General features: G+C 35.1%; 11 protein-coding genes, 2 long non-coding RNA genes and 2 other non-coding genes across 35 annotated transcripts; 9 read left to right on the top strand and 6 right to left on the bottom strand.

Annotated features, from left to right (window-relative positions):
• The first annotated feature begins 9,649 nt into the window (after positions 1-9,649).
• On the top strand, positions 9,650-12,634 carry LOC113707911 (uncharacterized). 2 transcript variants are annotated; one of them, XR_003452377.2, is made up of 2 exons: positions 9,650-9,939; positions 10,219-12,634. It is a non-coding gene; the product is annotated as an uncharacterized lncRNA (long non-coding RNA). The 2 variants fall into 2 exon arrangements; XR_003452376.2 differs by having other exon boundaries at positions 10,139-12,634.
• Positions 12,635-47,816: 35,182 nt separating this feature from the next.
• LOC140014446 (uncharacterized) lies at positions 47,817-49,854 on the top strand. Its single transcript, XR_011821207.1, has 2 exons — positions 47,817-48,137; positions 49,546-49,854. It is a non-coding gene; the product is annotated as an uncharacterized lncRNA (long non-coding RNA).
• Positions 49,855-51,123: 1,269 nt separating this feature from the next.
• LOC113708098 (uncharacterized protein PHLOEM PROTEIN 2-LIKE A4-like) lies at positions 51,124-53,002 on the top strand. Its single transcript, XM_027230570.2, has 3 exons — positions 51,124-51,541; positions 51,705-51,832; positions 52,185-53,002. The coding sequence occupies exons 1-3, from the start codon at positions 51,494-51,496 to the stop codon at positions 52,603-52,605; spliced, it is 597 nt and encodes a 198-aa protein (XP_027086371.1). The 5' UTR covers positions 51,124-51,493; the 3' UTR covers positions 52,606-53,002.
• A 415-nt stretch (positions 53,003-53,417) lies between these two features.
• LOC113707882 (lectin) lies at positions 53,418-55,010 on the top strand. Its single transcript, XM_027230265.2, has 3 exons — positions 53,418-53,715; positions 53,962-54,080; positions 54,472-55,010. Exons 1-3 carry the CDS (start codon positions 53,467-53,469, stop codon positions 54,839-54,841), a joined length of 738 nt encoding a protein of 245 aa, XP_027086066.1. The 5' UTR covers positions 53,418-53,466; the 3' UTR covers positions 54,842-55,010.
• A 1,280-nt stretch (positions 55,011-56,290) lies between these two features.
• On the bottom strand, positions 56,291-69,109 carry LOC113708688 (phosphatase IMPL1, chloroplastic-like). Its single transcript, XM_027231258.2, has 10 exons — positions 68,554-69,109; positions 66,886-66,956; positions 65,357-65,490; positions 64,178-64,266; positions 61,133-61,190; positions 60,912-60,964; positions 60,225-60,323; positions 59,905-60,018; positions 58,043-58,144; positions 56,291-56,577 (listed from the first exon to the last, which is right to left on the bottom strand). The coding sequence occupies exons 1-10, from the start codon at positions 68,881-68,883 to the stop codon at positions 56,479-56,481; spliced, it is 1,149 nt and encodes a 382-aa protein (XP_027087059.2). The 5' UTR covers positions 68,884-69,109; the 3' UTR covers positions 56,291-56,478.
• Positions 69,110-85,068: 15,959 nt separating this feature from the next.
• On the bottom strand, positions 85,069-86,471 carry LOC140014217 (protein FAR1-RELATED SEQUENCE 5-like). The gene is made up of 3 exons (XM_072064645.1): positions 85,955-86,471; positions 85,597-85,844; positions 85,069-85,230 (listed from the first exon to the last, which is right to left on the bottom strand). Exons 1-3 carry the CDS (start codon positions 86,469-86,471, stop codon positions 85,069-85,071), a joined length of 927 nt encoding a protein of 308 aa, XP_071920746.1.
• An 11,048-nt stretch (positions 86,472-97,519) lies between these two features.
• Positions 97,520-99,274, bottom strand: LOC113708062 (protein PHLOEM PROTEIN 2-LIKE A9-like). 2 transcript variants are annotated; one of them, XM_027230518.2, is made up of 3 exons: positions 99,132-99,264; positions 98,657-98,751; positions 97,520-98,176 (listed from the first exon to the last, which is right to left on the bottom strand). In XM_027230518.2, exons 1-3 carry the CDS (start codon positions 99,186-99,188, stop codon positions 97,807-97,809), a joined length of 522 nt encoding a protein of 173 aa, XP_027086319.2. In that variant the 5' UTR covers positions 99,189-99,264; the 3' UTR covers positions 97,520-97,806. The 2 variants fall into 2 exon arrangements, with proteins under 2 accessions (XP_027086319.2, XP_071920284.1); XM_072064183.1 differs by lacking the exon at positions 98,657-98,751 and having other exon boundaries at positions 99,132-99,274.
• Positions 99,275-103,536: 4,262 nt separating this feature from the next.
• Positions 103,537-108,498, top strand: LOC113696093 (uncharacterized). 3 transcript variants are annotated; one of them, XM_072064903.1, is made up of 7 exons: positions 103,537-103,932; positions 103,995-104,070; positions 104,158-104,192; positions 105,806-105,875; positions 105,958-106,049; positions 107,187-107,516; positions 107,619-108,498. In XM_072064903.1, exons 4-7 carry the CDS (start codon positions 105,845-105,847, stop codon positions 108,267-108,269), a joined length of 1,104 nt encoding a protein of 367 aa, XP_071921004.1. In that variant the 5' UTR covers positions 103,537-103,932; positions 103,995-104,070; positions 104,158-104,192; positions 105,806-105,844; the 3' UTR covers positions 108,270-108,498. The 3 variants fall into 3 exon arrangements, with proteins under 3 accessions (XP_071921004.1, XP_071921003.1, XP_027071234.1); XM_072064902.1 differs by lacking the exon at positions 104,158-104,192; XM_027215433.2 differs by lacking the exons at positions 103,995-104,070; positions 104,158-104,192 and having other exon boundaries at positions 103,538-103,932.
• Positions 108,499-110,654: 2,156 nt separating this feature from the next.
• LOC113694352 (uncharacterized) lies at positions 110,655-111,357 on the top strand. The gene is made up of 2 exons (XM_027213283.2): positions 110,655-110,730; positions 110,810-111,357. The coding sequence occupies exon 2, from the start codon at positions 110,845-110,847 to the stop codon at positions 111,256-111,258; it is 414 nt and encodes a 137-aa protein (XP_027069084.1). The 5' UTR covers positions 110,655-110,730; positions 110,810-110,844; the 3' UTR covers positions 111,259-111,357.
• An 884-nt stretch (positions 111,358-112,241) lies between these two features.
• On the bottom strand, positions 112,242-117,013 carry LOC113707787 (peroxisome biogenesis protein 12-like). 7 transcript variants are annotated; one of them, XM_072065020.1, is made up of 5 exons: positions 116,494-117,013; positions 116,098-116,379; positions 115,569-115,821; positions 114,038-114,171; positions 112,242-112,485 (listed from the first exon to the last, which is right to left on the bottom strand). In XM_072065020.1, the coding sequence occupies exons 1-4, from the start codon at positions 116,551-116,553 to the stop codon at positions 114,068-114,070; spliced, it is 699 nt and encodes a 232-aa protein (XP_071921121.1). In that variant the 5' UTR covers positions 116,554-117,013; the 3' UTR covers positions 112,242-112,485; positions 114,038-114,067. The 7 variants fall into 7 exon arrangements, 4 of the variants coding, with proteins under 4 accessions (XP_071921121.1, XP_071921123.1, XP_071921122.1 ...); XR_011821059.1 differs by lacking the exon at positions 112,242-112,485 and adding an exon at positions 115,202-115,285 and having other exon boundaries at positions 114,084-114,171; positions 116,494-117,012; XR_011821058.1 differs by lacking the exons at positions 112,242-112,485; positions 114,038-114,171 and adding exons at positions 114,348-114,425; positions 115,202-115,285 and having other exon boundaries at positions 116,494-117,012.
• A 6,753-nt stretch (positions 117,014-123,766) lies between these two features.
• LOC113708019 (protein PHLOEM PROTEIN 2-LIKE A9-like) lies at positions 123,767-125,585 on the bottom strand. Its single transcript, XM_027230447.2, has 3 exons — positions 125,433-125,585; positions 124,905-124,996; positions 123,767-124,412 (listed from the first exon to the last, which is right to left on the bottom strand). Exons 1-3 carry the CDS (start codon positions 125,487-125,489, stop codon positions 124,055-124,057), a joined length of 507 nt encoding a protein of 168 aa, XP_027086248.1. The 5' UTR covers positions 125,490-125,585; the 3' UTR covers positions 123,767-124,054.
• A 2,633-nt stretch (positions 125,586-128,218) lies between these two features.
• Positions 128,219-133,690, bottom strand: LOC113707772 (uncharacterized protein C12B10.15c-like). Of its 2 annotated transcripts, XR_011820848.1 has the most exons (6): positions 133,159-133,690; positions 132,939-133,031; positions 130,514-130,689; positions 130,185-130,255; positions 129,852-129,953; positions 128,219-128,638 (listed from the first exon to the last, which is right to left on the bottom strand). XR_011820848.1 is itself a non-coding variant. In XM_027230094.2 (5 exons), exons 1-4 carry the CDS (start codon positions 133,319-133,321, stop codon positions 130,193-130,195), a joined length of 495 nt encoding a protein of 164 aa, XP_027085895.2. In that variant the 5' UTR covers positions 133,322-133,686; the 3' UTR covers positions 128,219-128,638; positions 130,185-130,192. The 2 variants fall into 2 exon arrangements, 1 of the variants encoding a protein (XP_027085895.2); XM_027230094.2 differs by lacking the exon at positions 129,852-129,953 and having other exon boundaries at positions 133,159-133,686.
• Positions 133,691-134,315: 625 nt separating this feature from the next.
• On the top strand, positions 134,316-139,163 carry LOC113708619 (signal peptidase complex subunit 1). Of its 10 annotated transcripts, none has more exons than XM_027231144.2 (8): positions 134,337-134,483; positions 134,639-134,675; positions 134,822-134,862; positions 136,665-136,939; positions 138,013-138,115; positions 138,246-138,501; positions 138,584-138,708; positions 138,815-139,163. In XM_027231144.2, exons 4-8 carry the CDS (start codon positions 136,665-136,667, stop codon positions 139,088-139,090), a joined length of 1,035 nt encoding a protein of 344 aa, XP_027086945.2. In that variant the 5' UTR covers positions 134,337-134,483; positions 134,639-134,675; positions 134,822-134,862; the 3' UTR covers positions 139,091-139,163. The 10 variants fall into 10 exon arrangements, with proteins under 10 accessions (XP_071920364.1, XP_027086945.2, XP_027086943.2 ...); XM_027231142.2 differs by having other exon boundaries at positions 138,210-138,501; XM_072064259.1 differs by having other exon boundaries at positions 136,641-136,939.
• On the top strand, positions 135,013-135,146 carry LOC113709189 (small nucleolar RNA snoR74). Its single transcript, XR_003452610.1, has one exon. It is a non-coding gene; the product is annotated as a small nucleolar RNA snoR74 (small nucleolar RNA).
• On the top strand, positions 135,475-135,631 carry LOC113709193 (small nucleolar RNA snoR135). Its single transcript, XR_003452613.2, has one exon. It is a non-coding gene; the product is annotated as a small nucleolar RNA snoR135 (small nucleolar RNA).
• Positions 139,164-142,771: the final 3,608 nt, after the last annotated feature.

Genomic DNA, 142,771 nt, shown 5'->3' with positions numbered 1-142,771 from the left:
GGCGGGTAGAGGAGGGTGGCGGGGGAGAGGGGAGGAAAGGGATGGTGGGCAGAGAGGGTGGCGGGGGAGGGACAGAGAGGGGTGGCCGGCCTAATGGGTAGGGGGCAGAGGGGGGTGGCGGGCAGAGAGGAGAGGAAAGTGATGGTGGAAAAGTTTGGGGGTGGCGAGGGAGGGAGAGGGATCTGGTGGTGCTAGTGGAGGTCCTGGAGGTGGGAGGCAGGGGTAACGGGGAAGGGGAGGAGGAAGGAAGAAGAAGAAGAAGAAAAAGGAGAGGAAAGAAAAGAAAAAGGAAAGAAAGAAAAAGAAAGAGAAAGAGAAAAAGAAAGAAAAAAAAAGAAAAGGAAAAAAAGTTTTTCACCTTACAAAAATTTTTACAAAATCTTCTACAAAAAATTTTCACCTTACAAAAATTTCAACAAAATTTTTTCAAAAACTTCTACAGTGCACTACAGTAAAGTTTTAGACAAACTCCCAAAAAACTCAGGTTCCAAACAGGCCCGTTGTTTTGGAGTTTTGAGAATTAGTGGATTGGTTTTGGATATGAAAGTCATTAAGTATTTGTTCAAGGCATTTTTAAGGTTAGAAGAGGCATTTTAAAAAATTTTTACAAGGTTCCTCCAATTTTCTCTTCATTTCTCTCAAATTTGGGAGGAAAAATTTTGCCCACTATTCATCCTTCCATTTCCTTTCTTTTCTCTCTTACTTAAAACTCACAAACAAAGGAAAATCAAGCTTTTTCTTCTTTCCCTTTCTCTTCCGTTCAAATCCTCAATTCCCAAAGGCACCCTAAAGCCGATTAAGCAAATGGCAGCGAACACGTAAACCTAGCATATATTACTGTCCTTGAAAGTAGCCATTTTTTCTTCTTGCAACTATCACTACATTTTCTTTCTCCTGCCAAATTGTGGTATCCAACATTTGAAATTACGAGGGAAAAAAGGATTAATCTTAGCGTATATGCCGTCAGGAGTTTTAGATGAATAATAACTATATAAATTTGAATTTGTTAAAATTGAAGTTCAAGTTTTGTACATGCTATAAATTCAATACACTTGGTGTATAGAAAATCACATTACAGTAAAATCGTATAGATTCTCCTAAACCCTCTTTGAAAAAAATATCACAATTAACCATCTATTTATAACCCACCAGACTGTTGGGTCAGAAACCACTTACATCAACAGTTATTGAATAAAACACATACACGCTCCTAACTGATACAATTACTATGTACCTAACTCCAATAAAACTAGTGAATAACCAAATAAATACTTCTAAACTTGGTTTATTTTGCTGATAATTCGCATTGCAAAGATTTGCTATTCCACACTTCTTAATAATTTTACCCATCTCAACAATAAAATCAATAATACTGTTCAAATTTTTATTCGAACAGATACTTTCTTTGACAAGATCCTGATCCATCTGACAAACAAACTTCCGTACCTCCACAAAATTTAAGTGTCTCTGAAAGGAAAGGGTTATATTGGCAGTGACAATGGTTTTTTGCATGGTTGCTTCGTTGAATAAATAAATGATCATACATCTTCACAACCGACCCTGTGTGGAAACGGTTCCTCTTTGGGAAATGCTTCGAGTAATACTACTATTTGGCACTTGCCAAATTCGGCAATTCAACGAATTGCGCAACCCATTGGGAATGTCCAGAATGCGGCTACTAAGAAGGATCCATGCTGGTTGCAGGAATGGTAAGCTTGAAACGTGTCATTTGGGGTGTCAAAGGATTTCCTTTGATTGTCTCTCGCCCTAAACAAAACTTATTTGACTAACATTAGACTGGCGGGATGCTACAAATGAATCAAGTTGAGTCGAGTCACAGAACAACAAGTTCTATGCCTTCATTTACGTATACTTTGAGTAATACATGAAAATATTCAAATAAAATAAAATAAAAGAGCAATGACAAGGGAAGAGAGAATCGATTATAACATGCAAAATAAAATTAATTTAGAACACTGACTCAACTAAGTAGTAAATACTTAATAGTATTTTTAAGGTCCGTATATATATGTATGTATTTAAGTAGGGAGTTATTGTACAAGTCCAACCAACTCCTATGTTCTCAAAACTTTAACTTCAAGTAATTATATTTAATAAACTTTCAAAAAAATAAAATTGCTACTCATGCTCTAATATAGAAGGCTAGAGTTTGAGCTATGTGCTGGAAAGATACAAAGGTTTCCCACGTCCTTTTACCTTTCCTTCAGGACGAATCTTCCGCAGGATCTGTGGAGTGGAAGGTTGGATTCCTTCTTGTCAAATAGTGCTTTTCTCCAATTAATTCACATTTTGTCAAGGTCAAAGCTTAATCAAACTACTTAGGATTGAATAAGATCAATAGTATACAAATGAATGCACCCGTAATTAATATGCCATAGAGATTGAAATTGTTAATCCAACTTGAGAGCTTTCCCCCCATCTTCTTGTTGTTACACGTGGTTCTGGTGATTAAGAACCATTATGTCTAATCCAATGTCATTTGTGGTGGTTAAGGTGTATAATTATGTGGTTTTCACCAAATTGTTTATAGCTATAATGCTTAATTACTTTGAAAGAACTTGTTCCCCACCATCACTTATCAAGGCTTTGACGTTAATTATCTCCTACCTCCCAACATCAACATCACAAACAAAATAAAGTCCATATTTTGCTCCAAAAAAAAAAAAAAATCACAAAAGCACATCATTGTGCACCTATGGCCCATAGCTCACAATCTTTAAAATGGTATCTGAGCCCATTTAGGGAAATTCAAGTTCTACGTATATCTCGGACTGCAAGAAGAGTATAGGTGGACTCAACGGGTAGCTCCCAAAAAGGTGGATGCTATATGGGCCCATAGAAAGTAAAGCAATAATGCAAATATCAAAATCCGTTTCAATGATTTATATATAAAAAAGTTCTATAATGGCCACTGAAAAAAATGTTTATTTAATACGATAACTGGATACATGCCATATGCCCTAGGGTCTACTAAAATGTTTCAAAGGGGATATTGTTACCAAGAATTGCCTAAGATTTTTTTTTTTTTTTAATGGAAGGTTTTGAATTCGAAACCTCTCAATACACACATTTTCTTTCATACTATCGAACTCGTTATTTAAAAGTTTAATAAGCAATTTATTTACTATCGAACTTTATATAAGTATAGAGTTCGATAGTTCCAATCTATCGAACACTGTTCATTAATGAAAGATGAAGAAGTGTCTTATTACATTAATCTTATATGAATTAATTTTTTCCAATAGGCACCTAAGTTCATGAAGAAAAAAAGCGAAAAAAAAATGGAAAAGTTTGAAAAGAAATAAAGAATGGCAGGTAGAAGAAGGCGAAGAGTGGAGAGACAAGAAATACACAATCTCAACCTTGGGATAATGCTCAAGGCATCTGGATTTCCCAACTTGCTAAAACTAGAAAGAGTTGACCCAAATATTGAGGAAAATCAGACAAAGCCAGTGCTAATTGCAACTCCCAATAATCATGAATTAAAGAAGTAGGACGCATAGGGTTTGCTACAACTACAGTATGTGCAATCTCACATGGATGAGATCTCCCTCCGACCTAATCAAAGCTCCAGAGACAATGCTGTCTCTTGATGAAGCGCAAAGCTCGGATAGATTGAGACTATTTTTAATTGATTTAAAGGCTTTTTCACCAACTACTCGTCCAACTTCAACCCGTTTTGGGATTCGACTGTAGGAATCTTTAATCAAGTTAAATTGTCATTTGCAATTTTCTTAATCTTTTGCTACTTGTAAGATCAAGTTTGTCATTATCATTTAAACTAACCGAGTTAGTCAAAGGTGAAAAAAATATCAGATCACCAAGGTTTGATCATTGTCAGATTTAGGGTTCGAATTCTGGACGTGGCAGTCCTGGGTGGAAAGGGTTTTAAGAGAGGTGACAGGTAAAACAAAAAGAAAATATCAGTATTATAAGGCCGGTATGAGCTTTTCATCTTTTCAAATGTCAATTTAGTCAATTTCCATGCTTTTCTTGGGCTTTTCTTTTCTTTTTTATTTCAAAAATTAGGAAATAAAAATTTATAGGAACTATTATCAGCACATTACTAATTAATGCAATATGTACTCACATCATTTGTTATTTGATAAGTACTTCTAGTAATAAAAATTCCGAACTGAATGTTTAGGGGTTACTTATCTGAAGAAAAAAAGGAGAGAGAGAGAGAGAATAGTTCTTCAAATCTTGCTAGCCATTTAACCTTGTCAAAAAACAAAAAATGTTAGTTGTCAGTTTCCATCATATTCTTCTGTGGGTACTAACGAAAATGTTCTAATCCAAGTTTCACCTTAAATTGGTTATGCAGACTTGTAGTTTATTGGAACCCATAATATTTTTTTTTCAGTTGAAATTGATTAAACAGTTCACCTCAAGTTCTTATATATTCTTAGCTTCTTGTTAGGATTGCTGTTACTGCTTCGTTTGCCTATTCTTGCTCTGAATACTGTACTGCGGTCCCCATGGTTAAAAAGCCATATAACTAGGGGGGGCAAAATTATCCGCTAACCCGAAAATCCGTCATATTCGATTCGAAAATTAGGATATTCGATTTTTATTATTTGATCGGGTTAAAAGAGGGTCGGGTATCCGCTAAGATGTGGGGCGGGTTAGGGTCACATAATTAAAAATTCACGGATACCCGATCCGTCCCGCATATATATATTTTTTCATTTTTATTTTTATACACACACCATAAAATAATAAGTTAGAACTAAATAAGTAATTGTATTGAACAAATTGCATTACAAATATGAGAGACTATAGTTTATTTACAAGATTCATTTGTAAAGGCCATGATCTTATATTTTATAGAAAAAAGTTTAATCAATGTCGAACATATATATTAAAAATTGTGCTACTTATGACAAACTTTTTATTGATTTTGAATTCTTTTAATTTTTTTCTTTATCTTATATTCTCTTCATATGCTTGTTTCTTGGTGGGAAACCTTTTTTTAGAAAAAAAATTATTAAATCTTAGATGAATGTGTAAAATATAAAATTAAATTGGTATAAATTATTTTTTTAAAAAAATTAAATGATAAACGGGGCGGGGGCAGGTACCCGCTGATCCGACCCCATCTCAGTAGGTACCCGTTATAGGGTGCCCGCTGATATGCAGGGCTAGGGGTGGAGCTGAACCAAGTAGCTTAGCTCGAGCTCGCGAGCTACTTGGTTAGTAGCTCGAGATCGAGCTCGGTTGACCAAGCTCGATCTCGAGCTCGAGCTGCTCATTACAGCTATCGAGTCGAGCTCCATCTTAGATATATGATACTCGAAAGCTCGACGAGCTCTATCGAGTATTGTATAAAAAATTTTAAAAAAAGTTATATATAAAATTACTAATATAGGTAAACAACTTATGAAATTTACAATGAACCATTTTACTACCTTTATTTATTTGTGTGGACAAAGTAGGGATTTCATAAATCATAAATCACTATTTGTGTGGACAATGAAGGAAAGCACAGATTTTCTTGCACAGGTTTTCAAGCTCATTTTATGTGCTTAGCTCGAGTGCTCGAGCTCGAATCTTATACGAGTTCGAGCTTGAGTTTTTTTAATTACATCGAGTCGAGTTCGAGTCTAAAGTTTGATGCTTGTTCGAGCTCGAGTAGTGCTCATAACCTTCAAGCTCGAGTATGGTACTACTCGAACTCGACTCGACTCGACAGCATAACTATGCGGGGTGGGTAAGTGTTAGAAAATGGCTGACCCGCAAGGTGTGGGTCGGGTCAGCCAAATAGTGAATGGGGCAGGTACTCGACCCACGCCCACCCCTACACATAACATTTTATATTATGTAAATGTTATTTTCTACGTTTTTGCTATCTCTCCTTAAACCTCAAAATTTAAAACAAAAAAAATACACATAAAAGACAAGAAAAGATTTCTACTCTTATTCACTATAAATGATCGCCCTATTTCGTTCTATAATTTGCAGTTTTTCATTTGATAGGACTCATGCTTAATTCACCAAATTTCTGTCACGTTACATTCGACAACACTATAAATTGACAGGAAAATTTCTTTAATTTTTGCTTCATGTATTGTCTAACTTCATTTTTCTGTTTCTCACAATCTCTCTCTATTGTCTAGCTGCATTTCTTTTTGGTTTCTAGGAAACTACTTTCGTCTACTTTCTACAATCACATCCCGCTTTTCTTGCATGCTATTTCGTATTTTACATTTATGAAAATGATGTCTACATTTATATATATGCATTATTCACGTTCCATTTTCTTTATGAATTTCCGTTTGGATTGGTCATTTTTTGAGAAATAAGTTTGGCATATACAATGCTATATTAATACAAAAACAAAAACAACTTAAAAAATACCAAAAACAACCTCATTTACAGTAAAAATTTTTCACCTATATTACTATAGCAAAATATTTTAAAAACATCTTAAAAAATAATTAATCCAAATGGAGGCAGTGTATACACCGGCAGCGTTGAATGAATGACAACTGTGCAAAAATTGAATTTCTAACAATGATAGTGTATGCAAAACTTGAATTTGAAATTCAATTTTTGTACCTATGTCATGGATTCAACAATGATAGTACATGCACTGTTAGTGTATATAAGATTTACTCTTTCTTTATAAGCTTCCTAGCATTGATAATTTCAAACATATTCGGTTTGGCAAAAAAAGTTGTCATGTGACAGAAAGTACCCCTGTACTGCACGATTATATCACTAGGGACGTACATATGTGCTGTGGAGGCTTGAGGTCTTGTGCAGCCATAGGACAGCTGATAAGTGTTCTTTTGTCCCACTTGCTGTGAGTCATTCTAAATTACGTGTTCAATAATTACTAAACTTTGGAAGAGTATGGTTATGAAAATCCTTTAAGCTGCACCTGAATTTTCCCTTTTCTGGTATTGAACTCCATGAGAATTTTATACTAAAACTCCTTTCTATTTTATTTGGATATACATACATACACATATACATAGATATATACATACATATATGTGTATGTGTGTGTCAACACACACACCCATGCACAGATATATATATATATATATATATATATATATATATATATATATATATATAAAATTAGCGTCGAGCTTTATTAACTGCATAGAGCTAAAGAAATGGTCCATGCATTGTCATGGCAAAATTTGCAACTTTTATTTTGCTCCATTTTAGGCAATTTTAGATTGTCAGATTACTATATCGATATAGTTCAAAATTTGAAGATGAGTGAAGGACCAGTAAATGATTATTAAGAGTCAGTTCATGCCTCACAGGTCCCATGAATTGGTTCAACTGGTTGACAAGTACTAAACATAATTTAATAATTAGAATTAAGCAAAGTATTGGAGATTAAAGTCAAGATTGAAATTTCTAAGCATTATCTGCAAATCAGAATTGCTGAAATACTAGATGACCGACAAATACAACGGATTCCGAATTTTCCAGAGTCAGCAGGCTTGACTTCTGTGACCCTGAGGATGTAGAGTTTGGTTCAACCCCTCTTCCGAATATTATGAAGGTCGATGAAGATGGCTTTCTCAGTGCTGTGATAAGGAAGACAAGGAGATGTCAAGATTATTTCAACAACCCTAATCACATGATTATTTGGTGTGGTTGGAACAAGTCTTTTTCTAAATCGACAAGCTTATGGACTATGCTTTGATTTTCTTCATAGGAAAAACCATTAATATCCCTTATGGTACTCGATTTCTCGATTTTAATAAAACAGATAAGGGTCTTTGTCAAACTTTTACAAGAATTAGGTGGTTTTAATTTTAAAAGAAAATTAGAACTTATGAAGATATTGTTAACACTACTAGGCACACACTAGCATCAAGCTTGACATTGTTTTGCAAGTATATTAGTAGTTCATTGTGTAGGACCTCTTTCTACTTATTTTTGACGAGGACAATTAATTAACTGTACGTAGTTCATTTTCTTCATGTCTGGCAATACATCACAAAAAAGAAAAAAAAAACACACACACACACACACACATGCAAAATCAGGACCAAATAATACACCACTATGACTATAATTTATAATTTATTGAGTTCAAGAAAACCACTTTTTGAATTTTACCTGATAATGCATTCCAAAGACTGATAACAATTGTTGCACAAACAAAAGGGAGCTGCCGAGCTGCTGTGCTTGAATAATATAGTTAAAAAACAAGGTGGGACTAAAAGGTAATAGGTGGAAGGGAAACATTAGATTTTTTGAGAGAAGAAAGAAAACCCTCTTTTGGACGGCTTTATCTACAACCACACCACCATACGAACCTTAATCAAATGTAGATTCAACTCTTTTGAAGTAGATTACAAAGCAAAACCATGTGACTCTATCCACTAATCTAACTATAAAATAAAGTTGTGGTCCTTCCTTTAATTAGAGCTTGTCTAGATGTCATTGTTTGTCAAACCATGGACACCAAAGACGAAAGAACCACCCAAAGCTAAAGACAAAAGGGTGCCCTCATTTGATTCCACCAACATGGCCAATGCAATAGACATTATATAAATCATCAACCGCTATTAATTGATAGGGGTACTGCTATTCTACCCTTTGGTGGTTTGTGCCAACCGCATGATTCCACGACATGAGCCCCATTTTTGTTTTCTTTTCTTTTTCCCCAAAAAATCTGCAGTCAGTGATGTTTAGGGCTGTTTATAAGCACCTCAGACTAATCTGCCTGCTTAATTCATCTAGCCTTGCCATATTGTAATGACCAATTTTATGTCAGTTTTCAATTCGAATTAGCAAAAGCAACTTATCTTTGCATGATATACAATACCATCATTCATAATTTGACTGTGAATGAGTTGAATTACTTATTTCAAGTCTTTTAGTGAAAGATACTTCACTAGAAGTATTATTGTTATTGCTTTGACTCATATTCCTCAAAAAAAAAAAAAAAAAAAAAAAAAAAGGGATTCTGTTGTAGTGGTTTCCAGTAAATTAAATGGCGCATCACTTTTTGACTTTAACTCTTTACGATTTGAGCTATTCCCTAACACAACTAGCCAACAATTTAAAAGGTACGAGAAAGAAAATTATTTGACAGGAGGACAGTTTCACTGTCTTCTTAAAATTTCCTGGATCCTGAAAACAACCGCTAAGAATACAGCATCATCAAGCAGCTGGACAAGCCTGCAGATGTCTCTAAGGCCAAAGGACATTGGCATGTGACAGAAGCAAGCATGCGCAAAATTTATTCTTCTTCTTCAAAGTTCCAAAACTATGAAAATTGCCACCTATGGATTATATTATCCCTTTGGCCAAACGTACTTTTATGTGCAACACTTGTTTTCGGAATTTCACTGTTCTCAACTTCGTGATTTAACCAGCTCATTTTTCATTAGTCTAATTTGTCTCAACTTCTTTGTACATGTTATGTTGCTAATTCCTAGAAAAGTTGGATCAAACCACTTTTGTATTTTTAACATAACATGGACCAATCACCTTTTGTTTTCACCTTTCAACTATTAAGTATTTTTCTAGAATGCTAGAAAAACATACTAGAAGGCCAGTGGTCCCCATGGTAAATTTCTTTTAGCAAGACTAATAGATTTCTCATGTATACACAAGAGAGAGAAGGAGGGGACTAGGCGGCAACATGTCAATATCAATAGCTGTAAGTAAGGACCAAAACTGGCCATGAAAACACTATATATGGTACTGTTTAAGAAGAGGGCAGAGTGCATTTATAATGTTGAAGAGGAGAGTCACGAGGGATTTCAGGCAAAGTCATGCATGGCTTGTGTTACTGTACCAGCAATCTCACCTTAAAAGCTTCCAAAAATACACAAAAATCCCTATTGGTATTCAATTCTACTTCCTTTATCATCAAGTTCATTTATGTTCTTTCTGATGTATTTTGGTCTGAGAGCTTGAAGCTGCCAGCATGATCTGGTAAGAACAAGTCCATGAATCTTTTGTTGATTCCTGTACTACTTCCATTAAGATCATGAAAATCTTGAATTAGATACTACTAGACTAAAGTTCCAAATCATATTTCATAACCTTTAAAGGATGTATAATTGGCAACAGATCGGCAAGATTTGATCTATATGTTCAAATTTTCTTGCTGTGCTTTCTTACCATGTTTTAGTTTTAAGGGCTTAATCAGAAGGCGTTTGAGAGTAAAGAAACATGTTAGGAAATCTAGCTTCTTAGATTTGGTTTCATCAGGTCATCTAGCAGCTTCAATCGCTCACCAACAATACAATCCAATGAATTTGCAACTCGATTATATCAGGTATTAATCTTTTTCTTCATTAAATCTTCCAGATTATAATCTCCCTTGATGGTTAGCTTTTAGTGCATTCTTTAATTATTGCATAAAATATATGTTGTTTCCTATCTTTATAATGTTGATAAATCTCTTTAAGATCCAAGTATAAAACTTGGCATTCGCGTGTAAGGTCTTGTTGTGTAATTAGCTGCATTAGGACCACATTTGTCTATTAATGTCCACTTAAAATCTAGGCCAGCATTATCTAATTGAATTAAAATTTATACTTTTCAACAATCAAGATAATGACTCAAAACACAATAGATCCCTTTCCTTATATGCAATAGGCCTATACATGCTTGCATGTGCATTGATAAACTTTATGCATCTCCTTGCGCGCACCGTGGGCTGTTGTGTCTGTATGACTCATTTCTTTGTCTCCGGACTGCATATGATCCAGGAGTCAGTACAATATTAAAACAATCCCAAGACTCAAGAAAAGCATAATTTTTTTTTTTTGTTTTTGTTTTGCAAGAAGTAACTAGTTAGAATCCTAGTGATTCGTGTCCTTTCAAAATCAAATGATTGTGATTATGATCTACTTCCTTGATCTCAAAATTGCATATCCCGGGGGCGGGGGAGTGTTGATTTGTTTGGATATCCCATATAATCTGTTATGTTGACTAGTAAACAAACTTCTATCGGATTTTGTGTTTCATTGTGGCTTTAGATTGAAATGATGATGATGCAATAAGTTTTGGTTATCATGATATTCTGTGATTGTAGTTGTTTATAGGCTGTGGAAGCAAAAGCATTACTCTGGAGATGTTAACTCTTCTTGTTTCAATAGTTGTTGTAGTAGCTATTGCATATGGATGCATTCACTTTTTTTATTGTAATTTTGTGCCTGATAATTTGCAGCTTTTCTGTAAATTTGGACAGGTGTCCAAATGCTTTCACATGATGCCCTTTAGCCTTTACAGTAGTCTTACTGTCTCCTAGTGCTGTAACATAAAAAATGCAGAGCAAAATAGCTTATTTATTTGGACCAGAAAGAAAAGAAACCTCTTGTCTGTGTCTTTCAGTGGTTCTGATGGATGAGCATAGAAAGTCTCTATCATTGATTCATCCTCTTTGTCTATTTTTACGACAAGCAGTCACATTCATTTTTAAGAAGAGATTTATGGTACAAATTCTGTACAAGTTAAATTATACAGATGTATTTCATACTACAATCAACTGTACTTTTCAAGTTTCTACTTTCCTTGTTCAACGGGAGATGTTTGTTTGTTTCTCTACTTAAATGATACGATCATTGTGGAAAAGAATCCATAAAAACTCGGAGGTTAGGTGCCAATGATAAGCGAAGAGAGTGAAAATATAATACATGAAAGCTATCTGCATTTCATTGAATGTTTGCTGTTAGTTCACTGAAACACATTAGACAAAGTTCGGGATGAAGTGTGTGGCTGTAATCCCATACCCTATTGTGCTCAGAGCTTGAAATTCAATTTCAATTCATTTAATTTAGCCAAAAAGCAAAAAAGAAAAGAAAATAAATAGAGAGATCTAAGTTCAAGTTATTGAAGTTCTTGGAATATTAGCTAAATATGGATGTAGCTATTTCAATCTGATTTATGTATGCTTGGAAAATGCTTGAACTCCGAATGACGAGTAGTACAGAATCTACTAGCTGCTCTGATTAGAATGAAATATCTGATTAAGTTCCCTGTTGCAAGTCTTAGCACCCGCAGCTTCTGAATTTGATTCATTTCTTCGATTGATTTATCAAGTATTAAAATTGTAATGGCACCACCGATGAATGACCTTTTTACTGATGATACATGAATGGTTCATGAATATTGAAAAAATTCACTGTTTTATTCTCCCATGTTAGCTATGTCACTTCCCTTGTGTCCGCTATCTATGGCTGAATAAAGATTTCTGTTCTGAGAAAAACAAGAAGTGGTCCGACTGTCTCTTCTGTCGTATTATCATCAAGGGGTCCTAAATTTAAGATGGATATAGCTGAAGAAGAGAGTTTTGGAGGCTTTATATTTCACAGACAAATGCATCAGCACAAATTTGGTCTATTTTGTAGATCATACTGATCATCGTTGGATGTAAATTGTGTGGTTGCCTTTCTTTTCCTTGTGAAGCCGTTTTCTTCTAATATTGTCAAGATCATTACTAATGGCATCAGTATATTGCCTTGCATATTCATTTAGATTCTAAAGTTAGATATATATGGATGACACTACGTCCCTGAGTTGCTTGTATGAGTAATTTTTCAGTTGATGTAGCATCTGCACTCGTTTGAAGGGACTTCCAAAAGTGAAAGAAAGGCTTGTTAAAGCGCAGTTGACGTTTGTAGATGACCTTTCTTTCCTCTACTCTTATGCTTGTCAAAGTGCACCTAACCTTGAGTTCCTTCGTAAAAAACTTCACGGAGACATGGGACTTCACTGAGACATGGTACATAGTTTCAAAATGCAAAAACATAAAGATGCTACTCATTTTCACAGCTTAGAGCGAAAATTATTAGATTGAACAGATGAACCTATTCATCTTAGTCCTCCCTTTTTATGCCTTATTTATCATGATTAACTAGAAGGCTCATACTACCTTGTAGTTGATAATTCTCTAAGCTGATGTGAGGTTCACACCCCAAAAAAAAAAAAAAAAATGAAGATGGTTTAAAAATCAATTTATTTATCTTTTATAGGCAGGTTTTTTGAGGCCTCTCTCTTTCTTTTTTTTTTTTCTTTTTTTTTTTTTGTTGAGTAGCTACTAGCCTGTTCACCATGATGATGATCATCATCATCATCATGGCATCAAAGTTGGAGTCATAGGGAACAAATTAATGAATTAGAGTCCAAGAGTGGTTGTTCAAACTTAAGAATCTGGTTGTGCTTTCACTTATTTTCCATGTGAGGTTGGAGTTGTTCATTCTTGATTAGCTTTTCAGGCAAGTATAAGTCATGTCAAAGACTGAACTCCACGGCTCTAACGAGGAGCAGTTGATAGATACTGCATCATTAGGAAGATTGATTAGTCTGTTTTTGAGCAAAGAAGTTTGGTTACGCAAAATCTTGTGACCCAAATCTATCTAGGCTTAAGCAAATGACATGAATTTCCACCGACAAGAAGAACATTGCTTGATGCTCGTGGAGTTTGATCTCTATCTCTTTTTTTTTTTTTTTGTTGACAATTACATGACTATAGATGATCTGTTTACTTTTATGCTTGAAGGACTACAATTTCCATTGAAGTAAATACTTACTTCCTCTATAACACACATGTTATGACTAGGGGAGAATTTGAGGTTCAACTTCTTACCAGTATCACGTCCAAATAATATGTATATATGATAAACAACACACGCGCACACACACACACACACACACACACATATATATATATATGTATATGTATATGTATATATAAGGAGTTTTATTACTTTTTTGGCCTCATGGAAGTTAGATCTGTGTGCTGTAGTGATTTGTCTATAGCACTTGAACCAAATTTCATTGAAGATCAATATGGTGCGTCTACTACTAAATTTCAGTAGGACTTAATTTTATTTTGTACCCTCTAAATCAAGTGTTGAGTTAGGATTTTTTTTTTTTTTTCTGATTTTAGGTCTTGGTTCTGTATATTCTAATAGGACTTATACAGCATACTTGTCTGATAGGATGATGATTTAACTTCTTGGAATGGCTGATGTTGTGTTCAAGGGGTATGCTGCTTCACTTGTGTATTCAATATAAAGATGAGGAAGCTTAAATTTTTTTTTTATTTTGTGCCCTCTAAATCTACACTTTTTTCATAGACACCCTTAGTTTTATTTTACAAACTTGCACCTAAATTTATCAAAAAGTCTCAAGTTACTCCAATCACTCGTATTGTAGACAAAAAATATATGCACCGACTCGTCTTTTTTGTCCAATTCTTGTGTGTTGATGTCAAGTTTGATCATTTAGAAGGAAGAATGGCCTCTTACATTGACATATACTTTCCTCATGCTTCCATAATTGATAGCATGCAAGATTTTACTGACTTGTAATAAACTTAAAACTTATAGGGTATAAGGTACCCAGTTAAAAAATTCAAGGCGTTACATGGCAATAATTAGTAACTTTGAGTTACAAAATGTCTGAAATAAGAGTGCAAAATGAGAATCATTGAAAACATTAAAAGTATAGAGTAGAAAACTGTTGACAATTTGAGTAATTAGAAATCATCTTTATAGTCAACCAGTTCAATAAGTAAATAAATAGTTTAGAAAAGCTAATTAACAGGCTTCCCAAGAAAATGCACTGTATCAACGGCTAATCTAAGAAAAAATTATCCTTGTTAAGGGTGATTTAATTCTGCTTAATTTTTTTATTTTACTTTCACATGCTGAATGGCCATGAAAAGTATCAAGTCCATGCAAGCTGCTGCATGCCTCGGCTTCCAATACGTAAAATTCTATCAGAGATGATTTTTCCTTTCCAATCGGCATCCGGCCTCCTGTATATAGCATGTCAGAATAGGGATGAAGATCTTGCTTTTAAAAATCAAGATTTTACTAACTCTGCTTTTACAGCTATTTAATCCATCTCCAATTTGACCAACCTTAATGATTAACCCTGTCTATAATGACATCTTTTAATGTGGTGATTATCAATAATCAGTAAGGTAATAGAAGCTTGTCAGAGGCCAAATCATGCATGGCCCTGTTATTAAACTACCACATGGAGGACAAGCTTTATCACTGTCTTGTTGCAATACATCACATTCTTGCCAGGTCTAATAGGGGACAAGCTTTGACATAATACAAGCAATTAGAAGCCATCAAGTTATCATTATTTGATCCAGTTATAGAGATAAAGTAGCTTAATGATTAACAATCTCTATTAGCAAGTAAATTAGTGAAGATTGTCATTCTGGTCCCCAACCACTTCATCCTCCTATAACAGCAAACCCCCAAAAAAAAAAAAAAAAGGGAAAAGAGAGGAAAGGATGCAACCTTTTTCTTCAATTGCAAGATTTTTTTTCTTTATCCTGCATCTTTTGTACTCCTTGAAGGGATAAATCAGCTTTTACGCAGATGGATAAGTATTTGTACTTCAATGCAATACATGCAACTGAGTTTCTTAATTTTGAAATAGTATGATGTATATACCTGCTTGAAAATGTTAGGATGCAGAAGAAAAAAATGCTAGCTTTTATATATAAAAAGAATTTAATGCCTGAGGGTGTTCTTGGGAAAGTTGTACTATAATTGTGGGTGACATGCATCTGATTGGATTCATGGAAGGATGCTATAAAGTATAGCAGAATATTGGGCTAAATTATATGAACCAACCAAGATTTGGTTGGTGATGACATAATGGGGAGTAAATATAGACAAATCTGTTACAGAAATATAGATTTAATTATGAAGCTTATAAAATAGCTAAAAAATTCTGGATTACATGTATTAATTACAATAACTAATAACGAATTTGTTAATAAAACATATTAGTTATTTAGAAAGGAAAAATCTTTCAATGAAAATAGGAAAGAAATATTTGTTATTTCTAACTCTACGTTGTGATTGTTTAGTTAATTGATATCACTCATCAAATTAGGAACTTGAAGCTGTCAGAATGAAAACTCCATGTTGTTCAGTAAATGTTATGCTGATTGTGTAGAATAGACGTAATTGGAGTTGATAAGCTATTTGAATATATATATATATATATATATGTTCTAGAGTTAAAAGATTTTGCTTAGACAGCATAAGAGTAGATATATAAATTGAATATTTAGGAAATTACTGTGTAAGGAATATATTACTAAAGTTAAAATTTTCTTTTCTCATAAAATGTTTATTTTGATAGAGAAATACAATTAATCTTGCATTCATCATGCGAATTCATTGATCAGCAGCTTTTAATAGAGAAATAGTAATGACTGTGAACATGGATGCATTTCTTAGTTGCTATTCAAGAAGAATGGATGCATTTCTGTGAACATGTGATTGACAACAGCTCCAAGAACCAACACCTTAACTAGATTACCAAATGAATCAGCTTTCAAATGATGGATTAACCAATTCAACTCAGTTATACACAAATGCATCTTTATACAAAAGACAGAAAGGCTGGATCCTCGACCAAGTTTAGGCAGCATTATCACATTTTTGAGGACAAGTGATCACAAGATTCAACACCAACATTGCACAGAACACACCTCATATCAGAAACGTTTCTCAACTTCATCTACCTATCTTTAGTGTTTAACCTCTCCATGCATAACATCCACATGATAAAGGGGTGTTTTAAGAACTTTTATAAACCATACTAGGATGATGCCAAGCCACTTCAGCTGCAGGATATCTCAGCAGAGATCAATTATAAACTTGACAGAGAAGATGTCAAAGCTGCAAGATCAATTCAAATTCTGTATAAGATCCTCAACAGCTGCATTGCTTCTCCTCTCTACTAAGGCATTCCATTCACCAAGCATTGCCAATAATTGAGGAGACTTTAGCTTGAAGAGAGGCTACCAAACTGTCTTGAGATGTGCCAAATCATAATAAGACAGTAAGGGTCCTGTTGACTGTTGGTTGTCAAACCAAAGATAAGTTTCCTCACCACTGCCAATTACTGAAAAGATATATGGTTGCATAACCGGTCTAAGCTTGAGGAGCTTTTATCAAAACCAAGAGCAATCACTAGGTGTTGGCACAACCCAAGAAGAAATGACGCTTAAGCTTAACAACATGAACACATGCTATTCATAGACAGTCTTTCTTTAGTGCAATGGCCTAGATATATTTAAAGCAAAGCTCTTTGTCATACTTCTGAGCTGGTCAAGCCCAATCCACCATATTCAGAAGGCTTACTCATTTCCTTCCAACATACTCTGATTCCTGTTACCTGAATCAAAGCCTTTTCAGAGAAATACAATCGGCATATCTTCAAACTCAATAACACTTAAATTAACCGTAACATACCAGCATAAGTCCATATTTAGAACTCCAACCATAAATCCTTTTCTGAATCTTTCCTAACAAGACTAGATAATCAGAAAAAGATAATCCGGTGCTGATCAAAGGGGCACCTAGATATCTGACAGGAAGGCACCCTTCCCCATCCCCAGCTCATGCAAAGCTTCACTGGTAAGTCTTTACTTACATCTGCAACGGAAACCTCACTTTTGTCCTAAGTTAGGAGAAAGCCCTGAAAGGACAGCGAACTTCCATGGTACTAAGTTCATAATAGCCACAGAATCAGTAGCAGCAGTAGATACAAGAAGTAGATCATGTGCAAAAATCTGTGAGGAATTCCAAGAGGTTGATACATACTTGAGGTGATACTGGAACTCAGGTCTTTAAGCAGCTTTAATCCAACAACAAAGAAAAAACTTTCCATCGCTAGAAGAAAAGGGTAGGGAGAAATGGGGTCCCCTTGCTTAGTTCCCTAGAGTTGCCAAAGCACCTCATTAATGCATTGGAATTCGAAGAAAATCTAACAGAACATACTCCAATATTCTTTACCCAATCAATGAATCTACTAGGAGAAGCCATGAACTCATAATAGCAAAGATGAATTCCTGCTTCACAGTGTCTTGCTTTGCCATCATTAATCTGATACCCGCAAACGATATAACGTATTAAAAGTATTTTATCGGTAATTGCTCTATCATTAAAAAATGCATTATGCCTGTTGCTAATTCTATTGAGGCAGCACTTTCTTCGTCCTTTTTGGTTAGAACTTTAGAATACCACCATGTCAATTATATTAGAACCAAGAAATGGCCATGTGCACTTTCGTATATAACATTCTAGGCCTTTGGAATCAAAGAAGTTATAGTCCTATTACGAGAGTTTTTTCTGTTGTTGACCGGGGTATATAAGTGTATCGTGAAACAAACATAAGAAACATGTAAGGCCCACATTTTTGTCTCACAGTGTACACTGGCCCGTAATAGACATTCTCATAAGGAAGCACGCATTCAACTTGAAAGCAGTAAACGACAGCAATTATCACCCCATTTTTCACAGTATCCCCATTCTTACTCAAAAACTCATCTGGAAAATCATTGGGTCCAGAGGCCTAACCTTGCTTCGTGGAGAATAGAGCCAATTCTACCTCCTCGAGAATAATAGTGTGTTTTTTTTTTTTTTTTTTGTAAATTAACATCTTGGTTAACACTTTACAGTCAATATTTTAGTAATCAGATTTTGTAACCTTCTTCTGAGCATCAGAAAAAACCTCAGATTCAGCAAAATGATGCTTGTGAAATTCTACTGCCATCTTCTTCACGGTCTGTGAAATTATTTCCATTGCCATCCTGCAGAGCTAAAATTTTTTAATATTTTTATTTAGTAGAGATACTGAATGTCATGTTCGAGATTCGTCCACTAAGATACGTGAAGTTGAAATCTAAAATTTGGCATATACCATTTTTTGGCATGTAGTTAAGTATTCAAATGGGGCTTTGTGTGCCATCATTAGACATGATTTCATTAGGAGCTTGGCTAAGAAGACATTGATATATTCAAAGCAAGCAAATTTGGACTTAAATGTTCTGTTTAAATTCCAAAGTTATACAAATGTTAACTTGTGTAAGTTTAATTCTGTAAATGCTGGGTATCCTTCTTGTCAGTTTTTTATCCCATGTTGTCTCTCCTATTTCAATTGGATTTACTATTCTTTAACCCTTGTTGTTTAATTAACTAGAGAAGGGCAAAGAGAAAAAAATTGAAAAGAGTTTAAAGATCCTATAAAGTAGGATATCGTTCAAGAGATAAGAGATGGCTACTTTTATCTGTCAATCCTATGAGTTTTAATTAGTAATTAAGATGCTAAGGAAGTATCCATTCATTGAAGTGATTCTTCTCGTCCATCACATCATACCTGTTGAATTCTTCTCAATGCAATATTTTTATTTTGTTAGTAGTGTACAAAATAGCGTTAAACATTTATAATTTGCTAAGGTAAGTATTCATAATTTTCAATTTCAAATTGCGAAATGAAAAAAATAAGAACTAATAAGAAAGTGAATAGGAATAATCATTTGAAGTAAATACTCAAAGTTATGTGCATGAAGATCAAGGAGAAACTGAGAGCTTAGTATTAGTTGGGGTCTTGAACAAAACATTTTTCTTGAAGTCTGTTGTGGTTTGTGTTTCAGTTTAGATATTAGTTTGATAAGCCCTTGTAGGTAGTGGACCTGTTCTATTTGACATTGAAACTTTCTGTACTTGTGGGGTGTTATTCCTAGTTTGACCTTAGTTAGATATCTATATAATACGGTTTTATATAAATAAATAATTATGCAAACTCTAATAGTTAAAAGTTGAGATCTTAGAAATTAAAACTTTAATAGTTAAAGTTGAGATCTTAGAATTAAAGCGCTTGAGTTTAATTTCTCTTTTCTCATTATTATTTCTCAAATCCTACCATTCCTCTACTAAAAAACTAATAATAATTATGCAACTAATGGTAAAATTGTAAGGCCAATAAACAAAAGCATAAAAAGATCAAATATATATATATATATATATATATATATATATATATATATATATATATATATTTTTTTACCACCAGTATCAAGTGTTTGTTTCTATTTTATCATGTTTTTCGCCTATAGTTGTACTTCCTAATTTGTCAATTCTTGCTATATGAGCATAGTTGATAATAGTATCCAATGATATTTCTTTTACACTTTTAAGTCCTAACTGCGAGTATATCTTATATTACAATTTGTTCTAATGCTATAGTCAACAAGATTTTTCTGCAAGTTTGGCTAAACACTAAATTTTACAAAAACTATGACATATTGTATGATAAAAAAAAATGAAAAAAAAAGTGATCAAGCTTGTACTTTTCACCACCATTATCAGAGATTTTGTTTCGATTCATGTTATGTTTTTGCTTTAGCTTTAAGATAAGAGTAAATTTTATATACACTGACAGTGGATACACTATCACCGTTCGATTCATGACATATGTACAAAAATTGAATTTCAAATTCAAATTTTACATAATTGTCATTTATCCAACGCTGACAATGTAGGAAAGATTAATCCTATATAATACATATTTAAGAAGAAAATAATGTCTTTGTTTGTTTGTTCACAGGTAAGTTGTTCACGACATGATCTGTGAGATTTTGGCAATAAGTGGCTACTAATGTTCTTGTATTATTACTTAAGTGATCTTGAGAATTAATTAAATAAATACATTTCTTCCAACTTTTACTTGAATTCTTACTTCTATTTAGTTGTTTGATATTTACATCAATTATTTTTATTTTGTACGAAGCAAAATTTGTCAATCTAATATTTTCGAAGCAAAAGTACAAAGTACTTTGCGAGATACCATGTTCTTTTATCATTTTTTTGGTGCATATGAATCAAATCATGATAGTCAATCGATTTTTGAGGTCTCTAGCTAGAAGCGATTTCATGAACTCGATCTTTTGCATTATTATTGGTTTTGATAGAGAGCCCATACCTTTCTAGAGATGTTTGAGTAGGATTTTTGTCAAAATTCATAGGTTAGGAAAAATCATAATGATTTCTTGTCTTCTAGTTAAAAGTATATGGTAACAAAATTTTGGAATTTCTAAACTCATAAAACTATAACACGATTTGCTTGTTTACTTAACTTTTTGGGGGAAAAATAAACGTGAAGTTTCTTGCTAAAAACAAAAATGATTAGAAGCACACTCTCCCTCACACACACAAGCACAAAAAAAAAACACACACACACACACACACACACGCACACATAGATGTAAAACATAATTTCATACACATAAATTAACCTTAAACTTGATTTCAGAAATTGTTGGGACCAATACAAAAGTCATACAGATACTAACAACATAATCAACCTAAATATGGAAATTCAACCACTGAAAACTCTTTTTTTTTTTTTTGGTATGCAACATCAAACTAAGAAAAAGCGGTAGAAACAGTCCCAACAACTTGATCCCGTCTCATAGTCGCAGCTCCAAGTCAATGCTGTTCTTCAGCTGTTGATGGACCTCAACTTCTTTGCCTTTGATATGATTCCAAACCCTTTCATCAACAACGGTAGCCGATGAATCCTGAGATTCTGCCGGCTGCAAACTGGAAAGGTTAGGGTTTCCCCTGGCCATCTGGTTGGGAAAAGCTTGCCGAAACATATGGTTTGGAACCTTTGCCCTTGCAACTGGTTGACAGCCCTTGACGTTGGTTGATAAAGCTGGCAGATTTGCCATAAGAGGAAAGACACCTGGATTCACAAGTTGCAGGTCCAAAGAAAATGGGATAGGGTTAGATCTTACCATGCTAGCTGGAGGTGGTAGAAATGGTGGTGGAGGAACAACTTCATTGGGTGATGCAACCAAACAAGGTTTGGAACGCACCAAAGGGTAAGCCATGGGAAGCCTTCTTTGCACCGGAACAGGAATCCGTAGATGGTGGATTCCTTTCCGCCAGTTTGCATCAAAGCGGTGGGCTTTCTGGTGCCCTGCAATTGCTTGGCTGGTCCAAAATATGCGTGAGCAGTAGAGACAACGATACCCTAAGGTATCCCTTCTAAGTGGTGCCTTTCTTTTCATGGGATACATGATGTCTTGCATGTTGTTGAAGAGAAAGGATGGGAAATGTTTGGGTTCGAGTTGTAAGCTCTTGAATCGATATACATGTATATGTGTGTGTGTATATATAGGACAGATGCAAAACTGAAACGTACATTAGCAATACATGGCAATGCACATAAGAACATATCTCTCGTGAATTCTTGTCATGTTGTTTATGAGATTAGTAAGATTACATGGGCCAAATTGAAAATGCTCAACAAAATTTTCCAAATTATGTGTGGATAGAAGCAAGCAACAACTTTGGTAAGTATCTACGACCAGGACCATCTCTGATTTCTTTTACATTTAGTGGGGGGTCCTTGTGATAAGCATGAAATTGCTTACTAAGGATATTACAAAAATCACTTGTCATTTAGTATGTGTTTTTACAGTCCTAGCATTGAAATTGTATGTTTTCATTTTAGATTGACATGGGATTTTCTTATTTGAGTTCTTTAATTATTTTTTTACCTGAGTTTTTTAATTTACTTTGAACTACTCAGTAAAATTGTATTTAACACACTCTACCTTGAAGTTATTTCTGTAAAATTACTCTGATTGTTCGTGCACGACTTTGGTGAAGTTGCTTGTAGGAAATCTTGCTTTTTTACGTCATGCATTGTGGCATATGCAAAATTTGGAACCTAGGGATTGAAGAAGCTTTTCAAAAATCCAATGTGTCCCTAGAAAATACAGGTCGAAATTTGAAAGAAAATACACCTTAACGGATCATACTTGTGAGGAATCTACATTCCCTTTTGAGTACTATTAAACACACCGTTAGATGATGAAATAAGTGTTTAGACCCTTGAATTGAAATGATTTCAAATATTAACAATCTATAGTACTATCATCATTAAAGGATATAAATGGAAGGAATGGTTCTCTAAAGACACCGTAAAATTTTAAATCTACAAAGGAGCACAAAAAGATCATTAGGTGCAAGTCTTCCTATCGTTTAAACTTGAAATTTGAATCCAGCACACAGCACACACACAAAAAAATGTACCTTGTAAGTATAATTACTAGAATGACTTAAAAATACTTAGCCAAGTGGAACAAAGATTGACGTTTGAGAAATTTTTTTTTTTGAAAATGAACAATAAGTAGAAAAGAATAACTACATAGCTTTAAGGATAAAAACTAGAAAGAAGTAGCTTATTGAAATTTCTATATCTTATTCTTGCCTGATAAGATCTGTATGTATGTTATATATTCTTTTTTAGATTGAATTACTAGTTACTACTGGAATTTGTAAAAGCGTTATAATTTTGTAGCAAATTTGGAATACAAAATAGCAATAACTTTGAGAGAGACATCAAACTATTCAACTTGGAACCCATGATAGATGTCTTATAAATGTTACTTTCTTTCTTTCTTTTATTTTTTCTTCGTAATATGTATTACGACCTTTAAATTAAATTTTGTTTCAATTTTAATTTGAGCTACTTTTGCCCTGGTGAAAAGTTCGGCCTCGTTGTTGCGTGGTTTACTCTGGAAGACAACGGTTCTGGCGAGCCAAGTAATGTAATTAGCTTAACAAACCTAGAGGATTATCCGATTGAAGCTCAACTTTTATTTGAGGAAATTTACCCTGAGAAATTGATTAACTTTAGCATCAAAACATTCATAATTTCCTAGTATATTATGATAATAACGTATGCAGATTTTCCTTCCATCCAACTCAGAGGTAAGTCGTAAATTTGACTTAGGATGGTTGGATGTTGCTAATGCAACCACTCATCCAAGCAAGTTTCCATCAAACACCCAAGGACTGCCTGAGAATACCTTTTTCTTATGTAGTGAACGTTGGCTGAGCTTGAAAAGGAAAAAATTTTCTTATGCACAGGATCTTTATGAAGGCAATTAACCCCTGGGATTTCTCTGCTTTTTTTTTTTTTTTTAGCAAAGTTGATGATTAAAAAACTATCCAAAAGGAGGCTTTGACGATTAAAAAACTATTCAAAAGGAGGCTTTGATGATATCAGGGATTAATTGCCTTCATAAAGATCCTGGCCATAAGCATTACCTCATCTTCATTATATCAAAGGTTAAGATTTTAGGGCTGTTGAGGTTTCAATTCCTCAGCCATGAAACTGAACATATTGGTCTAGTCGTGGTAAAGGAGAACTAATTAATAACCAAGCCAGGAAATATTCACAGATGAGAAAATTGATGAAACCAGCCGCATAGAAAGGCTAAAAAAAAAAAGAAACCTGAGAAAAGATTAACACACACAACCACATGTATATATAAAGAGATTTGGTGTATGGTGTTGTTGGGATTATTGAGACATGAATCTAAAATGAGATATTAGAAACTATGGCTATATGATTGGGGAAGGAGTCGATATGTATAGGCAAGAAGAAGGCCCACTGAGAGCAAGGGACTCGTAGGAGTTAAAAAAAAAAAAAAAAGAGTTTCTGTGCATGCATCCGATTTACCCTGTTCAACATCTATATTATTAGACTTCCAATAAGTTTAATAATGCAGTGATAAATAAAATAATGGTTGAAAGTATTTGAAATACAGAATGATGTTCACTTGATAGAAGTCAAGGTTTATTTAGACATTTTATTTTAAGATCTGCTTATATAGTACTAATGTCTTTACAGACCATTGTTTTCTTTATTGAATAATCCTCTCTCCCCTAAACTTGTGAATCCTCAAAACTAATAACAAGCAAAAGAAAGAAAAAATGATTTGCGACTCTGAATCCTTTTGTCCATTCTCAATAAACGCGATTCAACTTGGGAAAAGATTTATTTTCTTAAGTTAAATGGTGTCAAAACCTAAAAATTTTTAGGTGTACTAGAATCATGCCAATAGTTACGCTATAATTCTTCTTATAACATGGCATAACCTACTCTAAAGGAAAAGAAAAACATTCAAAGTAGTCATAGACAAATTGATGTTTGCAAATACGAGAGTTAAAAGGACTTTACATCAGGAATTAATTAAAAGAAATTTGTTTTTAGAAAATTTTTGGAATTAAAGGATGTTTTAACAAAATCTCTATTAGGCAGCAAACTTACTATTGGCTCATACGAGGACTTGATTATGAGACAAGATTATGTGCATTGATATAAGAATCTTCGAGCCTAATATGGATTGGTAATCTATAGAAATGATTCGTTTCTTAGTTTGAAAAACCAAAGAGAAAGCCAGAAAGGAAGATTAGTGAGTGCTAATCATACTAGACACCCAAATCATTAACGTTGTTAGTGCTATATTTCTTTCCTGTTTAGTTTATTATTTCCTTTTTTTTCAGTTGGTTAAGCCTTACAAAACGAAAGACCTGATGAATGCTATGACATATGAATGTGTGTGTGCATTTTTTTTTTTTTTTTGGTAAATAATGTTATGAATGTTACCCATCAGTGGTGCAACAATGCGTAACTTCGGCCTCTAATTTACAAAGATCTGTCATTTGGCCAAAAGGGTAACTACTTAATGTTGAAAATATGAATAACAAGAAAATGACAATCCTGGTCTAAGTCATGCAGTATTGACTTCAAAAAAAAAAAAATTATAGCATCAAATAGGTTAAATTATGTTTGAAGAGCTAAACCTTACAGCAAATCCTTTATTTGGTCCCTCATCTCTTACATCCCCAAGTTTGTGCTTAATCTTCAAATCAAATAAGTCCTCATAATGCCTTTGTAAATCAAATAAGTCCTTTTATCAAAAGAGTGTGTAATTTTTGACCCACTATTGTGATAGAAGCAATTACAGAGCCAGAACTTTAGTTCAAAAGGTGAAGATCCGACATATGATATTAAAAATCACAATAGCAAATGATGCATGATGAATGAACTCAAAACTAAAAATTTAGAAGATCATAAACCATCAATCCTATATTTTTTATGACAAAAGAAAATATTATAAAGCAGAAATAAAAAATTGTATTTGAAATATGGAAAACTTCAACTACTTGAGAACACAACAATGGAGTTAAGAAAATGATCGATGCTAGAAAACACACATAAAAATGTTTTCTCTTTTTTTTTTTTGTTTTTTCATTTTCAAACGAACACTCCTTCAACTATTTCCTTGTGTTTGCTTTTCCTATTTTGTGATTGGCTTCATTAATGGTCATTAAAAGAGGTCTCAGGGATTAGTTTTTTTTTTTAAAGTGTAATTAGTATAGAAAAATGTATGTGTTCATGTAATAAGTAAATATAATTTAGGTGTGTTAATGAATTATCAGTGGGCACCTGTTAGAAAAATTCTTTTATGTTATATTTATCATTTACAAGGGAATTCAAAAGTTGGTTTGTGAAAAAGACTTGTGTAGAAAGAGATTAAACGTAACAAGAGATAATTTGAAACAAAATGTGTTGAAAGTAAAAGCATATTCATTATGAGGACTATTAAAGTTTTGCGGTGCAACATACGACACTGTCTAGGCTCGATAATAAGCCGAGATCTTTTCAATTTCTAAATGTGTGGACGTCTAAATTGGAGCTAATGGATGTTATTCAAGGATGTTGGGGTGGATCGTTTTTGGGTCCTCCCTTGCAAAGACTAACTGCCAAATTGCGAGAAGTAAAAGGGCAAGTGCAACTGTGGTCTAGGGATGTGTTTGGAGATATTTTTGAGTGGGTAAGGAAGGTAGAGGGGGAGGTGCTAAGGCTGGAGGGTCTTTTTGATAATGATCCTTCGGAGTCGAATTTAATTGCACTTCAAGAAGCGCGGGCAGTTCTGAGGAATTCGCTAATGGTAGAGGAAGGATATTGAAGGCAAAAAGTGAGGATTAAGTGGATTCAGGAGGGAGATAAAAATTCAAAATAATTCCACTCCGTCGTTGCGGAACGTAGGGCGAAAGCGGTCATTCATTGGATCAAAGATGCAACTGGGGATTGGATGGTAGATGATGAACGGATTGCAGTGGAGGCGGTTGAGTATTTTAAAACTTTATTCTCGGCAGAGACTTCGTCAGGTTCCTGGGATAGACTGAACGTGCTCCTCCACATGGTTTTTCACACACAGAATGAGGAGTTAGTGAAGGTTCTAGAGATGGAGGAGGTAAGAGAAGTGGTGTTTGGGATGGATGGGGAGAGTGCAGCAGGACCAGACGGCTTCACTGGGAGGTTTTTACCTTTGCATGGAAGGTGGTGGCAGGGGACTATGTGAGGCGGTGGTGAGCTTCTTTTGTGAGTAGGAATTGCCCAGGAGTATTACGACAATATGGGTAGCTCTTATTCCCAAGGTTAGTTCCCCTCAAGATTTTAGTCAATTTAGACCGATTAGCCTGTGCAATTTTCTCAGTAAAGTGATCTCTAAAATTTTAGTGATTAGATTGGCCAAGGTGTTGCCTGGCATCATATCACCCCAGCAAAGAGGTAGGCAGATTGTTGATAACGTTCTGTTAGCTAAGAAGGTCATAGCTGATATTGAGAAGGCTGGTAGAGGGGGTAATGTTGTCTTAAACCTCGACATGGCTAAGGCCTATGATAGGCTTTCATGGCCGTTCTTGATTCAGGTTTTGAGACGGTTTGGATTTTGTGAAGCTTGGATTGATATGGTTTGGAGACTGATCTCGAATGTGTGGTTCTCAGTTATTGTCAATGGGTCGCCCCGAGGTTTCTTTAAGTCTAGTCGTGGGATTCGTCAAGGGGATTTGATTTCGCCAGACCTTTTTGTTTTGTGTGCTGAGGTACTTTCTCGTTATTTGAATTCCTTGAGTGGGCGGCAGGGGTTTGTGCCTTTTCGGGTCCCGCAGGCTTGCCTGATTGTCACGCACTTAGCTTATACAGACGATATCATTATCTTCTCGAATGCCATGAAAAGATCGTTTCAGCTGGTTATGAAGGTGTTGGAGGACTATACGTCGATATCGGGACAGAAGGTAAACTATCATAAAAGTGGTTTCTTAACCTATGCTACATTGTCGGATTTGAGGAAGCGGCTTGTGGCACAGGTCATGGAGTTTTGTTCCCAGGCCTTCCCGGTGACATATTTAGGGTGCCCATTATACTCGGGTAGACGAAAAAAGAGCTATTTTGCTGCGATTTGTACTTCAATGGCAAGTAGGGTCTTATCATGGAAGGAGCGACTGTTGTCGGAAGGTGGGAAGTTGGTGATGATACGGAGTGTGTTGGCGTCCATGCCAATCCACATTTTTGCTGCCTCCAATCCTCCGAGAGGGATATTTGACAAATTGGAGCAAATTTTAGCCAATTTTTTGTGGGGTTCTTCTGATTTCGGTCCGTGGTTTCATTGGATTAAATGGATTCAACTATGTAAGCCTATTGAGGAGGGAGGTGTGGGTGTTCGGTCTTTGCAGAATGTATTTGATGTCTTTTCGTTGAAATTATGGTGAAATTTTAGGCAGCAACGATCATTATGGGCTGAGTTCATGCACTTGAAGTATTGTCCAGTTGTGCATCCGTGTTATTCAGATTTCTCCCCAGGGCAGTCACACACTTGGAAGAGGATGATGAATGCTCAAGTGATAGCGGAGAAGCATATACAATGGTCGCTGGGTAGCGGATCTGCCAGCTTTTGGCATGACAATTAGGTGGGCACAGGGCCACTGTGTAGGCAGATGGAATCCTTTCAGGCGTGCTCGGTTGCAAACTTTGTCGTGGAAGGTAGGTGGGATCTGCAGCGATTAAATAGAGTGCTTTCGGCGGGTTGGGTAGAACAGGTGATAGGGATGGCTCCCCCTACCATGGCACAGGCGGATGACATGATTTGGGCCCCCACCAATTCAGGTGTGTTTACTATTTCGTCGGCATATCAGATAGTGCACAAAGGAGGTACTGTTTCCCGCCTGTTTGCTTCTTTGTGGCATCGAGCTTTGCCCTAAAAAATTTCCTTCTTTATGTTGAGGTTGTTGTGTGGTAGATTGTTGTTAATGGATGTATTACACAGGTTTGGGGTTCTGGGCCCCTCTAGGTGCTTTTGTTGTAGTCTGAACCCATCCCCTGAAACTATTAACCACATCTTCTGTACGGGAGAGGTGGCTAAACAGGTTTGGGGTTGCTTTGAGGGTCTTATTAGCGGGTTTAGTGCGGCTTTCACAGTTAGACATAAGGTGATAAGCTGGTGGGTTGAACCTACTCTTAATAATTACTTTGGTTTTGTTCTCCGCACGTTGCCATCCTTAACTGCTGGAATTTATGTAAGATGTGGAATTTGTGGATATTCGATGGTAAGCTAGACTCGATAATGCATGTTTGTGATCGGATTTTCTTGGAGCTGAGAAAATGATTCTGTCTTCGGTTTCGGGAGATATCACTGCTTGATAACTCATGGATTGATTTTTTCGATATGATAGCTAGGTTGCGGAGCAAGATTATCATACGGGAGGTTTGTTGGGAAGGTCCGCATCAGTCGGTGGTGAAATTGAATGCTGATGGTTGTTCAAGGGGTAACCCGAAGAGGAGTGGCAGTGAGGGATTGTTCAGGGATTATGATGGGAGGTTCCTGCTTGGCTTCTCATGTTGGTTTGGGGAGGCTACTAGCCTTCAGGCGGAGATGAAGGCTCTGCTTTTTGGTGTGCGGTTAGGTGTGTCCCAGAGATTTGTTAGGTTGCACTTGAAATCTGATTCACTGGTGTTGGTCCGTATTACTCAGGGGAAGGTTCAGTGCCCATGGCAGTTACAGAGGGAGTTCCTAGATCTACAACAATATAGACGGTATTTTGAGGCCGTGTCTCATTGCTTCTGGGGGGCAAACAAGCCGGCGGACAGATTGTCTAATGTTGGCGTGAAGACTAGGTGTACTACAATTTATGAGACCTATAATGCATTGCCTCGATTGGTGAGGAGAGATATTTCTTTAGATGCGTTTGGGTTTTCAAATTTTTGTAGATGCCGGCGGTAGGGGTTATTTAGAGATGGGGCAGAGTGTGTGATCTTATACTCCTGGGAAAGGGTTCGTCTCGAACTTTGTACTTTTTTGGTTTGCATTAATAATAGTTTTGATTTAAAAAAATATTCATTATATGAAACTTGTATAGAGAGAAATTAAAGTGAAAAAAATGGCTTTCCAAAAGAAACTATTTGAGGACAAAGTACGTAAGTTAGAAGCAATGTTTTGAAAATCGGACCGGACCGGTTGAATCGCGAACCGGCCATGGCACCAGTCCGGTTCTATGTTAGGGTTGACCATGCTAGAAAACCGGTCAAAAATCGGTCCAACCATGAAACTGTTGAAACCGGATTGAATTGGTTTTTTCCGGTTTTCTAGTTTTCCTCTTCCTTTTTTTTTTTTTAACGTTTTGCAAAATGTAGTTTTCAAGATTTGAACTCATGACCTTTGTAATAGAAGACCAATATAGTAACCGTTGTACTATCACATCTTATTAATTTTTTAATAACTTATTTATATAAAACAAACACTCATAATTTTTTTTTTATTTTTTTTACAAAATCTCATCTTTTTATGACTCTTTCTTTTTAATTTTTAACTCTCTCTCTCTCTCTATCATCTTTTCTTTTGTCACACCCTTTTTAATCAAACATCTTTATTTTTAATTTATTGATGTTTTCTTACATCTTTTAATTTTATTTTTGTCCATTAAATTAAAAAAGTTAAAAAAGAATTATTTTTTTAACCCAAATTATTTAATGCCACAACCACTTACTTTTATCTCATTTTTTGTTTCTTATCAAGTTTGCATTTCTATTTTCGATTCTCTTGACTTCTTTCGAACTCCAAACTTTCGTTTTTAAATTACAATTTCTAAATCCCAAAACGTAAATTAAAATTTAAGTTCACAATGTCTAAATTCTCGTAGACGTGAATTTTGTATAATTTCAAAATATTGTGATATTTTTGGGTTGGATTTAAGATTTTTTGATAGATATAATTGAAATTGAGATGAAATTTATTTGTTTAAACTTATAATTCAAAAATAAATAATTTATTTTTAAAAATCCAAATTATTCAAAAATAGTAAACTTTTCATCATGTAAAGTATTAAATTAGTCCATTACATGTCTTATTTTGTGCATATATATATTTATATAAATTATATTTTTAAAAATTCATTGAACCAAGGTTGAACCAGTTCAACTTGTTGAATCTCGACCCTTTCACTTCACCGGTTCAATTAACGGTCCGATTTTTAAAATATTGGTTAGAAGGGGCAAAGTATGTAACATAAGTAAAAAGAGTCCTAATCGTTTGGGGGGGGAGGGGGATAGAGTATGCAGTTTAAGGCAAAAATGTCATGAATCTCATATACCTTTTGAAGAATTGTAGTAAGTTTTAGGGGTAGCTACCTTCGCTGGTTCCGTCATTAGATAGAAGCACTAGATTTACTGTCAAAGTTTTGTGCAAGATGATAAGTGACTAATTTACGTAATAATTGTATGACATTTTATATTATTTTTAGTCACTTTGGTTATATTATTGGAAGAATATGAATCATTTTGGCTATAATTGGTGAAAAATGCTTTTAAGTGATTAAATGAGATTTTTATCACTTTTTACTTGGATTTTGTGTATTTTGACAGTTTTGACACATTTTCGTATTTCGGCTATAACTTGAGTTACAATGATCGGATTGGGATGATTCTTGAACCCATTTGAAGATAAGAGATAGATCTACAACTTTGGTGAAGACATCCGAATCCAGTTTGAAGGTTTTAAAAATCAAAAAACCGAATTACATTAGCTAATTTCTGTTGGTCGAAGCTGAAACAGGGCAATAAGCAGACAAGGGTATTTCAGTCATATCTCAGCCTACACAGATCCAAATGAGGTGATTCTTGATGCATTGGAAAGATAACTCAAAAGGCTACAACTTTCATGTTTTACACATGAGCTGGTTCAGCCTCTAACATCAAGAAAAGATCGGTTGAAGTTGGGCCAAAAACAGAGCAAGTGATCCACACTCGGATCCACTATTCATCCGAACGCTCGGCTGTTTCTGGGTTAGTGGATCCGAGCTCGGATCCATACGGATCCGAGGCACTGTAGCAGCTCGGATCACTGGTCAGAAAAGGCTGCTTTATACGCGTAAAACTCAATTTCACCTCCACCAACTCACATGGGATGCTAGACATGTGAGAAACATTCCCAGCTGTAAAAGGGAGTTGAAAACATCATTTCTTGACCAACCTTTCATCATTAAATAGCCAAATTCATTGCAAAATGAAAAGAGGGAGATGATAGAGTAAGAGATAGAGAGACATACGGGAGAAGCTTGGAGTCTGCAGAAATGTAGCTCTTTCATCTTCCTAGTATTAGTTTAGCTTAGTATAGAGTAGTATAGTTCAACCATTCTTGTTTATTATCTAGATTAGGATGAAGATGGAGGATGAAGAAGGCAAGGAAGAAAGCTCATGTGACAAGGGTTGTATTCCTTCCAAACTCTTTATCTTTTGTATTTGATTCCAAGTTTAGTTAATATACAAGTTCTGGATTTCGTGTGTAATATGTGTTTTTAAAGTTTAAGCCTTGGGTTTGGTTGAACTTTCTATGATTGTTAGTGTTTATTATTTGGTTATTTGATTGCTATGATTTGAGCAAGTTATTTAGCACTTTGGCTTCTTAAATCATGATTAATCTGGTACCATTAATTGTGATTATCTAAGGTGTTGTTTCTGCAATGAAAATTGAGATTTAACACTAGTTCAAGAAGTGCTAAACATAGGGAGTACACTCACGAAAGTAGAGGTGCACTTATGTGGTTTTTAGTGATTCATTTCATGTAATTTCATTGAAGAAATGAACTTGTAGCTAATTTCATAACCATGAAAATAGGTATGGATTAGTTATGAGTATAGTTGATTCACTACGAAAGTAGGTTTCACATGTTTAAGGAAATTACACCATAATTAGCTTAGATGTAGTACTCAATGATCTAAATATAGCACTTGCATGAGTAGTTAGGGATACCACAACCTAAGGAGCTTTTATTTGTTATTTTGTATAATTTCAGTAGGTTAAATTTGTTATAATTCATTGATAGTCTAAATAATAGAGAAGCTTTAATAATACCGGTAATTGTTCACTCTTTCCTGTGGGATCGACCCGATATATACCCTAAACTACTAGTTGATCTGTATACTTGCAGTGAACGGGTGTAATTCGATTTTTTAACTTGTACGTATGTAAAATACCCGTCAAGTTTTTGGCGCCGTTGCCGGGGAAGATTTGGCAATATCGGTGTGAAGAGCAACTTTATTAGTTTAGACATAATATTAGTTATAATGTGAATGTTATTTTCTGTTATTTTTGTATTTTATGTGTATGTGTTTCATTACCTATTTTTCTTACTAATTTTGCTTTTGAGGTTGTTTAAAAGCAATTTTAGGTGATGAGAAGGGTAGGTCAATTTGGAGAACAATGCTTGAGAAGTGGAAGATTGGCAATGGATGGTTACCAAGTGCAAAGCTCCTTCAACAGAGGTAACCAAGAATTTACAGAATGTATGTCTTTTGAAGATGGTTTAAGGTGCTTAAAGAATAAATTTGATGTTATGATATTACAAGTTCAAATGGACGTAATTATGCATGAAATTGGGCAAGGGAGGAATGTTAATGCTTTTAATTCTTATCATGTGATTTGTGACTTGTGTGGAGGTTATCATGCTACTAATACATGTATGCAAGCACAAAATGTGGATTATTATGATGAATTAGAGCATTACAATCCTTGTTTTGATCAATATAGTGCTAATTGGAGCAATTCTCCTGCTTATGGTTGGAATAATCAATGTACTTATAGTGATAATTCATGTTTTTATGATTACCAACCTGAAAGTGTCCAATATGAATCAAAACCATCTTGGGAGTTGGCAATAGAGAAGTTAGCTAATACACCTCTACCTTGGGAGTTAGAAAGTGAACCATTAGCTAATGATTCTAATGCATCTTGGGAGCTAGCTGTAGAAAATTTTTCTAATCAATTTGATTTAGCCATAGAAAAGCTAGCAAATGCAACCTCTGACCGTTTTGATAGGATTGAGGAAAGGTTAGATGAATTAGCTTCTCACTTTGGTGATATACATGAGCAATTGAATGTATTGTGTGAAGTTATTTCTTCTAATAATTTACAAAATGATCCTAGCATGAATGGTGGAAATGTTGTATGTGAAAATGGATTGCATTTTGATGAAAATGATGAATCTCAAGAGTGTTTTAATGAGCAAATATCCATTTCACATGATAATATCTTTGGAACTAACTTTGAACCTCAAGAGGTGAGTTTTAATGACTCATTTTTCACCCCTCTTGAGGAGTGCATTGAAAGTATAGGTTCTAAAGGTATTCCTGCTCAAGATACTCTCATGACATTCCCTTTGGTAAGTTCTCAAGTGGTGCATATTCAAGGTAATATCTATGAACCACTTGGGATAGGTAAGTCACTTCCATTTCTCACATCATTAGATCATGTGGCTTTTGCTATAAAGTCACCATTTAATGATCCACCATGGCCTAAAATGGTGGATTATTCGTTAACTAAGCCTCCTTGAAAAATGAGGTGATATAGTCAAGCTATTGACTTTAAAGAAGCGCTTATTGGGAGGCAACCCAATGCTTGTTTAAGTTGGTGTTACTTTGGAGTGATTTTATGTTTAAAGTATAAGTTTGAGTAATTTTGTTGTTTTTCATTTGTAGGTTTTGAAAAAGTGACCAAATGAGGTGAAAAGGGCGAAGTTTGATCAAAGATCTCAATACCTCAAATTCAGTAATTATGGTTTTTGATGCATTAAAGAGGTTTAGAATGCATGTTTAGATCATTTTACATGTGCGTGAATGGTTTATTTTGACATAGAAATGATCTAGGATGTATTTTGAAAAATTGGGGTCAAACTGAAAATTGCAAAAATTCTGCAATAAGTGCAGGTTCAATGGATCCGAGGCCTCGGATCGACTTCTGCAATCAGAAAAACTTCGAACTTCTTGATCCGAGCTCGGATCCCCATATGGATCCGAGGCCTCGGATCTACTTCTGCAATCAGAAAAAAAATTTTTTTTTCTTGATCCGAGCTCACTCACAACGACCCGACCTCGGATCCTTTCAAAAACGACCTCGGATCCTGTTAAAAACGAAGGCTTGGATCACTTTTCAACTCCACTTTTCTTCATGTTGGCTTGTTTTTAGTTGTAGTTTTTCGATTAATGTTTTTGTGTGTTTTGTAGGTGGCAATGGCAAGAGTTCATGCAAATGATCTCAATTGCAAAGGTGTTTATATTAAGGCAAAAAGGGAGTTTTCATTTTCAATTGCTGCATTTCATGCATTTAAAGTGTTTTCATGTTTAAGTTATATTCATGCATGATCATGTTAAATTTGAATTTTATTCAAAGAACATGAAGTAGGTTGAATGTGCAAGGTTGGCCAAGCAAATTTGGAGGAAAAACTGCAGAAAACAGCTTTTTCTGCAGCAAATCCGGCCATAAATCCGGCCAAATGTTGGCCGGATTGAAGGCCGGATAGTCAGGGGAGAAAAGAAAATTTTTCGAGCATTCTGGACAGAATCCGGCCGAAAATCCGGCCAGAAATCCGGCTAGAAACTGGCCGGATATGCAACAGTAAAAAAAAAAAAAAAAAAATCTGCCCAGAATCCCTCCAGCAATCCCTCCACGAATCCCTCCAATTTCTGGCCGGATTGTGAACAGTAACCAGCGTAAGATGAATCTGTTTCACGGATTCCTCACCATTTTTTTCCCTTCTTCTTCAACCCAACTCACACACTAACACCTCAAACACACACCACTCACTAAAACACCACTTCTCACCATTTAATCTTCAAATAACCTTCACCAAATCACTTTCTCCCATCCTCTAGAGTGAATTTCATAGTTCATATTTTTTCAAAAACAACTCTAAAGTGGTTTCAAGCTTACCATTAGTTAGGGTTCTACCTTCTTGAAATCACTCAATTGAGGTCAAATTGGAGTAAGTTTCTTGGGGGTTTTCACATCATATTCATCTCTAAACATCACCAAACCACCTTGAGGTAACAATTCTTCACCTAACTTTGTTATTTGAATTTTGCCATGAATGAATATTTTCTATTTTTAGGCAATTTTTAATATGTGAAGTTAGGTGCATTTATTTGAGCTTATTGATGCTATTAGTGATTGTTAGTGATAACTATATTTTGTGATTTGCATTTATTGTACTTATTTGGTGAATTCTTGCTAGTTTTATGCTTAATTTGGCTTGATGACGAAGTTGCATATTAAGTAGCCAAATGTAGCATTTTAATTAGCTTAGTGGGAGTTTTTTATATTTATGTGAGTAATTTAGATTATCTAATGAATGAAAAGGTGCTTGATTGAATGATTTTGTGAATTCTTAGGTAATTCTAAAAGAAGAGGTGAATTGAAGATGACCTTAATTGATGAAATTCATAAATGCACTTACAATTTTTGTGGTTCAATAGTTTTTAGTATTTCATGAATTCTCACGAAGGTCATTTATATTTTGGTTCGGTGTGTTTGCCTCCATTTTGAGATTGCTTTTGTACTTGCGGGGATTTGATCACTGATGACAAAATGTATAAATGGAACTTATTTTGTTCATGATTGTGGATTTTTTTTGTGTGAAATTAGCTTCCCTTTGCTTTGGATACTAATGCATATATTTGATTAGCAAAGAGTAGCTCATTTCATGTTTTTATCCCTTGAACATTGTATGGTTCCACATGCTTGATCATTTTTCCTTTTTCCTTGAATTACATGATTTTGTTGATTGCAACCTTTTATTTTTAAGAAATTTATTTGTTTTGATTTTGTCTTTTTCAGGGTGCAATAAGTGAACTCTCCATTCTTTCTCAAATACGGTTGGAAATTCGTCACTTGGCTATGGATTCTGATTGCGCAAGTTCAATTGAGCAGTATTTTCTTTTACTCTTTATTTATTTTCCTTTTCTCACATTGAGGACAATGTGAAGTTTAAGTGTGGGGGAGGAAAGTATTGAACTTGCATTTACTTGCTAGGTGATGATATTTTGTGGATTTAAATCCTTAGAAATGTTGGAATTGTGTTTGAATTATTTGCCATGTGGATAATTGCTTGAAATTGGGTTTGTTGGCAGGAAGTTTTCATCCATTTATATGGGGAAACTCCGTCAAAATTTTTCTAACATCTTGTCCAATATTTCACTATGGCCCAAAAGTTCTTCAATTTTTTCATTTTTATTTCAAAAAGGGCTAATTTGTTCCAACCTTAAGTGTTTGATTCTTCCAATTGTTGAAATGTTATATGTATTTTGGAAGGTTTAGTCCTCATTTAATTTGAAAATGATTATTATACAATTAGGATTTTTGCATTTTAGAAAGTATATTGGATAAAGTGAGGAAAATTATGCCTATAATTTTACATGTTTAATGAAATTTCTTCTCTTTACTTAATTTTATAAGTAAGTGATTGATATAGTTGATAAAAGGTTATACTCCTCCTTTGATTAGTCTTATATATTTTCTAAGAGGGAATATCTATTTATTGTCCTTTATTTCTAAAAAATAATAAGAAAAAAAAAGAGAAAAAAGAGAAAAAAAAAGAAAGTAAAAAAAAATTGTTCTACTCCAATGATTCTTGTACCAAGTAACCGGGGGTTGGCATCTACAAATGTCGACATTCGCGTAAAAAGGTATTTGAATTAAGAGTATGCATTAGCAACTTGAATAAGTGAAATGTTGAGTAACCGGTGATCTTCACCTAAAAGTGTCGATTTTCGCGTAAAAAGGCATTCTCACTATTTAAGTAAAATTTGTGTGAATAAATCCCTCTTAGTTATAGAATTTTGAGAAAAAGATGATTATAGGAGGAGGAAAGCTATAAATTGACTATGTGATTTGCTTATTTGTAAAATTAAGTTAGGGTAAGAGATTAAGTTTAACTTGTTGAATTTAGGGTATAATTATCTTTCCTTTACTTGATATTATGAGTATTTAGTGTAAATTGAATAATTGTATAATGATTATTTTCCAAGTCTTGAGGAATTAAATTGGACAAAGTGCATATATTATTTCACCTCTTGAATCATTGCATTTGATTATGTGTGAATTGCTTGAGGACAAGCAATGATTTAAGTGTGGGGGAATTTGATAAGTGACTAATTTACGTAATAATTGTATGACATTTTATATTATTTTTAGTCACTTTGATTATATTATTGGAAGAATATGAATCATTTTGGCTATAATTGGTGAAAAATGCTTTTAAGTGATTAAATGAGGTTTTTATCACTTTTTACTTGGATTTTGTGTATTTTGACAGTTTTGACACATTTTCGTATTTCGGCTATAACTTGAGTTACAATGATCGGATTGGGATGATTCTTGAACCCATTTGAAGATAAGAGATAGATCTACAACTTTGGTGAAGACATCCGAATCCAGTTTGAAGGTTTTAAAAATCAAAAAGCCGAATTACATTAGCTAATTTCTGTTGGTCGAAGCTGAAACAGGGCAATAAGCAGACAAGGGTATTTCAGTCATATCTCAGCCTACACAGATCCAAATGAGGTGATTCTTGATGCATTGGAAAGATAACTCAAAAGGCTACAACTTTCATGTTTTACACATGAGCTGGTTCAGCCTCTAACATCAAGAAAAGATCGGTTGAAGTTGGGCCAAAAACAGAGCAAGTGATCCACACTCGGATCCACTATTCATCCGAACGCTCGGCTGTTTCTGGGTTAGTGGATCCGAGCTCGGATCCATACGGATCCGAGGCACTGTAGCAGCTCGGATCACTGGTCAGAAAAGGCTGCTTTATACGCGTAAAACTCAATTTCACCTCCACCAACTCACATGGGATGCTAGACATGTGAGAAACATTCCCAGCTGTAAAAGGGAGTTGAAAACATCATTTCTTGACCAACCTTTCATCATTAAATAGCCAAATTCATTGCAAAATGAAAAGAGGGAGATGATAGAGTAAGAGATAGAGAGACATACGGGAGAAGCTTGGAGTCTGCAGAAATGTAGCTCTTTCATCTTCCTAGTATTAGTTTAGCTTAGTATAGAGTAGTATAGTTCAACCATTCTTGTTTATTATCTAGATTAGGATGAAGATGGAGGATGAAGAAGGCAAGGAAGAAAGCTCATGTGACAAGGGTTGTATTCCTTCCAAACTCTTTATCTTTTGTATTTGATTCCAAGTTTAGTTAATATACAAGTTCTGGATTTCGTGTGTAATATGTGTTTTTAAAGTTTAAGCCTTGGGTTTGGTTGAACTTTCTATGATTGTTAGTGTTTATTATTTGGTTATTTGATTGCTATGATTTGAGCAAGTTATTTAGCACTTTGGCTTCTTAAATCATGATTAATCTGGTACCATTAATTGTGATTATCTAAGGTGTTGTTTCTGCAATGAAAATTGAGATTTAACACTAGTTCAAGAAGTGCTAAACATAGGGAGTACACTCACGAAAGTAGAGGTGCACTTATGTGGTTTTTAGTGATTCATTTCATGTAATTTCATTGAAGAAATGAACTTGTAGCTAATTTCATAACCATGAAAATAGGTATGGATTAGTTATGAGTATAGTTGATTCACTACGAAAGTAGGTTTCACATGTTTAAGGAAATTACACCATAATTAGCTTAGATGTAGTACTCAATGATCTAAATATAGCACTTGCATGAGTAGTTAGGGATACCACAACCTAAGGAGCTTTTATTTGTTATTTTGTATAATTTCAGTAGGTTAAATTTGTTATAATTCATTGATAGTCTAAATAATAAAGAAGCTTTAATAATACCGGTAATTGTTCACTCTTCCCTGTGGGATTGACCCGATATATACCCTAAACTACTAGTTGATCTGTATACTTGCAGTGAACGGGTGTAATTCGATTTTTTAACTTGTACGTATGTAAAATACCCGTCACAAGATAAAAAGATATCTATAATATACCAAAGAACTCGAACAAATTGGACCTAAGTAACTATATACACGTTGTAAATAACAAATAACAAAAGTAAACAAAAAAAATTAAATCACGTGCAATTGCAACTTACAAATCCATTACTAAGATTGTATGATGAACAAATTGATATTAAAAAAAAATTATTTGACATTGAAAGAACTCCTAAAGATCTAGTCAACGAGATTTTGATCTAACGGTTAAGGTTAAAATTGCAGGATTTAAAGGTTTTAGATTTCAAATCTCTCCTCGTTCCTTAAATTCCATCCATCCCTTGATAAAAAAAATTCTAAGTGTCTAATATTCCATATCCACGGTTCTTTTACTTTGAACTATTGTAATTGCTCTTTGATGGTTATTTCACATCAAAGAAAGAATTTGAGGTTATAACTATATACTAATATCAAGGGACTAAATTAATTTCTTACAAACTTTGAGAGTCCATGGACTTTTTAAAGAGTTTAAAACTAAATAGAACTTCTTTTGAGAAAAAAAGGACTAAGGAGAACATTTTGCAAATATTTAAGGACCTTCAAAGTAATTTACGCCACTTGAATATGTTTAACATACATATATGTGTATATATATATATATATATATATCAATTAATAAAATAATTCATAAACACCATTATTTATTAGAAATCTCTATACTGTATTATACGGATGAGTTTTAGTCAAACTCATATTTCAAACTTCGACTGTATGGTTTGGGGTATTTTTACAACCGTTACTTCAATTCTTCTTCTTCTTCCTTATCCTACAATTTATTTATTTGCCATAATAAGCTGTTGGGTTTCAGTTGTGCGATATGATTTCTACCAGGTTTTTTTTTGTAATTTAATAAAATTGTTTAATGAGCATTAATCGTTGTAAATTAAGTCTTACCCTACTACTATGGTTTCCACCGATGACAAATTTTTCTATCTTCTTTTGCTTAACAATTACAATACTTATCGTCTTATTCTCTTCTATTTCTCTCTTATGCTCAGTAGTTTTATTAAGTTTTTTTATTTTCAGTTTTTTACCTTGCTCTTCCCTTAGTACTTTATGTTAGTTTTGCTGTGGTAGGAGAAAATTTTTTCAGCATCTAGAGCGTGTTGACTAGGATTGTAGATTTTGTGAATGAACAGCTGGGGAAATACGTCTATTAGTCTGTCCTTGTTCCTTGATATTAAAGGCGTGGTTGTTGTCCCTAATGTCCCTGTTAAAAGCGCTATTCAACAAGTATTATTGTTATTTTTCGCTTGATTTCCAAATCAAAATTTTTGTATGATTTACTTTGAATATTAAATCTATGCTGGAATAATATTTAAAAAAAAAACTCTAATAGAGAAAGGATAGAATTTAAGTTGTGGGGAAGGGAGATTTGAACCCAAGAGTATCTAAATTCTAAAACCTTAACTTTAACTGTTAGACCAAAACCTCCTTGACTCTAAATAGAATAATGGTTAATCTAGATTTTAATATCAATATCATGGCGTGGATGAGGATCTAGAGAAAAGAGGATACTTTTTATTATACATTGTTTTTCTTTGTCTAATAAATTAGTTCTCTAAAAGTATGGAATAGTTAAAATTGTGAGTTTATAGAGTTATGGACGGGAATCAGTTTGTTTTTCCTTGTTTAGTTAGTTTAAGGTTCCATAGGTAGTCTTTACACTTGTTTGTTTATTTTGTTTCGTAATTTGGTTGTAAGGTTTGTGGTTAATGATTTTGTATTGCTATTTACTCAACATAAAATTTTAGGTGAGGGAACTATATTGCATCACTGGAAATTTTCATTTGCTGCCTTTCAATTTAATCCTATTGGAGCTATGTTTTTTTTTAACTCTTTTCTTGATTTAAATTTTCAGGAGTTTCCTGTAACAATTTAAGCTTGCATACTTTGTGTCGGATAAACTTTTGATGATTCAATCGGTTGTATTTGCTTTTGATAACTTCAACTTTTTAGTATTTTTGACATTAACTAGAGGAGTTTTATTTACGGAATCTTAGTTAGTTCAAAATTTTCTAAACTAGAAAATTTATGTATGTAGCCAGTAACTAATATATGATTTTTTGGATTACCACTTCCACTGTGGGAAGGTATGTTAAAAGAATAAGCAATTTTGTGTTTTGTATTTTGATTTCTTTTGAAATATGTGTTATGTGATTTGATTGTATTGTCCTACAGAGCAATTTTGGCAACAAAACTCTTTTTTTTTTTTTTTTTTTGGCACATAACAAGAAGAAAGTCCTGGAAAAGTCAATGTTAAAACCTATTGAGCCTTTCAACAGGAAGCACTTTTAATAACCCATATATAAACAAAACTTTATCAAAAATAATCCATATATAAACAAAACTTTATCAAAATAAGTAGGATATAGCCAACGTTTTATACTATTGTCAATTAGTACATAAGAAAATTTTGAACAATTTGAAATTGATCAAAACTTTTTTCGTAGTTAATTATCTTTGTATGATCTAAATTTTTCAAGGTAATTCTGAAACAATGATAGTGTTTAAAAGAGCTCCCAAATAATGAAACCTTTGATACGATGCATTCAGTGACTGCATCTTTTAAACAACGCATTTAGTAAACATGTTTTCTAAGAAAAAAGACTGAGTTAATCTTATATACACTGATAGTGTATACACTATCATAACTGGATACATGACATATATGCAAAATTTATGAAGAGATTTGAATAACAATGCTCCTTTGGAATTGATTTTGCAAAAGTCTTACCTTTTAATTTACTTGAATTTTCCGTACCCTTTATACAATTTATGCAATGTGTCTAACTATTTATGGCAATCCATTACTAACTTTTGATATAATGCATTCAGTGAGTAAAAATATGTAGACAAATAAAAGAATACATTTTGTTAATGCAGTTTTTATGGAAACATGTTCACTAAATGCGTTTTTTACCCTTTCGGAAGATATTTGAATAACACTACTTCTTTAGAATTGATTTCGAAAAAATCTTACCTTTTGAAATTTTACTCAAAATTTTTTGTACCCATTAGACAATTCACACATTGCATCTAACTATTTCTACATATAACAATCCATTACTACAGCTAGGGGTGTTAAAAAAGAACCGAAAAAGCGAGTAACCGAGAAAATCTAATTGATCCAAACTATAAAATAGGGTAACTAACTCACAATTTTTAAAACAATTAGATTACCCAAACCTACATAAAAAAAAAAAAAATTAGGTTAGAATGTGGTTTTCAATTTTCAAACATCGTGATTACCTAAAACAACCTGCATATGTGTAGGCACGTAGGGTTGGTTAGGATAATCAGTACCCAAATCTCAACTCATAATTTTTTAGTCATTTACTAATAATATTTGAGTAAGGAAGACCATTATATATTTTATTTTTAAAACTTATAAACTTATCTACCTAAACCTATCTCCCATTTACCTTGTTCACTTCCTATATACATCGCTACTAACTGCATTTCTGGTGCTTCTTTTTTTTTTTTGCTTTGTCCTTTTTCAAAACTTCTTTTCATTTCTCATAGATTCTATCAACTTCATCACTCTAGTAATTATTTTGTTTTCAATTTTTAAAACTTACATGTTTGGTTGTGGAGTAACTCATTAAAAAAATAAATTGATAGCTTTCTAGAAATGGATGAAAACAAATATTCAAAATATTTAGTGCTTTAATATCTAATGTGTATTGATTTTCTATATTGTTGATAATTTTTTAGAGTTATGATTAAATACTCTTATTGATTTGGAAAAATGTTGCACTATTTGATTTGTTAATCTAATTCTTTTTTTATTCCTATAAATAGAAAAACAATAGGTTACACTAAATACTTAATCCTATCCCACCGATTAATCGATCACTAATTAACCGGTTGAATTGGGTTAAGGTATAATGCAATTTTGCTGAACTGGTACATGCACTTAGAGTCAACTAAATTGCAAATGGATTGATTGTCTGATCCATGAACACCCCTAACTACGACGTATCCTCTCATCGCTTCCATGTTGGCTTTTTCTTTTAACTATTAATACAAGTACCAGATTGGGTAGTACAATATTTTAGTACTTCTTATTATACCGTTTGGATTAGCTGTTTTTAGGGATATTTTTGAAATATTTTACTATAACAATATAGGTGAAAAACTTTTACTGTAGATAAAATTATTTTTGAGGTTATTTTTTTGTGTTTTTGAGATTGGTTTTGGAATTTTTAAAATTATTTTTGTTTGTGTATTACTGTAACATTGTATATGAAATTGAAATTTTTCAAAAAAGACCAATCCAAATGGAACTTAATTTGAAAGTACAAGTACTATAATTTAATGAGAGTACTACTTTTTTATTTTTGTTGCACTTCTTTTACTATTTATCAATATTAAATCTACAACTTAAATATTCTATTGGATACTAGTAATATATTGTACCTTGAAAATTCTTTATAATAGTTTGTATTGATTTACTCATGAAATTCAACTTTTACTATAGATGATGAAAAAGATGCAATATATTTGGTAAATGAAAATGTTTGTCTTGCAATATAAATGAAAATGTTGATGTCATGACTACAGATTTAATCTTTATCGATCTAATTGTAGAAGATACAATATACTTGTTAGAAAAAAGTTCAAAAATCTTTCAAACGATGATGAAAAAGAACTGCATAACACCCAAACAAATCAACATTTTAAAGAGGGGGAAGAGAATTAACAATCTTTCTTAATCTTGCGGACAACATTTTGAAGAGGGGAAAGAGAACAGAAGGGAAAATATAATCAAACCCTCATTCTAACACCATGAAAATGGACCAATTCTATAACTTATACGCTATGTTTTTGTCAATGTAACGCTTTCTACTTCTAGTCCGATCTTCGGTTTTTACTTTCTCTGCTATGTGATGAACTTGGAATTGACTCACTTGGTCCATTTACACTACTATCTGACTCATTGAACTGAGAAGACGAACTTGAAATTGTGTAAATTGGTGCATCTACGCTATCATCTGACTCATTGAACTCAGAAGATGAACTTGAAATTGAGATAATTGGTGCATCTTCACTATTATTTGACACATTGAACTGGGAAGTCATCTGTGCCAAGAATTCTATAGCTAGCTTCGCTTCCTTTCGAGCCTGCAAAGCCTCCTCAGCCTTCATCTCAGCCCAACGCCTGTGTAATTCAGCAGCCTCCTTCATCGTCCGCTCAGAAATCACCGATGCAGCTATCAGCTGATTTGCGAAATGCCGATCAATCATTAACATTTTAGTTTTCTCATCTGCACCAAGATTGAAAAAATTGAAATTTGGATCAGCACAAGAACGGCATATGTATGGGACCCCCCGGATGGTTATAGAGATGGAGGTTGAGGTTGCGGCTGCTCCAGAATTAATGCAGGAGAGATGAGTGATTGCCGGGCAGCAATAGCAATTGACTAGATCTGAAGAGGGGTTGGGATTTTCTGGTTCATAGACTTGGAAACAAATTGGACAATAGGCTCCACGATACACGTTGAGTAAACAAGATGTGCAAAGTTGCAAATAGTTGTTATTGTGATAGACATGGTGTAGAAATGGAGGTTTCCCCAGATCACAAAGCACACACTGACCGTTCACCATGTTTTCTTGATCAATTTGCTGAAAAGAAATTGAGTTTTGGTTTATGAATGAACAGAAGCAATATCAATTTTAGGTATTGCTCTTTTATTCAGTCATTGGCACGGTGTAAGAAGGATGGAATTCATGGCTAAATATGGTGCATAAGTAGGAACAAAGCTGTGGATGGTTAAACTTATGATAGACCTGGTTTAGAAATAGAGGTTTTTCCAACTCACAAGGCATCTTCCTTCATCATTTGTGATCAATTTATAGAAAAATGACATAAGTGTGGTGTATTTGATTTTATTTTTCGTTTTTTTTTAATGGGGGATGAAATGAAAGATAGTGACAAAGGAATTTATAGCTAAAGATTGAGCATTAATAGGAGCAGCAGAAATATTTAGGATAAATAATTATGAATCCGCATCAGAATTGACACTACTGCCACTATACTAATATACAAGAAAAAAAATAAATATATGGTAATTAACAATTACATTGCCATATATCGAATACGTTACAAAATTAATTACATGAAAAAATAAGCCATTTGTGACTAATATACATGGTAAGTTGGTAATGTCTAAGATATTAATTATCCTACATTACCAACCTTCATCAAGAAAATTAAGTTTTATTATTTTTGATGATGATATTTCTTACAGTACCAAAAAAAAAAAAAGAGGAAAAAAAAGCAATGTATCCTTGGAGTGGCCTAAGTTCTAAGATCACATAATTGAGACAAAGTTGGCGATCGAGTGTAGAGAACAGTTGGTTGCTCAATTCTGGTGGGCAGTGTACATATATCTTCTTAAACAGAATCAATCAATGCGAATTAAGAGAATAGTTAATGTTGTTAACAAATTTCCTCCTAGGCATTGAATAGTTAATGCTGTCAATAAATTTCCTTCTAGGCATTGCTTATCCATTTGGTTATTTCTAAAAAAGAGAATGAAAGAAAGGAAAAAGATTTTGAAATATAATGTTTATTTCTGTGTTTAAGAAAGGGTTGGCAGCTAAAATGTATTAAAGGCATATAAAAGCACACATATGCATTATTCACGGTTGATAATACTTGCTATAAGCAAGTTGATTAGTCTCTGATTAAGAAGTAAGAAAATGTACTTAACGTTCTAATATGTGCAATCTACGACATTCTTGTGGAATTAATGAGAAAAAAAAAGTAGTACATGGGTTATTAACTATGATTATAGGAACAGCATCTATAGGTAATTAAAAAAAATCTGTTATAATTATAGATGAAAACTATAGATTCGAACATTTAAAGATAGATTTAAGTTTTGGATATGCTACTAAAGAACAAAAAAAATTCAAAATAAAAGAAATTGAAAAGTTTCTTATTATGCGAAGATTAGAATATTATCCATTGTAGATACTTAGAGTTGATGATAATTAATATGTGATAATGACAACAACAGTAAGTAAATATGTGATAATTAATTATAGCCGCTTATGTTATATATTGCAAATTGTGCACTTGTTAGCCGTTCTGAGTAAAAGATTGTGAGTCGGTGATGTCTATCCAAAGCATCACCAACCTTTATTAAGGGAAAAAATAAAAAAGAAACAACAGGAAAAAATAAAAAGTTTTTCCAACTTGGCAATTGCAAAGTAGCCCTATGAACTTTCTTTGGTTTACAAGAGCCCCTTAAACTAAATTTTCAGCACCATGCATCCTCGAACAATCAATTTGACGGGATGTACTTGAACCAACTCATGGATGCTAGGAGTTAATGAGTAAAAAGTCATTAAGATATCTAAATTTACTAAAGAGGTGAAGAGAAAGAAAAAAAAGAGGGCATTTTGGCAACTTAATTGAATCTAGGGATATTAATAACTTTTAATCGTCAAATTCCTTGCATGGAAAACTCAATTTAAGTACAACACAAAAAATATATAGTACAATGTATACAGTGCTGTAACATATAATTTAAAAGTATTTTGAGGCGTAAATGAGTCTAAAGGAGCATAAATTTGAACAATTTACCTGACTCAAGTTCGATCTTAAATTCGATTAAATACTTAATTTGATCCTTAGAATCGACTCGATAGTATTTAGGGAGCTCGACTACGCGGCAGTCAAATTTTTAGTAATTATAGTTTACAAATTTGAAAGCATTTCAGTTCATTAACAGCACAATTTGCAACTTAAAGAAAGTTTATAGGGTTTTTCACCTAATTTTTATATGCTTACTGGATATAAAAGTTACGTGCTTCCAATTTTTCATGGTAGTGTATGTATATTTATGAAGGAATTGTTTGATCACCCATTAGACCAAAATTTATTCTTTCAGAAAGCATAACCGTTTTGAGAGAGAATTCACTTGGCCAGAGACTTGATTCCGTTAACTAACTTCAGTGGCAAATTCTTTCCAGTCAGGATTACTTGCAAAGAAAAGCATATGTGCAAAATGAACGTTCAAGCTATTCTAAAACATTTGTTCTTTGTGACACGCCATCCACTTTTTCATACTTGACAATAAATGTGATTCTCTCCCAAAGCAAAACTAGTAACTATTTTTATGATGTAAACATATTTGAAACAATGAGGTTCACCCCTCAATCTGGTACTAATTATATGCATTTGGCGTCATTTTTTTCTTTACTAATTTCAGGGATGCAATTAGATTTGCACTCTCTTTATACCTGTTGATTATATCTATTTGAGTTTCTGCACCTTGTGTAAAAGTGGAACCTCTATGCTTGATCGTTTCTGAGAGCTGGAGTTTCATTTTCCCACTTGCAAACTTCGATTCAAAATGAATCTATTTTGGTCAACCATCCTACTGGCAACGTTGCTTATAATCTCTTCAGGTACATCTGTTTTAACAATCTGCATTTTGATTTGAAATTTCAATATGGCACTTAGACGGAACTTTGCTATATATTACTCAAAAGCGCTAGCAAGGAATTCTTGAAAAATTAGTTTTCATTTGATCGTTTCTTTGTCTGCATTTTTCGGAATAGCAGTTCAGTCTTGTGTCTTGGGATTAGTCGCATATGCTTCTTTTGTGCTGTAATGGTGCCTTCAAAGTTATATCAGATATTAGAAATCGAGCATCACATATGTGGATAGTAATCTGTTGGTTTGACAAGGGTCAGGGAATGGCTGGTAGAGTTTTCTATGTAGATGCATAATTCGAATTTTAGAGGTAATAGTTGAGGATGGACGGGTATGGAGGGACAAAAAAAATTAAGAATTTTATCCTTAAAAACCAACCATATAAGAGGATTCGGGATACGAACGATTGTCAGTGACAACCATCTAGAGCGATGTAATATATTCTAAACACTTCCTGCGAATTACTTGTAAAACTTTATAATATACACACAATTATTATGCAAAGGGTCCACATAAATAGTAACAAAATGTCACGCTCCTATTGTAAACATATACGAACAATTAAGAAGTAGTTACAATTTGTTTAAAAAATATTACACTGTTTTGGATAGTTGTCACTGATAACCGTCCATGCCCTGCATTCGCACAAAGAATTATCAAAATTAATGATAGACTAAAGAGTTATCTCCCTTAATCCATAAAATAACTATGTCCTAGTTTCAATTACCAAATAATTTGTCAAATGAGCAAGATCTTAGCTTTGGGAACCTCGATTTCTTACTTCATAAAGTAAAAAGTTGGAATTATATTGGAATTTTGAAATTTTCATACTTGTAATTCTAATTGAGTTGAATTTACCATTTGAATATCACACTTGGCTTAAACTGATTTAACCAATTCGTCTCTACTTTGTAGACATTTTGTTGATATAGTTTTATATTGTTGTCGTCTGTGAAAAAATAAAAAAAAATTGAAAAATACCATACGAAATATTATGCGGCATTGATCATATAATTCCCTGCATCATCTATTGCTTGTTTGTGGTTTGAGAATGCATTAGAACTCAACGTTGCAATTACATTTTACTGTACTTCTTTGCTCAAATTTAGTGAAAATTATTTTTAAACGCTACTGTGTTGAATCAAATGGAGAAGTTTAGCCGGCGTAAATCAATATTTTTCATGAATAAAGTCAACCAATTTAATTAAACAGGATCCTAATCCATATTATCTACCTCTAATACTTTCACTTTATGAGCTTTATCATTTTTTTTTCTTTGGGGAAGAATTAAGCATCTTATACTATGTGTGAAGTTACAACTAGAGAGATAAACTGCAAAAACACATCTACTGAACTTCATATATTCAACTCCATTTGCAGGCTTAGGAGTTGAAGTTGTTAGTTGCATAACAATTCCAGAGCATATCTGTCATGAGAAGATTTACACCAACAAATGTCAGCCAAAAAAATGCACACAAAAATGTTCAACAAAACCAAGTGGTAAGGGCACATGCAGAGGCAACATTTGTGAATGCAAATATTATTGCAAGCAACCTCCAAAGTGATCCAAATTTTCACGTATATATAACTTGAGGCATATCACCAGGATATATATTGTTGTTATTCATGAGCCAAGATTGTTTTGTACATAGTTAAGTTTATGCATCTTGCTTCTGTTTGTTGATTTACACACTTGATTACTTGACTTAGCTGAAATGATATGTTGTAGACAATGACATTTTTTCATTTTTAGCCCAAATAGGAGGAAGTTAAGAATATTAAGAACCCTCTCCATTGAGATATTAAGAATATCAAAATGGACATATACAGCACTTTTTTTGTCCAATGTAAGTCCACTTCTAACATAGAAAAAGGTGAAAAAGTATCCTCTTGAATGCATATGTCAAGGCTGCATTCCAAATTTCTAATAAGTGGTTCCATTTCTATACATTCTGAGCATAGCCAAAAATGGAAGAAAGAAAAAATGTTCTTGGACGGTACAATATTTTATATGGTCGAAATTAGAGGTTTGTAGCACCCAGAAATTGAAGATTACACAAATGATAAAGGAGTAAATGCAAGAAGTTGCATTAGCCCACTTGCTTTTCTTTTCTTTTCTTTTTCTGTCAGCAAATTAGTTGAGATTGAAATTATTAAACTTCGTGATCCTCTCGTCCAAATAGTTTGCAAAAAAATCATCTTATATTAAACTTGGGATAGAGATATCCAATCACATGACTAAATGAGAATGCAATAGAGCTAAAATTTCAAGCTCAGAAGCATAAGGAATAGGCTTAGAGAAGTTGATTCGATCATTCTCAATAATGTCTCAATAACTACCTAATAATATAATCTTCTAACCCCTTAAACGATTCATCTAATCATGTTCAACATTGTATCAAATCCAGTAAACTTTTACAACAATATGCTAGACTAAATTTTCTTAATTACTTGGATTTAATTACGTATCTAATCATCTCTACCTAAGAATAGTATCTTCCAATCCATTAAACGATTCATCTAATCATGTTCAACATTGTATCAAATCCATAAACTTTTTTACAACAATATGCTAGACTAACTTTTTTAATTAATTAGATTTAATTAAGTGTACGGACAGAATAATAGAATGTGAACAGAGAAAAGCAAAAGCGAAAGTGAAAGCAAAAACACCATCAAATGGACCACCACAAAGGTTAATTCTCAATTAAGGTTGGACAGATCATTACTGCCATGAGATGGTGTAAGATGGCATGTTGTAAATCTTGATTTACAGATAGATCATCTCACAACCATATAGGATCATCATATGTAATTGTAAATTGCATATATTTTAGTGGACAGTTTATCATAGACTTAGTGGACAACACAGTCTATCATATATTTTAGTGTACACCAGAATTTATAAATGCGTGTGCACAGTAATCCTTTGTGTCTTGATGGTACGTGAGATGATTCTTCATCAAAATTTGGGAGGCACATGGCAAATTCTAATGTTTTTATGACTGCAATATCACATCTAAATTCTGTATTCTAAAAATGGTAGGTCTCCTGAAGAATGAAGCGTATGAAAGAGATTGGCGACTTTGATGACTTCCTTTCTTTCGGTCTTTTTTTAATTATATCAGATGTCCCTGATGGGACTTTTCTTTCTGTCTGGTAATGACTTTTCTAACAAGACCACTGTCTTTTCACCACTTCAAGTAAACTCCATCATTAAGGGAGAAGTTCGCTAATTCTGGTGTTCTAAGGAAGTTCTCCTCCCTCTACAATCGGGTACATAACTATTTTTGGTTACAACTTTTGGTGATTCAATCAGCAGCAGAAGATGGAGATTGGGCAAAGAAACGACCATTTCAGTCCTCACTGGAAAAGGGTAAGTGAAACTGCAAAGTTCAGTGTCTAATTTCCCCGTGTTTAGTTCCTTTTCAAACGTAAAAATGCATTTTCTATGTCCAGACAAATCCAGCAATTGATCAACGACTTAAGAAACAGTGTAAAGAAGACCCTTTCTGACTTGTATACTTCTGTACTGATAGGATCCGTCTTTCATAGAAGGGCCAGATTCTGCAGGATCATTTAGTATTCCGGTCCAAGCTTTGAACATCGCATGGGGAAGAGACCATCGTTACTGGCGATGGATTACGCTTGGCGAAGACGAAAATAGGTAAAATGTTAAGTCCTGACAATTTCTTAATTGATGCTTAGCCATTTCTGTGTACAGGAGACTATTCTGCTAGACTAGTCCTAGTTTTTATTATTATTATTAAAAGAGAATCAATAATAGTTCTTCATTTATCTTATGATGATTCAAACCCGTAACCTCTTGGTTACAGACGAAACATTTTAACAACTAAGTCATGCTTGTTGTCAAACTAGTCCTACTTAAGCTAGTTTGATGGCCCAAATCTGTAGAGTATACCTCATGCATGTAATCTTTTTTGACTTGTATATTACTGCCTTTACCTGGTATACCTGACCATATGACTAAAATGGAATTAATCTCATCTTGCTTACAGGTCAGTTGGCTTTGAGCAAGCTGTATTACTCGATCAAGTGAACTGGTTTGAAGTGACTGGAATGTTGGACATTCCATGCTTGAACTTGGCCGTGCACACCACCTATAGACTATACTATGTAGTAAAGTTCTTGCCTGGTGCATTTGGGTGGCATACGGCCGATGTCAAATTTATGGTGAAGTTCAAAAATACTCAGGAGATCATGTCTACTGAGCTCATCATACTGGAGACCTACAAGAAGCAACCTGATCAGTGGCATGAGATACCTGGTGGTAAACCCTTTGTTGTTAACGATGAAGTTCTAATCACTACCGTTGAGTTTGGAATGTTTGAAGTGGAAACTGATTGGTGGAAGGGTGGCATGGTACTTGGAGGGGTCAAAGTTAAACCAGACAACCCTCCTGCCACAGAGCAGCAATAAATAAGAGTCTTTACTATTGTTCTTATCATCATTTTTTCCTTTTTTGGAGAGAAGGAAATGGATAAGATTTGAGGAATATTGAGCTATGTTGCAGTCGTTCCTTCTCTTCCAAGGCCTTGGAATGTGTTTATTTGTTTATCCTCGGGTGAAGCCGGACACCATCTCAATATTTGTGTATGCGCATGCTTGAAAAAATCAAGTGCTGTGGTTATGGTTTCCAGACATCCTACCTTGCTGCTTCCAGGGCATCTAACCAATTCTTTATCCATTTTGCTTTTTTGGCAACATATTGAGTTGTTCCCTTTTCTTTTTTTTTTTGTCCCCTATGGGAAGCAACATTTCTAGGATTAAAGATCAATTTCATTTCCATTGTAATGAGTACATGCCTTCTCCTTTATACTTCTTTTTTTCTGGGATGCTGATCATTTTCTTTGTTTTATTTAAGTCGTTTGGCCTTTTGCTTTTTTTTGGCAAATTTCCCATTTAAAGATAGCAAAGGAGCATAGGCAGCAGGCGCTCATCCTCTGCCTGCTAATGCAAGAAGAATACTACTACCTTTTCTAAACTTTTCAATGGCTGAGAATAACTTTACAAAAAGTAGGCAATCTGAATGTCTTGATTATAGCCGTTAGTTATCAGGAGAAGAATAATCTTCTACTAAAAGATTCGTAAAAAACCGACATTCACGTGAAGCCCAGCATGCAACTTGTAGCCATCAAGAATGTGTGCTTCCTAGCTTGAGATTCGAGGTCCACTAAAAGAGAATATATCAACCTTTAACAAAGCAATCATGCTTGCAGAATATAAGCGCTGCTACCTGCAGCATAAACAAGGCTCCCCAAAGACTTCCTTTAGAACGAAATGGGGGCAGAGTGGTCACAAGATGAGGTATCACAGCCTACTGAAGAACACAGAAAGGAAACCCCTCCATGCACTCCACAGATCAACAATAATGAGTCTGGGGCAATTCAGGAGACTGCCACAGAACTTAAGCTTCCTCACAATCACGAAGAGATTCTCAAAGATGCTGATGCACCGGTTGACAAGTCGTCTACTGAGAAGCTCTATGATCAGCTATATGCAGGAGTATTCTTAAACCAAAAAAAGAAGGCAAGTGATTCTGTTTTTCAACACATTCACAAATTTTAGTAGGTATCTGCAAACATCCACACGGTTTACAGATTTAGTAGTATTCAAAGTAATGCATCCTACTGAGTCTGAAATCCTGTTGGGTAGCCAAGTGAATTAAAAATTCCAAACAGAGCTATCATCACCATTTCTTTCATTTTATTTTTCATAAAATATGAACTTAATTATGCAAGAATAGTTTTTACCAGAGACTTTTATGTAATGCAGAAGTATTGGATTGATAGGACCTCTAAGAAGAACTGCTTCATGCTATATGCAAGAAATCTTTCAATAACCTGGGCTGAAGACAGATCCTGCTGGCACTGGCCCTTCATAAAAGAATCCAGGTAGCTACCGAGAAGCATAGTTAGCAGACAAAACAAGAAGTCTGCTAACTGTGTCTAGCTCCATCCAGTACCCTAATAGTCCTTATTTATTATTAGCAGGACCAAGAACTGGGGTAAACAAAGAACAACGACACGTTGCATCAGAAATCGAATAATAAACTAAGAGATGAAAGTCATAATTTTTGTAGAATAGTTATGAAGTTTAACACTTCTTGGAAAGAATCTTTTCGAGTAAACGGTTAGTCACCAAAAGCCATGCCATTTGTTATGCACAATCAAAATTCAAAAACCAGATATGCCAAAAACACAACCAATAACAGATTTATCATGTTTTACAGACTGATGCTTCTGGACTATAAACTGATTACTAGTGCTGCTTCCTATTTTGCAGTGATGTGACTCTAGTGGCTGCAGAGCTGCTGAACGTTTGCTGGCTGGAAATTCATGGATGGTTCAACACGGTCAATCTCACACCAAGAACTCTCTATCAGGTTGTATTTGTTCTTATGTTAAAAGATCCTGCTTATGGATGGGGAATTCCAGTGAACTTCAGACTCATTCTAGCAGATGGAAGCAGACAGGAACACAAAGAAAATATGATGGAAAAACCTAGGGGAAAGTGGATAGAAATCCTAGCAGGAGAATTTGAGACGTTGCCAGAGAATGATGGGAATATGGAGTGTTCAATGTATGAATATGAGGGTGGGGGGTGGAAGAGAGGACTGGTCATAAAAGGAATTCTCATTCGACCAAAAGACTGAAGTTCTTCAGCAATCCGCTACGACTGCAGAGGCAATTTATGCTGGCCAAAGTTTACTTTCAAATCACACGGGATGAAGAATCCAATTACAAAAACCAGTGTACTGAGGAATCAAAACAACAAGATGATGCTTTTATAAATAAAATGCCTTAAATTTCTCCTACAAAAAATTTATCTTTTACACCGTCTGTGTATAAACACTCTGAAGCACGTTGGTTGTTTAACTTTCTGCGAACACAATTAATAAAGGAGATGCCCAGGGTTAACCTCCAAACCAATATAAGATTCATTTGACAACCTTATGAACACTACATAGACCCAAATCTCCTCACTAAAAGTAATATTGAAAAAGATTATACGGCCTATGCTTTTGATGATACCTCTAGATCCATTCAACAGTTCACAAGTACAAACTGTAAACAACAAAAGTTACGTGGTCAAAGCATTTATTGTACTAAATTCCAGATAAATCAATTTATGTTGAAAACTAATCATTCAATAATTATAGAAGATAAGATAATTAGTGCTGAAACCTTATTCTATACTAATTTAACCGAAAATTGTATCATGGATCTATGATAAACTTCATAATGAATTTAAATTTGACAGATGTATCATAATCTGAAAATGAAATAGAGAAGAAACCTGAAAAGCAAAGAACTGCACATTTGTCAACTGTAGACTGTTTGAACCCAGAAGAGATTATTATTATGTAGGTTCTTACTAGAACACAATACATTGGGACGCTGTCCATCCAGAATAGAAAATTCTATGGAGCATAACCTCTCCAGAGATATTCTAATAACTAAAAGTTGGACGGACATTCTTCATTAGAAAATTGTAGCTACATATGTCTGCACACAAATGACTAGGTTCAAGATGAAGATACATAAATCTTCACTCTCACCAAGGCTTATTCAGACCAAGAGCTTCAGGAGAAATTTCAGTTTGTGACATCTATTCTAGACATTAGTTCACCAAAGATTGCATTTGTGTTCAGACATGTGAAATCCCTTGTACTCGTAGTACCAAATGCTAGAGGACATTCCAATGCCATGCATTTGGGCCAATTTCCTTGGACATGAGAGACAAATATACAGAGAAACATACAATATCAGCAGAACCAAAATTCAAAAAGTTTCAAGGAATTCATCACTGAACAAAGAATGATCAGATGAAGGTGCAATTTTAAGTTTTATCCTGTGCCAGATGTTTAATGCAATGACTTAGTTACTGCTCCAGCTACCAAAGTATAGCATACAAGAAACAGAGGGGGACTTTTCAAGGGAGACAGAAAATGAGATATCTATTAAATGAAACTCAGACCCATATTTCATAAGCCCATTTCCTTGTCTACATCTCAATATCTATCTCTAAGAAATTATTATATATTTAGCTTACTAAAAGTAAAATTTTGAGTTTAGGATATGAAACAACTACTCACTTGCAATTTCAGCCAAAAAGAAAATGACGAACTTCAATTACTGTTGATTTTACATCAGTCGCAAGCATTCAGTAGTATAAGCTTGTATGGAAAGATATAGAATCTCAATAAAGATTAGAATTCAATGAAGTCATAGCCACCTAAACCTAACAGCAGGTCTTGTATCACAGGCACAAAAAGAACTATGTAGTATGTCAAATATCTGTACGGTAATTTTCTGGCTTGTACCACAAAGAGAAATCAATTCCTTTGTTCTTTAATCTCTCAGTTGCAGGACCAATTCTCTCCAGCAGCTGCACATTTAATACAAGAATATCAGGTGAAGACTAAGGAAAACAAACAAAATACAAAAAAAAAAATAAATGTTAATACTTTCTCATAAAAAATTTCCTATTCTAGTCAGCAATCACATTCTAAAATACAGATAAAGCACACGTCTCTGCAGCAGTCAGTCGTTTGAACTCAAACAGAAACAGACGAGTGGAACGAGGTAAACAGTAACGAAAACAATACACATTGTCACGAATACATCAACTGATGGCCCGCATATCCATGATCACAAATCCAGTAACAAGCCAGCAACTTCTGGCTGGTGGTAACAACCCAAAAAAGTGACTAAAAGGATTCAAATACATGAACTGAGGCAGAGGACAAGTGATGGTACTAACTAGGTAAATAAGAGAAAACAACATTACATATGTTATACACAATACCAGATATCACAATCATCCAGTTCTCCACCAGATTCCACACCAAACGTGTCCCCACGCCACTCTTTAGCTGTGCTAGTTTCCTGCTCTCCACAGACATCCACAGTTTTCATATGTTCCTACCTACTTTTACCCACCATTATTTGGTTTGGAAGCTCCTACAGCTTAAAATAAGTCCTAACTTCTTAAAATAAGTCCTAACAGCCAAGGATCCAGATGCACATTTAAGATGAATTTCATGTGCTAAGATGGATAGCAACATTTAGAAGGCCTTCTGGGGCTTGTGAGGAAAGTATAAGTTTGAGTAATCGATAAAAAATTCAGCTTCAGGGTGTGTCAGTTTGATGTGTCTTTTGATCCATTTCACCTATTGAATGGTTACCTACTCAAAGAAACTGTAATGGAGTAAAGTCCAGTCAAAATCATATAAAACAACCCAGATTCTTTTCGAAGTAACAATTAACTAGAATAAAGATCTTTGGAGGCAGCTATACTAGCACGAGATTGCCTACAACTTAATTTCTTCTTCTGATCAAAAGACTGTAAGCACTCCTTTGGAGTGCAGTGACTGGTAAAGTGCTTCTAAAATCAAAAGCTCCAACTTCAGCTTCATCCAAAAGTACTATTAAGTGAAAGTACCTAACCCAAGAATTATTAATGAAATTAAAAAGCACTTCACAACTGTAAAGATTCCAACTAAAAGCACCATAGTCCAGAACGAACTCTAAAGTAATTATACAAGATCTGGGTGGTCAGCCTCCAAATCAGATCCATAGTAAACAAGCTTGCAACCATCATGTTTTCTTTCTAGCAATTGTTAGAGAATATTTAGCTTTATTCCCCTGTTGGATTTCATTCACGATTTGATGCATATATGGGATAATCATATAAAATATTCTGTTACAGGGAAAAAACGCACGCGCGCGCGCACAATTACACCTTACGCAAAGATTGCTGTTTCTTAGTTAAAGCATCACGAGCTTAAATCTGGGCTCATCACTGACAAGAAATTAAATTGTGAATGCAGTAGATAAGGGGGATAATTAACCTTTGCATGCAATACACCATTGGATACCAAGACTGATCTATCAAATACTGAAAACTTCCCACCATCCATGCAAGAAACTGCTCCTCCAGCCTCTTCAACAATCTGTTAGAATTTGCAATAACACATATTCCATTATGAGTCAAGAGCAGCCAGCAATAACCACAAGAAGCGAAAGTGACAACTATCACTTTTAAAACCCTGAATCTTGAATGAAAATATATAATCAGAGCATCCAAATTCTTTATCAAAGTTTGTACCTCAAAGAAGTACATTTAGTTTAAATACTGCAAAATTCTTAACTAATCTATGAAAGACTTCATATAACACAGTTCTAAGCATCATAAGTTGAGCCATTATTCTGTTGTGATCTAAAAGCCACCTTAATCTCTGTTATTCTCACTTTTGAGAATAGTTATTAAACCTGGCCTGGCCCGGTGGTTTGACCAGTTAACAAGGTGAACAGGCCATTAGGCCAGGCTGGGTAGCTAATCTGACTGGACAAGGCACTCAACCGCTAAATTTCAATGACTCAGCGGCTCAACCAGAAGAACCAGGAACCCATGAGGTTTTTTAAGAAACCCTGGTCTGTGAATTTTGGAGAAAAAAGTTAATCACATGCTGCTGCTTCATTTCAAACATGCAATCTCCAACATGAGGTGGCAAGCCTCCCCGCTGGGCCAGTAGCTCTCCTGATGTTAGTTGAAGGTTTTCTATATATTTATTTATTTCTTAACGTCCTCCCTTTATTGAAGCCTTTTGTAAAAGCTTCATTATGCCCTCATCCTCTGTGCTAAAAATTAAGAAATTAATAGCCAAAAGATATATTACTGCAATTCAATATCAATCAAAATGATATATTATTACAACTCATCCACAAGACAAATTTGATTCAAAATAAAATTTTACCTCTGGAAGTTAAATTAAATGAAATAAAAATTTACACTTGAAAGTTGGTTTGAAATACTAGTGAAATTTATTGCTCTCAATCCTTAAAAGTAGTTACTTACTTAACATTTCATTGAAAACTGAAGAAAAATTTTGTTGTAAATTGTAACATAGTCTGTTAATATCTACGCTTGCATTAAAAAGTATAAGTACACTATATTTAATTTTACACTTGAAAGTTGGTTTGAAATACTAATGAAATTTATTGCTCTTAATCCTTAAAGTAGTTACTTACTTAACATTTCATTGAAAACCGAAGAAAAATTTTGTTGTAAATTGTAACATATTCTGTTAATATCTATGCAATATATATTGCATTAAAAAGTATAAGTACACTATATTTAATTTTAAGATCAGATTCAATCAACCACCCACTGGTTGAATCTGTAACCCATTGACCCACCCCTTTCACCGGTTTCCTGTCCGGGACAGATTTAATAAGTATGGTTTTGAGGCTATATTGTTACATTAGCTCATAAAGGAAGCATTCACTTTATTGGAGACACTGCTTCACCAAAACTTTTCCCTGCTCAGTTGACTTATAGTCACTGCAATCTTTACAAGAAAAATGCAGGCATATCTTACACTTCATGCTGATAATAAGCAGATGGCATACAGATGGAAAGGATAGCAAAAAATTCCTAATTTAGCAGAAAAGTCCCAGTACGTTCTTTTTGGTAAGTAAACATCCTATTTATTTGAAGTTCAATAAAAGTTAGACAGCAATGTTGTGTCAAAATAGACCATTGTCAATCTGTATCATTAAAGCACTAGATCGAAAGAACATAAAAGAAATAAAACTGTACTCTCAATGAAATAAGCCTGATACTTGAATTTCTACAGGAATATTTGGAAAGTAAACTACAGACTCATCTTTTGCAAGTTTAAAATGGCACAATAAAAAAGGAAAAAATTACCAATACACCAGCTGCCATGTCCCAGGGTTTTAGACGATATTCCCAATAGGCTTCAGCAATCCCAAAAGCAACATGGCACATGTCCACGGAAGCAGCTCCAAGCCTTCTAACACCCTGACCAAGAAGAGCACAAACAGACAGATAGACACATAATAAGATGGAGAAAGAAAGATAGAAATAAATAAGTTAACCATTAGTTCTTAGTTCGAAAAAGAAATAAGTGTTTTTATATTTGGGATTAAATAAAGCTAACAACTAAAAAAGGTAACTCAGGATTATGGTTTCTTTTAGTTTATATAGTAAGTAGAAGAGAGTTGTACCCTGCTAACATCAGTAAATTCCTTGAATAAATCAATGTTGGTAGCCCATGCATCATCATGTTCATATCCAAATCCAGTCACCAGAAGCGATTTTTCCACCTAAATGTCAACAAGTACAAAACGAATGTTAGCTGGGAGCAAAAGAAATTCAAATTAATAAATCATAAACACCTAAATAGGAAGTGACATATTAATGTAAGTTATTGTTAGTATGATACAGTTGATCAAACAGATTGCTTAACAGATATATTGTGGCTTTCAATGTAAGCACATTGAAATTGTTACACAGAAGAATATATTGTAAGCAACATAAGATTTGTCACCATTTCCTTGTATAGCTTTCCAAGAACTCAGAAGAACTGGAAACTAGTTCTTGCATAGGGCTTAGATTGGCATTGTCTGATGTAACAGCTTAAGAACTGGAATTGAAATGCTACCCTTGTGTAAAATCTGAAATTCTCTGATCAACAAAAGTTTCTTACTTTGCAAAAAAAAAAAAAAAAAGCTTGAAGCAAGCAAAATGCTGGATTTTAATACTTCTGAGAAATGCTGTTGCCATGAGATGTGCATGTCCTTTATAAATATTAACTCAGAACAAGTTACTTCATGTAGCCATCTAAGACCATGAAACTATACAATAACCAGAATCTCATTAACATTTTATCTGAATGTGGTACAATCACTAACCTTATCAGTTTGACTGACATGAATCTTTTCACCATTGGCAAAGGCACCTTCACCTAATAAAATCAAGATTAGCAATTAACCAATTAATCAGTATTTGTCTTAAATCCAATACTAAAAGAGAGAACAAAAAGTAGGGGGTCAAACTGAACTGGACTAAAGTAAGTAACTAAAAGAGAAAACAAATAGAAAAACTTGAACTGGGCTAAAGTAAGTTTTCTTACCAGAAGCTGCAGAAAAGGTGCGAGTATTCCAGCACATGGGGCCGCCAACAAACTCTACCTACAGATATGCAACTGCATAATCAACATGAAGTTACAAAAAAGGAACTGTCTTTTTTTCAAGATCAATAACATGGGCAAATTCTGGGTTTATTTACCTTTCAATATGCTTGGAAATTCACAATTAATCAGAGTATAACCATAAAAGATCCTTGAAATGTCAATTTTTAAGTAAGAAGTACAAATTATAAAGAGAAAATGCCGAATGTGAATCCCACCTGCATGTCACTGAAAGTTTAATTTTAATACTATTCAAAAAGTAAAAGACAACTTGAGTTCCTTGAGAGGAGTAGATTCTCTTTTTGACTCTCAACAGTATCAGGAAAAATTGCTAATCAACAATATTACATTTGGAACACTGTCTTTTAAACATCAGATGCTTAACAATGCACCCTTCTGTTCCACACCCTAAAAAGTGTCTCTGTACTAATCAAATTGCTGCTATTCAAAGTTTACAAGAGCATAAACATTTCGATTTAGATTTTTATAACCATCACATACCGTCATAAAGGAGTAAGTAAATGATTCCTGGTGCTGCCTGTGTTTATGACCATGGTTGTATGATAAAGGGGCATTTGTGGTTACACACACATACTCATAGAGACACGGTGCTCAACAGATGAAGTACCCATAGGCTGTAGCCACTGAAGCTTAAAAGTTTGCACAGGCACATTCTCCCTAAGCAAATTTGTAGTGAAACTGGAATTTAAGGTTCAGAACCTAGCTTGACGATGTGTTTGATTTTTCGGGGAGAAATGATGCAGCAGCTATGATGTAGCTAGAAAAGGCCAAACCTATTGGAGACTTTAAGTCAAAGTAGGTCATCAGAAAAGCTTTCATCCAAGGCTAGGTCCCGATGGTAAGTGTTCGTAATGTTTGGACTGCAAAGTTCTCTGCTAGCAAGGCAAATTATTGCCAAAAAAATGCTGTTTGGATTGCTACAACATTGTCCAAAAAAAAAAAATCTTAGTGCTCAGTTTTCCATCCAATGGCAGTTGTGATCATAACGGAACATTTCTGTAAGATAATTTGGTGCATCAAATGCTAAGTGATTTAATTGCTTTTCCATTAAAGAATACAAGATCAATGGCCCAGTTCTAATGGAAATTGGACTCTTCTCAGATAAGACTTTACTCCTAACCACAACCCTATCCTTACTTCTGAGCTATCCTACCCACTGACTCTTAAAACAAACTCACGAGGAACTGGCTGTCTTGGGAAGAAATGAAGTAAGCCATGGCTCACCAATTTCTACCAGCAGATCACAAGCAAAGAAATGCATACAGTTTGTGCAACTAATGCAAGAGAATATGAGAGTATGTGACAATACTAGTAAATTCCGTGACTTGCCTACTTGCTATTACTTAAATAGATGGAACAACAGTGCATGATTGATATGTCGGAAATAGGATTAAAATCTTTGTTTTCCTTAAAAGTTGCTTCAGTAAAGGTGTATTAATTGGCGGATACCGACTCAAGTTGCTTCTTTCAATGAGGATACGTCCAAAATTCCCCCCGAAGGTTGCTATCCAAATTGTTCGTAAGAAGGTGAGTTCACTGACATAAAGTTCACTTAAAAAACCTGTTAATAACCCACAGAATCACCATGATGGCCACCAAAGAAAGAGCTTCATTAGCTTTCAACTTCACAATATGTTCACAAAGTTTCCCATAAAGGCTCCTCTGAAAAATGTCTAGAGAGAAGACAAATCCACTCAAGAAATACATGTGCAGTTCCTTTCAAATTTAGCTTCAGAAAAATGATATCTACCTGTGGATTCAGTCAAGACACAAATCAGCATGGCTATAGCCATAGAAGTCATAGACAGCCACCTTCAAAACTTTATTAACATTCCAGTTGATTCATCAACTAAAATTTTTTTTATGTAACTCTTCCTGTGGATTTAGCATTGGAAATTGTCATTCTTGATGATTTTTTTTTTCTTTCCTTCTGAGATTAATGAGATCTTTTTCAAAATATCTAGACGAAAATCAAGACATGAAGCACAAGCATGTTTAAAAATCTATTTTTCAACCAGGCAGGTGGAGGCTAAATTAGTTTGACTGGAGTTAAAACTTTAAATAGTTTAACACTTAAACTTTGATTTGGTTGCTCAAATTTAGTTTGACCATACATGGCACTATCTCCAGGTTCATTCTCTCATTCTCTTCATCCTCCCCCTTCTTATGGCCCGTGATGGATTCTGTTGATCAATCAGTGATGCTCAACCTTGATCATCAGATGATTAGCTCGTTAGTTAGACAGTTGACAGAATCAGTTTTTGTAGCCACGTAGTAGAGTTTGTTACAGCTAGATGGAATTTAGTTAGTCGTTTTAGCTATAGTAGCCGGATTGTATAGTCAAGCTAGCTTCATAATTAATCAACTGAATGTATTATGGAGGCTATTGTCAGATGTAATTTCTCCTCTTTTCTCTAACACAATCTCTCCCATTTTCCTCTCTCCACTGTCTTTTCGTTCTCTTCTTTTCTGATTCTCTTCTCTCCCTACTCTCTGATACTCTTCCTCTCATTTTTGATATCTGATTAAGCCATAACACCAGCCACCCCCCCCCCCAAAAAAAAAACCCATGGGGCAGCCTTTCTGATTCAATTTCAGTCAAAATGGAGGCAGCCTACTTATAGCTGCCAAGTCCAACGGGTCAGAATATGAAAGAAACTTGTGTTTATGTGGTATACAAAAAAAAATAAGGATCAAAGCAGTGGTGAATTTCAAAATTACAGCTTAGTCTCTCAGGTTTATGAATTGCTACTAAGCAAACACATAATTCAGGTTCTAACACAACCTAGTGCACCTATGACTTAAACTGTCATTTAACTGTACCAAACACATGTTTAAAAAAAGTTAGGCTGACCTAAATGAGCAAATTTATAAAGAAAGAAACCATGTGCTAATCTAGTAACTCCAACTTAACAAATGAAAATAAGCTTATGTCAATGCGATAGAATAAGCTCTTCCATTGCTTACCACAGTGGCGGCAGCTGGCTTGCCTCTAAACAATACTGCAACAGATACAGAAAAGCTAGGATAACCATGTGCAAAGTTTGTGGTCCCATCTACATTGTGGAAAAGAGGTAGGCTCAATAATCCTTTCATATAGAGAGAGCAGTATAGCAGCACCTAGAACTAAAAAAATAAAAATAAAAATATAGCACCAAGAACAGATGCTACTATGTCTTTGAGTAGTCTGTAGAACAGGATAGCAAAAAGCCAAACTAACTGGAAAATGTAGTTGACCACCTTCATGCACTGTATTTGAGCAATGAAAAATAAAAAGATTTTCAAATGAAGCATTCAAATTACTCCTACAGGGAGCCCTCAAAACTATGACACTCAATACACTGGTACTAGAATTCATGGAATATATTAGAAAGAAATATTGTACGAATTCCACCAAGGCATGTCAGTTTTCATGCTTTCAAGAATTTTTGAATTTCATGCTCTCAAAGATGAAATCTCTTGATTCATAGCTGCTTGTATTTTGTTGATGGAATGCTCCGGTTCAAGGCTCTCTTTGCAAAGACTTAGATTCTGGGGTTGGTGAATATGGAATTTATGCCCAGCACTGTACTAATGCTCAATTTCTAGCCAAGTTATGCAGCAGTCTGACAACATCACAGGCAAACTCTGTTTGTGGGTTTGTTCTCCAAAGTTCAAAATAAGCTATAAGCAGCTTTGTGATATTAATAAACAATTAATATTGAAAATTTGTTATAAAAATTCTAAGTATGGATTTGCTTTCATTTTCTGAAAGCTAAAAGATGTTTCCAAATGCAACTCAAGTTGCTTACTAAAACAGCTTATTTCAATTTCAATTAGGCAGCTTATAACTTGTTTTAAGCTGTTGAGAACAAGCCCTTATACATGATAAGCAAGTAAAGAAACAGGAAAGTAAAATTAGATAAACAAACTACATCGCACAATGGAAATGATAAGCCAAAACATGGAATGATGTTATCACATAGACACAAGAAGATGGTCCAAAATGTAAAGTGACCACACTGTCAGAAAAGATACAGGTAACTATACAGAAAACCACTTCAAGCAGCTTGCAAAAGTCTAGTCAAGTTCCATAAAGATAAGGAATTCAGGATAAATATCATGTAAATCTGTATGTAGACAAATTAACAGATTTATGAGCCAAACCTAAAGGATCGATACACCAAAGGTAATCAGAGGAAGAATCTCCTATAAGCCCTCCCTCCTCACCAAGAATTAGGTGATCTTGGAAGTTATTCCTGACAACATCTAGAATAGCAGCCTCACTCATTTTATCAGTGCTGGATAAGAATTCAATACAATAAATCAAGATGCAAAATTAGGAATAAGACTGCTTCAAAAAAATGACAATAGGAATATAAGAGAATTGTAGAACTGACATGCAATAATACAAACTGTAAAATTAAGATCAAGATATTGAGCAATAAAAGAGAAACTTTTTCATCTAAATCATAAAGCATGCCCTAAGCAGAAAATGCATAGAAGTGAGGGTAATATAACATGTCAAAATTAGAGAAACATAACTATAACAGCAGAAGAACAAGAGCTAGAAAGAGTAATATAACATGTCGAAAGTAGAGAAAAATAACTATAACAGCAGAAGAACCAGAGCTAGAAAACAAATGACAAAAAAATAAAAATCAAGAAAGGTAAGAACTTTGAAAGTTGAGATCAGGTACAGAAATAAGACAAAGCATATCTAGTACAGATGCATTTTAGGATAAGAAATTGCCAAAGCAAATATGAAACTGTTCAACGAATTTGGTCTCTGAAGCATTAACAAGTTGATCTGTGTCTGGTTAAACAAATTCAATTTTCTTAATCAAAGAGGCGAAAGACATCAAAAAAGAAAATGCTAAATTAGAAAAGATCACATATTTCACCTGTAGAATGTTTAACATTTTATGTATATACATAAAAAAATGTTGGTTTGGTGGATTAGGAAGACCCCAGTGACAGAGTTTCAGTAGTCTTGGACTGGAAATGCTGTATTACACTTTTTTGAGTTCATTTTGGTCTATGTTGAAAACAATAGCCATAACTAGGTGAACAGAATGGATGGAAATCATAGTACGAACAAGGTAAGAAGAATGTTTATGCATTCTTTTCGTGGTTGGGCACAAAGTGCAGATAGGAAGTCAAGGTGCCAATAACAATAGCTATAACTAAACGAAAGCAGCCAGAAAATCACGAATAAGTTAGTTCAATCCAACGGCATCTCTCTACAGGGAGTATTGATAGGTGCATCATGATAGAGGTTACCACATGGGTACAACGCACACTACAAAGATAGAAATTTTATGATTGCATGATAAACAGCATTTCTCCCAAAAAAAAAAAGGACATTAAGATATCATACAGCTGCACCTATGCCCTCCAGTTATGATATAGTTTAAACACAAAAGGGAAATGTGTAATACATGCATCAAGAATCACCCCACTAGGGTAAGCTTGACATGGAATTTGGATAAAAATAACTGCATTGTGATCTAATGTGAAATATGCTTACTACCTAACATATACATCAGTTTTAGCAACTCTCAAAACAAGCAACCAATCATAACACAATCAATTTCAAACAGTAACTAAACAATCAAAAGAATCGCTTAAATATGCTTAATTTTTTATTAACAGAGGTCTAAAGCACAAAAGCATAGGTACTCTATAATTCTTACTCAGTCACCAGATCGCTGAGCCCTATTTTATAGGCAATAGTTCGAGGCTTGTTCACAGTATCCATTACAACCTGAAATGAATTAAGAAAGCTTAATTAGATATCCAGAAATGATCTTGCTTTTCTTCAGAAATCAGAAAATAGTAGTGATTTAAAGCAATTAAAAACAATGGAAAGAGGAACCTATGTGCTCAGAATGAAGGATAATGACAGGGATTATAGACTGATGTTGACAAAGCGGAAGGAAATAAAATTATGAAAATGAAGATCAGAAGCATTTTTTCACTGATTCATCTGTAAGCAATGGTAAAGTCATCTAGAGGCAAAAGGATTTCAACGTAAAACATGCCATGCAACTGCATTTTGGAAAAAAAAAAAATTGCAGATTAATTCTATTCATGGTCATCCATTGAAAGAACATTGAAACCACAAAGTATAAAATAACTTGTCTTGATGCCAAAAAAAAAATTTCAAGACTGGTGGAATTTTCCCCATCTCTGTCCTACATCCAAGATTTACAAATATTGGCCTGCATCTCACAAATAGAACCAACAAAGCATTCTTGAATGCAAATGATTCAGTCGCTCAAAGAGATTAAAATGCAAAAATTGGCATGAAACAAAAAAGGAAAATAATATATTCTGTTGGATCATTACTAACTTGACAAATATGGATATAAGATCATTAAAGTAACTTAATTATAACAATGTTTCAGGCTTACGTATCTATTCCAACTATCATACTGCACGAACAAGCCTATATTAGCAACAATCTGAACAAGATTATTACCAGAACCAATGAATGTTATTTCATGGAATACAAGATTGTTTCTTTTTTGCCCACAGGTAAGCATGTCTTAACGTTACACTTTTACAAAGCACTATACCATCAACTCTTAAGAGTCCTGATCATCTTCTTATTTTTCCAGTCTTGTCTGCTACACTTACCAAATACTCTTCATTCACTCCAATAGAAAGACATTAAAATCCAGGTCTAAGCAATTTTATTTAACCATACCTTGATCAAGAAAATACCTTGGCAAATTTTATTAGGAAACCTTCTAAGAGAATTCTTCTATAAAAGCATGAAAGGCCTCATAGGGTTAACTTTTGCAGTCAAATTTTCTTCTATTTGGCATTGTTATAAAAGCCTTGGTGCATTTAAAAGTTGCAAGGACTTACGATCAACAATTTAGAACAGTACCGTTGCCAGAAAACACGAGATGGTTTTCTAAGCCATTCCATCCATCACTTTTTGTAACACCTAATAATTGACTTTGGGAATGGATATCACCCCCTCATTCCCTAGTGGCAACGAAAAGGAACTCGATATCACTTTCAATTAAACAATTCCAGTTTAGACGGTAATAAGGCTACTAATTTCCTTAAAGAACAGAAAAAGCTACTGAATCCACAGCTAGCCTTGGAAATGCTGTACAGGTAAAATTCTACATCATTAACAACTTTACGGATAGTGGCCAAAATAGCCAGATACAGATAGAGCCATCAATTGAAATCTCCCATCCAACAAACTTAATAAACTGCTACCAAACAACTAATTTCTCCAAGAAAGAAACGACAATAAAGCACTGATACTATATTCACCTTGAGACTGGTTTTTCTACACAATTGAGAAGTCATAAAAAATCAAGAGTTATATGGAATCAAACCTTAGCACCAGTCTCAGCTGCAGTTTGAACAACTTGAAGAAGCTTTTTGGAAGGAATTGGTCCAGTTGACTCAGCACCAACTTTAAAGAACTGCTTTTGATTTGAAACTTCAGAAAACACAGAGGCCTTGCAGCATAATCTTCTTGTGGGCATTGCTTTAAAAGCTGGTATGCTACAAAACCCATCTCTGCAACCCCTGAAAGAGTCCAAATTTGCATTGGAACTCCTAAAGTGTGAAACTTTAGGGTAATTACAGGGTAGAATTGATGTATGTTTTTGACAAAATTTGGAGCGTGTCAAAGTGGGTGAGAACAGAAATGATTTCCCCATCCGGAGCAGTTGAAGATTCCCCTTGGTTAACTTTTCCGGACTTTATGTTCCTTGTGCCCTGTCTGCAGAGTAACAAGAAAGTTGTAAGCTGTACTATTGCTATTACAGATGGCTTCTAGTATTCAATCTTGTTAGCGTGCATCATGTGCACGTGTTTTCCTCTGTCACCGAATACAAAAATGGATGATGGTATGTTTGAACCTAGCTTTGTCTTGTTGGACATGGAATATTGATGAAAATAGTTATGGGTGAACAGGAATATGCTCAATTAAATGACGGACAAGGGGCAGGAATGGTTGCAACCGTTGTTGACGGTTTTGATCATTTTCAACAGCGCGTAACTTTAGTTGCACAACGTGTAACTTTAGTACAAAATTTTGCGGACCCCACACATATTGTGAAAATCGATGTACAACTAATGATCTGGACCGCATAATTTTTTTTGGCTAAAATCTAGCTGTGAACAGTTCAGGAGCAGTCATTCTGAGGGTTAGGAGCGGGAACGGTCATCAGATGGACCGTTCCCAAGCTGTCTCCTCACAATCGTAGACGAAAGGATTACAACCAGCCACGTCGAATAGTTTTGGGAAGGTGGGAAAAACCACGGTGTTTCAATTAGTAATGGGAAAAAGAAAATGAAACTGCTAACGGATCCCGTCACGAAGCGTCAACTCCAGTCGAAAGCGCAAATAAAGCGTCAAACACAAATGCATCGTCAAACACAAAAGTCTTTTGCTTTCCCTCCACACTAACTATAGCCAAATTTCAGTCACTCACAACACCAGAAAACGGAAGCAAAAAGAGAAAATAAGAAAGTGCCTGGAGGCAGAACAAGCAAGTGGCTACAGGCAAGAAAGTGGCTGGGGCAAACTAGGAAAAGGGGAAAGTAAGGAAAAATACATTTGTGACTAAGGAGCAATCCAACATGCAGAGTTGTCGCGGTTTGAAATCTGGAAGGGCTTGGCAAAAGTGAATCAAAATGGTAAAGCGGAACGTTGGGGCATCTGGAGAAGAGAAAAGGCAAGAAACACCCAGGTAACAAAACAAAATGTTATGACATCACTTTCGAAACTTAACAAGGTGGTGAAGCGATGGGAGTAGTTGTTATTTTCGAACAATGTCATAAATGAATAGGTTAATTGATCTTTAATGATTTTGATGGAACAGAATGTTTATTGGTACTAAATAGTATAAGGTATGCAATTTGGTGGCCAACATTGAGAAGGACAGGTGCAGAAAACTTAGTGCGCCAAGTATTTGCAAAATCGTGTGAATGGGATGTGGAATTGGTTGTGTAATAATATAACAGGTGTACTAGTTATTGCTTTGAACTTATTGCTGATTTTGTTGGCTAGCAATGGTTGTGGGTGGATTATAGTTTGTTTGTTTGTGGTTTGTACATCCTATTGATGGTGACATACAAAGCAAAAAAAAAAGTGTTACAAAGATAGTTCCCTTAAGTATGTATCAGAGTGTTGTATAAGAGACATTTGATATAAATAAATAGTGACGCAGAGTAAAATTGTTAAGCGGCGTGAATGCATATAACACTGAGATTGATAGATGCATTGTGGGTAAAAAGATTACAAGTTGTTTTAACTAGGCATGTTAGACAGCAGGTTAGATAACTGTTACATGCAGTGATTCAGAAGTTACAATAGCAGAATTGATATGTAAAATTGCATGAACATATTGTGAACTTTCTAGATATTGTTTGTTAGTTAACTCATATTTGTATAAGCACAGGATAAAGAGAAGAAGAAGTCGATTGTTTGGAATTTGATAGGTAGGGCAGCAGACGACAAGCTGAACAAAGTACGAAAAATGATTTACATAGTGTTCAGTTTGACATACAGTATGTCAAACTGAGTGTGGAAAAAAGGTTATAAGTTTTGCTCCGCTAGTATGATTGGACATGAAGTTGGATAAGTGTAACACGCAGTGACTTAACAATTACAATATAAGAACTGCTCTATAAAATACTATATTACATAATTGTTCAATTGGTACCTCACAATTGATACATAACTCATATGTGTATAGTAGGACAAGAAATAGAAGAAGAAATCGATTGCGTAAAAAATAATAAATGAGTGAGAGTAGATCGTAAGTGAAATTTGCCAGGCAGAATAATTAACTCACTGTTAATTTTGGACAAACATAGTGTGGAACAAAAGTTACAAATTTTTGAAAGTATTGTTACTGAGATTTGAGAGTGATGTATTATATATGTTATTACTTTGTAATGCATTCAAAATAACCTGGGAAAGCATAATAGAACTGAAGTGCAGTTGTATAACTCTTAGTTCAGATGGCAGGAAAAAGATCGAGAACTTCAAATGGCCAAGGTGGTAGAGATGAACCAGCAAGAAAGTTTGGTGACAAAGAACCCGAGACTTCATCTAAATCACTTAATATGTAAGTGGCTAGTGTTTGTGTCTCACAATTTGTATAGCACTCAAAAAGTGAGATTGGTGATAATTAAGCGGCATATTGCAGTGGGAAGAAGGCGGGAAAAAAAAAGGAAAAAAATGACCGCAAACACAACTGAAGATGAGCAAATGGAGGTAGCAGGAACAAGTGAGGTTGCGGAACCACTTCCACCGTTGAATCCATGGATGAAGTTCAGGTCAGATTGTAGGTAATAGAAAATAGCAATCATTGTTTAATAGCACTATTAAATTTGTTTCACTGGACTTTGTGGGCAGGAAAAAGTATCAGTGTAAGGTTTCGGCGAAAGGAGTAAAGGTGACAGAGGTATGCATATCCATCATAATAAAGAAAGCAATTAATCTACTATTTAGAAAGAAGTACATGGAATATAAGTGAGGACACAAGAAGTAGATGAGTTTAACGTGGCTGATATTACAATGTAGTATAATAATATTGCCCGAGCAGCATACAATGAGTTGAGTAAGGAAGACATGATGAAGCGAAAAGATGAGTACCTGAAAGAGAAAGAAGCATGTGAGAAAGAAATGGCACGCCTTGGAAAGTCGACAGTGCAAAAAACACGGGCTACGGCTAAGGTAAACAGAATTTATAAACTGTCAAGCACTTGATGAAAAGCACTACCTGGCTAATGCATATATATACAACTTGGTTGTAGAATCAAAAGTACACCATACGCTGCTCGCCAAATCAAATGGTCACATTTATTTCAAGGATCGACGATACAAAGAAGCAGCAGATTAGAGAGATCGGGTTTAGAGGGCTACTAGACATACAGTGCCATTCCATTCCAAGTGATATAACAACTTGGCTAGTGGATAACTTTAATCGGACACTAAACAGCTTGCATCTACATGGAGACGGTGTACTGCCTTTAACAGGAAAAGATATAGGTTTAGTGTTGGGCATCCCAAATGAAGGGCGAGTACTAGTTGAAGATGCTGATGCTAGCGAGGTAGGGGGATCTGGGCCAAGACGTAGGACATACAAATGGTAAGAGCTACCAAATGAGTTGGTGTCCATGAGTCCTGGGGAAGAGTTCAAACTGCTGTTTGTTGCATTTGCTTGTGGATGTCTGTTAGCTCCAAGCACTAGGGCTAATCACAAAATAAAGCTTTGGAGTTGCATGCAAGAAGTTGATAAACTAGCCACTTTGAATTGGGCGGAACATGTTAGGAACGTGCTATGCAATAAGGTATTGGAGATACAGAAGAAAAGTAAAAAGCAGCACCAATACGTTGGAGGATGTATTTTTGTGTTATTGGTAAGAATATTTATCCTTCGCAAGCTGCATTGAAAACGGCTTTAATGAATATGGCATGTATGGATACACCACACACTTTGTGAGGGCAGTGTGTACATAATAATTATATGACATGTGAATACGATAATTGGGGTACCGTGTGTCAAAATGAAACAATTAACAATAAGGCAGACAATAATTTAGTCAACTAAAATAACATTAAAATTTTTCGCTCTATATATATTGCAGATTTATTATCTTGATCAAATGTCAAAATACTAAAACATAAAGTGTCGAGGACTATTCCAATAGCAAAGGCATGGACAGATGGTCTGATCTCGAAGGGGATGCATTGGAGATTGATAATCTTGGCAGCTATGGAAAAGAAAAGCTGGTAAGATTGGTATTATTAACAATACGTTCCAAATAAACTTATAATAATTTGTAGTCCAATTCATATACATTTCGAGGGTTGCTAATATATGTTGTCGTAGGTTGGACCACATGAATTAGTGGAGGCCAAAGTTGGCTCGTCGATGACTGAACTCCCCCTGATCTGGTTGGGGCAATGATGTCATGTCGATGTATGCATAAGTGACCTCAATATTTGGTAATGATAAATGTATGCAAACGTATTGTAAATCAGTAGGGATCTAATTTGACAAAGCATGCATACATCCTACAAATATGGAATGTACATGCATTCATACCATTAATATGATATGGAAAAAGAATGCATGTTGGTTGTGAAATGTTACTCGTGCCACATGCTGGATTGTGTAAAATAGGTCTGTAGAATTCATTTTTGAAATGTTGCAGGTTGAGCTCTCAGAACTGTATAAAATTACTGTTATGAGCCAACGGAGGATACAGAAGCTTGCAGAAATCATTTCTTCGCATCGGCGGGGAAAAGCAGCATTCGATTTGGTCGAATTATTGCACACGGGGAAAAAAATAAAGACCAGAAGGTGGCAATGCACCGAAATACCGATTGCGAAGAAGGATCTGAATATGAATCTGCAGAAGAAGGGCATGATGGTGAAAAGAACGAGAAAGATGATAAAGAAGATGCGGGTGCCAAAGATCATGATGAAAACCTTCAGGCTAGCGATGGTGAAGGAGCTGGTAGAGCAAGAGATGATGCTATGAATATAAGTAGGCAGCATAAGGGAGATGACCATAGAAATGACAAAGGTATAGTGACAAATAACAATGGGCAAACGAATGAAGGTCCTTACCCATTTTCGGGCATTGTGACACCAATGATAACAGTCACAAGTGTTGAAAGTAGACGACTAGCTGAAGTAAACAATGATTTCTTGGAGATGGGCAAGGAGCTGCATGCGAACATAGAAGATCAACAACAGCAGGAGCTGCATAATAGTAACAGCCGTGAATGTGGTGAAGATGTTTGTCTAGAGGAACAACCGTCATATCCCAGTCAGCTTGAAAATCTCGCATTTGATGCACACACTCCGAGAAGGCTGCATTCATATGGTCGAAATCGACAAGGTTGGTTCAATATTTTTGTCTATATTTTCATGGTTAATAAATAAATGTACGATACAGAACAATTTTAGAGAGCATTTTGAGAACTTACTTATATTCAGACTATATTTGATATATACTCTAATGAACAGTTACAAAGTGTTCATTGGTTATTACAAATACGTTGATCTCAAGTTACATGCAGAATATCCTTTTTTACAGTCTCCAGTTATAACATAAACTCTAATATCCTTAATCCTTGTCTTCAATTGTCTCAGGGAAGAAGGTTGAGTAAAGGCCTATTCGGGCAATGAAAAAGAGCACGACGTTAAGGTCGGCCGAGTATATCCTGCCGGCACTTGTGACAGTTAGCTTGTATGAGAAAAGGGTTGCTGCCTACACATGGGACCCAAACAAGAATCCCAAGTAAGTTTCTTACCATGGCTTTAGTCTGATATCAACATTTCCCATCATTTTTTTAAGCTATACAGAGTTGCTTATTGTACCAACTAATTATTGTAAAATCTTGTGTAATGCAATGATAGGGACATACTGGTTCAAATGTTCCAGTTCTCCCTAACACGCGTTGATTTAAAGATACTTGGCAATGGCATGCATGTCTCGAATCGGGTTAGAAAATTTAATGTTCATGGCCATGATTAGCTTGCTTTTCCAAGCTGCCTTGTGATTAATGATACAATACCTCTATATTATTTATTTGCTAATGTTTAATTGAAAAAAATCGATGGAGCATCAGGTCATGGACATGTTTGCCCGCCTACTAAATTGGGGTGGGAAAGGTGTCGCAAAGAATAATGTGGAACGTTACATCGTTGAACCCATAGCAGTTGTGAGTTTTTAAATTCACTTACCATGTATTGGCCAATTTATTTTTTAACCCAAGATTTGAAGTTTGCTACGACCTGAATATAAATGGATCAGTAATGGAACTGAAATCCCCAAACCTCTGTGTCACGTTGATGCTCGCAGGAAGGCATTCTGAAAATGCCAAATTTTGAATCACCTTTAAATATCAGCCTATCTGCCAAATTGGCGAAGTTGTTCAAGATACGGAGTCGTGAAGCGGAAGCAGATCCAGCCAACTGTTATTTGGTATGTAGTTACTATTGGTAGAGATGCTTTTTACTTAAATTTACAAAATAAGTCCTAAATTAATAATGTACTTTTGTATGCCTGTGTAATAAATTGCACTTGTGTTTAAGATACTAACCCCTATTTGCAATGGGGAGCATTGGTTTGTTTACTCCTTTGATGTCTCGCATGGAGTAGTTTACCTTCTAGACCCCAACACTGATCAACAAAAAAGCAAAGATATGGATGTTCTAAATCGTCTGGTACGTTGAATGAAATTCAATAATTATTGTAAGTCTTTTTTAATTCGATATATGAGTTTGTGCTTTGTTTTATTAACTTGTGTGCTTTGTAGAAGCGTGGTTTGGGGTTGGTTATTGCGACCAAATTTGGCAAGGAAATTGACTTTGCAAGTTTTTCCTTAGAAGTTGTCGATGTGCCACATCAATTGCGAGATAGAGTGTAAATTAATTTATGTTCTGTTATCAAGCATATTCATCACCTTGTTTCACTTTTTTTACTTCATTTTGCACTGATGACTACCTTTATCATGTTATCCTCAGTTACGACAGCGGTATCTTCACAATGGTATTCCTGGACCATTGGACTGGATAGTTGCCTGCACGTATCGATAAGGTATTGCTAACTTTCTGGCATGATTGAATTGTATTATGAAAAAAATGTTGTTAGACTTCACACGTTATCGTCTAACATAATTTTGCTGGTTTGATTAAACTAGACAAATAGTGGCAAGTATCGAGTACTATACACGACTTGATTGTGCATGTTAGAGTAAAATTCAAAATTGACGGATATTATAGCAACCTCACAAATTCCAAAAAGAAATAGTTGAAGTATCGGCCGAGGTCTTGAAGTTGAGACTATTCTGTAAACTGTTATCAAGAAATACAGATATTTTGTTTCGAAACAAAGATTTTTTTTGCTAAAGTTTAGAACCCTGATGAAGGGCATCTTTAATGTCGGAACACTTAAACAAATTTTTTTGGAAGGCTTAATGCAAGCCAAATTGGAATGTGTAAATGTCGATTACGACGTAATTAGTTATTTATGCTATATATCAATTGTCTCGGTTGTGCTTTATTGCAATTTTTCAATTATCGTCTTTTCTATGACTTAACTGTTGTGTGACAACCGCTCATCAGGGTTGAATTGCAAGTTTAATTGGTTTACCCAAATGGATTTTGATAACAAACGGCGATTGTGTAAAAAATAAATCATGGCTGTTAGAAAAAATTTTAGTTACTTTTTTCGCCAGACTACTCTTTTAATGAGAATGAGTAGTTATATGATATTTGTTTGGAAATTTGACCTTTTTATCATGACCACTTTACCCCAAACGTTGGCGATAATTACATAATGTTGACGGACTATTACATATTGATGGTAACTCCGCTCAAGATTTGCCTTTAGATTTTCATCGCATATTCTTTTAATAGGGAAAATAGAAGTCTTCACATAAAATTTGCGTTAGATAATATTTTTTGTTCCAATTCATACCCTCTTTTTATTGACATTGGACCAAATCTCAAACTCTAATGGACATAAATAATTAGCAGTTTAAATACTAAAGCAGATCAACCACCCAATTTTTTTTTTTTACAAAAGCTACAGTAACCCTGAACCAAAGCACATGATAAAAAATTGTTGTTAAGTTCTTTTGACAATAACAGCATCAATTTTCCATAACTAGTTGCTTACTCCACGTAACATTATTCGAATATCTAGTACTGCCGCTTTAATGCTTTGTACGTAAACACTGCTGCAACTTTCACTCCATGGTTGCTAGTTTATATCTGAGAGGAACCACATATTAACTACCACCTGTGTGAATCATCCCGATCAACACACAACCATTATTTCATCCTCTCACCCCATATTCTCTAATCATATGCTCCAAAGGAGTTTTACATCGTTCAGATGTCTTCATCTAGCAATATTGGTGGCAAATCTAGTGAGTTAAGGTACCAAAATCGCTACTATAGTTGTGGAAGAAGGGCAGCTCTGAAGATCGTCGAGTCACAGAAACCAATGAAGGGGTTGCTGTACTTCGTCCGGGAAGGAAAAGCTTGTGCTTTTTTCGCTTGGTGTCATCCAATAGAGAGAAATTATGAGCAAGTTCAGACTAACTATTGCCTTCCCTTACCTAATCGACAAGCAATAAACAGAGAAAACTCCATCAACAGTCCCGGAATAGTGATCCATGAATCAAATTCTTTCCCGTATCATGTGCATCGAATCGAACAAGATATTCAACAAATAAAAACCTTCATGACGATATCGGTAGCGGTCGCCATTCTGTTGCTCCTAATAGCAATTTTTCACTGACATCACTTTTAATTTTTTGACCCATATGATACGAACTTCGCCTGTAGTTTGTCGGAGATGTATCCTCTATAGGCAAAGTAGCTGACGTCCTTGTACTGTTGACTTTCCATTTTGACAGTTGATCAAGAAGATAGAGTAAATAGTAGATGCAATCGTATAGTTGAATAAAACTGATGGAATCACATTGAAAGTTTTTTGTGAAATTATATGATTGCTCTTTCATCTGAAATCACTTGTGTTGTTCAATTGTTCTGTGTTAATAACTCCAACAGCATTGAAGCTATTAATTGTATAATGATGCACGAATGATTACCTTAATTGTAAATTGTTACAATTCATCCGTTCTTACTTACAGCTTTGTTCGTTCTAAGTTACAATATTCATAAAATTAAAGGTCGAATTGAAAATCTCTAATAGAGCATCAGAAGCAGAAGGAGGTGCTCATTCAGGTAGTGAATTTGGGTTATAAAATGACCAAGACTATTTAGTTTTACACATCTGACTTTGGGCCAAGAAACTGACATTCATTGTGAGGTTTTGTGCACAACGTGTTACGTATCACTGTGTATGCACATTGTCAAAATTAAGGTCACTGATGTGTAATTCTATATTCACACCGATACCCTTAATGTTGCAGTACAGGTCAAGAGCATGATAAAAATCGCAAAATTTGTTTTATTTTTTGATACTGATTAGTGACATGACGTAACACTTATCAAGAGTATCGATACTAAAAATATAGTTCAATATTTTTTCCATACGATTCACAAACTGTTCATATATTGCTACAATTCGTAAGTTCCTACTTACAGCTTTGTTCATTCTGAGTTACAACATTTATAAAATTTCTGGTCGAATTTGAAATTCCCTATAAAGCATTAGAGCAGAAGGAGGTACAGATCGCTCACAGAGATAGTAAATTTTGGGTCATAAACTGACCAAAGCCATAGAGTGTTACACATTTGATTCTTGGCCAAAAAACTGTTGTTTTGGCTTTTCTTACCTACGTGTAGAGTGTAACTATGTATGCACATAGTGAAACGTACATGAATCTAATATGTAACTCTGTATCCACGTGACCCATAAAGTTGGTATACAGGTCATTTCATGATAAAAGCTGCAAAATTTATTTTATTGTCTGAATTGATTTGAAATAGTTCACCAGCTGCATGTGACTCTACAGCTTCCACATTTGGGATGAAATTGTTGGTCTAGAATGCATTGGGCTCCAATATTTTAGCACATTGCGAGGGTCCTGCGGACTATAAAAGGGCACAGTTGCAGTTTTATATCCCTCAACAACACAAGTTTGTTTGTCCCCCTTTCAATATTGTTTACACTTTTCACTATATTCCATTTCACACTTCCCGTTTCATACAACTGAAGGGTGGCAATGAACCCGAATATGAAATTTATTATTAGTAGTCTTCAATCCCCCTCCAACTTCACTTTTAGTGTCATCAATAGAGTGTTTGCACAGAAATCAAATTCTTGGAAGCCAAATAGCAGCCAATGGGTGGCATGATGTTCGAGAAGATTTCGCTAATTTAATGAGATGTTCGAGAAGGCCTCGCTACATCAATTGTTTTGGGGTTCGAAACGATCATCTCTATATTCTAATTAGACACTCAATAAAGTGTCTAATGAATTTAATGTGTCGGGGGAGGAATTATTGTTTGTTCCAAGCGCCATTGCACAAACAAGATAAGAGGAAAGGTTCATCGGACGTTAACTAGTTGTAGTATCACTAGTTGTAATATCAGAGAATATCTAGTTGTAATATCACAAGTTTTAACTAGAGAAGACGAAAAGCTGCGGATTGCAAATTCATTAGTTGTAATGAATTGTAACATACACCTAACTAGTTGTAACTCAATCTGTACATGTCGTAATGATAATTTGTTCCATTTTAAATATTATTTACCTCACTTTCAAATTAGTTGTCCCAACGAAATATCATGTTCTTCTGCGAAACTGTTACTTATTATGTGGTCGTGTGGAATCAAGCCGAGCCGCCAATTGTAACTTTATATCCGTACTAAAGGAGTAATACCTATTGAAGTGAATGTAATACTATCTGTAATACTCATCGTTAATACAATTAGGCACCAATTGTCTAAGTTTTAATATACAGGAACATAACAAGGTGCCTGTACAAGCATATTAATAAATTGTAACAGCTTATTAACTTCTTGTAACGTACAATTGCAGCATTCCCTGATAGGGATGACATGGCTGCATTTAGTAAATGTTCGTCCAATAGTTCACCGCAAATCTGGTGATACACACCTTATGTCTAAAAAATCTGGTGCTAGACACCGCAAATCTGCTACTAGACACCTAATGCCTGAAGCAATTTTAGAGTTACAGTCAACAAACATTAATTTTAGAGTTAATGTCTGACCCTTAATATTGGAATACAAGTCATTTCATGATAAAAGTTGACAAATTTGTTTCAATGTCTGATGCTGATTAGTAACGCTTGGGCTTACTTATCAAGAGTATCGGTACTAAAAATATTTTCTAACATTTTTTTCGATATGATTCACAAATTGTTCATATATTATTACAATTCGAACGTTGTTACTTACAGATTTGTTCGTTCTTAGTTACAACATTCATAAAATTTCTGATCGAATTTGAAATGTCCTATAGAGTATGGGAGCAGAAGGAGGTACGACTCGCTCATAGAGGTGGTAAATTTGGGCCATAAACTGACCAAGGCCATAGAGTGTTACACATCTGACTCTTGCTCAAGAAACTATTGTTTTGGGCTTTCTTACCTATGTGTAGAGTATAACTGTGTATGCACACAGTGAAACGTACATGAATCTGATGTGTAACTCTATATCCACGTGACCCTTAATGTTGGTGTACAGGTCATTTCATGATAAAAGTTGTAAAATTTATTTTATTGTCTACGCTGATTTGAAACAGTTCACCACCTGCATGTGAATCTACAACTTCCACGTTTGGAACGAAATTGTTGGCCTGGAATACGTTGGGCCCTGATATTTTAGCACATTGCGAGGGTCCTGCAAACTATAAAAGGACGCGGTTGCAGTTTTATATCCCTCAACAACAAAAGTTTGTCCGTCCCTCTTTCAATATTGTTTAGGGTTTATATTCTACTTCACACTTCTCGTTTCATACTATTAAAGGGTAGCAATGAACCCGAATATGAATTTTATTATTAGTAGTCTACAAGTCCCCTCCAACTTCACTTGCAGTGTTATCAATAGAGTGTTCACACAGAAATTAAGTTCTTGGAAGTCAAATAGAAGCCAATGGGTTGCATGATATTTGAGAAGATCTCGCTAATTTAATGAGATGTTCGAGAAGGTCTCGCTACATCAATTGTTCTGGGGTTCGAAACGATCATTTCTATGTTCTCAATAGACACTTAATTAAGTGTCTGTGAAATTTAATATGTCGGGGGGAGTTATTATTGTTTGGGCCAAGGGCTATGGCACAAACAAGAGAATGGCAAAGGTTCATCGTATTTTAACTAGTTGTTATATCAGTAGTTGTAGCACATTGTAATATCATAAATTGTAATATCACAAGTTTTAATATCACAAGTTGTAATATCACAAATTGTTCATATATAGTTATAATGCATACGTTATTAGTTACAACTATGTATGTTACTAGTTACAACGTTCAAAGTTTGAGATCCAAGACATAACTAACACTCAATCCTATCCCGTGAAGAACAGGATGAAATGACAGACCCAGGCAATTGTTGAAGGTATTCAAAATAAATATGTACTATGCATGCCACGGACATCCGCTTTGATATCACACAATAACTAAATAACATTGTGGTGTATCAGACAATAACTAAATATGTTTACATACATACACATTTAAACGTTATACCCACCATCTGCCATCCAAATTTATACCTCTTTGTTATCTCCTCCTCCTCCCTAATATTTTTGCAGACCATCATTCCTTTCATGCAACCAAAAAAAGTAGGTCTTAGCATAGTCATGCAACCAAATTTCGAAGGATCTCCTACAAGCTCACGATCAAAGGTTTAACAAAAAATACGAAAAGTATCGTCGGATCCAACCAATGCTCCAAGGAGGTACGAAACACCAGATGCAAGGATTTTATATGGTGCCAAACGCGATTTCAAGAATGCTCCACTTAACACCAACAACTCTCTGGAACTAGCTAGCCACATTTTCAAAGATAGTGTCCGCGAGCACCTATCCTTTGGTAATTACATTATGGAATATGAACCGATATGGGAGCCTATTCGTGAGCGAAGAATGGAACTAGAGGTATTTTGTCACTGGCATAGCCTCCGCGTCCTGAGAACACGCTCGGCAAAGCTTGTTATAGGACCAGAAATGAATGTTGCAAGCGTATTACATAGACTACAGCGAGAAGTTATGCAGATGGAGTCTAGACTACACAGGTTTCACGAGGTTGAAACCGTAAAAAGGCATGCTATTACAAAAGATTGTGATGTCAATAATATTTTAGCAGATCCCATGCTTATATCCGACTCGAACCTATCTGACTTTTTTGAATCAAGCGACGATAACTTTCAGAGGTACATACCCGATTGTTTAATGCATGACGGCGTTCGCAGGTGTTGTATGACATACGACAGATGACGAGACATGTAGTCGAATGTTCGTGAAGGTAGCAAAAAAAGTTTAATCATTATAATCTCTACTTTAACTTTTTGCCTCCATTTGGATATTAATGATGCCTGTTAAAGATCCTTGTACTAGTTCTAACATATTGTAACATACAACTAATTGCTTGTAATTCATTCTGTACGTTTCGTTATGAATATTTGTTGCATTATAAAACTTAGTTTTGACAAATGAAATTAGTTGTCCCCTCGCACTATCATTTTCTTCTGTGCAACTATTACTTTATTGTGGTCGTGTGGTTATTTGATCATAATTCAATTAGAAAAATTCTTGTAATACCTATTGAAGTGCCTATAATATATCATATCAATGGTGCGAACCGTTCGTTCTGAAAATGTAACCCATATGTAGTGAATTATGAAATTTTTTTGGTGACTAAATGACACATAATAATTCACCAAAGTATTGTAACAAAATAATAACAATTTGTTAAGGCCGATTGCTATATGATACATGTAACTATTCTAAATGCCATCCATGCCAATGAAGATATTATTTACGATTGGAGCTGAATGTTGGACAATACTATATATATCACGACAGCCATTTGTTATGGTATTCTATGAAAAATACCATAATCATAAAAGAAGAACGTTCAATCGTATTGCAAAAATTGGTACTTTAATTTTCAGTCAACTTTATAATTTCTTAACAACTTTATATAGCCCATGACAGAACAATTGATGACTACTAATATTGAAAAATAGTACAGTTGTAACCCACTTGTCTAAACTTGAACAGAATTAAACATTGAAGGTACCTGTATAGGCACATGAATAACTTGTAACAGCTTATTAAGTGCTTGTAACGTAAATATGCAGCATTCCCAACATTGCCGACATGGAGGTACAATAACAAATGTTCGTCAAAAAACACCGCAAATCTTGTTCAGGACAACTAATATATGAAAATAAAAAAAAATCTAGTGAGTTACAGTCAACATGCACTAATTCATTTCAAGATTGTAGATTAAAAGAAATTGACAATATGGAAGCGATTGAAACTGAACAATATTTTCAACAGAGAAGTACTAACATCAATAAATGAGGTCAACTTGGTGAATGAATAATCGAAACTCAATAGTTTGGTCAACCACTCAATGTGTCGTTAAAAAATTGGACGTATATATCGTTCATCAACCTGCCTCTGCAAGAGGCGACGTCAACAACTAGTTGCAAACTCTGGGTGTTATTTATTTCCTAAAATACGTAATGATGGTAAATCATCTAATACACCTAAAGGAACATACAATTAATAATATACGATGTCCAAGTATTCAATTAACAATACTACATAAATATGTGATGTAACGATAAAAGTTTGTCACCTGCGGTGATGATGAAAATACATGATATGCATCAATGTCACAGTGTGTTGAAATTGCCACACGCTCCTCCTATATTATATAATATAACTATTCAACTGTCAACAAATCATTACCAGTGCCCATATTGCTCACTTCAAAAGCTAAATTGGACAAGACAATATAAAAAAATGATATATCAGATCATTAAAATATCTCTGACGGAATTATACTTGAAAAAAATAAAAAATTTGGAGTACATCCATTTTGTAGGGATTGTTGCAGGAGACTCCTGATTAGGCAAACGGTGGACCTTCGAATAATACAAAATAATTTATTATAGAAGCGATCATACGTTAACTATATAATAGACATGTTTTGAAGCGTTCAGATGCCCACCATTACAATATGCAGAAAAGTAGTTGTACGATACAAATAAAAAAACTTTTATTTTTTCTACTAAATGTATGCATACCATTTCACTTTTCTCGATTTCGGGACCAATAGCATTTGAAGGGCCATTTACTGACTGGCTCCTTGAATGCGTCTACGAGTTTAGAATGATCAAATAATTGTATAAGACAAATAAAATAGGTATATCAGGAGAGATGATGGGCGTAACAAAATTATCACATAATGTAACATCAATGTAACTAATTATATACTATTATAAACATCTAAATAAAAGCTAAAGCCATGACCATTTTATACTAATTGAAACAGAGTCAGTAGATGAATGGCATCCCAAAAATAAGTGTTCATCAAATTCAAGCGACGTCGGCTCTGATTCTGAGACCTGTATTATTGACACAACAATAATGTTATTTCATAATGAATGATATTTAAACTTGAGTTAATGGTAATATAATAAGAATGTTTTAACATAAATGTTTACCATAACAAAAAATAGATCCATACCATAGTCTGTGTAGTCCTTGACAATCTAGATTTTTTTTTACTCTGTCAAATTTATCGACCCAACTTTGCATCACTCTATTTCTCTTCCCATCGGCTCATTTTTTAATGCCTTTTGAGACTACTGCCTCTCCCATTTCATTTATAATTTCAATTTTATCACGTTCCTCTACATTCAAATTTTTATGATTTTTTGAAAGTTGCTCTTCGTTTTCTGAGAAGAGGAACTCAACTCTCTTTGCCAAATTGGATATGACGGTGATTACTACTTTGTTGGTGTCTTCCGACATTGCTGCTCGAATTGGGACTTTAATCATAGCTGGAGCGAACTCCCGAAAAAGAGTTGAAATGATTGCTTTTGGATTAGCCACAATTTTCCGTTCTCGCCAATCAAAACAGTCTCCAACTCGAGCTCTTTTTGTCCATCATCTCTTAACGTATTCAGAAGAAATTATTTTTATGCTTACGGTATCAAACACCTTCAACGCGTGCCCACACAAAATTCCTTCAGTCTCGTATTTTTTACAACTACAACGTACACTTAGATCATTTCGATTGAATACTACTATTCTTTCAGGTCCTCCATCATATCTCATGACAAAAAACTCCACAAACATCCCTGCATCTTGTTGTTTCAATATAACCATAGCTGTTGACTTGCCATATTCATTTTACAATGCAACAAATACAGTTGGTGAATATGTCTCTGCAGCATGCACAAGTATAGGTGTTTGACTCAACCCAACCATGGAGAGCTTTTGCCTCATTTCATATTCTGCGATGAGTTCATTATATCTTTTATCATCAACCACCCGATTAAAATGTCTAAAGAACTGCATAAGGTCGTGATCCAGTTTTAAATGATTTTTAATTGCTGCATTTAGGCTTTCGCTAAGTTGCGTGCTTCGCATTTCCGTGGTCCATCTTTCTTTCATCATACATCTTGTTCACTTATCGCGAATTCGATACAACCCGAAAAGTCATTCATTATTTTCAAGATTGTGTTTCTGCACCATCGCCTCCCACACCCTGTTGAATTATTCTATTTCTTCAATCTCATACATGTAGGCACCAAACATGTATGGAAGGTCACTACTTTTCTTGTAATGATTGCTAAAATATTTCATAAAATTACGTCTTATGTGAAACGTACATAGACCGTGAAACATTTGGCGCATGACAAGTGAAAGAGCGGCTACCATGGCGTGATCTTGGTCAGTTCGTATGATACTTGAATGCTTTCCGCACATTACTTCTAGAAATATACCAAACACCCACTTGAAAGAATCTATCGTCTCATCATACATAAGGGCAGCACCGAATATCACAATTTGCTTATGTTGGTTGAAACCCACAAATACTCCAAGTTGCCGGTATTCTTTATTTATTTTGTAGGTTGTGTCGAATGTGACTATGTCTCTAAAAAAGTTGTAGTCAATTAACATTCCTACATCACCCAAAAGATATTCGTTATCTGTTCTTCACAATCTAGTTGTACGGCATTGAAAAAGGATGGATTCTCGAGTGTTTACTCTTGAAAATAATTCAACATGCTACCTGCTTCTCCATATTTCAAGCTCCTTTCCCGTCTCATTCGAAGATATCGTTTAACATCATCTCGAGTATATCCCATATTACCCATCCCACCTGCCTCCTTTCCCATAAACTCATGGCTCTGTTTCAATGAAAACCCAGTATCCTTGCTTATTTCAAATTGGAATCCTTGAGCTACACTCACTTTTCTTTGTGATGACATTATGTACGCACATTGAATAATGTGCAACTCATGGTTATGCTCTAAGATAAGGTCATGCACACGGTACTTCATTGTCCCTCTAAGCAACACGATAACTATTTTAGCTCCACACCCTATTTTCGTCGGCTTTCGTGTCCTCTTTGGCATCACATCACATTCGTACTTGCGCTTCACACCTTCTTTGCAGCAACTACATCTCCTAGACATGGTCACGCCGTCTTTATTTTTATTCAGATAGTCTTTACGTACACTAAAATCTATTTTAAAGGCATACTTCTTATAAAACTTGTACGCATCCTCTTCACTGTTGAACTCCATTCCTAACTCAGGGTCCCATCTTCTGTCAATTTGTTGCAATCCATTACTTCTGCTCCTGCCAATTATGCATCAAACACCCTAATTTGCAACACTTCATGAATAGTATGTAGATAAACGACAACATAAATGTATATTACCATTCATAATGTGTTATGAAATAACATTATTCATACACCAAATCTTATTGTTACGCTTATCAATATGATTAATGATTCACATCACTTTACTTTGACTCTAAGACAATGACATTGTCTATGTAGAAATTCAACTCCATGTGCACTAAATTATACGGACTGTGATGTGTTGGTCACACGATATAAGTCTTTTTTAACTGTATGTATATCCACTATGGTAATTATATTTAGGTTCTAGATTTCTTAACTCACTGGATAGCCAACTCCGCATTTTATACTATTTCTACATTTTGAGAGCCAAACAAGTATTTTCTACTCATTGTAATATATTTCTTACATCATGTAATTTATTTACAACACCAGGTACGCCCATTTATTATTCACATCTATTTGCCTCTTTTCCTCTTTTTCACCTCATTCAACTCTACACCTCCATTTTATACACACTGCATGATCCGGAGAGGGGCAAATTAAGATTGCATGATGAGCATGGACCAACTACTGGATGCACAATGATTCATACCAATTGTAATGCAGTGGTTATAACCTGTAACTTATTTACAACAGGATGTACATTCGTTCACTTGTTAAATGTGACTTTGTTTCTTTCATCTTTTCCTAATCCCGCTTGACGCTTTACTTTAATACATACCTTTGGGTTTTCGGATAACTACTATTTTACTATAGTCCATCACTGAAAAGTTGAATGCTCACACGCACTTGAATACAGTACAAATTGACTCACAAACACAACCAATATTATGTTTTTAGTAACTCTAATTTCATCCCTAAACCCTAAACCGATGTGCATTGGGTGACAAATGATTGACCACAGTTGAAGGCGATGGTTCAATCATGTTATCTTGGTATGCTAATACGCTTTATGTTTCACCCAACTTGGAGAGCGTAGTTGCTTCTGCTATTAAGTTGCACGATTTTCACCAAATTCGTCAGATGATGAATTTTCTCTGTTTGCTTCTACCTTCAGTTTGCTTCCTATTTGCTTCTAATAGTTTGCTTCAGTTTGCTTCATAATAGTTTGCTTCACGACCTTCAGTTTCAACCAAGTTTGCTTCAGTTTCCTCACTCTTTGCTTCCTCTGTTAGCAAACAGTTCAGTCGTGCAACCACTCTCCAGTCCTTTGCTTCCTTGGTTCAGTCATTTGTTTTTACTATTAGGGACTCGGAGAGTACACTCTTCGGGCGGTTTTGTTTTGTGCGGCTACTTCAAATTTTCAACTTTCAAAATTTCAACTCTTCCGTTTGTTCCGTCTGTTACCGTCACAGCAAATGCAACTTTTTTTGGAGCACCCATCGTTTTTTAGCCTTCCTAACGCGGCTCATTTCTCACCTCACGGTTATGTTTATGAGGAGATCGTGTAGGAGCGGTCATCAGATCGACCGCTCCTACCCCGTATCCGTCAAACCCCTCCAAGGTCTATCGATAGAGGAGTTTATTTTGAAATCTTTTTTGGAATAATCGCTATAGCAATTTTTTATGACATGATAAATGTACGTGAGATAAAAAAAGATAATTAGAAAGATTAAAAAATAATAAGAAAAATCATTCAAAATGTCCCTCACATTTTAAAAAATGACTTTTTTCATCACTCACTTTTAAAAGTGTAATTTAACATCTCTTACAAATTCACATTGATCAAATTTGGTCCATACTTAGGTTTTCGACTGATTTTTTGGCAGAATTCATCACGTGCCTTGCAGGCAATCATTTTTTAGGGGCAAAATTATCAAATTAAAATTTACATAATCTATCTATAGTCCCTTATTTTTCACAAATAAATTATTTCGTTTCTCAAATTTCACAAAATAAATTTTTTCATCTCTCACATTTCACAAAATGAATTTTTTCATCTCTCATTGATCTTGTATACGAATAGTTTTTTTTAAATCCATGTATATATCTATTTGATTTCATCTAAATAGTACAAATAGCATATAATATATCTCTATTTAATTTCACCTAAACAGATTAATTGTAGTTGTACATCTGTTATTCAATAGATATATATTGGTTTAAATCTAACAATTTTATTTTAAACCTATATATATATCTATTTGAATTCACCATGAACATGAGTAAAAAACTAACAATTTTTTTAAATCCTTGTATATATTTATTTTAATTTTACTTAAATAGTACGTTCAGATGAAAATCAAATAAAGATATATTACATGCTATTCGTATTATTCAAGTGAAATCAAATTGATATATATATATATATATATATATATATATAAGTTAAAAAAGTTATTCGTATAGATGATCAACGAAGAATGAAAAAAATTATTTTGTAAAATATGAGGGACAAAAAAATTCATTTTGTAAAGTGTGAGGGACTGTGAATCAGATTATGTAAATCTTGATTTGACAAGATTGTCCTTAAAAAATGATCATATGCAAGGCACGTGGTGGAGTCCAATAAAAAACTAGTTGAAAACCTATATAGGGATCAAATTTGACCAATATAAATTTGCAAGGGACGTAAAAGTATACTTTTAAAAGTGAGGTATGAAAAAAGTCATTTTACAAAATATGAGAGACGTTTTGAACGATTTTTTCAAAAATATATATTTATAATGTAAGAAAATAATTTGAAATTTTGGATAGATGTTATTTGGAATTTTTTTAAGATAAAAAAAAACTTTTTATGGTATGATGTATTTGAAATAAAAAGTGGTTCAAGATATAGAACTTGAAAAACGTGTTGATAATGTTGAGCACTTGTCAGAAGTCCAACCTCCAGCCCCTTTGCATAGCCCTTCTTCCTACAGTTGCTGACATTTGACAAAGAAAAAAATATATTTAAAGCAAGTATAAATTTGAGATATTGTAATGTAGTTCATTAGATATTTTGATGTTTATAATTAATAGGCCGCTAGTTGGGAGGTTATCCTTCCGTTTCTAGTTTCCCTACCCTCTATGGTTGATGATGCGTTGAAGGCGGTGGCTACTAGTATCATCCATGCCATGGTTGATCGGGTAGTGGAGGAAGACTCTCAAGCAACGGAGGATGGCGATGACGACTCCGAAAGAACAGACGATTCTTCGCCTGACCCATTAGCGCGGGCTGTTTGTCTCCTCGATTGCCAAGGCCACAAGGTACTATATTAGAGTGTTCTCATTCTGTGATCGATCACCTGAATGTAGACCAGTTATTGGCACTGGAGCAGGGGCGTCAAACAGCTCGAGGTCGTGGCATACGGGCCAATTTTCCTTCAGATAGAGAGCTCAGGTCGATGAAACATAACTCTCAAAATTCTTTTCATGCTTTATCTAATGATTAGTGCACTTTTTTGGAATATTCGGGGGATTTCTAGATCTCCAAATTTACGAAAGCTCAAAAAATTAATTTTGTTACACAAGTTGTCAGTGGTTGGGATCTGTGAGCCTAAATTCTCGACAAGAGACATGGAATCAATTCGTGTGCGTTTGAATTTTGATCATGTGATTTCTAACCCGTCAGGGGATCTTTGAATTTTCTTTAGATTTTCTTTTACCTCCATGGTTGTTGGGGAGTCTGACCAACACTTGTCTATCTCATTTTTTCATCCCCATCGATCCTGTCCTTTTATTGTTTCCTTTGTTCATGCTAAACGTACTGCTGCAGAAAGGAGAAGGCTTTGGCCTACTTTGCTTCGCGACAAGCCTTGTCACGAGCCATGGTATATTGTGAGGGATTTTAACCTTATTTTATCTCCAAATGAGAAGAAGGGAGGTCGGCCGTTTCAACCATCTCAGGGCTTGGAGTTTTCCCAATTCATGGGAGAAGCTGGTATGCTTGATGCAGGGTTCTCTGGGTCCAGTTTCACTTGGTGTAATAATAGACATAGGCGAGCAAGAATCTGGAAGTACCTAGATCGGGTATTACTTAACAATGCATGTTTAAACGATTCGACCTCGATGGTTGTCTCCCACTTGGTGTGGGAGCCCTCTGACAATGGCCCACTTCTCCTTTCCTTCTCTACCAGGTTGGACAATAAGTCTCGCACTTTTAGATTCCTTAACGTGTGGACATCTAAGAATAGTCTATTGGATGTAGTGAAGATGACTTGGATAGGTGATGTCAGTGGCTCTCCGTTTTATCGTGTATGAACCAAACTGAAGAGAGTCTCTCATGCTATTCAGAAACGGAATAAGGAGACATTTGGAGATGTTTTTCTCAACGTGAAGAGGGCCAAGGCAGCGGTGGCCCGGGCTAAGCTTCAGATTGAGGTAGATAGCTCGGAGAAGAATTTTGTTGAGTTGAAACGGGTACAAGCTGAATTGCGGAGGGTCCTGACTGTAGAGGAACAATTCTGGAAACAAAAAGCCAAGGTTAAGTGGCTCCAGCACGGGGATAATAATTCTAGATTTTTCCATTCAGTGGTGAAACAGTGAAGATATCGGGCAGCAATTCACAGCATTCGAGACTCCCAGGGCACTTGGATTACTGATGATGGCACAATCGGGATGGAAGCCGTGAAGTTTTTTGATGATTTATTATCGGTGGAGTCTTCTTCAGACTTTAGACTGGTCCATGTTATTCCCAACTTGAGTTCCGAAATTGATAATAGATGTCTGGAAGAGGCCTCTTCTTTCGACGAGGTTACGAGGGTAGTCTTCTCTATGGATGGTGATAGTGCAGCAGGCCCAGATGGCTTCACTGGAAAGTTCTTTACCTTTGCTTGGGAGGTGGTCGGTCCTAATATCTTTCAAGCGATTCTCATTTTCTTTTGTAGAGTTGAACTTTCTTGATTTGTCACAGTTACCTCAATTTTTCTCATTCCAAAGGTCCTAAATCCGCATTCCTTCTCTCAATTTCGTCCTATCAGTGTATGTAACTTTTTGAATAAAGTCATCTCTCGAGTTTTGGTCAGCCGATTAAGTCCAATTTTGCCTCGGATTATTTCTCCTCAGCAAAGTGGTTTTGTTCAGGGTCGGGCTCTGTCGAACAACTTTCTCCTGGTTCAAGAGATGATTACAGATATTGAAAAAAAATGTATGGGACGGAATGTAGTGCTTAAACTGGACATGGCGAAGGCGTATGATAGGATGTCATGGGTATTTATTATTAGAGTGTTGCGCCACTTTGGATTTGGGGAAAGGTTTATCGATATGGTGTGGCGGTTGTTGTCAAATGTCTGGTTCTCAGTGCTTGTTAATGGAGTTCCGTACGGCTTCTTCAAGTCTAGCCGGGGCCTTTGACAGGGTGATCCCCTGTCGCCGGCCTTATTTATTATTGGAGCTGAGGTTTTGTCCAGAGGGTTGAATTTATTATATTCCCAATCGAATTTTGTGGGTTATAACGTGCCAAGACACTATCCTACCATCTCTCATTTGGCCTTTGCAGATGACATAATAATCTTTGCCAATGGGTCGGCCTCTTCGTTAACGAAAATTATACGAGTGTTAGAGCTATATCAAAAGGTATCGGGTCAATTGGTGAACACTAGTAAGAGTGGGTTCCTGCTTCATCCAAGTGTCCCAATGGCTCGTCAAGGTATCATCGAACGAGTTACTAAATTTTCGAGAAGAGGGTTCCCCATTCGATATTTGGGACTTCCATTGTATACCGGCAGGTGCAAGGGATTTTATTTTTCGGATTTGAGCCAGCGAATGGTTGATAAAGTCCTCTCCTGGAAGACTCGGCTCTTGTCATCGGGTGAGAAGATCATTTTGATTAAGCACGTGCTTTCAAGTATTCCCGTCCACCTCTTGGCTGCAGGGGTCATTCCAAAAAGTATATTTCATATGATTGAGCGGGTATATGCAAATTTCTTGTGGGGGATGACTAAAGAGTCTAGAAGGTTTCATTGGGTGTGGTGGAGAGACTTATGCTTCCCACCAGAGGAGGGTGGCGTTGGATTTCGGTCGATTGAGGACACTTATAGAACTTTCTCCTGCAAGTTGTGGTGGACCTTTAGGCAGAATCTCTCACTGTGGGCTATGTTCATGCGAGCCAAATATTGTCATGATACTCACTCTTGTCAGGTTGCCCTGAGATCTCCTAGTTCAGCAATATGGCGCCGCATGTTGGACGTTAGGGGATTTGTGGAGTTATTTATACTTTGGAAACCTTATAGTGATTTTTGCCACTTTTGGTATGACAACTGGACGGGGTCAGGTGCATTATATCTTCGAGTGGATGTGCAGGATCATTTGTCCTTCCATGACTTTATTGTGTGCGGGACATGGAATAGCCGCTTGTTGTCTCATGTCCTTCAGTCTGATTTAGTCCAGACTATGGTAGGCATGCCGATCCCCTGTATTTCTTCAGTGCACAGGATGGTATGGACGGCGTCATCTTCTGGAAGTTTCTCATTATCCTCGGCTCTCCAAGAGGTGCGACAGGCTAAACCCTCATCCTTCATGTTCAGTCAGGTTTTGCATCCGCACATCCTTCTAAAAATTTTCTTCTTCATGATGCGTTTGTTGCGGGGACGGTTGCTTTTGGATGATATTTTAACCAGATATTGTGTTCACTTACCGTCTAAATGCTTTTGCTGTTTGAAGCCTAGTGTTGAAATGCTATAGCACGTATTCATGTCGGGTGATGTCGTAAAGGCAGTTTGAAAGTTTTTTGGGCCTCTCGGATCTCTCTCTAGTCTTAACTTGGCGCGGGAGCATTTAACGGTACAGTTGGAAAATTGGTAGTACAAGCCTACTAAGTCTGCGAGGATAAAATTTGTCTTTCGGCTCCTACCCGTATTTGTGTGTTGGAATTTGTGGAAAACGAGGAATTCAGCAGTGTCTGAAAGGGTTATCAAGAATGTCCGATCTATTTGTGGAGCTATTTTTCAAAACTTGAAAGACGCATACTGGATGAAATTTGGGGAATTACAACAGGTCGCATCTTGGCCCCAATTCTTGGGTTTGGTGGAGCAATGCCCTGATGTGGTTAAGTTTCGTCTAGTTCATTGGCAGGCTCCACGGCTGTCAATGTTTAAATTTAACATAGATGGGTGCTCCAAAGGTAACCCGGGATTGAGTGGTAGTGGGGGGATTCTTAGGGATGGCTCAGGGAAGTTCATCTTCGCTTTCGCTAGTTGCTTTGATGTTGCTACTAGCTTGTAGGCCGAGGCTAAAGCATTAGCGTTTGGACTGAGTTTATGTGCCCAAAGAAATTTTTTACAGCAGTTGGTGGTTGAGTCGGATTCGCTAGTGCTAATAAAGATTCTGAGGAACGATTACCAATGCCCATGGACGATTAGTTATGAGATCGAGCAGTATTACGAGTTCTCTCAGGGGAGTATACAGTTCAACCATTGCTATCGCAAGACCAATAAGGTTGCGGATGTTCTTGCCAATGTGGGGTGTGCCTTGGTTGAATCGGTATGTATTTATGAACATTTCAAGGACTTACCAGGTGTAGCTAGGGATGAATATCGCTTGGATAAATTATCCTACCCGTCTATTCGGCGACGTCGAGTTAAGTAAGTAAGTGTCTTGTACTTGTCTTGTATCGTTGAAGTCAGGCTTCTGTCCCCCTCAAGAACTGTTCTGAGGCAATAAAATCCAAGCATGTTGGTTTTTTTTTTTTTATTTAAAAAAAGGTTCTTCCATAGCTGTTAAACTCGACTTGGTAAGGAAAGAACTGAGTAATGGGTCATTGGCACAATTAGTGGATAATTGAATTGATGGGTCATTAAAATAGAATTTATAGATGAAGTGTTTTTAAATATTAATTATTACATTTAGAAAAATATATATGAATATATAAACATTAATAATAGATCCAGTTCCTTTATATCGTACTTTACAAATATAGATCGTGTAATTAAAATAAATTATGGTATTTAGTAAAACAACAAGCTTTTAAGGGAAAAATATTTTAAGGAAATAGAATGCAATTTTTATTAATATGTTACCTGAAGAATATTTCTATAATTATCAACTATTGTTACATAATAATAATACTTTATGTTTGAAAGTTGAATTAATTAGACAAAAAAAATTTTTGAAGGGACATTTAGTAAATGAATGTCAGCTTAGCCTAATGTTAAAATCTTTATACAATAAGCGGAGAGATCCAAGGTTCAAACTCACGGGGTTGCTAGTTGAACCAATCAAATTAGGAATCCAATTTGTCCTAGTAGTCGGTTCACCGGGTCAAAATGGTTTAACCGTCAAGTTGAATCGAATTCAATAACTATTAATTTTTCTATTAAGTGTAAAAGTAAGAGATTGGTCTAGTGTCTAATTGGGGACAGGATTAAGTTAGATAGTTAGGTGGGAAGGGTTATAAGTAAAAAGTTTTTGATTCAAATCTTTTCACTTACCAAAAAAAAAGGTCTAGTGTCTTGTTATCTGCAAAAGTTCATATTTTGTAAGTGAAAGTATATGCAATTCAGGAGGCAAATCTTGGGTTCAAGTCTACCCTTTATTTTGTATACTCATCTAGCGTCTTTAGGCCATAACATAGGTAAATAGTAGGAAAATTCTATGTCCGTTCTCCTTATTTTTGCATGATGATAATGATTTATACCTTATGTATTTGGATTATTACAATCCAATGGTCTAAAACACTAATTTTATCACCCAACGGTAAATTTAATTTGAGGATATGATCTCCCAAAACCATAATTCATAACTATCTATATACCTATTCACCAGTTGAGATATTCTAAAAAGCTTTTGATATTCAGACATGTGTCATTTCGTTAGGTTATTTAACTATTTTATTATTTAATAAATTTAATTGATGACATCCAATGATTATTTTGTTAATTAAATTCAAATATTTAACTCTGGACATGCCACTGGATATAAATTTAAATGTCTAAAAAATCCTTATTTTATTCTAAAATTTTAAATTACTTTTCATCGTTTTGTAATTCCAATGCATAGCATAGGCAACAAAACTAGTTATATACTATTCAATAGCTAAAAACTTCTAGAATCTTTTCTTACTAATTTTCAAGAGTTTACAATTATTTTTAATTCTCCCAAATTTTTATTGTACAATATATAATACACACCATATCATTTATGTCTTCAAATAAGAAAGAATTCTACAACATCCATAACAGTTTCAAATTTCAAAGGCTTCTATCACATCCACACCACTTTAACATTAAAAAAAAGGTAAAAGTCTATCCAAAATCTTTACAATTACAAACAAATAATAATCAATCACCGAATTACAAGTAATGATAAAGATCTTAGATAGTTTTTCTGTGCTTGATAATAACAATATTAAATACTCTATCTTAAAATGTAAATCATTTTTAACTATTTGTAGTTCTCGTGCATAGTATGGGAAATAAAGCTAGATAATAATAACGATAATATAGCTCATGAGAAAACTAATTCATTTTTTTTCTTTTGATGAAAAATTAACATTTATTTAGGCATATTTAAAAGATCAGCCCTAATGCTAGGCTGAAAAAATGTTGAAGCATTGAACTCCCATACATTTTGAGAATCAATCAATTTCTCATGCCTTGCTAGAGAACAAGCGACTCCATTGTCATATCTACCCACCTACTCTAGACTAAACTGATTTATGTTTATTGAGGGACTGTTGAACATCCTCTAACATAGACCCTGACACAAAGAAATTTTCTGAATAATTCTTAGCAGCTTAAAACATTAATTGCAACCCCTCTTAGATGAGCCATGTCCACAGCTTTATTTAAAGCTAGATAGTTTCTGCAACTTCAGGATGATTAATACCAATAAACAACTTGGAAGACAATGCAAGAATCTGCCTTCATGGTCTCATGCAACAATTAAACTTTTGGGCAAAATACATTTTACTCCTGTGGTTTAACGCTTTTTCACATAATTCTCTCATAATTTGAATTAAAGTGTCAAAATGATGAAATTTATATTCCATAACGGAGTCAACTAAAACGTCAAAAGCACCCCTATGTCAAGCTGAAAATTAGTTAGGGGTTATGTATCTATTTTGAAAACCATAAGAGGGTTATGTGGTAAAATACTAAATCATAAGGGGGTTATATGGTAAAATATAAAGTTATATGGGATTAGAGTGTCATATATATTATATTTATATATTTTGGTTACTTCAGTTATTTTAGTTTTTAAAAAATGGTAATTTCGATATTTTCATGGGTTCCACTACAAATGATCATTTTCATCATTTTGACACTTTAATCTAAACTGTGAGGGGTTATATATAACTTTTAAAATTATAAGGGGTTATGTGAAAAACCGTTAAGTCACAGGGGGTAAAGTGTATTTTGCCCTAAACTTTTCAGTAGTCATAGAGAATACATCTGAGTGAAAATTAAGTGAAATCAAAATGTACATCATTCAATGATTGTTAGGAACAAGTTTAGTCTCAAGGCTGTCAATATCAAAAAGTTAAATTGATTACATGGGGTTTCTGACTTTCCCGGAACCTATTTGAAAACCGCTATGAAGTTGAAGCATTTAACCCACTTACTTTCTTCACCAGTATCAAATTTTTCCCTAAAAAATTTCAAGTTTATTTCATATATTTGGAGAATAAAGGGGATTCTTGTTTGTACAAATGGTAACTATTCATTTAGCCACTTTTTAATGAGGAGGAGGTGTTTGATAAAGTAAAGGAATAAAGAAAAAGGAGCCATAAATCGTTGTAAATTATGATACGTACTATCTAGACAGCTGATCAACGCTGACTACTGAAATAGCTTCTTTCAACAGGAACAGAGGCCACAAGAACTGGTCAATTCTAAGTTGGAGGAGACATTTGGTATAATGGATCCTAAATTTTTTACATGCACTCAGACCCCATTAATGGTTGAGCACCGTTCGGTCTGTACAATCTATTGCGATGTATACATGAACATATCTGAGCCATTGAAATGATCTAGTGTGAGCTAATTAGTTTACTCATGTTGAAGGATTGAGAAATCCCAATATTAGAGGTTAATTGGTTGCATATGTTACTGAAACACAGGCAGCAAAACTCAAGAATTTGTTCTTATTGACCTCATCAGAGATTACATCAAGTAAACCTCCATGAACAATTGTCATCTTATTCAAAATACAATTTAGTGATCCAGAAGATACACAAGTCTGTAACTATATACCCATATATAGCAAACTCATCAAGATGGGGTATTTTTTATTGCCATTGTTGGTCCACTCTGAACAATCAAAACTCATTCATCCTTTATGATATGAAAAACATGTATAGAAATGCAGCAATTGATGCCATTGGAAAGACAGAATCCGACTCTTCACCACTCTCACACTTCCCTAATCGTCACATCATGGATTTTGAGGCCTCCTTTCCACTTCCCACTCCAAACTTCATACAAGCCAAAGTACAGTTTTCTATCTGTCGAGCCTTGGTTTTCCCTACCATTCTGAACCGACTTCCCTGTTAAGTGAATTCGATTTATGCCATCACAGTTTGTCAAGTAAACCTTTTTCCAATCAAATTTTCCAAATTTGCCTCTCTTCACCATAATGTAGATAGGATAACTACCCCATCCAAATGCATCTGGAGTTAGAGACACCCTGAAGCTCACATCATATGTCTTTTGAGGATCAGCATCCACAGAACCAGCTACTTCAAGCCAAGATACCTGCAGCAGTTCTGCAGGCTTGCCATCGCTACAAAGAAAGTCCAATGTCAGGGAGAAATTCTAGTCACCCAAGAACACTGGCCATTATGCTGCCTGGAAAAATATTAATGTTTAGGTATTTTTGTTTTTCTTTTACGTAATACTACTTAGGTAAGTTTAGTCTCCAGGGCAGACTCAATTCTAGACGATGTAAAATATATACTTGTCATGATGATGTACAAAGATTGATGATAAATAATGTGTGATGCACGATGTAAAAAAAAAAAAGCCTTATGATTAACTCAAGAAACTATAAACTAATAAAGCCTAAGGAAGTATAAACTACTCCATAAACTATATAAAGCCTAAGGAACTACAAACTGAAGCTGCGATGTATGATTAACATCTTAGGAGAAACTTTACTCCTTCACATATATGGAAAATCTTGAATGGTAATAAATAGTTCTTTACCAATATTCAAATCACAGGTAAAAAGAAAATATTGGCTAAAAATTTGTTAGGTACTCACTCCCTTGGACCTGGTACGTTCCAATAGCGGTCATCATTCCCCCAAACAATGTTGAGAGCTCTAGGTTTAACAATGATCACATCGCGCCCGTTCTCCTGCCCACATGAAATTCTCTTGTTATAGCCCTTATTGGTGCGATTAAATATAATCTCTCGTATGAAAATTTATCTTGTTGAAAGAAAAGACAAATCAGTTTCAATTCGAAGTTTCCACTTTAAAAATAGATAGTAATATGAATTGATTTTTCTCAGAAAAAACAAGTGAAAGCAAAGCAATTTCATCCTAGTCCTCCGATTAACATAACTAAATACCTCATCTATTTCTTTGATCATATGCACGTATCATCATTAGTTCGTAAAATTCCATGAAAAGAAGATGAAATGTACTTTTAGGATATCCCCATGAACGCATACAAATATGTCAGCCAAGAAGAAGAAGAGGAAGAATATGATGAACGATTGACAAATCCTCGTACCTTGGTGCGACGAGAAGCTTTAGGATCTGCTTCATAATGAGGATTACTTGAGGACATTTTGAATCAAATAGAATCTTAAAAACCTTGACAAAGAATGAATTGGTTTGAGCCTCTCTTATCGGCCTCATCTTATTTATATCACAAAGGAAAAGTGGAAAACGAATATATAAGAGAATCTAAAGCTTTATGCATGCTTGAGTATAGAAGATAAATGACAGCTTCACTCAGCCAAAAGATTGATAATAACGCCCAAAGGAATCAAGCAAATGAGCTGGTAAACCACAATAAAGAAAGTAGCTGACTTTGCCCCACGTAGGCCAATAAAGTTTTATTCTCTAAACACGTAAAGAATAATATGAGCTCGAGGCAGGGTGTAAATGCCATGAATTTTTCTCCTTAGAATTTGTTTATCTAGGATTTGAGTGCATTACAATTCATTTCATAGCAATCGCACTAAATTCAATGCACATATCTGGATTTGAAATTTCGTGATCTCTGTAAGAATAAACTCATTGGGTTATGAATCCTTGCGACAAGAATAAAAAAAAGGAAAAGAAAAACTTTTACAAGAACTCATTCAACAACAATATGGAATGAAGAATGTGGGTTATAAAAAACTGTGAATTAAAATCTGACTATTTTTTTTTTCTAACAATAACAATTGCATGGGTCATGCACAAAGCTTACAAAGCTGGAGCATATGCTCCTACGTCTTTCCTAGCTAAACTAGTCAGCCATACAGGAAACTATTCCTGCCACACAAAATCATTCCTCTGGTTAATGGCAAACTTTGCCAAGTGGTGAGCTACAAAGTTACCTTCTCTTTGGATAAAGGAGAAGGAACATTCCGTAAAATCTTGTCTGAGCTTCAGGATATCAAAGATAACGACTCCAGTCTTTGGATCATCTGCCATTCTCGCATTAATCTTATCAACTATTCCTTTGCAGTCAGATTGTACCAGAACCTTCCTCCAACCCCGTTCCTTTGCCATATGCAAGGCCTGCCTGATAGCCAAAGCTTCCTCCACTGCTGGTTCCCCAAGTTTGTCATCACTGGCTGCCCATGCACCCATCATACTAATTGCAAGTTTTTAGTTAATCCAATATATATTGTTAGTGGTTGTAGTTGTAATCACGGAAACGTAGAACTATGCCATCAAACAAGATTAAGCACCAGTTCATTGTAATGATCAACAAAACTTCATATTTGCAACATATACAGAAGGGAGATATAGCGATCAGTTAGAACACAATTTTGAAATTTCTTGTACTTTTCAAATCTGTTCATAATTTTACAGATCTATTTTATTTGTTATATTACAGATCTGTAATTTTTATTGCATATTTAACCTATTATTAGGGCAGTGATATAGATCAAATCATACTGGACGATTTTTAGCAACTTGTTAATGAAATTTGCTTTTTATATATAAAAAAAGCTTCATTTTGTTAATTAAACGAGGAAGGGAAAAAAAAGAAATAAAGTAGAACGAATTCTCAGCATTTGGGACAAATCAGTTTTCTAAAACCAAAATACTGATAAATTGAAAGGCTATAATTCCTGCAAGGCCCGGACATGCAAATAAGTCCAAAATAATCCTTTCGAAAAGCATCAGTAGCCCCATGATAATCTCTTCAAATCAACCTTAAAGTTGCCCACGAGAGAACTTGGTGGTTGATGTCTAATGTTCCTACATATGATATGACGAGGCATTCACAATTTTCTTAGACATAATTTCATTGGTGAAAAAATAATTTGTCAGTAAATCAAGAAGAACCGTCTATATATATATATATATATATATATATATATCTGTCTGAAAATATGAGTGATTCTTTAAACTATACAATGAATTGCAGCCATAATATTACAACTAATATGAAATGAGCATATCCAAATCTCATCCCTGTACTTAGGTATCAAAATGTTCAAAGGCCTCTTTTATCTTATAACACGGTGGAATCACCATTTTGATCAAACTTCCTGCAATAACCATGCATCGCTAGCCTAAAATATATACTAGTTTGAGTGCCTTCAATTGTTGCTGATCATTATTCGATCACAGATTTGACACCAAAATATACAATAACGCACACGACATGTGGAACAAACTTTGCTTATTGCATCCCTATATCCAAACGATTTGATTCCAATGCACTTTGTTTCTTTTAATTTTCAACGTCCATCACTCTTGAGAAGAAAAAAGCGTAATTATTCTTGAAGCAAAAAGGCTTTCATAACCTTAACGGTGTCATATTCTGGCCAAAAGCTTTGTGGAATTTGTTAAACAAAACCATAAAAGCCCTACGGAGGCCAAGTGTCAAATAGCCTACATTTATATCATGTTAAATCATCAAGTCCTCTATTGTCAGATCAAGTAGAATTCATTTACTATTGCAAACACTGATAAGAACGTCCACCGATTTTCTAGTCATATATTAACATATCAACAATGTACACACAATAGGATGCTAACTGAAATTTTGATCTAGAATATTAGCCTGTTCTGATGATGTAAGAAGTTAATTAACAAAATAACCAAGCTAGCATAAAGATTTTTTTTTCTTTCTTTTTTTTTTGCGGGTACAGGTGAATAATTTACTAGTCTAATATGAGCATTATGTGATTTGTTATATCCCGTGGACACTGGAAAAGGAAAATGTAAAAAAAAAATAATAATCAAAACGTAAAGAAATTGTGGGTCAAATTTTCAAAAAGTTAACGAGTTATGTACAAAAACAAAAAAAAAAGTTATCTCTCAATTATTCCCTGTCAGTCATATTCTCCTGATGTTTGATGTATGTAGCAAAAGAAAACTACGGAAAGTAGCACTTAGTTTAGCACCTGGTAATCGAAAATATTGTTGTCTATCAACTCTATTTGACACCCCCTCAATATTCTTGAAGCAAAAACTTTTAAAAAATGCCCACAATCTTAGACCAATGAGGGCGGCGTTGAAAGCAAATGGGAATGTGTAAAGCAACTTGAACTTGAACAGCACTGCCACAAACAGTCGAATAAGCCGTACTCGTATTAGATTAATCTTTCCGTCCCACATCGCTTGTGTGGGTTCTTCAATCGGAACTTAAGTTATATGGGGGTCTCATCCTGTCACCAATTGATTGGACGTGGATTCTTTGTGAGTCCTGCTTAGGTTTAATAGACGTAACTTTTGAGTGTTTCTAATCTAATTGTATGTGTGTGTGAGAGTTTTGTCCGTTTCAGAAAAAGTATTAGATTAATCTAATACCCCAGCCTACTTTAAAAAATTGGAAAGGTTGGCTGAAGATTAATTTACTAAGCCTTAATTTTGGATATTTATAAGATATTAATCCTACAAAAGACTTGTTGCATGAAACTATTGGGATCGTGCTTTATATATATATATACACACACAAAAAAAAAGGTAACAGTAGTATTTTTCAAATTGAAACACATTCTAGAACATATAAATTCTCAAGCTTTCTAGACGAAATAAACAAATGATATAGAAACTAAAGAGCCCAAATACAGCCCACCCCCCTTACTTTGCATCAGATAAGGCATTATATTCTGCATGGTGAGTTTTTGTTGTGCTGCAACAAAGTGAAACGAACGTCTGACATATTGGATGACATTTGATTTCACTTGGCAACTTGAAGAAGCTGCTACAATGTATTTTGAACTTGCCCACACAAAGAGAATAAAACAGTACTTAAAAGGGACCAATCTTTCTGGTTCTACTTTCGGCAAACCCTAAAAGGATGAAGGTATGTACTCCACAACTGTCAATGATAATTTCACCATGCAATGCAGATGTTAAAGTAACAAATGTGGAAGCTAAAATAATTTTTTTCAAGAAGCGAGAAAATTTATTAGGATATTTTTGTATATTAATGTGTTAATGTCTGTATTTATTATTTTTAGTGTTTACGTTTGTTCTTCTTGTATCTATATTGCAAGGTGCAATTCTTGCTAGCAATTGTAGAGCCCTTCATCCAACTTCAAATTAAGATTCTGGACTGCTATTGTCAGTGCCTGGAGTTATATATCTAATCCTACAAGTTACAAGTTGGCAGAATTTGCCTCTCACTGCTCTCTTTTCCTTTTGCAATCTGTATTCTATGTCCTCTAAAGGCACTTTACAAGCTTTTATGCATATCAAAAGGTTAAAGGTTTCCGCAAGCTACACGTAAGGATTCTGAAAACTGTCATTGCCGGGGCATCCTAATCTTACAAATTGGCAGGATCAGAAACCTAGACAATTGGCAGGATTTGCTAGATCAGGAACATCCCCTGAGGTTTTTAACAATTACAGAAAGCTTCCCATAGGTTTTGAAAATTATATATACCTCTCCTATATTGTTTATGTAACAGTATAAGTCCAACAACTATGGTCCGTTTGGATTGTCAATTTTTGCTAAAACTGTTTTTGTCTTTCAAAAACAACCACTAATTGTATTTTGGTTACAATAAAGTCTACAGTTAAAAAATGACAAAACTACGTCGTTTTGACAAAAATTGCCAAAAGACTTGTTCTCGGACTGCATCTATCGTTGACAGTTGACACCCATTCAACCCTCATATCACTTTCCCAAACAAGCAAACATTCTAGCCGCTTCTCTTGAAAAAAACAAGCAAACCATAGTGGATTCAAGATCTGCAAAATTTCACCGGATCTGCAACCAATGACGTGAATCTGAGCCCATTTACGCCGCGATCACAGCCCTTTTCCTACGATTGAGACACTTAACCACGGCGGGTCTTCAGCTCCAAAAAGCAACCGACGGTAGAGCATCTTCGCTGTGCAGGTCGAATAAGGTAAGCTCTGATTTCCCTGCTTATTTTACCTTTTCCAGGGCTGATTATATGAGGTAAACCAGGGTGGGAGTGTTGCGTTTTGACCTTGGGGAAGCTTATCACACGAACATGAGTCTGTTGGGTGTCTGAAATCTTTAGGTCAGCAACAAAGATATCAAATCCTTCGCCCCTATGATTATATCATTTTCTGTATGTAATAACTGAAGTAAAATCCATTATATTCAGGCCTTCCTGGAAATCTTGGATGCTAATTTAAGATGGTACGCAGTAAATTACATTCTGCTTGTTTTACTGGTTCTCATAGTCAGTCGAATTGATGCATTTGTCCGAAGAATTGTGAAAAACGGGGGAAGGGGAAGGGGAGCTTGTTAGCTCTGTATCATGCTTTCTGTGTCGGAGCGATTTCCCATATCAGATGGGGAGCTCTTTTTAAAGTTTTCTTGTCCTGTACTTTGTCCTGGTCTTGGTATTGGTCTGAGATTTCAATAATGGAAGGAACAGCACCAAGTCCATTGTTTTTGAATTTGATTTACTTCCTACCAGTACTCAATCTATCATATTGAGAATCGTTCAGATTATATACCTTTATTACCGAATGGACAAATCCTGGAAATTGCTTGATTTGTTTATCCCCTTCCAAAATAGAGAATCGTTCAGATTATATCACTTATTTTCTCTCTGGATAACTTTCGAGGTGAAATCCTGGTCTTGTCCAAACTGTAAATTATATGATGTGATTGTGGTTAGCTCGGCCTTGTACCAATTTCATGTAAATTTTTCCATAGAAAGCTATTAATGAATACTTCAAAGTACCAATTTTTAGCTGCAGAAGGTCGTGCTTGCAATGAATGCCTAACTAGTTTGACATGCAGCAAATCCCAATAAATTGTTTGTGGTGTTTACTTTTAATTAAGTTTGGTCTAGAAATGTTCACTTTCTCTTCTGAATGCAAATTAAAGCTTACGTTACAGTCTTGGGTTTGGCTTAAGATGCTCTAATGTCCATTTTCATCTATTAGATTACAAGTAAATTGTAAAACTTATGCGAAGTCATGTAGGATTACAAAGATTTAGAAGTTCAAAGGGAGCATTGTACCTCTTAATCCAACATGTAACCTGTCTCATTATCACCCTGTAAACCGCTTTTTTGTTAGACTGAACTGGCTGTAGTCATCAACAATCACCATTTCAGTACGCTTAGACCTTTCCTATTATTCTTCTTAGTAAAGATGCTTGGTAGGTGTTGTTTTTGGCATCAGGTACCTTCTGTTTGTCATGTCAACATTCTCTATCAATTTTTTGATAGGAGGTATGATTGATATTGGTGGTATTGCATCACTTTTTTGTGTACCTGTTAGATTAATCTCAGGAGAATCTGCAGGAGCAGTATATATGTGATTGTAGAGAACTCATCTTTATTCTTCAATTTCTTGTCATCTGTGTGTGCACTCAACAAGTTAAGGACAACTGATCTGATTGCACTCATAACTCTAACTAAATCAAGAAGAATAGTATCCAGATTGATCTCTACTTCAAAAAGCTTACCATTTTTCCCTCTTTGATGATTCAATTAGCACTTTCTTTTTCTCTTTTGTGGATGTGGAAAGTTAACTCAATTTGAGTTCCTTAGTTGTCTATAATTTGCTTACTTCTGAAACTTTCGGTTGTCGCATAATATTTTCTCTTGATTGAAACCTGGACAGAATATTCGACGGCTGTTGCTACATGTTCCAAATATTTATGTAGCTATTTTATTACTTCAAACTTGCGCGATGAGATGTCGAGAGTCAAATTTTAGGGCAGTTTGATTTCCCAAAAGCAACTGAATTTATAAAGCATTCTAACTTCTCCTTGCTCTCCATTTGCTTATACAGGGTGGTTTATCGCTCTATATTGCCGCTGGCTAGGATTTCATGCCCCCTGTTACCCGCCGTGCTGCCAAAGGTATATTTGCCAATTTCCCCTTTGTTCAGTGCATTCTATAGTATGGTTGTCTAGTAGTTGACGATCCTTGTTGTTGACACAGCATTGAAGCCGATTGGGATCCAGAAATCTCTTGGAACCAGGTCTGATTGGGCGGAAAACGATATTCGGCAGTGCCTTTCTAACTACTACAAGGTACCATTGTACCTCCTGTACTTTTTTTTCCATTATTATGTGTCTGAAACACCATTTTAGTCATAATATGTTAGGGGGCTGACTCTTCTAAAGTTGGACCTTCTTCCCTGTCCCACGAAACAGCAAAATCGAACATTTTTACCTCATTGCCTTGAATATTATTGTCGGATTTCACTATGCATGGTAGCATTTGTTATTTAGTTCGTTTTTGTCATAACCAAAATACAGAACAGTGCTGATTTGCTAAAGCGAAAGGATGTTAATATTGGCTGTCCATGCTAAGAACAGAGCCTTGCTGTGAGGAGGACATGATAGGGACTATTTCCATTGTTCAAAGTAACACTGACAGGATGTTAATATTGATGTGTAGTATATGTACTGTTAAGCCATAAGCTATCGTCCAATGTGTTTCAATCAATATATGAGGAACAAATATGGAAAACTTCCTCTACCAGAAATAGTACTCTACTTGTCCTGGAAAGCTCTTTCCATTTGGTTGGACAGTGGTGGCATTTCGGAGAAGAAAAATGCATGTGTCAACTGGTCTAAATTTCTGAAAAAAAGAACTATTAATTTACATCCTGTCTACTATTAGAAGAAGCTTTCAGCACCTGTTTTTTGAGATCACTTTTGTCTTGAACTGGAACAGTCTTCTTTCTTGGCTTGACTTTATGTGGGAAAGAGTTATATGTGCATTTTTGGATTTGGGTGCTCTTTATATGGATAATGTGGAAGGAAAAGAACTTTGAAGTTTTAAATTGGAATAAAACAGAGTTAAGGAGCTTACGAACTAAAGCGAAACTTCACATTACCAAAATACAGAACAGTGCTGATTTGCTAGTGTTATGTTGGATGAGTGCTCAATTTAACTTTTAGTTCTAGATTTTTTACATTTTGTTAACAGATTTGGTTTGATCCTCATTACAATACATGATTTGGCTTGATCCTCATTACATCCTCATGATTTTTTGGTTATAGAAGAAGTGTATTTAATGGCCGACAGATTTGGGTTATCCACATAAGTGTTAAATGGCTTTAAATAAAATTTAGCCGCTTATGCAATACAATCTGTTTTCCTTTCTAAAAAGCTGCTTACAATCTGTTTTTTTCAACTGGATTTGTGTATGGCTTATTAAGATGAGAAAACAAAGGCGCCATCCAGAGAAGGAGCGTTGTAATTACTCTAGGCAGCACGAAATCCAGTTTGCCAACCACCTTGTTGAGATGCATAGACAGGGTGAAATTAGGGACAATATTAGTTCCTACGTGGTTCCCGAAATTCAGCGCCGGTTAAACGGGCAGTACGGCACCTCGTTTACTGAGGATAGTATAAGGGGCAAGTACTATGCATTGCGCGGGGAGACCAAGCTGTACATTTCCTTTAAGAGGCGCGGAACGGGAATGGGTTGGGATAGCCAGAAGTTTACATGGCTTATGGATGATAGCCAATGGGCCGCGATGGAGCAGGTATCCACATTTTCTGTGCCTTTTTTTTTATATAAACTGTTTTGTCATTTCATACGTGTAATATTCCATTAAATCCTGTTTTGGCTGAATTTGTTTTGTCAGGTCAACCCAAAATACGGCAAATTTCGGAATGACTGCACCGTCTACCATTTGCTTGAGGAAGTCTTCGTCAACCAAGGAGCGACGGGAGACTTCAGTTCTGGCTTCGAGAACGAGCTCCGTACTTCAGCCGATGAGCGAGAAATGGAGACTACTGCCCGGCTTGCACGGGGAAAGGGATCAAGGTCCAGCAGGGACGAGGAAGCTGAAATTGAGGTACGGGGGCCAAAAGAAGCGAAAGGAAAGGGGGGGAAAGGAAAGCGGAAGTCGGGTGATGGCTCTGGCTGTAGTCCCATGTCCACCGCTTCTGGCTCAGTGACCGATAGATATCTCAGGGTCTGTGAAAGCATCGAGTCACTGGTTAGTCGGAAGAAGAGCTCCAGCACGAGTGCCTCAGTTAGTTCTCCGGACAAGAATCGTTCTGGCCGCGATCCATCGAAGAAAACCGACTATGAAATTGCCATGGATCAACTTAAACTTATTGAGAACGTCAATTTCATGGCCAAATACAAGGCAGCTGAGATATTGAAGGATAAACAAGAGCTGGATGTTTGGAATTTAGCTGCAAGTGACGCCGACCGCATCACTTGGATGAAGCTAAAAGGCTGTTTCCCCCCTGACTCTCAGGAGCCCCCTCCCCCACCCCCCTTTTAGGTGCTTTCGTTGTTCATCAGGAGCATTTATTTGAAACTTGAGTTGTTGCCTAATGTTTGTTTGTATTTGAGATCTGTTAGGTGTAGCATTTGCTACCGGAACTTGGACTTTATCCTTTCTGAGTGTTGTGGTTTGTATATTTGAATTTGCGGATGAATACTGGTTTGTTGAGTTGTTGTGTTGCGGATGAATGTTGAGTAATTAAATTCATGATGCCTTTGTTTAAGAATTGGTTTGCGGATTGAAGATTTTTTTTTGTTTCATTTAAAACTGGTTTGTGTTCGTTTCTATTAGGTTGGATATAACAAATCATGGTGATATGACTGTTGTTGGATCGCATTTTTTTTTTTAGGAAATGTACTGGTTGGGCTATTGCTATGTCTGTTTCGAGTGATACTTATTAAGAGTGATAGTTTCATCCATGCAGGTTGTTGGAATGTCAGGAATACGTAGGGCAGTTTTTTCCTTACTTATTGCTATGTTTGTTGTTGGAATGTCAGGAATAGTAGGTTCAGAAAAATTGTAAGAGTTGGATAATAAGAAAGATGTAACGGATAACGTTCCTTACTTGGCGTACAGTTTATATAGTAAAGAATATGTGTCACTTATTTCAAGAATATGTCTAATTTCATCCACGCAGCTCAATTGTGCGACTTACTTCAAGAATTATATGAAGTAATTCAAGTAAGGGACAAAATTCCTTACTTGGCCTGAATTTTCGAATAAAGAATAATCTATCTATCTATCTATCTTAACAAAGATAGAATAAAGAATAAAGAATAAAGATGATCTATCTTAATAAAGAATAAAGAAAATTCCTTACTTACTTTAACAAAGATGATCTATCTATCTTGGCCTGAAATTCCTCTCAACATCCGCTGAAATGGATGTCCATTTCAACAAAGACTTATTCAACAAAAGTCTTTCAACAACTAATTGGCAGATCAATTTCAACATCCGCTGAAATGGATGTCCATTTCAAAGACTTATCTCAACATCCGCTGAAATGGATGTCCATTTCAACAAAAGTCCATTTCAACAAAGACTTATTCAAAATTGAAGTAAGGGACAAGAAAAAAGCAACTTTTGGAAGGAAAATAGGTGCTTTTAGGTATGATGATCATTTTTAGAGCAAGTATTAAGTAGGGAATATGACTTACTTCAACAACTATTTTGAAGAATATGTCTTACTTGGACAATTCTTTCAAGAATACGTGACTTGCTTGAAGAAGATGTAAGATTCTTTTTATGAAGTACGATGCAAAACTTCTACTGGATTCCTCAACTTGTTGGCTATAAATTGGTTGGCGAAGGCTCTAGGCTATTTCAAGAACTTATCGTATTGTCTTACAAACCAATCGAATAGCCTATATATTTCAAGAACTTATCCTCTTGGCTTACAAACCAATCCTCTTGTCTTACAAACCAAGAACTTATCCTCTTGGCTATAAATTTGTTGGCCAATAGGTTTTTGTTCAATTTTGGTCCATGTATATGTTGAATTTTATATTTCCTACTCTGTTTTGGCAAATTAAGATTGGCTTTGAATGATATCTCTGTTTTCCTTTTTTTTTTTCAGATTCACGTCCAACGCAGTCGCACAGATTGAACGAAATGGAGTATGATGGTTATGTGAATGGTGGGAACTCATCTGATGACTCGGACGACGAGGAGCTCATGTTGGCCTTCGCTGCCTTTATTCTTGCTGGATTGGCCTTATTCGACCCGTACATCAACTCGGGCCAGCGGCGAAGAATTCGAGATAGTGCACAGTCAGGTCCTCAATATGTTATCGAGCTGATAAACGGCCATCGAGACAGAATATTCGACAACCTTCGAATGGAAGCTCCCCTTTTCCTCCAATTGTGTGACTTGTTGGTTCAGAGGGGCTATTGGGTGCCCCACCCGACACAACGGGTGGGGATTCATGAGTCCGTTGCTATATGCCTGCTGTGTTTGAGCCATAATGAGCGACATAGGGTGCTTGCCGAGAGATTCCAACATTCTCCCGAGACAACGGACCGCCATCTACGACGCTGCCTTAGATCTCTCGTTCGATTGGGACGCGACCTGGTCCGACCGGTAGATTATCACACAACCCATCCAAGAATACAGAACAGTGCTTTGTTTTGGCCCTGGTTTAAGGTTATGAGCTACTATGTCAAATTACTATTTCATTTTGTCTAACAGCTGTGACCAACTTATGTCTAGAATTTTTTTTTTTATTAGGATTGCGTTGGAGCGATTGACGGAACACATGTTTCGGCCTGGTGTACAGCCGAAGACAGGGAACGTTACCGGAACCGGCATGGTAGCTTATCACAAAACGTTCTAGCCGTGTGTGATCACAACATGAGATTTACTTATGTCAGGGTAGGGTGGGAGGGTAGCGCACATGATTCTAGAATCTTACAAGAAGTCATACAAGATCCTAATTGTGCATTTCCGTGGCCACCAGCAGGTTAGTCCAGATTAAATCACATAATTCCTTTCCGCAATGCGTCTTCAAAGTTTATATAAATATAATTTCATTATGCCAGGGAAGTATTATGCGGTGGACGCAGCTTACCAGAATATGACAGGATTTATGGCTCCATTTAAAGGTGCACGGGGAACCGCGCAAGAGCGGGCAGTGAGGATACTTTTCAACAAACGTCATGCATCGTTAAGAAACATTATAGAACGTACGTTTGGCGTCTTGAAGAAACGATTTCCAATACTTAAGGGCCCTATGCAGAATTACATGATGGCTACGCAAAATAATATTGTCCTGGCTTGTATGGCCTTGCACAACTTCATGCGCGAGTATGTTCCAAATGATGCATATTTTGCCGAAGAAGAAGCAGATATAGCATTGGCAGATAACATAAACCCCTTCAACCCAATGCCAGCAGCACAAGGACCAGATATGTCGGCTGCAGGAATTGCTGAATGGAATGAAAGTAGGAGAGCAATAGCCGATATGATGTACTATTATCAGCACCAGTAGAACATCTCCTGTCATTATTTGTTCAGATAGTAGGCCCAATAAATTGTACACTTATGTCTCGTCTATGTATTAAAAAATTGATAATTGTTTAAGTGCAAATGGCACTCAGTATTTCGAACACAGCCCTAAAAAAAATTAAATGTTGTTTTTCAAAAACAGTGAATCCATACACGCTTGTTTTTCAAAAACACTCTGTTTTTGAAAAACAACTAATCCAAACAACATTGAGTGTTTTTCAAAAAATGAATAGTGCTGTTTTTAAAAAACAACCCCAAAAACAGCTAATCCAAACGGAGCCCGATTTTCTCCCAAAATCCTAAATTGTTTTTTTTTTTTGTACAAAACTGAAAAAAAAAAGTATCATACTCAATCACTTTCTTCTATATTTTAATTCTTAACAACTATTCAAGTACAAACTCAAGTTCTAAATGTGAGTACACTACAACAAAAATGGCCTTTAACGGCATTTAAAGGTGTCAGTATAGATAATCTAACCTGACACTTTATCTATCCTCACACCTAGGGCGAGTGTTGTCCCTTCCAATGTGGGGATAGCCTCAAATCTTTAGCAGCATTCAAATGTGTCAGGAATACCATGCTGCTATAGCATTCCCTCTGCCAACAAAAACTTTTTTTGTGATAATCGAAAGTGTCAGTATAGCATTAGAACATCAGTAGCAGATCAGTAGGATATCCAATTTATGAAGGCATCTTGAGTTGTCTTAATATATGGCTTTAAGGACACGTAGCCATGTGAATTTACACTGCTTTGGACGACACGCCCATTTGTCATTAGTGTTTTTCGAAGCTAAGCTATGCTGACACTTTTAATTGCCAGGAGTTTTTTCCCTGTTTTTTTTTTATATGGAAGCAACCTGCAATTAGTCCTCCCTGCTGTACATTCCATCAACCAGAATCCCAAGGGACTTGTAAAATTATCCCAAAGAGCAGAATGCATATAGCAATTTAAAAGAAGAAGTCGATACTCAAATATAATTCATTAAATTAAAAGTCGGTAACAAGTACAAACGTAGCAAATATTAAAATCCCAAACAAGTACTAAAACATTCTCATGTACACAAACTTGAAATACTTTCTTGTGCACAAACTAAAAGATTCTCATCCCTAACAAGTTGAAAGAACTAACAGTAGCTTCCAAACTTTACAATGAAATGAGAGCTTTCAGTCATAACCACGAAGTCCCCATCAATCTTCAGCTGGTTCCACCTATGCACAAAGTTTGTGGGGGATCATTAGATCATCATACTAACAAGAGCTTTCCAGAAAAGCCACAATGTATTTGCTAAAGATCAAATTAAATTGCCATGATTCCAGAGGCGAAGCCATTCATGATGAGACCTAAGTGCCACGATGTAAAGACATGAACCCTTTTTCCACTACTCTGGATTAGGCCACGAGCCATGTCATTTTGTTTGATTCAAAGTTAGGAACCATTCTAAGGATTTAAATTTGTTCAAATTTTCTGTATTCCACGAAATAATCACTTCCAGGGGGAAATTTTGCAACCCACTCACACTTAAGATCAATCTGCTATCAATGAAAAACTAAACCTTGTATCCACTCAGTAACATAAAGTCAACTGCTAACAAAACTAGTTACATGCATTTCATATCGGCAATTACAGGACAGATCAATGCGTAAAGTTAAAAGCTTTCAGAATAAGTATTAGCAACTCAATGCCCATAAAGCCAATACATAAATGTGCAGCAGTAGCGGATCATGAAGCTTTAGTTGCATTTACTTCTTAAATATTAGCTACAGAAAAGATCATAACGTTTCCCACCTAGAAGCTTTAATTTCATCTTTTAGTTACCACCTCATACTTGCCAACAACCATAATCACACCACTCATCCTCTGATACCAACCACAAAGTCCAATAAACCCAATCTCCTGCCCCCTGACCCTCCTCTTCCCCACCCCCCCCAAAAAAAGAAAACTAAAAAAAGAAAGAACAGAACAAGAAATGGTTCTTGGAACATTTACAATTTTCACAACCCTTTCACAACAAATACATGGAAAGCGCTAATGAACATCATCTGTAGGCCCAATTGAATCAAACAAAACTGACTACTAGTCCTCAAGTTACTGTACAACCACTAACCACCGACATGATTACTACCAAAAATGCATCTGCAAAGCAGAAGCAACCTCTTTAATTCATAAAACAGAGTACAAAATCAACCCATTTTAGTACTCAACTTCCATCCTTAAAATCCAGAAAAGGCCATGCAACATCCTTAATCTTCCTCACAAAGACTAAAGACCGTTCTTTGATCAGCTTATACCAAAACCCCACAAAATTAAAACACATATTTTTCAGTTTCAAGAAAAATCACGAGCCTAGATTTACCTTTAGAGAAGACTTAAGGCAACCCTTCCAGTACACAGACTGGAAAACTTAATGATATATTGCTGTCCTATCCTTGACCAGGGCCTTTTAAATACTTAATGTAATTACCTAGTAGATCAAGAATTTAGTTTCTTTTTGGTGTTAATGTTTTCCACATGAATCAGGAGTTTGTTTTATCTTTTCTTGGCTTCCTCGTGAATCAGGGAATGTAGAAAATGGAAACATAAGAGAGATCACTCAATAAAAAACCTATACTAGGTTGTTTTCGTATTTATGGTGAAACCATATATTACCTAATAACTTTTCAGTACATCAAATTGCAATCATGGACAGCAAAATGTGCACTGCATCCGTTGCTTTCGCGAAAAATTTGAACTATACTAAAAGGAATGTCTTAAAATTTTTACCTCCAAATGAGGGAAGTTCTGCATTAGTGCTCAAAAGAAGCTGTGCTTTTGTTCCTGTGCAGAGTCTCCATTTCCTTTCTTTAAGGTAAAATTGTTTGGAGAGGCATTCATGCTAAAGTTTCTTGATACAAAGCCTGCAAAAATAGTTTCCCCAAATTTTAGTAAAGACAAAAGCGAGGCTAAATCAAATGCTTGTATGAGAAAGATAGTTTACCATTTATCATTGCCAGATATACTCTCATTGCCCTACTTCCTAGACTGCAATTCAACTTTCAAAGCCTTAAGAAGGTCTTGCATTTCAATTTGTTGGTTTTGCATTTCAGCTTGTCAGTTCTCCAGCCTTTGCATAAGTTGCTATTGAGCTAGTCCTAAAATTATACATCTCAAACTACACAACATCAACTCCCAAGTTTGAAAAAGAATAACCAAAGGAGATTTCAAGTCATGAACAACCCCTCCATATGATACATACCCAGCCTACTCAATCAGATTGAATTTGAGGGAAAAAAATAGGGTCAGATCAAGCACATAACATCCCATCTGTTCCAATTCGGCGTACCCATACAAAAGCTCCAATTAGCTTGCTGGATAAACTAAATCAACCCCAAAAACTAGTGGCAAAACACATCTAATTTAATGTTTTCTAAGTTTGTTGAGTAGGTTTGTCTAATGAGGGAAAGAAGCAGAAAGTATGGTCAACATTTTACACTACCAATGACAACAACCAAAATTTTCCAACCGCTGGTCAATTTTTGTTCAACTCTCCCCCTACCAAGTCCAGCCGTAGTTGGGTTTTGTGCAAAAAATGGTTGGGAAGTAGCAAGTCCTTCCCAAGCGGGCCAAGAGGCAGATGATGCAATTAATCTAGGGGATTCATGATGACAAGGCAAAAATTTTGAACAATTTTTTCCCCTAAGCTGAGGCTGAGGCTAAATACAGATCAGAAAATACAGATCAGAAAACACTAAAGTTGACCACTAAAAGCAAGCATATATACTCCAAAAAACATGACTTCTATTTTAAGTTCAAAATAGAAGTCATCTCTAAGAAATATTTTCAAGTTTTTGGAGCCTCCAGAGTCCAATGACAAGCTGGATGGTCTAAAGAGCAGGGTCAAGTTCAAGATCATGAGCTTGAAAGTAAAAGGTGACATGGATTATGTACCAGAGCTGTTTGATGAGCAAAGGGATCAAGTTGCAGTTGAACAGATTCTGCGGGTTATTTTCCTGGAGCCTGATCATCTTACCCCTGCACTCGAAAAACTGAATCGTCAACTAGCTGAGGCTGAAGCTAAGCTTGAGGTACGCAAAAGGCCTCCTCTAGAGGACAAAGGTCTAAGAGTTCAGATTCCTAAGTCCTAGCGTAGCAAGGTTTGGAAAGAGCAAGACATAGATTGGCATAAGCACACAGATAGAACATGAAGAAGGCGACAGCATTAAATCCAAGTGAAGCTTAAGCAAATCTAGAATAAGGAGGAAAAGCCAGTGAAGTTTCAACACCCAAACTACACATAAATGAGACTAGCATTAACCTTCACTTCCAGCGTGTATCCACGGGTAGCAAGCAGCTATAATCTTCTGTATTCTCTTCATGACGCGTCTTCTCGTGGTAGATGCTTCTTCACCAGAACTGCTCCCAGAAGCTGAGGAATTTCCACTTCCACCAAAGTAGTCTATGTTGCCAAATCTTTCCTCACCCTCACCCCATAAGCTCGCTTGAAGTGTAGCTTCCCTTTCTCTATTGTATACATACTGCAATTTGGACCTAAAATACGGCAACACAACCTACACAACGTTTATCCAACTCAGAACACAGTAAACAAACTCTACTAAAAATAAAAAAAGCCAGAAGCTTGCTTGAGTGTCAAAAAGGAAGGATCTTTGACAACAGAAACATATCCAGCATTAAAAAACGACCAATCGAGAGTAATGAGAACAACCGATAAAAAAAAGGACTTATTTCAAAAATTATGAATCGTCACATAGACAAAATTCTTCTCCATTATGCAAAACATGAAGTAACTGAATTTAAGGAGTACCAAAAGAAAACGAAACAATTACCAAAAATACAACAGAGAGGATTTTCTGGCGTTTCTCTAAACCATTATGATGAATTGCGTCAGCAGGGGAATCCAATGGCAAAATCTTCTTCTTGCTGTGAATATTATCCTTTGTTTTTACTTTAATATTAACCGCTCTTCTTCTCAACCCATAAAGAGACTCGGCAAAAGAAGCATCGGTTGTTCTCAAGCTGTGGGTTTCCAAGACAAGCATTAGCAAAGCGAAGAATTCATCCTCATAGTCCAGGATTTTGTGAATAAAGGGTCTTCTTAAAGCCAATACCTACAAAACAAAACAAGCCCAGTTACTGAATTAAAACAAAAAAGAAGACAAAAAAACAAGAATTTTGATGAAAATTGAAGAACCCAGATGGAGTTTGAACTTTGAGTAGCTTACGCCGAGAGAGTAAGTGAGAGCAGCACGAAGACTAGAAGGGAGCTGTTGGGCAGCGGCCATTTCGAAGAAGGTGGGACGAGTCCCTTGTCCTCCTACGATATCTTCGAGCTTGTGGCCGGATTCCTTACCGGAATTGCCTAATTCTTTTGCTAAGAAATAATTTCTGGAGAATCTGAACTCGTCCTCTTTGATGGTGCGACGGGACGGCAGAGATAGGGAGCAGAGGAGAGGAAATTGGCCGAGAGAGGAGGGCAAAAATTGGTATTTCAGATTTAGGCAGACAACCAAGAAAAATCAATTTAGGGCAAAAATTTATCATGTAATTACATATCTTCAATGGGAAAACATGGGTAGTTTGATTGTGGAGAGATTCAATAGAAAAAACTCTTCGGGGAAAGCAAAATTTTGGCCAAGAGTTTTGACAGATAATTTGCCGAGAGAGAGAGAGAGAGAGAGAGAGTTTGTGAGAGAGATAGGAGAAGCAAAATTTCAGCAGGCAAAATGAGGTTTTGAAATTTCACTAAGTGTTTTGGCAAAGCAATCTTCCGCCAAAATCAAACGACGCCATTTTGTGTTCTAATTTTTTTTTGGTGCATCTCACATTTTTTCAAATGTCATGATAGGTAGTATAAAGACACATTATTATTCTTATATCAGATAAAATAAAATAAAAAAGAGTATAAATTATTGATTTGATAACAAGTGTAATGATAGAAGTGCTATAATGACACAAACCATCAAGTGTCCTCGTATGTATGTCAGGAAAGGCTATTTTTGTTGTAGTATCGTCCAAAAGATCCCAAATTACGTAGTCTGAGAGCACGAGAGGTTGTTTAAACTATTCAAAGAATTGCAGCCACAGTATTACAACTAATATGAAATGAACATATCCATATCTCATCACTGTACGAAGCATCAAAATGGTCAAGGCCTCTCATCTAATCACACGGTGGAATCACCTTAGAGCAAACTTCTTATAATAATCACACATCGTTAGCCTAGCTGTATATTGCAGGTCTGTATCCACGATTTGACTCCAGTGCATTCGTTTTTCAACGTCCATTGTTCTTGACTTTTTTCAAAAAAAGAATGCGTAATTATTCTTGAAGCAAAAACTTTCATAACCTTAACAGTGTCATAGTCTTGTCAAAAGCTTAGCGAACCATAAAAGCACACATTAATATCATGTTAAATCATCAAGTTCTCTATTATTAGATCAAGTAGAATTCATTTACCCAAAACTAAGAAGGTCCACCAATTTTCTAGCCACATATTAACATATCAACGATGCATAGGATGCTAACTGAAATTTTGATCTAGAATCTTAGCCTGCTTTGATGATGTAAGAAGTTAATTAAACAAATCACCAAGCATATAGATTTTTGTTTCAGTCACATCTGAATAATTTACTAGCCTAAAATGAGTAGTTTGTAATTTCTTATACTCCTGTGGACATTGGAAAAGGAACACCCAAAAAAAAAAAATCAATAGGTAGAGAACTCATGGTTTAAAATATGAACATAACAAGCTATGCAATTACACTTTTGGGAAGACATATGTTTGGATAGCAAAATTATTTCGAATACTATTTTACTTGCGTCATAAACATAATTTTTAATCAATCATTTTTTTATTTCAAATGCATTATATCATAAGACGTACTATAATAATTATTTCAAGTAATCTCATATTATGCTTTAATTGATTGCCAAGAAAACATCTTCATTTCATTTTATTTAAACAAAAAGACTGAAGCTACGCCACAAAATCCCTCTCCAGCTTGCATTTACCGATCCCAAAAAGTGAAGAAGTAAAGTTTTTTCTCTCTTAGCATTAGATACGATTGCCTCCTTATCCTGTCTCCCTACTAATCCCTGACTCTAAAAATACATATACCTTACGTTTCTATCCTATAGTTTTTGTAACTTACCCACTCACCTTTAGTCATTATTCATTGGCATTACCTTCCTAATATTCCCTAACTCAATTAGATGCTGATCTAGCCAAGCCTTGTCGGTGACCTTCTCTTGATGTATGTAACAAAAGAAAAGTACGGAAAGTAGTACCTTCTTTAACAGGCATACATGTCCAAAGTCCACCTGGTAATCGAAGATATTGTGGTTGTCTATCAATATTCTTGATGCAAAAACATTTGGAATATGCATATGGCTGCAATCAAAACAATTCAAAGGAAATGTCAAAACACCTCTTTAATCTAGTCAGGTCGGTATACCTGCTAATCCTTGTATAATCTCTTTATATTTCTCCTCTATGTAAAATAAGATAGATTAACTTATACAAATGATATCGTTGTTCCAAAAAAAAATATGGCTTGCACATTTGCACTGCCCACAATCTTAGACGAATGAAGGCATTGTCAAAAGCATATGGGAATATTTGGTAAAGAAACTAAAACAGCACAGCCACATACGGTCGAATAAGCCGTGCTCATATCATATCAAACAATACCCTACTTTAAAAGATTGAAACATGTGTGGAGTGAGGATTAATTTACTGGTAATATGAATACTCTAGCATATAGAGCCAAATATTTTTCATAGGCCTAGCTAGCATACACATTATAATCATGGAGATTGAGATTGATTTCAGATTCTTACACCCAATTGGATATTTATAAGATGTTAATCCTACAAAAAGACTTGTTGCAAGTAGCTATTGGGTCATGCTTTACATACAGAAAAATGGTAATAATAATTTTTAGCAATGAAAAGAAAGAACAGGATTTTCCACTTGCACATGAGTCAAACACATTCTGGAACATATAAATTCTCAGCGTTCTAGACAAAATGAACAAATTAATAGACATAAACTAAAGAGCCCAAATACAGCCTCCTTACCTTGCATCAGATGAGGCAATAAATTCTACGGATAATTTCCCAAATCTCCCCTGAGATTTTTAATAATTACAAAGAGCTCCCCTCAGGTTTTAAAAATAATATATACCTCCTCTACTTTTAATATTTAGTAACAATGTAGGTCCAACAAGATAGATTTTCTCACAAAAATCCTAAATTTCCCTTTTGTACAAAATTAAGAAAGAAAAATATAGTATACTCAATCATTTTCTTCTACACTTTACATAAATTAATAAGTTTAATCCCTAACAACCATCCAAACATAAGTTCTAAAATCAAGTAGCCATTCAAAAAATCCTAAATTACATATAAAGTAGCAATACTTGCCACTAAAAAAAAAAAGGAAAACACGCACACAAACCCAATTAACAATCAGTTGTACGAAAAATTAAATATCAATACTTAAATATCTTTTCAATACAAGCTAATCTGATTTAAAACCGTCATTACAACCCTCCTATGACTTTAAAAATATTAATATCTTAAAAGTATAGAATAATTCTACCTCCATAACAAAATTATAACAAAAAATCTAATCCAATGAAAGAAATCCATATGTAAATATTGACATTTTATAAAAGTTTTTTTTTGACAACAAACAAAATATGACAATTTTCACATCATAGCTCTTCTTCCTATTTCAATAATCAATTTTATTATTTATTTCTCTATCAGTACGAGTCTCTTCATTTTATTCTAATTTGGCACATAATCTGCTCTCTGTTGCTTTTGTAAATTTCAATTTGCTAATATCCACAAAATTGAAAATAATAAAAAGAGGTTATATTAATTAGAAAAAAGAGAAGCGAAAATAGACAAGAGACAGAAAAATTGATTTTTTTTGGGTTTTCTAAATTTATTGCCTTAAATTTAAATTGTCTACCAAGTGGAGGGTATTATAGGTATTTTACTATGTCAAGGGAGGTAAGTGTAATTTTTTAAACTTGAGGGGAACCGAGTGAAATTGTCAAAAACCTCAAGGGAGGTTTCTGAAAAATTCCCTAAATTCTACCATCTTGAGTTTTGATCGTTGCTAGTGGCCTACTCGTGCTGCTGCATCTAAATGAAACGAACGTCTGACATTTGATTCATGGCAACTTGAAGCTGCTACAGTGTCTTTTGAACTTGCCCACAGAAAGAGAAGAAAAGAGTAAATCTAAGGGGACCAATCTTAATGGTGCTACTTTCCTCAAACCACAAAGGACGAGGATCTGTCTGTCACTGACAATTATACCGAATAATTAAAGCAATAAATGTAGACAATAAAATAATTTTTTTAAAGAAATAAGGAAATCTTGTTACATTTTATATATTCTTGTGCTAGTTCTACATTTATTCTTTTAATGTTTATAGTTATTCTTTCAGTGTTTATACAAATTGAGATTCTGGATAGTCGTTGTCAGTGCATGCAGCATCTAATCTTAAAAGTTGGCAGAATTTGGCTCTCTTTCTGCTCCGTTTTCCTTTTGACAAGTCGGTAATCTATATCCAAAAATGGGCTTTTCACAAAGTCAGTAATCTGTATCCGAAAATAGCATGCCAAAGACACTTTACAATCTCTTATACACGTCATAAGGTTTCAGCAAACCACAAATTGAGATTCTGAACTCTCATTGTCCGTGCAGGACCCGGCGCAGGAAGCAACCGTTCCTGATGATTACGTGCATTTGCACACGACGTAACTCTGTTTGCACATGGTGTAATTTACTTTCAATAACGTATAATTCTAGAATAAAATTTTATGGATTTCATACATATTGTTAAAAACGAAATACAAGATGAAATCTGAACCTTACAATTTTTTTTGATCAAATCTTGACTGTGAACCTGCAACCATTCCTGCCTCTCTTCCATCGGTGCATACTAATCTTACAAGTTGACAGAATTTGCAAGATAAGTAGGAGTGAAAAAAGAATCAAATCACTCAGATACTCAAATCACTCAGATACTCAGATAAGTAAGACCGATTACAAGGTCTTATGCACATCACAAGGTTTCTGGAGTGATCTTCCCACATTGATAGCAGGATCCAGATCAAAATTCAGAAAATAGCATGACTGGACTTTATGACTGTAGCTCAATCTTCAAATGAACAACTGCATCAACCTAGACTTTCATTAGTCGTGGAGGATTTCATGTAGCATGGGACGAAATGAAAATCTTGGCAAGTAAAACCCATCCATTTGGTACTTAAAAGAATAAGGTTAATTTTTAAACGAACTTAATTTGTTCTTTAAAGAGGAATGTAATGACTGTATATAATACTTGCCCTTCTCAAATTCTCATTGTTTTTATCCTCAAGTTACTCAGCATTTGAAACTTTCCCAGTTTCAAAATCCTTTAAATGGTGAGAATTGTTAATGCCACAAAATTATGCTTGCCGTCGAATTGCTGCCTTTATATTATGCTTCCAAAGCCTCTATTATAACTTTAATGTTTAAACACATTTCTCTACCAGAATTTTTTAATCTATAGTCTTAGATTTACTCCACTTAGAACTTCTACCTAAAGAACACAGGACTCATTGTCGGGACATCTATAATTCTTTTTTTTTTCTTTGAATTAATCATCAACATATATATAATGTATACACTACCCGTCTAAATGCTTAATAAGTAATATTAATTTGAATTTAAAACGCAAATTCTACACATGTGACATACATCTAAATTCGATAAGGTTTCAATACTCAGTTATAAGCGTCATTAACCGTTTTAGGGATCTCTCTATACACATACAAGTTTTTTATGGCATGCTCGCTCGACCAGCAAATATGAGACCACTAAGAGCGGATTCAAGGGACTGCTTCCCCTACTGAGGGAATACATAGACATAGACCAAAAGAGGGAACGAAGGGACAGGATAAGAATTTATTCGAGCACACTTGAAATATTGAGTTTTCACATATAGGAGTTTCCATTGGAGGGAGGAGAGCTTTGTGGGTACAAGTTTCCCATGAAGGGCCTGGGCCAGGGCAAGCTGAACCATCCGATTGACAAACACACAAACCGAACTGGCTCATCCTTTTAGGCATAAGAATATGAGGGGAGTGATTTGACGGTCATCTTTATCTTCATTACATTTATCACGGATTCTTTTTTATAGTGGAAATGCCACAAAATGTGAACCAAATTCCATGATACGAAAACTAAAATTAGAATGAGAGCCTTTGATAGTGAGCCAGGTCAAGTTTAAGCTACCTAAGCTAAGATTGAGTTGCCTAAGGGACATGCACGCACCATTTTAAAATTGAGAAATCCCAATTTTTTGTTATTCAAGTACTCCAAAAATTATATATTATCAGCGTATAAAAAAAATGGAATTTGTAAAAAAAAAAAAAAAGGGACAAATCATTTTTTTCCCATCAAGATAAGGGCTAGATGCCCATTACAAGCTAATTAATCTACTACAACCATTAGATCCGTTACTAAGGACTCCATTATAGCAGATGGTAGACCTGGAAGAATCATGAAACTAGGTTGCAAGTTTAAACTCATGTTAGCCAAGATATGTACAAAATTGTTCCCTTCCTACTAAAAATGATTGAGAGCACATTTCCAATTGTTACTTGAGAGCTCACTTATGTTCCATAAAGGGTTTTGAATGAACTTGACTTTCCTTCCTTTGAAGTACTAAAGAAACCACCATTAACGAGTTAGGCACCAGTTGAATATGTCCAAAATTAACTAAGATCTGAAGCCATTTGTAGGCCTCTCCAAAGTACCCATAACTCAGCAGTAAGACTTCTTGCAAAACCAAACACTTGGTTAGTTTCTAAAGAAACTGCCACCACCTGCGAGATACCTAGGTTTCCGGCAGCAGCCCCGCATCAACATTAAGTTTAACCCAACCATATGATGGGGGATACGTGCTTATTTTAGGGATTATGTATCCAGTTGGAATCAACATAAGGTCGTGTAGATCTCCCTTTACAATGAGGTGCTTGCAATATCATCTTAAGACATGCCATGCAACTGCATGCATTTTCAGTAACCGATTATACTAGTAGCTCAGCTGGCCAGTAACTGCTCTGAGATTCTCCACCCAACTTTCCCTCCTGATTCAGATTGAGTAGAGATTCCTATGCGCCAATTGACTTGTAATCAAATTTTTTTATAACAGTTCCAATGGCCTGGAACAGAGGCTACAAAAACTGGTCAATTAATCTAAATTGGAGGGTACATTTGGGAGAATGGAGGGTGGGGGGTTTTTACCATGCACTCAATAGCAGTTGATGCTTGAGCACTATATGTTAAATTTTGCGTGTACAATCTATTGTGCAGCATGTACATGAACATATTTGTATCATTGAAATGAATTGTGAGCTAATTAATTTGCTCATGTTGAGGAATGAGAAAAATCCCAATGTAAGAGTTTGTCAACATATGTTACTGAAATTTATATAAGCTGGCAAAACCCACAAATTTAATATTATTGACCTCGTCACAGAATACATCAAGTAAAAATCTCATGAAGCAATTTTCACCTTATTCAAAATACAATCCAGCGATTTAGAAGATACACAAGTTTGTAACCACATATCCATAGCAAACTACATCAAGACAGCATTTTTTTTTTTGGGTCTGCAAAAATCATAGGTTATGATATGAAGGCCATCAATAGAAATGAAGCAATTGTTTGACAAGAACAAAAAAAAAAAAAAGAATTTGACTCTCCACACTAGCTTATATTTCTTTAACAGTCACATCATGGATTTTGAGGCCTCCTTTCCACTTCCCGCTCCAAACTTCATACAAACCAAAGTACAATTTCTTATCTCTTGAGATATCATCCTGCGCCAATTCTCCTTTTATGTGAAATACTTCTGTCCCTTTATTAGCCAAGGATACCTTTTTCCAAGCAAATTTCCCACTGTTTCCTCTCTTCACCATAATGTAGAGAAGAGAACTACCCCAGCCAAATGCATCTGGAGTTAGAGATAGTCTGAAGCTCACTTCATATGTCTTTTGAGAATCAATATCTACAGAACCAGTTACTTCAAGCCAACAGACTTGTAGCAGCTCTGCAGGCTTATCGTCACCACTGCATAGAAAGTCCATTGTCAGGGAGTCACTTCTAGGCATACAAGAATGTTGTCCACGGTCAATTAGATGAGACTAGCAATTAACTTTTGATTGTTTAGTTGAAAACTATTGACATGGCCAAAGGAGAAGAAGAAAATGAATCCATTACTACAAATTAAAAGGCAAATTAATTGCAGGAACTTATTGAGAACTGGATTTTGGGTCTATAACATGGAGCTCTAGATTGCTTTCACAATTAACAAGCTACATGGAGCTTCCACCAAGTGCGCAAAAGAGTGGTTGGCTGGCATTTAAAAAAGTCTCTAATTATATGTTAATTTAAAGTGGGGAAATTTTTGTACCATGAAAAGCCCAAGGAACTACAAGCAAAAGGTCAAAGATGGACGTGTTTTGGCAAATCTTGCATAAAAATCAATAGTTGTTTGCAAACACTCATATGTTGCAGAAATGAAGACAGTAGGAAAAAAAACATTAATTGTAAGGTACTTACTTTTTGGGTATGTTCCAATAGCGGTCATCATTGCCCCAAACAATGTTGAGATTTCTCGGTTTAACAGTTATAACCTCTTTCCCGTCTTGTGCCTGTCCACATGAAATTCACTTGTGAGCACTTTCTGTTTTTCTTATCGCCTGTTAGTACCTTTATTGTTCTGACTAAATGTATTGTTTCTTATAACAGTCTATCTTGTTGATATTCACAAAGAAAAGTAAAAGAAAGCCCATTCTCAATTGAAAAATTTGGCTATAAAAATCGTCTAGCTAGTAATATGAATTGATTTCTCCAAGAAAACACAATTGAAAGCAAAGCATAATCGTCCAAGTCGTCATACAAACATAATGAAATAGCTGATCATCTATTTCGTTGATCATGTGCATTATGGTCATTAGTCCATAAAAATTCTATGAAAAGAAGATAAACTGGACTTTTAGGATGTTCCCATAAATGGACACGCGAATATCTGAGCCAACAAGAAGCAGAAGAGGAAGGATATGATGAAAAATTGACAATTCTTCTTACCATCTTTCTTTCAACATTTTGCTGTGCACGTTCATAATGAGGATTGCTTGAGGCCATTTTGAATCAGATGGAATCTTGAAAATTTTGAGAAAGAATGAATTGATATGAGCCTCTCTTGTCAAACCTCATCTTCTTTATATGCATACATAAAGGCGGTGGGAAATGATCAGATGCATCTGCAAATCCACGCATGTTTGTGTACTGAAAAGATATATTCCAGCTTCACTGAGCAAAAAAGAATGACAACGAGGACCAAAAGGAATCAAGCAAGGGATGTAGTTGTAGACCACAATAAAGAAAGTTGCCTGATAGTAATGGTGTCCCCCACGAAGGCCAATAGTTTTATTCCCTCAACACGTAAAGAATATATGGGCGCAAGACAGGGTGTAAATGGTATGAACTTGTTCATCTAGGATCTAAGTGCTATACAATTCATTTAGTAGTAGTCGGATCAAATTCTTTGTGAGTGTTTGGATTTGTACCTTCATGACTTCTGAATCTTCGTGGGAATTGTATTAAATTTGTTCCCAAAAAAAAAAAATTTTTAATTATAGAAATCTAAATTAATGCAATTATCAATTGAAAGGGTTTAAAAAAAACAGGGATTTGTCTAGTGAAATGGTCTGCCCAGACAACTTTCAAGATTCAATAATTGTGACTATATAACGCTCAGTTGATTGCAATTTGAATCCTAACGTCATGATTTTACTCAAATGGAGAGAATTAGGCTTTAAATAAACTATGAATTAAAGTGTCACCAAACAACCAAACTTTATTCTGTTGATAAAGCGAGAAACAGAAGAAAGTGAAAAGAAGATTGCTTAGGCTCCGGGGCTAAATAAATCAGAATTTTTAAACCGAAAAAAAAAATTATAGTATTTTCAGTATGCTCTATCATTTTACCATTTGGGAAGTTAGTAATTGGATCACAAGACCCCTTAACAATGTTGGTCATTTATTTGCTTGTCTTGCCCAATATAGTTCCCCAGAAACCAGGTGGGATGCATTTCCACCAGCTTTTCTAATTTCTACTCTTCACGAGGACATAGTTATTTAATAAAAATTCTATGCCATGCGATTTTATCAAAAATTAATTAAAAAAAAAGAAAAGAAATTCCAATTACTTCCATCAAAGAGCATTAGCCCAAGATAATCTTTTCTACACCAAAATTAATCTTAAAGATGCTTAAGCAGGTAATAATTTGGTAATGTTCCTCCATCCCATGAGGGTTTTTGGGGCATTTACAATTTTGTTAGGAATATTTTCGTGTTGACAAAGTAATTTTTCCAGTAATTCCAAAAGAGTTATATGACTGTTTGGAAGTACTTAGTGATTCTTTACACTAGACATAGAATTGCAGCTCCATTTTTAAGGCAACACGGAAAGAATATATCCAAGGCTCCTCTGTGTACTTGGTATCAATCTCCATGGCCTTTTCTCTCATCACACGGTGGAATCACCAGTTACAGCAAATTCTTGTGATTTCCACACATTCTTACCTTAATTCACCTACCATCTAATTCGAGTGCCTCAAATGTTGCTGATCATTATTTGATCATGAGAAGAAACAAATAAAAATAGAAAAATTTGTGTCGAACAAACTTTTATATTTGGGCAGGAGATTATTTGCCCAAATATATTTGCTTACATCATCATTACAATTTTCAATACACCTTTTTATTTTTTCAATTACTTTTTTATTTCACAAACATCACATCACAAAAAATGCTACAGTAAAAATATTTCAAATAATTTACAATCCAAACACATTTTGACTTCCATTATTCTGAAAAAAAAAAAATTCATCAGTATTCTTGAAGCCAAAGCTTTTAAAACCTTATATAATACGTTCTTGTCAAAATCTAACAGGAATATGTTCAAAGAAAACCATAAGAGCCCTACTTCCAGCAAGTGTCAAATAGCCCACATTTATATCATGTTGTATCATAATTTTCTCGATCAACTGTACAGTTTTTGCTCTTCCAGCTTTAAATATATGATTATCAACCTACACTATTTCCTTACCATAAACCGAATATATCTCTCTAGTATTTCATAACACTATAATAAATAAATAATGTACATTACATATTTTATCATGTCAAATAAATGTTTTTCTAATTAAGTGTGTATAACATTTTACTGACCTTATCTCCTTATATTATTCCCTCACCTCCAAATGTTGATCTAGCTGACATTTGTCGGTCACCTTCCCTTGATGTATCATGTATGTGAAAAAAGCAAAGTACGGAAAGTATGCATGCCCACAAACTTGGACCAATGAAGGTTCTGCCGAAAGCATATGGGAACATATGTTCAAAGAAAAGGATAATAAAAAAAAACACATTAAATTACCAATGTTGATCAGTGCAGGACATCCCCCCCAATGTTCGACCTAAATATTTTTATAGGCATAGGCAGCAGAAACCTTTGACCTGACTAGATTTTTTGTGATATGGTAATCATACAGCAACCTTGTTGCAAGTAACCAACCATTGGTCATTCTTTACATGGACAAAAAGGTAAACATAATTTTCACAGTTGAAAGAAAGAACCACTACTGTATGCAGCATTTTCCATATGCAGATAAATGAAGCACATTCATTACAATCTCTCAAGCTTTCTAGACAAAATAAAGCAGATTGATATATATAAGCTAAAAGCCCCAAATATAGCATCTTTACTTTTCATCAGATAAGGCATAATATTCTGGCATCGTGAAGTTTGGTTGTTGATAGTGGCCTATTTGAATAAGGGAACTATGTGAACGTGCTGCACCAAAAAGAACAGAGTCTGACATATTGGATGACATTTGATTTCACTTGACAACTTCGAAGCTGCAACAGTATATTTCGAACTTGTCCAGAGAGAACAAAAGAGTACTCGAAAGGACGAATCTTTCTTTCTTTTTTTCTTTTCCTACTCTATGCAAACTACAAAGTGATTAGGTTCTGACTTGCCATTGTCAGTACCTGCAGTATCTGATCTTACAAGTCCGCAGAATTTGCCTCACCCACTGATCTTACATGTCGTCCTTTTGAAAAGTTATTAGTATTCCATAACAAAAAATGAATACCACAAAAGGCGCATTACAAGCACTTATGCACAACATCAGGCTTCTGGAGCGATTATGCCACATTGCGAACAGGATCCAGTTCAGCATTCCCAAAATAGCATGACTGCAGCTCATATTTCAAATAGCCACCTGCATCAACCTAGACTTTCACTAAATGTGGAGGACTTTGTGTAGCAAGTAGAACACATCCATTCGTATATTTGAGGAATAAACTTTACTTATAAAAGAAGTTTCATTTGACCTTTGCAGAGGATGGAACATCAGTCTGTAATTGTTGCGCCTATCAAATTCTCAATAAACATATTCTCTGTTGAGAAAGTCACCAACAATCTCTTTCTCAAATAGTCTAGAAATATTGGAGGAAATAGAATATTCTAGTTGCTTGACTAGAATTCTCTAGGGAAAACAAGTACCGCCTCAATCGTTCAAACTTGACCATTAAGTGCCTAACCAACTTAAGTTAGGAAAATAATCTTTTGGTTTCTAGAAACATCATAACTGACAATGTAATAGAATAAATAGGACCTAGGACATTAATATTTGTGAGGTGAAGTCTCCAAGTGAGGTAAGTCTCCAAGCTTCAAGTATCTTGGTGTTGATCCTAGTGAATTTGCGTTCTAGCTTTGAGTCTTTAGTTGTATCCCACGGTTGTAATATTTTGGTGTAGTATTTTATGTTTAATTCTTAAGTGTTATTTGTGAAGTTTAATTTAAGCCTAACACTATGGAAAAACCAATATTCTCAAGATACTCGGGATTTGAAACTTCTATAAGTTTCAAAATTCTTTATATGGTTATAGATGCCACAAAATAAAGGTAGCCACTGATTCACTGTCTTTATCATTATACTTCTAATACATCTATTTACCTTCAAAAATATTTAAAAAAGAATCCTCATTACCAGAATAATCATATTTGTAATCTTAAAATTCTTTAAATCCTATATTACTCCACTTAAAATTTCTACCAAAAGAACTCCATGATCTAGGGCTTTTGGAGCATATGTACTTCTGTTTGATTGGAGGGTGTTGAGTAAGTGGGGAGGTCTAACATGATTTGTTTTCCACACAAATTAATCAAACTTACTTCCGCTAAGATCTTTTCAAATATATATATATATATATATATATATATATATATATATAAATATATTTCTTATTCCTGAGATCATATTGACCTCCAGTTGGAATCAATACAATTCTGTTTAACACTCCCTTAACAATAGAATGTGTTAGTACCACCATTGAAGCTTCATAAAGTTTAGTGCAATTTCAGAGATAGCTTTAAAAAGCCCCAAGGTTTGGGAGGAAAGGTAACTACGATAGAAGTAAGAATATACTTACAGAAGATCACATCATATTAACTGAAAATACTAACTGCATAGGTCAATTCCGCATCAAAGGAGGCTTTCATGACAAGAAAATCCCAGGAATGGTCAGCGCTATCTATAACCAACCAGGTCACAAGCAGACAAGAGAGCACTTTATAAGTTAATTGCGAGCTTGTTAACCTAAAAGACATTAAAGTTCACTCTAATTGGGGCAGGGACAGAGAATAACGCCTGTTAATTAGTGATTTTACCCCAAGAAATTCTTCAATTTGCAAATTAAACCTAAACATGCATCATATGCACCAGTGAAGATAAAATGAAAGAGCAACTAGACATGTTTTTGCACCTGAAAGGTTACTCCAGCTTCTGACTGATGGATGAAGATTCAAGATCTTCAGCAGTGACAGGCTGGTGTAGCTGCATTCATATAAAGATCGGAAAAGAGGTCAAACATTGCAGCAATCTTCTTCTCTTGTTTTCAAGAAATTGTTTGTGCAAGTTGGATCAGCAACTAGGCACAATGTCCAATGGAGTAAGTAAAACTATGCTAAATTGGAAATTTTGAAAAAGAAAAAGCAGAAGTATATTACTACTATACTGTTCTCAACCAATGTATGTGTATCCAGCTTTATTGCTGATTCTTCTCAAGATCAGGAATAGAGGAAAAACACTTACAGATTTTGCAACAGCAAACCAGTGAAAAGCTCTCAAGAAAGCATCATTTTGTGAAGGGAGACTATCATGGTTCCATACTGTTACATTTTGAAACTTTGCCTTCATTTCCCAGCAATTTGGATTTTCTTCGGGAATATTAGCTTGCTTACCTAGACTTGTCTTTCCCAAGACAAACCCTGCAAATTATGAACACCAAGAGTATTCAGAGCAGTTAAAGAGAATGTCAAATGCATAAATTCCAGTGTCCAATTTCATCATAAGCACAAGAAGTGGGCATACAAGAGATATTTGCATTTCTTAAATCAATAATCTAAAAGGTAATTACAACAACCTTTACCACTATTTTCATAAATCTTTCTTGGAAACTACAGAATACATTGGTCAACTACAATCTTGTATGTTGCAAACACCAAAGTAGCCAAGATCAACTTTTTACAGAATATAAAAGCCATAACTTGGCACCTGATGTTTTGAAATGGCATCGAAATTAGACAAGGAAAATAGCAGCAAGGCTACTTCTTAATATGGCAAGACTATCAGAGGAAAGCTCAGATGCTACTAGAAAACAACACTAATTCTTCTCAACCCACAATTGCAGGAGATAAGTCAACAAAATCCAAAAACCCATACCTAAGGAAATTAGGATGTACACACATCTTATGCTAAGGATTATGCTGTCAACGATTTGCTTCCTTTTTACAGAACAGAAAAGATTATTTTGATCTTCGCATAAATATTGGTTAACAACTAATGCATGCTGTTACAACAAGAAGAAGCCAGCAACCAATCCTCACACTTCAATTGCCCTTAGTGGAACACATCTTCCTAAAGTTCACATAAAATAACTCAGATGATTATGAGAGACACATCTAATTCTGGGAGTAAGATATTAGACAACTTACTATGTGGCCAGATGATGGAACAATGAGTTTCCGGTATGGCTGATGGATATTGCTCGGAAAGATATGAGGGCAGTTGCCCCTTTTTGTAACTAACTCTTGTATTATCAAGTTTAATATATGAAAGCACTAATTCCGTTTGTTGGAAAAAAAGATGACTAAGGCCCTCTAAGATAGTTCTCTGAAGTGATGTTTCCATCCCTTCTAAGTTTGAAGAGCATTCAGCAGGTTTTTTAGGATTTATTATTGACACTGACAAGAACAAGCATCATTTCTAACACACCATTGGTGCCTCTTAGAAACATGCAGAGGTTATAAAGAAACATTGATTCAGGACGTCATATTCTCAAATAAATCAATATCGGACGGTGATTTCCAATGTTTCATAAGCAAGTGAATTTGTTTGCAACCAACATTGGACACAAGGTTTTTACCAAAAAAGTTCCAGTAAATTTAGAGCAAAAGTATCCAGCCAAGAGCCAATGGACAAAGTATGGGTGCTATGCTAACAAAGAAACCAACTTCCTCAGCCTCATACTCCCACAGCATTTAGCCAATCACACTCTCTGACATATACCAGAATGTCCAGACAATAAAGTTCCAGCAGTGGGCTACAGTTTACAGGACAATGTAATAACAGATGATTAATGGGTAATCTATTCTGCAATTGTAACACCAACTCCTAACATTTCTCCCTTTTCTTTATCTTCTGCTTCCGCAAGCAGACAGGATAGCTTGCCAAGCTACAGGGCTGCCAAAAAGGCCACTAATCTTGGAACCAAATTTGACAGAGAACTTTATATTCCAGTTTTCTTACCACCATCACCAACAGGCAACAACTTATTACAAAAGACCAAAACAATGATAATCATTAGCATTGGCTCTAACTCCAACTATTGACTCCTCTTTCAGTAAACAGACAGCCACAACAATCTCCAGAACTCTCCAAAATCTCCCACCTACCAATCCAGCAGATTTCCTTAGTACAACAATTATCAAAATAGTGCAGTAAGCCTCAGCTTTTATTCTGTCCTCCTGATAATCCTCTTTTATAGATGAAACAAATATAAACTTGCACATTACTGAATCCGTAAATTTCCTCTCTGCACCAAGGCCTAACTGTGACTCTATCTAATTCATGTTGGGGACCGAGGAACTCGAAATTTGCTAATCCAAATTTGATACTTCTGCATTATCTTCTAATTGATTTCAAACATTACTTTTCATATTTTTACTAAAATTTGTTACACTTTGTAATATGTTCAGTGGATATAAATACAAGAACATTATCTACAAATACACTACATAAAGTCCTTTCATTTCCGCGTAATATCCAAAAAATTAAAGAAAAAAAACATTTAGCCATATATCTGCCAAAACTACCTTGCATTTTCATCTAGAATAATATGAGTATTTTTTTTTTTTTTTGAAATGATACTTATTGTAGCAAGAATAATTAGGGACACAACATATACTCAATATATTAAAAAAATAACGGGAAAATAGATGCAAAGAGTTAGAATTACCAGAGTACCCTTGAGGAAGGGGAACGGTTGTTCCCTGTAATTTTCTTCCTCTGAAGTAAGCTTCCTCCACTCTCAAACCATCAATTTCTACCCCTATCATCATCACCATCATCATCATCATCATCATCATTTTATAAATCAACCAGATAAAAATTGCTACCAATTAATCTCTATTAAAATGTTAATTTCAATAATAATAGTTATAAATAACTTCATATACCAGTGGGTTTGGGCTTGAAGTACTGAGAGACGGCGGTCGGACCATCATATTTGATGCAGCAGGGCAACTGATGAACCTTACCAGTCAAATCCGGCAAAGATTCTCCTTTCCCTCTCAAATTGACGGTTCCCATTGAAGTTGATGAACTCCCGCCTCCGTCCATTCCCTGATAATGAACAGAAACACGGGTAGAATTGCTCTTTCCCAAGTCCCTCTTGAGTAGTGTACAAGAAATTAGAGGTATTATCTAGTAATTCATATATCCAAACTTTGATTGTAACGCTTTCTTCAGGTTTTGAGTGCGTGTTAATATTAAAGGGAAATGGTCATTTTAATCATTCAACTTTATCCTTGTGTCAATTTAATCTCTTAACTTTGTTTTAGCCTAATGTAGTAATTTAATGTAAATTTTGTATCCAATTAAATCCTTTTTACGGTGCTACCACCAACTGATACATTTTCGACATGAAAGTCACTCAAAATCTCGTGCTAAAGAGCGTGGAGGTTCGAGTCCTCTTCAGGCATAATATTGTCCACTTGGGGTGATATTGGGACTACAAGTTAAGGCTAATATGTTTTGGTCAATTAGAGCAGAAAAACAAGTATTTCGCTTTATTAGAGAGGAAGAATTAGAACCACGTCATTTGATTAGTATAAAAATTCAGTGAAAACCACGCCTTTTAATTCTTTTTTGCTCTAAATCCCTACCACCAACACCAATTATAAAAAATAAGTAAAATCTACCAAATAGCCTAATATTTGGTAAAATAAAAAGGAAGAAATAACTATAAAATTAATAACAAAAATACAAATCTACTGATAACCTCAATCAAAAACTAGAAGGGATTCAGAAATTGTATTTGGAACTAGTGCTTAAACTTCACAAAACAATTAGAGTATATCTACAAGGACACGTTGTATATAATATTACTGTTATTGAATTTATGACATATATGCAAAAGTTATACTATTAGTATAAAAAGATTAGTCCAAATAATAAATGCAAACGCAATAAGTCTTGTTCAAAAAAAAAAAAAAAAAAAAAAAGTGACTCCTTGGCGGCAATTGCCCATTTCGATTAGTTTCGGCTTCCGGGTCGCCCCTTTTCCAGCCCATATGTACTTCGGCCTGTGAGGTTTATGCCCATGAGACAAGACTTTGTTCAGTCCACAATGCTGCGTTAACATGCTCTATTATACACCGGAATTTTGTAAAAAAATCTTTGGGCCGACGTAGCCTTAGAACCGGTGCTGCACAGCCCCACAAGACTTTCTGCTGAAAAACAAGGTGTGTTCCGATGCGTTTCACCCACGCTGAAAAAGATGGTTCGCCTCTCTCCTCCTCTCAGCTTCTTCCTGCTTTAGTCCTAATAATAATTTGCGTAATTATCAGTTTCGTCTTTGGTTTTGATTTTTCATGTCAAAATGCTCTAATTATAACAGCCTTTTGGTATTTTGGGGGGGGGGGGGGCTTTTTTCAGGTGAAGTACTAAAGCGAGCCCGATAACCCTACCAAGTGTAATTGCTCTTTTCCTCCCTCTTTTTTTTTGGGTTTTAAACTAGATTTTTATTTGTTTTTTCATTCTTAGATTTGTTTCAAAATTTTTTATCATCGATTTTTTAGGGATTTTGTGCTAATTTTGTTAAAACTTTTTAAAATGCAGCCTGCAAAGCTAGGGGATCTCATCTCCGTGTTCATTTCAAGGCATCGATTTCTCTCTTTCTTATCACTTAAACAAATGGATGCTTTGATCTTCTTTTTTGATGGCCATTTAGTTCTTTTTCTGCTCTAAATGTATGTTTTTTTTTGGCTATTTAAGTTTTTGACTGGACTTGTCGGTAGTGTAACCTGATGAAAAAAGCAGGGGCCTTTTGCCGTTTAATGTGAACGGGTCTCTCGTAAACTTCAGGGGGAACAAAACTTGGCGTTGTTAGTGGGTGAACCTCCTGAACTTCATGATCCACGGTTCAGTAAACGATGATACATTTTGATTATATAGTTGTCTTGCTCTAATTATTAGAACAAACCAAGGAAAACTTGTGTTTTCTAATGGGATTTTGTTGGCTTCAGACTAGCTTGTCTGTCATGGATGTTTTAGTATTAATTTCTTAAATTGATAAACTGTTGCAACCTTATTTACCGCCCTCAATTTTGAAGTAAAGAAAAGCTGGCAGAATGGGAGCTTTCTGTCCCTTGGCATGTGGGGAAGATAATTGTTTAGTAAATGACAAGTCTTCATACCTTTCAACCTAACATACTTTTATGATTCACATCGATGTGGGTTGGGATTTTAGTATCCACATCTCATGGTTATAGAAAGCAGGGATTGTGTGTATTGACATTGTGCTAATTTGTCATTGCACTTTGCTCGAAAGAGTTCTCTGCAATATATATATATTTTTTTTTTGGGAAGATGGGCAGTTGTATTTCATTATCTTGTTGAAAACCTTCAACAATCATCTTTCCAACATTTTTATATATCCATCTTGCTAACCAGTCTGACATATGAGCTTTTCCAATCCTTGGTGAACATTAGTTGCCTTCAAAGGTTCCTGGGAGAGGGAGGTATCGTTGATTTTGTTTTTCAATGAATACTGGTGAGAATGGTTAATAATTTCTAGTGGGTACTTGAAAGTTGTAACTAATTCTGCTGGATCCACTATTATGCTTTATGTTCCTTTTACTACAACTTTTATTTCTGCTTTGTCGTTGCTTTTGTTTGGGGCCTAGAGATGTGAATCTTAGTTCTTGTAGTATTAGAGTTCTTACCTTACTAGAGTTGTTTGCCTTTTTTTTCCTTGGAACAGTACATAATTTATAATGTAAAATCTGTGCAAGATGAAGATATTCTTTTACCATTTTGATCCCAGTCTCCGGATTCATTATGTGTGTGTGTATGCTAGGCGCCCTCTATTGGGGGCCAATCTGAATTTTGATGTGATCCCAATTTATCTCTATATGTCAATACATGTTTATGTGCTTCTTTCTATTTATCATATCTGTGTAGAATTCTTGGCACTTTTTTTCCTCTTCTTAATTCTATATGCTCAGTCCAATTCACGATTTTTTGTGTTACAATTTTGTTAAAGTGAAGAGCACTCTACTTCTGAGAATTGTGGAAGGAATTTGAGTAGAAATTTGGTGTTTTTTCCTTTAATTTCTGTTTCTTGTTTGCAATTACCTCGGATACGTGGAAAATTTCCCCATTTTGGAGCAAGCATTCCACTTATTTGACTTCCAACCTCGAATGAACGAATTGTTTTAGGGCAGTATTAGATGGGATTTTACCTTTAAGCCTCGTGTGGTTCTCTGCTAGAATAGCATTTGTGTCCCAAGGAATTGAGCTACATTTCTGTTGGATAAAATAACAATTTTGACAGGGAACCACACACAGCCTTAGTGTACTTCGTTCTTGGATGTGTTGTCATCTATCTCCAGTTCCTATCCTCGTTCTTAATGTTATTTATTTTTTTGTGTGATAGACGTCTTATGCTATCTATTGATAGATGGATTGGCAAGGGCAGAAGCTAGCAGAGCAGCTCATGCAGATAATGCTGGTGAGCTCTGCTGTGGTGGCATTTATTTCAGGCTATGTTTTGGGCTCATTTCAGATAATGCTGCTGATATATGCTGCTGGCGTTCTATTGACTTCTCTCATTACTGTTCCCAATTGGCCTTTTCTCAATCGTCATCCCCTCAAATGGTTGGACCCAAGTGAAGCTGAGAAGCATCCCAAACCAGTGTCTGCTAATACTAGCTCAAAGAAGAAGGCTGGCAAGAAGTAGGTCACTTGACTAGTTTTGCTTAGGATATTTGTGATGGGAGGTTTATTAGCTAAATTTTAAAGCCTTCATTTTTGTGCAAACTAACATTTTGGTGAATGTGGCCTACATCTGACTTTCATACAATGCAAAAGTTTCTAGTTTTCACATGGCTTCTACTTTGTCTTCTAGTTCTGGTATGCTTCTATGTGTGCATGCATCAGGATCTTAGATTGTCAGTTTAAGTGCCTACTTGTTTTTGGTGGGTTATTGAATTGCTTATTTATTTTCATTATAACCAGTCAAGATTTTTTTTTTTTTTTTTTTTGTGTTTAAACGGGAAGAATATACGTCCACACCTTGAGTTATATCTGGTGCATGCAATCTGGAACTCTTATGTTTCTAATTGTTATTGACTAGGTCTTTGAAATTGCTCATACTTTTATCTGGAACTCTTATGTTTCTATGTATATTGTAGGTCAGTTATCTGCTTGCCCGTAGTTCATATATTTGGCGTCCTTGATTTGTAGCTGTTCATAGTCAGTTCTTGCATAGCCTGAGATCGTTAGTCAGTTTTTGTAGTTAATATACGTTTAGACACAAAAGTCCAAAATTAGGTGCACAATTACATTGAAACCAGAACAATTAACTGTTACTCCGCCGGCAGTCCCTAAAGAAAAATTGGCAAGAAGAACATTGTGTGCCCGAGGAATTTAGAGGGGATGGGCAAGAAGACTGCGACTCCATTGATCAGGGTTTATACAGAATCATTTCTAGTTTTGATTTTCACAGCAACTATTTTTTTTCCTGTAATTTGAATTGATTATTTCACTGCAAATTGACACATATCCTGTTTTGTACATTTACTTTTCTTTATCAAACATTACCAATTAATCGCTTTTGCAGCTGTTGTGAAAGAACATTTACATCTCTCATTTAATCAGGCACATTAATGCAGTTAAACTTGCTACAATGTGCATCTAAGATGAATTGACACTAGACGTTCTTGTTTTTGGTTTTTTACTTGTGATTGTAATTTCTATTAACAAGCCACTTTTCTGATTTTTCAATTCTTCAACTTTCCTCCTAATAGATCAATGGCAGAAACAATGTCTGTATCTCCAACGAATTTTCATCTGACAATTAGCTCTTTACCAGCATGCTGTTTTCTACTCAAATGCATCCACAGAGGACAGGTTAACTTTTAGTTCATGTTCGCCTATATTGCAGCATTTAGAGTTGAATAGCATGGTATTCTTTGACGTTATTTTCCTGCCTCATTTTTCCAAGGTATTACCTACTCAGTTTGAATTGTTGCTTCATCAGCATCATTGCAATAGAATCATTCTAAGGGTTGGACTGCGGCAATGGACTATCACAGTTACTGATCATTCATTCGAAGAAGGGTGGGATGCTTTTTGTGAACACAACATTGTTAAAAGACATGACACGTTGTTGCTTCGACATAGCGGGAATCTGATATTTGATGTCATTCACTTTTGTGAACTACAAAAACAAGTTTTATTGCCCTGGACAGTTCCCCTACCAGACCTGTTGCACATGAATGTCGTTGCATCACGAGGTCAAAATATCACTGTGTCTATCTCATATCCTCATCCATATCATATATAACTTTTAATTTAACACATAATCACTAATTGCAGATGATATCCATACACCTACTAGACAACTGCAAGTTGCTTCTTCGCTGAGACCAAATTTCTGCCAGGATCTATCTGATTCGATTTGCTTTTATCAAGTATTTAACTCTGCAACTCCAAACAGTTTGGTAAGCTATTCCATGTTTACCTGCATTCTCTTTGTCGTCTCAACTTTCTTGGAAGCAATTTCCTTTTGTTTCTGCATATCTTCTGATCTGCACCTCTTCATGACAGAAAATTCCACGCTTTATTGATCACTTCATCAATGGTTCCAAGACTCCCATGTTACTTATCAATACTGGAAACAAAAGTACTCAGATAGGTGTAAAACATGAACGCCTTCACCAAAACTGGAGAGATTTCATTCTTGAGCATCAACTGCAGCACAACGAAACTCTTGTCTTTGTTCCAGAATCTGAAAACATATTTACAGCCTTGATCTTCGACGATACCGGAGTTGAAAAGGTTTTTCCTTGGTATCACACATTTAATATTTATTCACATGCTTAACGAATTTAGCTGACCATGCTGTGTAATATACCTACGAGTTAAATACATTACCGGTAATTTTCGCTTCTACTTAGCTAAACTATGCAGCCACTGGCCCGCGATCCTTAATACATTACTTCTTTTTTGAATTAATTAATATTAAAAAATTAATTACTCAGCTGGGCATTACTGGGCATCATTACATTCGCGCATGCGCGGCGTTCTCCTCCTAGTATGTTTCTAATTGTTATTGACTAGGTCTTTGAAATTGCTCATACTGTTATCTGGAACTCTTATGTTTCTATGCATATTGTAGGTCAGTTATCTGCTTGCCCGTAGTTCATATATTTGGCGTCCTTGATTTGTAGCTGTTCATAGTCAGTTCTTGCATAGCCTGAGATCATTAGTCAGTTTTTGTAGTTAATATACGTTTAGACACAAAAGTCCAAAATTAGGTGCACAATTACATTGAAACCGGAACAATTAACTGTTACTCCGCCCGGCAGTCCCTAAAGAAAAATTGTCAAGAAGAACATTATTGTGTGCCCGGGGAATTTAGAGGGGATGGGCAAGAAGACTGCGACTCCATTGATCAGGGTTTATACAGAATCATTTCTAGTTTTGATTTTCACAGCAACTATTTTTTTTCCTGTAATTTGAATTGATTATTTCACTGCAAATTGACACATATCCTGTTTTGTACATTTACTTTTCTTTATCAAACATTACCAATTAATGGCTTTTGCAGCTGTTGTGAAAGAACATTTACATCTCTCGTTTAATCAGGCACATTAATGCAGTTAAACTTGCTACAATGTGCATCTAAGATGAATTGACACTAGACGTTCTTGTTTTTTGGTTTTTTACCCCCTTCAAACACGAAACTTGGCCTAAAGGTTACCAGATCTAAAACGTATGAACTGAATATGTTGAAGCAGAAAAATATGGGATGTCACGCTTGATAATATTCACCAATACAGGAACCCTAGGCTGAAGGTTCCCAATGTTTGGGCCTGCCTCTTTGCGGCAGAAACTTGAGTATTATTTTGTTGTTGGATAGGTTTTTATTTGCAATTTTTTTCATTGCATCAAAAATAGTTTTTAAATCACATTTTTATCTTACTAGTCACATTTATATCTCATATATATCACGTCACTGAGAAAACTACAATATCATTCCAACATTTTCTCTTCAAATAATCTCCTATCCTAACAAACTAGATATTTTAGTAAAAGTTCAAAGCCCAATGTTGATATGCTCCATGGACAAAACTTTTGCTATTCTAAACGAACAAGATAAAATGTTAGAACAAGTATGCCAGATTGTAAGGTTGTTTCAATTACATATTTTTTTTCGCAACGATAACATTTGTATAATCTTCTTTAATTTAATCTAAGATTGTTTCAATTACGCTAGGTGGTATTGTAGAACAATTTAATGTAGATATACCTCATTTGCTTTTGTATAATTTAACAAATTTCCTGATCAATTCACTGGATTCTGTACAGAGCTAACTCTGGCAAGTAATGTTATGAAAGGACTGGGGTCTTCTACTGTTACAATAGTAATTAGCAGAGTAAATTTGAAGGCGTGAAATTAGATGGTAAAGATTAAATACAGGATACCAATTTCAATGTATCAAAAAATTTGTTGTACTTTTTTTTTTTTATCTTATTATATTGGTATATACGATTATTATGTTAATGTTTACATTAGTTATGTTACTGACTTAATGCTGTCATCACCAGTAATAGCAAAAGCCTCTGATCCGTTGTAGACATGATCGATAAGAGTAACTATTTAATATAGTCTTGTATACCTAGCCTATGAGAGTAGATTAATGATATATATATATATATCACCAATATACTCATTAGCAATTTATCATCACCTACGTGGAGTGATGACGTGTGACAAGGTTTCCTTTTCCATCTTAAAGGAGCAATGGCATGGCAGTAAGTATTTGTAATATATATATATATATATATATATATATATATATATATATATATATATATATATATATATCAAACTAATAAAAAGGTTTGTTAAAATATATTTTACATGTTATATTTTTGAAAATAGAAGATTAATTAGGTAAAGTAAATAAATACAAGAGAAGATAGGTAAGATTCAATAAGAAAAATATATAAATGCAAGGTAGGATAATAATTATTAGTATATATATGTACATGGTAAGTCAGATAAATGTTAAGCTGCTAATGAGTGCTCTAAGGGCACCCATTAGAAAAGCCCTTAATTAAATTTATAATACTTAATTATTCTTTCCAAGCTTACCTTAAATAATTCATATACAAAATCAAGTATGGTTGTAAGTTTCGAAACTATTAACTGGTTGTCAATTTGGAATGTTTCTATCTTGACTGATCATTGTTGTTAATTAATTAAAGATAGTATATTCTAGAGCTAATCCACTTTTGCTTTCCGCCAAGGACCAAATGGAACCAAGTAGTCGACGAATATGTACAATTAAATAAGGATTAAATGAACTAATGACCAAGGAGCTTGGAAAATTTGTAACTAAAAGTGCTAATGAAGTCTACATGAATTCATGGAAGAAGAAGGTGGGGTGGTAGGGAGGATTGAATTAATAAACGTAAAGTCAAAAGCATAATTGGAGTAGAAATTTTCCTTTCAAAACGCTTTCCATAGTTGTATTAAGAAACTCCATAAAAATTGAAAATTATTCAAATACAAAATTTCCTAAAATAAAAAGTCCACACACATTCAATTTTATAAATAAATTATTGACATATAGCATATCATATCCACGTAGGACGTGATAGATCGATGATGAAAAATAGGTGATATATATCATACTCCTGCGTAACTATTTCATATATTGTCGTCCGAGTAAGTAAATATCTTTAGGGTCCGTTTGATTCAATGCAAAATATTTTCAACAGAAAATGTCTTTTATCGAGGAAAATAATTACCTTTTCTATGTTTTTTCTAATGTTTGGGAGTAGATGGAGACTACAAATCTTTAGTGGGCGATTGCACAAGTGGTGAGTTTTGTTCTGAATCTTAAGGTTAGTGGAGAAGCATGAATGGATAGTCTTATGACTTACACCTGGACATGGAAAATAACTTCAGTTCATTTAGATGGGAAGTCATTTTACACCATCTGATGTAAAATATTTTCGGTAGGAAAAAATTTTTCCCAAAGCAATAACCCAACCAAACAATAGAAAATCAGGAAAACATTTTCCGGAAAATATTTTCCTTCCAAACAAACAGACCCTTAGTCTTTCTCAACCACGTGATCCATATCATTTTTCCACATGCAGCTTCTGTTTTATTTAGTCCCGGGTCTGTTCTTTGGATTATTGACTTTATACGGGGGTGACATGAATAATCTATTTGATCCGATAAGGTTAGGTGAATTTAAATGGTTATCCGTTTAAAATCACTAAAAAAGTTTTTGACTCATCTAAATTCATTAAAACTTGGATTAATTGGATGGATAGTTGGATATGGATCCAAGTTGTCACTTGCAAGTGTGAAAAATGCTACACGGCATCAACGATTTCTCAGATTCCTGCACATTGACAAAAGACACGTCTATGTCTAGCAAGAAGTGTGATAATGCTGCACGGCATCAATTTTCAAGATCCATCATTTTCTTTTTTTTTCTTCCCCTTTTTCCCAAAAAAAAAAGGAAGTGACCAAGTTTTGAT

This window comes from Coffea arabica, chromosome 9c (assembly GCF_036785885.1).
Source record: "Coffea arabica cultivar ET-39 chromosome 9c, Coffea Arabica ET-39 HiFi, whole genome shotgun sequence".
NCBI lineage: Eukaryota > Viridiplantae > Streptophyta > Magnoliopsida > Gentianales > Rubiaceae > Coffea > Coffea arabica.
This window is presented reverse-complemented; position numbering and strand designations above follow the sequence as displayed.

Coding starts and splice junctions, on each gene's coding strand:
- LOC113707882 (XM_027230265.2), top strand. CDS start 53,467: ATGGGGGCAGAGTGGTCACAAGATGAGGTATCACAGCCTACTGAAGAA. Junction 53,716..53,961: donor TCTTAAACCAAAAAAAGAAG/GCAAGTGATTCT, acceptor TATGTAATGCAG/AAGTATTGGATTGATAGGAC. Junction 54,081..54,471: donor CCCTTCATAAAAGAATCCAG/GTAGCTACCGAG, acceptor CCTATTTTGCAG/TGATGTGACTCTAGTGGCTG.
- LOC113694352 (XM_027213283.2), top strand. CDS start 110,845: ATGACAGGATTTATGGCTCCATTTAAAGGTGCACGGGGAACCGCGCAA.
- LOC113708619 (XM_072064258.1), top strand. CDS start 136,665: ATGGATTGGCAAGGGCAGAAGCTAGCAGAGCAGCTCATGCAGATAATG. Junction 136,940..138,012: donor AAGAAGAAGGCTGGCAAGAA/GTAGGTCACTTG, acceptor TCCTCCTAATAG/ATCAATGGCAGAAACAATGT. Junction 138,709..138,814: donor CTGCAACTCCAAACAGTTTG/GTAAGCTATTCC, acceptor TCTTCATGACAG/AAAATTCCACGCTTTATTGA.
- LOC113708019 (XM_027230447.2), bottom strand. CDS start 125,489: ATGGCCTCAAGCAATCCTCATTATGAACGTGCACAGCAAAATGTTGAA. Junction 124,997..125,432: donor AAAATGTTGAAAGAAAGATG/GTAAGAAGAATT, acceptor TCATGTGGACAG/GCACAAGACGGGAAAGAGGT. Junction 124,413..124,904: donor TATTGGAACATACCCAAAAA/GTAAGTACCTTA, acceptor CTTTCTATGCAG/TGGTGACGATAAGCCTGCAG.
- LOC113708062 (XM_027230518.2), bottom strand. CDS start 99,188: ATGTCCTCAAGTAATCCTCATTATGAAGCAGATCCTAAAGCTTCTCGT. Junction 98,752..99,131: donor AAGCTTCTCGTCGCACCAAG/GTACGAGGATTT, acceptor TCATGTGGGCAG/GAGAACGGGCGCGATGTGAT. Junction 98,177..98,656: donor AACGTACCAGGTCCAAGGGA/GTGAGTACCTAA, acceptor CTTTCTTTGTAG/CGATGGCAAGCCTGCAGAAC.
- LOC113696093 (XM_072064902.1), top strand. CDS start 105,845: ATGCCCCCTGTTACCCGCCGTGCTGCCAAAG. Junction 105,876..105,957: donor TACCCGCCGTGCTGCCAAAG/GTATATTTGCCA, acceptor TTGTTGACACAG/CATTGAAGCCGATTGGGATC. Junction 106,050..107,186: donor GCCTTTCTAACTACTACAAG/GTACCATTGTAC, acceptor TGGCTTATTAAG/ATGAGAAAACAAAGGCGCCA.
- LOC113708688 (XM_027231258.2), bottom strand. CDS start 68,883: ATGGGGAAATCATTTCTGTTCTCACCCACTTTGACACGCTCCAAATTT. Junction 66,957..68,553: donor CAGCTGAGACTGGTGCTAAG/GTTTGATTCCAT, acceptor AATTCATTTCAG/GTTGTAATGGATACTGTGAA. Junction 64,267..65,356: donor TTGGTGTATCGATCCTTTAG/GTTTGGCTCATA, acceptor TCCACAATGTAG/ATGGGACCACAAACTTTGCA.
- LOC113707772 (XM_027230094.2), bottom strand. CDS start 133,321: ATGGACGGAGGCGGGAGTTCATCAACTTCAATGGGAACCGTCAATTTG. Junction 130,690..132,938: donor CCTTCCTCAAGGGTACTCTG/GTAATTCTAACT, acceptor CATAATTTGCAG/GGTTTGTCTTGGGAAAGACA. Junction 130,256..130,513: donor GGTTTGCTGTTGCAAAATCT/GTAAGTGTTTTT, acceptor ATATGAATGCAG/CTACACCAGCCTGTCACTGC.
- LOC113708098 (XM_027230570.2), top strand. CDS start 51,494: ATGGAGATTGGGCAAAGAAACGACCATTTCAGTCCTCACTGGAAAAGG. Junction 51,542..51,704: donor TCAGTCCTCACTGGAAAAGG/GTAAGTGAAACT, acceptor CTGTACTGATAG/GATCCGTCTTTCATAGAAGG. Junction 51,833..52,184: donor CTTGGCGAAGACGAAAATAG/GTAAAATGTTAA, acceptor TCTTGCTTACAG/GTCAGTTGGCTTTGAGCAAG.
- LOC140014217 (XM_072064645.1), bottom strand. CDS start 86,471: ATGGAGTTCAACAGTGAAGAGGATGCGTACAAGTTTTATAAGAAGTAT. Junction 85,845..85,954: donor CTTGAAATATGGAGAAGCAG/GTAGCATGTTGA, acceptor TGGGTGATGTAG/GAATGTTAATTGACTACAAC. Junction 85,231..85,596: donor CTGACCAAGATCACGCCATG/GTAGCCGCTCTT, acceptor GACCTTATGCAG/TTCTTTAGACATTTTAATCG.
- LOC113707787 (XM_072065020.1), bottom strand. CDS start 116,553: ATGGCCGCTGCCCAACAGCTCCCTTCTAGTCTTCGTGCTGCTCTCACT. Junction 115,822..116,097: donor TCCTCTCTGTTGTATTTTTG/GTAATTGTTTCG, acceptor AACGTTGTGTAG/GTTGTGTTGCCGTATTTTAG. Junction 114,172..115,568: donor GATACACGCTGGAAGTGAAG/GTTAATGCTAGT, acceptor CTATTTTTGCAG/GCTTTGTATCAAGAAACTTT.